Below are 112,445 nucleotides of genomic sequence, written 5' to 3'. Positions count from 1 at the left end.
CTGCCCAACCTCCAACAGATAGCAATAGAATACATGCTTATCTTACAAGCCAAGACACTCCCTAAGCAAAATACTCTAATGTAAACGCTTTCAAACAAACTAAAAACCCCAAGAAAGATAATTAAACAGCAGGTAGGTAATTAGTAGCCCACTAACTTTTCCAATCTTGTTTTCTGTAAAGTGAAGTAGCCTGGCCTCAGCAGAGAATGCAGGGAGCATGTGGGAAAAGCAGCTGGAGAGACTGGGTGGGAAAAGGCTGGAGCCTGGATTTCTCTGCTTTCAAGCATGTGGACCATTCTTTGAAGACTCTCAGCTCTGATTCATATCCTTTCCACTTTAAATACACAAAGAAGAGACGGAGGCTTGACTGCCATGCAAGACTGGGAGTCCTGGTTCCTTGCAGGGCTCTGCACCTGACTGGGCTTGTCTGCTCTCACGTCTGGGCACCCTTATCAAAAGGGCAAACCTGTGACTAAGGCTTGTTGTGCATTGTTCTGGTTTGAAAGGAAAACCAGTGAGAGACTCCGAGTCAGAAATACAATTTATTAAGAAACAAAATGCATGCAATAATACAAAAGAAAAACCACTGACAGAGTCAGAATACAACCTGACATTCCTTTGGCCAGCATGTTGGTAGTCGTCAAAATTGGAGTAGCTGCAATCCTCCTGGAGAGGCAGATGTGGTTCTGTCGGAGCAGTGATCCTGTAGAAGGGTGTAGTCTTCCTCTGAAGGTCCAGTGGAAAACCCCAGCAGTTCCTCTTGGAAACCTGTGGGAAGGCTGACTCTGATGTCCCCAAAACTCACATTATATCCAGTTAGGATTGCTTGGCTCCTCCCTCTGGGCGGAGCATCTCACAATGGAATGCTATAATTTTTTATCAATCACGCAGTGACATTCAATAGCCCATTACCAGCAGACGTCTCCCCTGAGAGAGGATTGCTTGTGAAAGAGATAAGGAAAACTGCTCACTTAACAGAAGACAACTGATCCACAGATGGCAATAGAATACATCTTGCTTCTCAATCTGGGACAAGCATTAACCTCTGTAATCAGCTTTTTCTTCCCTTTTCAGAAGACCAGATACTTCTGGAAGGAAAGAGTGGTTGGTGGTCCAAGGAATCCATGAGCAGTCCCAATGGCCCTGCCATTTCTGGCAGGATTTGGCAAGGAAAATCCCTGACAGTAGTGGCCAAGGGGATAGGTTGCCTGGGTTTTGCTGCTGACAGATTAGAGACTTGGAGACAGGGAAGCTGCTGGCTTTGTGTCCTGCTCAGGAGATGAGGCAGCTGGGCCCATCTCTGAGCTCCAAGTCCTCAGCTCCTGTCAGGCGTTTGCTGGCATTCAGGTGCATCTTATCCTGATGGCTCTTTGTTCTGCCCTCCTGTCCCATGGAAAAAACTTGGGTTTTCCCCAGAGCTGGCTGCTCATGCTCCTCACCTCCTGTTCCAGCAGATTTCTTGGAGCTGCTCACCACCTAGCGAGCTTAGTAGTCCTTATGTAACTAATGAATGGCTGTGCAATATGTTTGTTATTAATTTTATTTTTCTGGTGACTCAAGTAGATGGGATTCAGCCAAACCACCTTTTCATGTGATTGTCAAGGAGGAAGGACAGAAGGTTTCCTGCTTCCTGCTGTATTGCATTCGTTTTTCTCTGTTCTTTTGAGTGTTGGCTTTCCTTAGCCAATTAGTGTGCTCATGCTTGCATAACAATAAAAAAGGCATTTGTAAAAGAAAAAGAAGTCCCTGATTAAGCTGTTTTCCACACACACCGCTCTGCTCTCAGGATTGGGAAGAGTGGTGATTTAGCTCCAAAAATGTGAGTCAGTGATTGCTTGGCATTCCTTGGGGGTGATTCAAAAGCCCTGCTAGCCTTCTATGGAAAATAAAATCCTTCTGAAAATACAAAAAAAAGTATGATTAATTTTAGGTGCACATGACTTAGTGAAAAGAGAGAAGTTTCTTTAGGAATTTATCTCAGTTATCCTGTGTGCATCTGACTGTTTTTTCCACAAACTGGGAACAGTAAGCAAATGGAGAAAAAGGGTCCAGGTGAAAGGGTGCATAGGCTGTGAGAAATGCTTTTTTCTTAGGTTTTTTTGACCTGATCTTACCCTGGAGATACTGATGTTTCAAACATCCTGCCCAGACTGTTAATCCTTTTACAATGCTGTGGAAATCTCAGGACCATCATGCTGTTGTTACTTACTAAGAAATATGGCTTTGACTGAAGCTTTTTCCAGCATCTAATAAAAGCAATGATTTCCTCAAATTCCCCTTTCCTGGGATTAATAATGATCCTTCCACCTCCTTAGTCACTTCCTCCCAACTGGTCATCCCTCTGTCAGGAAGGCATTTGTGCTACGTTTGGTACTACTGCTCTAACTGCCAACATTTTCAGCTTGGAAAGATATGCTCTGAAGCTGCCATCTCTGGGGAGATGGACAGCAATCACTGGAGTGTCACAGTGAGAAAGCCTGTGACAGTAAGATTCTGCACAGCGCAGATGGCTGTGAGCATGGTGGGTTTCAACTTCCTGGTGCACACACATCTCAACACCTGATTTCTCCCATGAGCAATGCCATCACCTGGAGTGCTGGATGCTTTCCTGTAGGATGCCTTGTGCCCCCCAGGATGCCCTTTTACCCTGTCATGTCACCAGGAGCCCTTCACCTCCCCACCATTAACCTGCTCTGGGTCTTCCTCCCTTCCTGGAGAATAGGTTGGGAATCCTTGCCTGCTCTCCCCTCCCTGCCTCAGCTTGCTTTTGGGCACCCGGGAAGAACCTGTGAGCCAGCATCCCTATGGCAAACATAGGATCATGGTAGGTTTGAGGGAGGCTGCCCTGAAATAAGTTCACCTGAGGTGAAGTAGGGCAGAGATCCAGGTGTTTAAAACAGGTGGCATTGCCACAGATAGCTGAGATAGCTTTCCAAAGCCCTCAGCTCTCATTGCAGTCACACATTTCAGTCACTAAAGCATTTCACAATGTGGAGCTCTGCCACTTGAACCCAGTATCTGTCTTGCTACCCAGCAGCAAGACTGGGTAGCAGATGGTAAAGTGTTCCAGGAAGTTAAGGAAGAGTGAATGACAGTGACACTTCTGACATCTTGTTAAGGAAACATGCATGTCACTTCATCTCAGATATGAATATACACTACAGTGGGGATGATTAAATAGAGTACTTTGTATATAGAAATAGGTGTCTTTCTAAGAGGCGTCTGCCTGTGGAATCAGAATTTCCAAGACTTCTACATGAGGCAGACAGACTTTGTCTTGACTTGCTCAGTACCTCTCTGAATCTACTTTCTGACACTTTTTAATGTTTTGAATACTTATTTATGCTCCAAGGACCTGCTATATGCCTTTTTTGGGAAAAACCCTTTTCTTTTCCTTCTATGTGTATTAGTGACTTTTAAGGGAACCAGTGAATAGCTCTCCTTGGAGCCAGTGCAACCACTTGGATGCAATACTCACCCGTATCTGAACAAGGGGAGGATCATTCACTTCCATTTAGCATATTTAGCAAACATTTCCATTAAATCATTAGTCTGCCTTTTGAGAGACAGAAATGGACACATTTGCCATTTAGGATGTTGTTGTGATGTGGTTGTAGCTTTTGAGCAGCTATCAGATGGTGACATGATTTTCAGCGGTCCTTAGAAAGGTCAGTCCTGGCAGGGCTACCATTTCCTGACCTGCTGGAAAGACCTGGAACACTTTGTGATGCATGAATGGTTTACCTGCCTCTGCTCAGAGCCCTGAGGCAAACAGGAGGCAGAGTGAGCAGCATTGAAAAGCCTGGGATTTGCACTGTCTTTTCAGAGCCCAAATCAGTGGAGGTGCTGCCCCTGTGGAGCTTCTAATGGTGACACAGTTCCTGGAAAACAGGCATGGAGAGACAACACAAGTGGGTCTGAGGCTGTGCAGTAGCACCATTCATTGTCACTGGTCCTCCCTGGTGCCTATTCAGAGGTGATTTCCAAGTGCTGCTCTCTGACATGTGCTCCAAGGGGCTGAATATCCATCCTCCTTTCCAATGACTGCTTTGGGATATTTTAGGCTAAGATAAGGGTACTCTTCTTGACATAATTTTTCTTTCATTGCTGCTGTCTGGGCTCCCATTGAAAAGCAAAGTGATGGAGAACTGTGATACTGACAGAGGGATGCCAAGGACCCGTGGCTGGGCACTGCAATCATCATGTAAAATGATGCAAGTTTTCATCTTTGGAAGTAAATGCAACTTTTATTTTTCACACTTTGTTACCCTGGTTTCATGGTACCTTAATGCCTCAGTAAAGAAACCTGCCAGTCATCAGTTTCCAGACAATAAACTGGTAAATGAAGAGGGACTGTCATGATGGAGCTGGCAGCCAAGCTCAGGACTGGACTTTCCCCTGGGGGTGTGCTCGGTGGAGGCACGCTGGTTGGGCTGCTGGAGGTCGGACTGCAGGCAGCTCCCACCTCCTGGTGGCCATCCAGCCCTGGCCAGAAGCCAGCTGTATCTGCGTCACTGGCCCTGCTGGTTGTGCAAGTGTCCCTGTTACCTGCCTGCAATTGCTTTCATAACCCTGCTGGCCAGGCTTTGGGGACTTTGGCCTCTACCCCACCTGCACCCTGGCTGTCCCCAGTGTCTTTGCTCAGCTCTGACGTGCCTCAGCAGGAGTTGGGAAGCCTGAAATTCAGGCTGGGAACTTCTTGGTGCTGCTGGACACACAAAATTGGAAGCTCCCTTTTGGGCATCTGGTGGAGTTTTTGGCTTCTCATGCCGTCTGCAGCCACCCTGACCTCAGGGCACCAGGTTGCAAGTGCTGAGCAGTCCCTGACCCCTCTGCCCTGGTCCAGGCAGGGGGCTGGCAAAGCTTGAGGTTTTGCCAACTCCCAGCCACGAAAGCAAAGGCTGGGAACTGGCCACTTTCTAAGTGGCCAGCTGGGCTGTGTCCTCTCCCTGGCTGTGTGCTGGAGGTGCTGCTTTGCCGAGGTAATGAAAGCAAGTCATGGCAAAGGCCACCTGGGCTGTGCCTATGTTTATGACTGTGCAAAAGTGAACTGCTTATTCAATAGCAAATTCCTCCGTGAGTTCCCTACTTGAATTGCATCAAACATAGATCTAATTATTAATAGCTTTTTGTCCTTCCAGGGCAGCTTCAGAAGACATGCAAAGGTTCTCCTTCCTCCATGGGTACACCCTGGAATTTGGGTGAATCTGCTGTTTTTCTCACAGAACAGCTGTACTTTCTACCTTTATTGTGTTCTACTTTATCTTTTTTAAAAGAAGTTCTAGTTTTACCTCTATCCCAAGGTTATCAGGGGATTGATTAGGGCTCTCCCTAACAGACTTTCTGTAGCTCTAAGTCCAGAAGACAGTTTGCAGAGAACATCCGATCAGGAGCTGATCCCTGAAGGGTGTAAGCATCGTTCTGCTTGGAAAGGAATGCTTCCTGTTTTCAGGGCTGTCTCCTCAATCCCTTCCCTGCCATGTGTCAGTCTCCCCCAGCTTCTCTTCAGCCTGTTTTGGTGCTTTACTGCCATGGGGTTTACTGTGTCACCACAGCTCAGACCTGGCTTTTGGAGCATGTGCTACCTCCATCTCGTGCTCCTGGGTGTATGGAATGGAGCAGGCAGCCCATGACGGCTCTGACTGATGCCAGAGAAGTGCTCCAAGGCAGCAATGGTCTGAAGAAATACTGGTTTTATTATCTCTTGGCTGTTTGGTGTGTTGCCCAGGACCCTTCTGGGATTCTGCTGAAATTGTTTAAATGATATTTCATCCTTGGCCTCTTGTCATAAAGTAGGGATGCACTCAGTTAAGGACAAGGTGAGGGCAGTGAGAGTCATGCAATAGATACACGAATGTGATATTAAAAAAACCCCAAACATACTTCTGGGGTAATTTCAATGTATCTGTCTGTTGGATGGACAAGGCGCAGTTTTGAAAAACTTGTCCTTTGCAAGGAAGCAGAGACTGCCCTATGAAAGACCCTTCACCTGAAGAAGTTAGGACCTTGTTCAACACTAAATCCATTTCCCCTCACTGAGCTGAGTCCAGGTCAGCAGAAAATTCCTCCTGAGATGGACAACAGGCCCTGGGCACTAAAATTAATGGTGGGAGGACTGTCCAGGCAACTCAGAGGCAGCCCAGTAACCTAGTCCAGCATCAAGGCAGCAGAGAGCAAACCTGTGAAACAAAAACCATGCTTCCAAATGCAGGGAAGCCGGGGTGGTTGATCATTAGCAAATCCAGTGAGGCTTGAATGTGTTTCCTGGAGGGGAAATGCTGTTTCATAATCCTTGACCTAACTGAGCATCCCTCCTGTGGTGCCAGTCAAGATCCAAAGTCTAGCAAAGCAAAAGTCTGATTTTCACTCCAACTTGGGCTTTTAGGGCACTGTCAATGGGCAGCATCCTGGGCTGGTGTCAGGATACAGAAATCCCGGAAGCATTTATTCTTTTTACAGTGCAGGGCAGACATATGCAAGAAGGGAAATGCATTTGCCACAACTGACTGAAAGCCTGTTTGGCTGCTGGTGGTAGCCAAGTTCACATTATCACCAAACCTTCTGTAATTGCTATACTGACTGTTCTTGTAAATGTAGGAAAATGCCATTTGATTGTCCTCATGAAACAGTGTGGTTGTACCACTCTCAGTTCTTATGGCCTCTCTCAGAAACCACATCTCCTGAGTTTCACCTTCATTTAAATGACTGAGAGTCATTATGAAGACCAACTTTCCAGGTCCTGAGATATGGTTTAGAATGGTGTTCCCTAATTTAATGTTCCCACTGACATGCCCCAGACCATGTGCTGCTTGCTCACTTTTTCTCTGCTGCTCCTGTGATGAAATGGAAAGGAGAATTGAAGGCATAAAAAGCTAAAGATCACAGGCTGAAATAAGAGCAATTTACTAGAAACAGCAATGGAATAGGAAAATTTAGAGTAGCAACAAGACACTAATAACAGAGCTAAAATATAGGCAAACTATTTACATGTGATTGCTCATCACACAATTTACTGTTCCTGCTGTAGCACCCCAGACCACAAACTGCTCACTTGCTTCCTTCCCGTTCCCCATGCAGTGGGATAGAGAGGAGAAGTGGAGGCACAAAAATCTGAGATAAGGACAATCTACTAGAAAAAGCAAAGAAATAGGAAAAACTGTAACAACAATACTAATAGCAGAGTGTGCAGATTGGTGCACAATCAACATGTGTCCACTCACCTGGTGGAATCCAGGGTGATATGACTATGCACCACCAAAGAAACAGCACCACCCTATGTCCATGGCATGAGGTGGCATCAAATAATTGCAGGGCTATGCCCTTCCTGTCTGCTGTAAAAATTAACCCTGAGACAAGCAGGATAAATGAAATGCCACTGCATCTCCAGATGAGGTGTCAAGCAAAGGGTAGAGCTGGCCTTGCTTACAAAAACTCTGCATATATTTATTCCCTCAGCTAGAAAACAGTAGGATTTGGCAAGAAATAAACACAGCCCTTGCCTGTTTGAATGGGAAAAATCTCACAAACTCATATGCCTGATGTTTTCAGGTCATAGATGGGTTTTGTATATGGTTTTATAGCTTTCAGCATGAACTCTGCATTACTTTAACTTAATGGTGTTTGATCTGAGCTGGCTCAGTGAGCACAGCACATCTGGCCTGACTCCACAGCTGCATGTGTAGGTGTATGGCAAAGCAGGGGCTTTTCCAAAACACATGGATTGGTGAGCATTGCATCTTTTCCAGCACATTGTCTCCAAATCCTTCAGTGACTTCCACTGAGATAATGATGAATTCTGCAGCAGCTTATTTTTGATTAAAGAAAAAGAGTTACATATTTATAATAATCAAATATGAAATGATCGCTATGGGTGATGGCACATTTTATTTGCAATGCCACTTATTTGTTGTCTGCAGCATCAGTGCTGTGTGCTGCATATCTTCAGTCTGAGGATGTGGCTATGCCCTGCTGAAGCCTCTTGCAGGGAGAGGTGGCAATTCCTCTGCTGTGGGTGATGGATACTGGGGCTTTGGGGAGTCTGGGTGATGGGGTGGGGGATGCTGGGACATCACAGCTATTTATTTTTTCAAATTACATTTGCTGCAGTTTCTATTATGTGTTTTCCAATTACTGTCCAGCTGCCAGGTAGCTCTGAGACAAAGCTTGGGGCTGCCTTCACTGAGTGCAGAGATGCTGGGCTCACCCTGGAAGTTGGTGATACTTTGACACAGAGGCAGCTGCAGAGTGACTTGTCACAGGTGTAATTATAAGGACAGGATATATCACTGCCTCTTTCCCCATATTGGTGGGCTTCTGCTGGCACTTGGCAGCCCCTCCAGCAGTCAGAAACTCCCCATGAGCCCAACCTTGCTTACAATTTCAATTTTTTAAATCTCAGAGAATTGCAATGTGAGCCTTCTTTTTTTGTTGCTAGGTGAATAAATGAATTTCTGCTGGGTAGTAGTTCAGCCTTGTTTGCAAGTAACCCTTGGTGATCTCCCTGCCAGCATTTTGCAGTCCACATCTCTGCTCTCTCAGGTGCAGCCCTGTATCCACACAAATTCAGGTTTCCTGAACTAGATGTCCCTGTCTTTACAGAGAATTTAAGTTGACAGAACAGACAATTTAACTGGAGGGGAAGGGAGAAGAAAGTTATTTGGAGGGGGTGTGTAAGGGGTTGAAAATAATATTTTCAATTATGCTCAAAATAAGGTTCCTCTCTAAAGTTCTTAAGAGGAATTCTGTGGTGCCTGAGAAAATGAGGTCCCTGGGAGCCTTTTCTAAGGAAGGCACAGGGCTCCTAGTGGCCATCTCTTTGTCTGTCCTTATCTCTGCAAGGTGCATATGGTGAGATTGACTGTTTTCATCTTTCTCTTGGGACACAGACCAAAACCAAGAATAAATAAGAAAAAAATCTACTGATTGACATGAAGGAACAATTTTCACCTAGATTCTGGAGTTTCTTCCAAAAAAAAATCTCTGGGCTGAGTAGAGTTTTAATTAATGGTTTAGTTAAGCGGATAGGATGAATAGACTACAAAGCAATTAAATGTATGTGATGGGCAGTATTTGCTGGCTACATTAACCCTTGTGTTTGTGTTGTCTTAGTTGGAAAGAAGAGATTTTTCATGTGTGGCAATCATGTCTTTCTGCATCCTACTTTTGCTCCAGTTTTTTAATCAATTCAAAGGATGCTTCAGCCAGCTAGTTACTGCATGTATGAGTAGCACTTTAGGCAGTGTTGAACAAGGCAAATATGGCTTTTTCAACTTTTTATTTCATTCTGATGAGTTTAGCTTAACAGATGTCCTTGAAATTACAGAATTTGCTTCCTGAAAGATTTTACCTTGGAAGAGAGTGTAGACAGCTGGGCTTTGCTACTCTGGTGTCAGAGACTGAAATATTATAGTTTATTACATAAACATTTTCATGAAGGACTTTAAAAATTGTTTTACATAAATTGCAGAGAATACCACCACACCCTGAATGGGACTCTGAGAGGTTTACACTGTTCCCTGATTAAGTAACAAATTCAGGTAATGCCTTAAGTTTTAGTTTTTATATTTTTCAGATTCTGTACTGCATTAGCATATAACTCTGAACTTCATATAAAGTGTTGGCAAGTTCTCCTCACAGTTTAGTTAGACAAAACAATCCTTTTCCAGCCCAAGAACCAAGGAAACTGTTGCAGTTTTAGGCCCAAAAAGTGTAAACAACAGCGAATTGAGGAGAGCAGTCTGGGACAATGGGACTTCAAAACCTGAAGCTGTAATTGGACAATTAACCCCACTGTGTAAATGGACCAAAACTTATAAAAGTGTGAAAACTTGTGACCCATCGTCTGTCTTGGGTGTAGCCTCGGCCAGTCTCTTGTGCTGCCCAAAGTGTATCCTTTGAAGGCCTTTTAATAAATGCCTACTTTATTCATTCAACATGGTCTAGTATCTGTTCCAGGCAGCCTCTCAAGGCATCACAGGGATGGAGACATTCACAAAGCACAAGCCTTTTTCCTTCAGGGCATGTTTTCTTTCCCAGGGAAAAGTTTGTGCTCAGGGGCCTGTGGCGCTGAGGTGGCCGCCGCCTGCAAGAAATCCGAACGACAAAGGATGTGTCCCATATACAAGCTGCCCCCACCTCAAACTTGTGCTGCCCTGACAGTCCCAAGGGATCCCTACAAACTGACATCAGGAACCTGGGCTGGCAAGTTTTCTTTCCCAGGGAAAAGTGGCATTATTTGTGTTCAGGGACCTGTGGCCCTGAGGGAGCGAAAGACTGCATAAAATCCGAATGGTGAAGGATGTGTCCCAGACCCAAGATGCCCCACCTCAAACTTGTGCTGCCCTGACAGTCCCAAGGGAATCCTACAAACTGACATCAGGAACCTGGGCTGGCGAGTTTTCTTTTCCAGGGAAAAGGGCTGCTGTTTGTGCTCAGGGGCCTGTGGAACTGAGAGGGGGAGGCCACCTGCCAAAAATTCAAAGGGCAAAGGATGTGTCCCAGACCCCAGCTGCCCCCTCCTCCAACTTGTGCTGCCCTGATACTCCCAAGGAAACTTGTGGGACTCAGATTCAGTCAAAGAAAGAAACTGAGAATTTCTAGCCTGGCAGAAGCCTGAGAAAGAGCTGGAGAAGAATGTAAATAATTCTTTATCTCTCTTGTTTTTCACATTGTTTATAGTTAAGTTCTATCACTGTGCGTCAAGCACTCTGCACCAATGGTGGTGGGTTGTTTTCACTCCAGAACCAATGGATTTGGTCCTCGCGAAGCTCTATATAAAACAGCGGTGTATTTTGAACAAATTGGAGTTTTACTCTCACAGCCTTTTGATCCGGTCAGAGTCTCTTCATTCCCGTCCTGCCTCGACAGTGACATCTGGTGACCGCCGACGTGGGGTTACACCTTACCCTGAGGAACAGGGTCTGGTGTAGCCCGCCGTGGCACTGCACCCTGCCCTGAAGGGACGGGGTCTGGTGACCTGAAGTGGAATTGCAGCCTCGGTAGCAGACCCGAACCTGGCATCTTGCCTGGGGTCTCCTCTGGCGCGGTTCCACGCCAACAGCCTGGAGGCTGTGCTCGGACACCTTTGCCTCCTTAAGAAAGGTAACGCTGGAACTTCACGCCTTCTGTACAAGGCTTGGTCCTGTTTGGACCCCGAATCGGCTTTTATAAGCCGGGACTGAGCGGGACGGGTTTTTCCTGGAATAGCGGACTGTAGGACTCTTGAAGTTGACATCTGCTAGGGAAAGGTTTCCTAAAAATGGGAAAACAGCCATTGGCAGTCGAGCAAGCAGTCTTGACTGCCTGGCGAGCCAGCATCCCTCTTACTGGAGCTTGGCTCTCTGAGGAAGAACTGATCAGACTTTGTTGGGCTAGGGACTGGGGATTTTCTGTGAATCCTAGATCCCCCTTTGATTGTAAGGTCTGGCTCAACTTGGGACGCTGTCTCACGGCGCAAATGCGCAAAGGAGATACTACAGCGTTCGACTTGGCTGCAGTCTGGGCAGGCATCGACACAGCCTTGGACACAGGCAGGGATTCCGACCGGAACGTTTGGGGATCCCGGAGGCGGACCGCACCGCAGCCCGCACGGCGGCTGGCCGCACGGGCACACCCTGCCCAGAGCGCGGTGCCGCTGACACCGCCCGCCCCTCCCGAGGCAGCGGGGGTGCCTCTGCCGCAGCTCAGCTTCAGCACACCCGGCGGTGCATGGACTGCGCGGGGCGGCCCCGGGCTGGCGGAGCCGCCGCCGCCCGCGGCCCCGCAGCCCCCCGCTTTCCAAACTGCATTGGCGGGGGGCCGGTGCTGCCCACGTCGCCAGGCGCAGCGGGTGCGGTTGCCTCCCCCCATCTCTTTTGCTGATGGAGCCCGTGCAGACTCCACTGCAGTCTTTGGTCCTTCGCCTGGCACGCCCACCGCCACCCGCAGGAATTCCAATTGTGCCGGCGGGACAGGCTTTGCCTCCCTGTGCGCCCCTCTGCATGACATGCGGACTGGTTGATTGGATTTCATTTACGGCGCCGGCATCTGTTGTTCAACAGCACGTCTTGGGCGGGACAGCCATATTCTTCTCCACCCTGCCCACTGTGGGATGGACTCCCGTGCCGGGGGTGGTGCCTGCCTTCCACGCCACGCCTGCCGTGGAGCCACCCCTGCCGACGGCGGACTTCACTGTCACGCCCACCGCTGCTCCAGCAGCAGTGACAGCCTCGACTGCGCTCATCCCGGAGCCACCGGTGTCAGTCCCGGGAGGAGCCGCCGCAGCCGCGGTGCTGCCCGCTGCGGCTCCGGTGCCCGTGCTGCCTGCTGCGTTCCAGCTGCAAGAGCTGCCGCCGCCACGAGGCTCATCGCTGATTTGGGTATGTGCGCATGTTGTAAATACCTTCTTTTCTGTCAGGTCATAGTCACACTGGGAAATAGGTTTTGACAAGTTGGACTGCCAGTCCTTTGACAGTCTGACAGTGAGTTGTTACTGTCTTAGAGTTGGTAACTGATTCCTTGAAAATTATAAGTTTGGAAGCTCTTTGACCGATCTGAGCCAATGAGGTTTTGAATTATCAACTAGGGAACCTCGGAGTCGTGTTTGTCCTCTCTTCTCCAAGAGACCTTGCAGAAAGGAGACAAACACCGCTTCGTTCTTTAAACTAAAAAGGAGGACATGTGGGACTCAGATTCAGTCAAAGAAAGAAACTAAGAGTTTCTAGCCAGGCAAAAAGCCTGAGAAAGAGCTGGAGAAGAATGTAAATAATTCTTTATCTCTCTTTTCCCAGATGCAGGGGAAAATCCCCTTGGATGATGATTCCTCAGGGAAGCGTAGCAAGTTATGTACCCTTATCTACTGTGCAATACCCAAGTTGGTGAGTTCACCATCTGTCAGCATCGCTTTAGAAAACAAAGGTTTGATCCACAAAAAAATGTTTCATCTGTCCTGTTTACCTGCTTCATTTCAGCCAATGAATAGGCTATGTTCCATCAGCAAAGTCTTTATGGACATATGTTTCTTTCAATGGTGATAATTGTTTCTTTTTTTCTAAATCAGACACTGTCTATTAATAAGATTCAGATGTCCATGGTAGGGGTGTAATTAAGTTTCATCTTCACTGAGTCAAAAAATATCATTCTCATTACCTTTTTATTCAATTTCTGACATGTAACATCAGTTTGAGATCTGAAAAAACCCCCTTCATTTGCTGTTTGCCAAGTAGCATCTATGCAATACAAATTCTACTTGATAAATCACACATTGCCATATGATGCTACTAGTAATGCCTTCACATTCTTTTCTTCACCGTTGGGTGTTTTGGTGAAGCGAATGATTCGAACATCAGCAATGGCATTTGTTCAAGATGTTCCAGAAAGAGCTGTGCTCTGTTCTCTTCTTTGCTGCCTATGTTAGCACTCAGCTGTAAAAAAAGATGACTAGGAAGAATGTTACTTTTAGTCTAAATTTCTAAATGATGTTTGGAATACCCTGTCAAATGATGAGATGCTATTTTAAAATATGGCATCTCAAGGGAAAAGGTCACTTTTAAAGAGGTTTTGAGACAGTTGATTCAGGAGGAAAAAAAAAAAAAGAAAGAAAAAAAGACATTTAAGGTTTTTAGCCATATGATATTGAAGATTGATTCAAAACACTGTTCCTTCATATAGGAAGAAGAGAGGACCATAAATGTAACCCTTTTCAAAATGGAGTTCTATATGTTTCTGGTTGGGATTATTGGATGCCATTTCTTGTCAAGTCGAGGGACTGCACTTAGTTCTCCAATCATTTCCTTCCCTGAAATTCATCTGCATTTGCTCCATTATCCAGACTCCCCCTTTGTTAGTGATGGTATACTCCATCTATGCACTAGACTATTTAACTAGAGTGTGTGTCTCATACTTTCTAGTTAAAACTGGCTGGACCAGAATGGAGATTTGCAGTTGCTGCTGTACAATAGTCTTCTTTGTGCAAGTTTTCTTCAGACAATGTTCAAGCAGCAGTAGCAAATAGGAAGTACAGCTTGCAGCAGGGAAAGACTCTTCTGCTTTCTCAAGTTTCCTGGAGTTAAATACATGCCAAAAGGCTTTCCATAGTACTTCTACTGTCTTGTAGGAATACTTGATAGAATCCTACCTTTGTTGAAATTACTAATGGGCTACTTTTCCGCAAAGAAGAAAATTTGTCTTTTTAATCATATGGTTTTTTTTGTAAGTTGGAAAGACGAATTTGTGCACCAGTCATGTAGAATGTACTTCTACTTCTTCATAAGTTTCACCACCTTCGTTATGAAATATTCTCTCTGTGGAACTTGAAAAGAAGAACTCTATAGGCATTTTCATTCTATTGATGTAATTTTTTTTCCTACCATACTGTTCTTTTTTTATATTCAACTCCTTTTTACCAATAGAAATATTTTTCCATGACACCTATGGAAAATACCTATGTTGACTCAATATTGCAGCATCAGTCCATTGTTTCTAATTATTTCAACATGGTCTCAACCATATCTGACAGCTAGACAGCGGATCTTAGCAACAGTGAATGGGAATAACTTCTGAACAATTTCAGTCAATTTCCCAGGAAGGGCTTGCTTTCTGCCACTGCCAGTTTTCCCAGAGCTATTGTCTGGTTAACAGTTGCAGAAAAAGAGTCTTCTTGCACATACCTTCTTGCAAGTTCTGTCTCACATTTACTAAAGAATGCAAAGAGGGTAAAAGTGCTGCTTCCAACCCTTCTGTGCACTTCCTGTACAAAGACGGGGGTGACCCCAGAAGGTAGTTTTTGATCTCTGTTCAGAACACAAGGCATGTCATCACCTCATTCATCTTTTTTCTGGGACTCACAGCATCTAAAGACTAAGAGACTCTCTTGCTTGCTAAAGTGTCTTCATCAAAAAAACCTTGTCCCATCAGCAAATTTGAACACAACTACAATAGAGTCAATTCCAATGCTGGCAGGACAATACTCTACCCCAGTAGTAACATGCCACTATTAGAAGACTGTGTAAAAACATTCCTGTATGAAATAATCAGAGGGAAAAACAGAATTGGGAAGAACTGCACATTTTTCTGGAAAAAACCTGCTGCAACAGTCTTACAGCCATTATTTGCTGGTATCTTTTTTAATCGTTGGGGTTTTTTTTCATTTGGGTGAAGATTAAATATGACTGCACCTTTATGTTTTCTCAATAGAAGTGCAACCATTTCTTAATATCATAGAAGTAAGCCATTTAAATATGTACAAATGGCCTTTTTGAATACATATGCTATAGCACACTGTGAGAGTAATTAGCTGGAAAAAGAAATTCAAAGGTTGAAAACTATTTGGAATCAAGTAAATCTAAGGTGATAGAAGAAGAAGAAAACAGTAGTTTTTGAAAAAAATATTTTTGAACATTTTTGGAAAAAAAAAAAAGGCAGAAATTGTACAGTGCAGGTGTATTATTTCACTTCCTGAAAAACTGAGTAGGTTTGCTATTGCCAGTGGTTTTTGTTAGGAAAGAAGAGATTCCTTTAGAGAAAAAAATTCCAATTGGCTTTACATCAATGTTATGGTACTTAATTTCACCAATCATGAAGAGAAATTCTCATCACTTGATATGGAAATAATGATGGTCATGGAGACAAGGATGTCTAGGCCATGCATCAGGAACATCAAAAAGCATTTGAAGGCAGGTTAGACTGAGCTCCTATACTAGTGAGAAGAAAATGCAACAAAGACATTGTCCTTGAAGAGTCTTCAGGATTAACAGTAGATCAATTTTTTCATGTGAAGTGTTTATGAATAGAGTTAACCTTGAAAATAACATTGTTTTCAAAAACCTCTCTTCTAATGATATACAGTTCTTATCAATAGAAAAAGAAAAGCACTTTTTTTCAAACTGTTGTGCTCTGTTTTGACAAGAAAAAGAGTAGTTTTTCAAGCTGGAAATGATGTTAACTACAAAAATGCCTTGTAGCACACTTGGCATTGTAGTCTCTTGTCCGAGATTGAGAGGCAAGATGTTTTCTATTGCCATCTGTGTCACAGTTGCCTCTGGGCAGTTTTCCTTATCTCCTGTTAATGGGCCCATCGATGTCTTGCCACATGGCTCAGAGATAACTCCCTCCAGGAGCCATTTTCTGTTTAACAGATGGTCAAGGACCCACCCGTGACTCAGAATGACATCGTGGTGTGATGCTCGACCCAGGGGGGAGGAGCTCAGCATTCCCACCTAGATATATCCCGGGATTTTTAGACAGAGAGGCAGCCTTCCCACAGGTTCCCAAGAGGACACAGCTGGGGTTTTCCACTAGAGCGACTACACCTTTTCCACAGGACCACTGCTCCAACAGAAACCACATCTGCCACTCCAAGAGGATTGCAGCCACTCCAATTTGGACTGCTACCAACATGCTGGCCAAAGGGGTGTCAGGTTGTATTCTGACTTGGTCGGTGGTCTTCCTTTTGTATTATTTAATGTATTTTGTCTCTTTACCCTTTTACCAATAAATTGTATTTCTGACTTGGAGTCTCTCGCTGGTTTTGCTTTCAAACCAGAACATCTCTTGATTAGCATCATTTTTTGATTCATCAAAGAAGTTTCACATTGACTCTTTTTCAACTTGAATATGAATTTGTACTTAGGAAGCATCCATGAAGAATTTCTTGGCATTTATTTTGTACTCAATCCTAAAGGCAACACAGGTTCTGCATTCTGCCATCTGTCTAGCTTCCTCGTTTGATGCAGCTTCTGAAGGGTATTTTCAGAATTGAGGACTACTGGCAAGAATGATGTTAAATACATGCATTTGACTCCTTGTTTCGTGCAAAACTATTTTTCCTTTACAGCACAATAATAACTGGAAAATAATGATGGTCAATTCAATTCTTATACTAATACAAAGAGGACTATTGTCATCCTTAGAAATGAAGCAAGTCATGCTTCTTGCACATGCAGTACAACCACTAATGCAAATGACCCTGTCCATTCCAAAAGAATCTGTATCATAGGAGTGGATTGAATTTGTCTATTGCTATTTTGCTTCAAACAGAAAATTAATTCTTTTGACAGCCAACTCATGATTGCAACCTAACTTCCAACTACTGCTTTCAAAGGGTTGAAACATGTCTGTTTAGAAAAGGATATGGTACAGTACACAATAGCAGACCAGGTCATGCCCATTCAAAAGAAATAAAAGATCAAAGGACAGAGTCATTCACATCTGCAAGCCCTCAAGAAGGTACAGGTCAAATGTCTCCAGAAAACTAGTCTATGGCACAAATTTTCTATGTTGGCACCAACAGAAGCAGCTGCTATCTTTCTAGGATGCAAAGCTTGCTTACAACACCCTTCAGAGCAACTTCTGTGCCCCTGCTCAATACACCTTCGGCTCTATTCCCTGGACTTCACGTTTGCGTTTCCACAGAGTCCTACAAACCCACTCAAAGTTCAGGTAGTAGATTTCCAAGATTTAGAAATCTTGTGTTATGTTGATTTATTTCATATTTTGTCCCATGTAAGCATACTGTAACTTTCTGAAGTGAAATATGTCACATATGTCAGGTGTATTTTGCATGTTAGTTCCCCTTCACATTCAAATTTCTCACAGACCCCTCTGATGCCTTACTGTAAAAATATGGAGCTGCAAAGAGTGGTTCTGGGAAGTTAGAATACCCAGAAAACCATGGAAACAATCTAATAATAGATCCTTGAATTTCTGAATAGAATTGCACCACGTAAGGTCAAAATAGAAGATTTCAATTATTTTCATACAAGAATGAGTGTGGGGAATAGGGAAAAGAGAATATAGGTAGGCTTTTCCTTATTTTTTTTTTTAAACAGTTTCAGGAAAAAAATAGTCTTAACTTGGAAGAATAGCATTCAATATTTTTATACAGCATGACTTCTCATTACCTAATAAAATGATTTGTAGAAATGAATTGGAAAAGAGGAAATAAACCAAGAAAAATATTCAAGGTATAAAAGATGTGAGTTTTCTCTCACAGTTCAAGATTTTCTTTGTATTTCAGATGAAAAATATTAGGAAGCTAAATGGTCATCCATTCTTCTAAAAAGTATCTGGATATCCAAAAGATATAAATTTCAGCAGGACTTGGGTGTCAGGTATTCCTGAAAACCTTCATTTCACTGCTGCCCAACCTTGATTTAATCCACTTAAGTGCAGCTGTATTCCAGGTGCTCAGTGAAATTCTCCATGGAATGCATATTGTTTAGAAATCATCTGGAGAAAAAGCTAGATACATTTGAAGATTTTCTTGGGGGAATGGCATTTCAGTTCTTTCTACAAACACACAGATGGGATTTCTGCTGTCTTCTTCAGGCCACTTCCTCCAGAGACCTCTCCATTAAATCTCTCTAGTTCTACTCTTCTGGTGATCCAAAGTCAGCACTGGCATTGTCCAACTGCATGGAATTACTGTATGCTACAGCCACGCACTGAGGGCTTCTGTGTGCAGCATCACGTAAGCCGTCCTAATGGCACCCTGTTGCTATCAACTCAGCTAGCTCAGCTGGCTGACAGTTGGATCTTAGGGGACAAGAATGTGCCCTGATTTTGGAATACAAATGAGGTACTAAGAAGGAGGCTGGAGGATTTCAATATTTCTGCCTCCAGCTTAAGCAACACTAAATCTTGGTCTTTATCTGAGAAATGATGTGAATTAACCCATTTGGCATTCATATGCCAAAAATGTGAGTAATACCCTAAGAACTGTCAAAAGAGGAACAAATCCAATCATCACTTTATTAAAAGAATTCACTTGAAGAAGTCAGGAAGAAGGACTAATCATGCAAATATCCTTCCCTGAGAATCATTCTGTTTATTTGCACAGCTCTCTTCTTATATTCCCATCTAATGCATTGGACATGTCTACTTGTGATGAGACAAATTGTTGCAAAGCTTACCAGATAAACCACGTGTTCTCTTCAAGCAGCAAAACATTTCTTTCTGCTTGGATTTGCTAATTACATTTAGACTTAATGGTCTTTTCCAACCCAAGTTATTCCATCATTCTCAAAGTTCGCACATACTACTTGTTCTGCTTTAGGGCAAATCTGGGAAAAGACCTTCAAAAGGGGACACCCCCAGAAAGCCAACCCACATGGCTCCTCCCCCCAACCGGTTTGGGAAAAATTTCCTGGGAAAGAAGTGGAAGAAACATGTTGATTTAACAGGCAAAGCACTCCCCAGCACAAAAAAAAATGAACACTAGCAGATGACAAAGCTCATTTGCTGCTCTGAAGAGATGACAACTTCAGAAAGTCTCTCCTGTGGCTGGCCGCTCTGTTATCAGTCCCTCCGGCACTGGGAAAGGCTGCTGCCCAGAGTAGGTCACAAAGTAAAAGCTCTCGCTGCTCCCCGAGTCCCGGTCCGGAGCAGATTCAAACAGGTCCAAGAAAAGGGAAAGAAAAAGCAACAGTCCAGAGAAAACTTCTCTGCCTCAGCAGCTAAACTAACTAAAAAGCAAAGTGCTCTCTTCTGCTCCGTCCATGCCCAGACAGCACAGTCCAGCACAGAATGTGGAGTGTTGCTTTTAGAGGAGTGAGTGTGGTCTCTGATAACCAACTCTGTGCTTTGTCTTCTCTTTGCCTTCGCTCTCAGAACCAGTCTTGAATGCACAGAATATAATAGCCAGCATCAACAGAGCAGACCACTGGGGATACAAGCATCAGAAAGTCACCCTAGGACACTGCTCTCTTGAGATATGTCACCAGATTATGCTAAGACAAATTTTTGGAATTGCTAATTCAAATTCTACAATCACAGTGGAAAGCTGAGGAGGAAACATTGTTCACTTCAGTTATCTTGTGGCATACCAATACTTCCTTTCAATTCCAATGTTTTTTGGTTTTAATTCCATGACACACAGGCATAACTAAACATCTTTTGAGCAGGAAGGAAGATATTATTCTTCTCATGATACTGATGGTTAAGCTGAAATGCAAAGCAACTAATTCAAAGTGAAAAAGCAATAAAGTCAATTGTAAAACTCACCACAGTTTTGTTTACTCCCCTAAATCCTTACTATCCCAAAAGACAAGAACAGCTGGAAACACCTTGTGGCTAATTAATTTTTTCCTATACCTACGTGGTAGGGGAAGGGATAAATGATCCCAAACAATGGTAATCCACAACAAAGCATTCTTGGCATCACATCCAGGTCCTGCATAGCAAGCTCTTCACCTGGTAAAGTTATTCCATTGCAATAGTTTGGGGAGTATCTTAGAGGGCTGGGTTTAAACCATTAAACCATCCTGATGATTCAGGTATTCAGTAGCAATGAGAAAGCTTCCAAGAAGATAGTACTATGCATTGATTTTCATCTATGACAGACACATTTCTACAAGACAGAAGGCTGACCTAATGCTTTACTACATATGGGTGAAGCAGCATCCTGTTGCCACTTTTTTCTGGTTTTCTGTTTCTTTTGAACTGCTTTCTTACCAGATGAATGAGCTGAACTACCTCACAAAGGAATCAAGTACATGCCAGAGCTTTAAAAAAAAAAAAAAAACCAAAAAACAAAACAAAAAAAAACCCAAACAGATGAAAAATGGTGATCTATAATTGCATTTGAAAATAAAAGTTTTTTCTACTTTTCATAGATACATGGCCTTCTCTAGGATAATATTGCTCAACATTTTGTTTTGGCTTTTTAAAATTCTAAATGTTATGCATTCTTTTTGGCCATTTTAGTAATGAGATTTTTTGATATGTTCTTTCAAGCTGAAATTGATTCTAGTAGGTAGAAGCACACTGGTAGGTAAAAGTAGACTAGGAAAGAGAATATTCAGATATTCAGACTAGAAAAGATAACATTCATGTCCTCCCATGCAAGCAAGTGAAGAAAGCATGCAGGAGATCTTCAGATAACGTGCTATGTGAATTGAAAAGAATCTGTCCTTATTTGAAGCAACTGAGAAACTCAAACAAGGAAATACAGGTCAGAGAGAGAAGGGGTCACATATGATGTCAAATCGATATGTTTAATGTTTGAATGAACCAAGATTTCTTGAAGTACAATCCTATAGAAGAAAGGTGAATTTGCAGAAGCAATTGAACTGGGTCTGTTTTAACTCACCTGAGGATTCAGAAAGGCAACCTTAACATTGAAATGATTTCAAAACATACAAATACCAAGACTGGCAGTTCATTAGCTTGAACAGTCTCTTTACAATAAGATTGCTTTGGAACTTCTACTTGCCGTGGGTCTGAAGCCATTAGGAAGGCTGCAATATTAAAAACAAACAAACCAACAAACCAACGAACAAACCAAAACAACTTTCTCAAAAAGCTTTGAGAAACCAGAGAAATGATGATTTTTAGGGGTTCAGTAGTCCTTTAAAATTGTCTCTGGGAAAGAGATAAAAAACCTGTAATGACTGTGGCGTATATTTACAAAACTGTAATGAAGCCTGTAATAAAAAGACTATGCTGGGTTCATCTGTTGAAAGCATTCCAAAATGGTCAAAATGACGATTCACGTGTTGTGGGAGAAAAAGAAAAAAAAAAAAAATCTGAGGAAAAAACCATTTTGAACATATTTTCCCATTCCAAGATGGTACAATGGCTTTATTTCATTTTGTTACTAAGACTATGTAATATCTGAAGTGTTTTACAAGAGAGAATGAGAGTGTTCGCACTAACCATACAATTTGGATGGATTTCTTTTACTTTATACAGCAGCAGATATGGTTTAGCACACCACAGTTCAGTCCCTGAAAGTGAATGAGCGGCAGATTTAACCTATCTGCCCAGTCCACCAGAATCTTTCAATATCTTTAAAAATGCTTTGTTGTATCTTGTTATCTGGACATGTCTCCTCATCTCCACTGTGAGCTCCTTGATCTTTCATTGACAGGATGAAATCCAAATTAGCCTAACAAGAATATAGCCTTTCAAAACCTCATCTATTATCTTCTCTATTCCTACAAGTACATTTATGTGGATGTGATAGCCTGGTCAGAGAGAGAGAAAAGGAGTAAGTTTTCTCACAGGGGACTTGTGAGACTTTTAGGTAGTTGTAGAGAAACTATGATAGCTTGTCATTGTAAGCAACATGCAGGTGGTGTTTCTCTACTCTTTGTTTTTCTCTTCTTCTCAAGGATTGTTTGTGAGAAAAGTGGTTTTATATAATTAGCCAATCAGGTAGAATGTGTGGGAACAGTCTATAAGGAGAAGAGTTTTTCGCATTGAAGTTGTGGTGGTGCAAAGCAGCCTTCTTGGAGTCCGTGCTGCTTTCTCACTCGGTAGGGACACCTCTACACTGCAGGGAACAGTTTGGAAGAGCCTAGTTGTTTTGTTTCTCAGATATGTTGCTGCATAAAAGAGCTCTTCTTTGAATTTTTTCCCTGCTGAAGTATAGCGTCTGTTCTTCAATGATTGTGATGCTAACTCATGGTCATCTATTCTGTAGTCTTACAGAGTATGCAGCAAAGCTTTCTCTTCTTCTGCGGACAATTTCCTCTTTTGATGAGAAATGTTGAAGGTCTGAATTTAGTCGCGAAGGTCACTGATTCACAGGCTACAAAATTGTTAAGGCTAGTAACAGCAGGGAAAGTGTGCTGTTGATGTGTGCGCAAATGTCATGTCAGCTGCTGTTTAGATTAAAAAGCATGAACATAAGCAAAGATATCTGCATGGCCATAAAAGAACCAAATAAGAAGACATTTGTTGTGATTTCTGCCCTAAGGAACAAGAAGCACGGAGGCCTCATTTCAGTGGCTAGATGTAGTATCTCATTTGGAGGAAGGAGGGGCAGGAATGCCTTGGGAGGCTACCAGAGTCTAGGTTGGAGTGACAACTAGGGGTTTTTTCCCATGGTTCTGTGCTCTTGATGCTAATAACTGGTGGGACATCACTTCTAGTCCCTTCCCCAGTTCCAGAATGTCCACTGTTTCCTACTTTCCCATTGGTCCTTGTTATATGTTGCTCTCCCTCTCTCTACCCAGTGGTTACTGTTCCTTTAGCCTGCCTTTGTGCCTGCCCTTATCCCTCCTCCCACTGGCCCTCGAGTTGTTTCAACCCACCTAGCCCTGGTCAGTTCAGTACCTGGGAGCCTCCCCTGTTGGAGGCTCTGAGTTCTGGGCTCTGAGCCCTGCTCCTCGCTGTCCCTTCAGCCCTTCTGTTAATGAACAAGGGTTGGAAGCCTACACAGAGAGCCTCTCCTGTCTTGTCTGGTCGGCCTGCTAGGCACCATCTGCCTGTGTGAGCATCTGCTGCTCGTTTGGGCTATCCACCTTGGCCAAGGGAGACACTCCTGGAAGGTGGCCGCCCCAGTGACATCTGCCGTGTGGCCGCAGCTAGATAGTATCATCCTTGGGCCAGTTCTCTTCAACATCTTTCTAACAACCTGCACCCTGGACTTGAAGGAATATTAAGTAAGTCTGACAAAGACATTAAACTGGGAGGAGCTATGAATGAACTGCCTTGAGGGCAGAGGCCCTGCAGAGAGATCTGACAAAGAGAGATGGGCAATCACCAACCAGATGAAGCTGAACAAGGGCAAGTGCTGGATGCAGCACCTGGGCCAGGCCAATCCTGGGGTGTGTATAGACTAGGGAGCAAGAGGCTGGAGAGAAGCAGTGCAGAAAGAGACCCAGGCTTCTGGCCTGTGGCAAGCTGAATGTGAGTCAGCAGTGCCTTGGCAGCCAGGAGGGCAAATCCTGTCCTGGGCTGCATCAGGCACAGCATCGCCAGCTGGGCAAGGGAGGCAATTATTCTGCTCTGCTCTGCTCTGCTCTTCTCTGCTCTGCTCTGCTCTGGGGCGGCCTCACCTTGAGTGCTGGGGGCAGTTTTGGGTGCCACAATGAAAAAAGATATGAAGGTGTTAGAAAGTATTCAAATGAGGTCTACAAGGACAGGACTCGAGGAAATGGCATGCAGATGAGTTAGGGGAGGTTTAGGTGGGATAGCAGGAAAAAGTTTTTGAACCAGAGGATGGCTGGGCCCTGGAAGAGCCTCTCCAGGGAGTGGTCACAGCATCACGCCTGTCTGAGTTCAAGAAGCTTTTGGACATTGGTCTCAGGCATATGGTGTGCATGTGGTCCATGCAGGACCAGGAGTTGGACTTGATGATCCTGATGGGCCCCTTCCAATTCAGCTGATTCTATGGCTCCATAGTTCTGTCTTGGCCACTCAGGTCTAGTGCTTGCTCTCACCAGATTTTGATCTGCTCTTGTTGCTCAGAATTTGTCACTAGTGAGATTCTGTATCATCTACTAGGTAATGATATTTATCACAAAAGACAAAGTGCCTTTTCTCAACAGAAATTTGAACACGCACCCTAGAATGCTAAACTAAAATTTTCCTTGATGCCGGAGCCCACCCTAGGGCGTGGGGTGGCTCCATGTGGTGGAAGAATCTCTCCTCCAACCCGTGCTTCCAAAAAAAGGCTCAGTAGTCTCTGTTGTTCGGTCTCAAGGAAGTTTATAGTAAGCTATCTAAAAGATTTTCTTCTCGGGCTGCTGTGGTTTGCTCAGCAGCTCAGGCAGAGGCACACACACCCCTGACATCGTCTCTGACTCCCGTCTTCTTCTTCTCTATCCCCGCCCAGGGCTGCTGTTATCTTTTAAATGGTACATTATGTGTTAAATGTTTAAAGTTTTCCCCGAATACCTACTGCCTATATTAAATGGTGCTTTTCTACTCTAAACCAATCTGTGAGTGCCAACATCACCAAGAACATGGAGGTAAGGAAGAAGAAGAGGGATGACAGGACAGGCCCAAATCCCTCCATCTTAAAATTTCTGACCCTCATGTACAAAACTAAAACCACCCTGTACAAGACCTAAAACCCCCCTGTACAGCACTCAAAAATTCTTCCCTTTACTTTGTGACTACTTCTACTATAATATCTGAACTTCTGTGACTTCTTGTTCTTCCTGCAAGGTTGGTAACTCATTCCATGGTTCAAACCCAAAATCACAGCTGTTTCCAGCTGCCTGCCAGGGTCTCAAATGCTTCTAACCTGGACCCAGACACTCCAAAAATGTCTGAGGGACATTTTGATTTCCAACACCTTGAAACAACACTGTCTTATACCCAGTATTCTTTCCAAAGCTTAAGGAGAAAGAAGGCAAAATGAAGGGACATATTCCAGTGAATCATTGTCAATTTTCCGGTTCTTTAGCAGTAGATTCCTACTTCCACTATGCTTTTCTATAAAAGCATGGTTTTGTGTAGCATGTAATTTTCTAGCAAGAGACATTTTTGCAACTGAGCTCATCCGTCTCTTAGAAAAGATATTGTAAGAAGTGGAAAACATATGACTAGGCAGTGACAAGTGAGGAAAAAAAAGAGTATGAGAAGCAGCTCTGTGATAGTAAGGTGAGACAAGAAGGAGGAGGAGGTGCTCCAGTTGACAGAGCTGAGAATCCCCCGCAGTCCCTGGAGGACATCATAGTGAAGCAGGTTGTCTCCCAGCAGTCCCTGGAGAACCGTGGAGGAACACATACCTACACTGCAGCCCATGGAGGGCTCCATGCCACAGCAGGTGGATGTGCCTTGAAGGAAGCTGCACCTTGTGGAGCAGAAGGGCATCCTTGAGCTCTTCTTTAGTGGAAGAGTATGTGCAAATGTGCAACAGCTGCAAACTCGAATCTATTCTCTTTCCACTTATTGTCATAGGTAAGTAAGAAGAGAATCTAAGAATTAGAAGCCTCAATTCTTTTGCTTGAGACTCCCATTCTCTCTGCCACTCCTTTAAAATTTTGTTTTCTAGGAAATAAAATCCAAGAGAAAGTCCTTAAGGCTTGATGTTCAGGCTTTTCAGAAAATAGGGAGGGCAAATAACTCTTGTCACTGTCATTTTTTAAAAATAGAACTAAAAGTTAAATTCCTGTTTTCTAAGGACTTACGGAAAACAATTGGTAGAAGTGATGAGATTGAAGAGTATTATTAATCTGACGAGAGACTATCATTTAGGTGCCTCAGTTGTGTACAAGTTTTTACCAGGAATTCTAGACTTTTAAACAGACTTTGGACACAATAGTTATCTCTGGGAATATTTTAGGATGTATAGTACATTCACCTTTAAATAGCGCTATCTGGTTTATAGTTATGAATTTCATTTTAAATTTGATTTAAAAAGAAAGATTGGCGATTCCGATCATTTACAATTCTGAAACTGAAGCATTTCAGTTGTTGACAGTTGTTGCTGTCTCCTGAGGGCAGGAAAACAACCCTTGTACCAATACTGAAACAAACTAGTTGGAAAAATAGTTTTCCTCATTCTTTTCTGTCTATTCTAACAGGCACAACAGCAAAACCACTGCTATGAGTCTGAGTTGCCCTAGTACTCATGGATGGCAAACTTGTAGTGGCTAGTATTTTATTTGGACACATTTCTGATGCTGCTTGTTAACTGTTGTGCAGAAGGATCTGTAACCTATTTTCACAGGAGGACACGCCTGAATTGTTTCACTTGTCTCTGAACTAAGCTGGCCCTCATTTCTGAGATCTTGCTGTGCTAGCCCCCAAACTAATTTCCTTAAAATGCATTTTACTTTCAACCAAAGCACTTTGTTACTTCATGATGTAATCTGTTGTTCTTAATGTTCAGGCAATTGTTTTATAGCCATAAGAACATATTCCAGAAAGCAGGTAGAACATCTGTCTTAAGTAGTATACATCACTTGGCGTTGGTTCATGGATCATAACATCTGCAAGGAATGTCATTTACAATCAATAGATGGGCTGGGGTAACTGGCCACAGGTTTAGGAATCTTTCTCCAATTCATTTGGCTTTAAAATTTAGCTCTTCTCATTTCAAGTGTGTCTTTACTAAAGCAATCAACTATTTATGACCTGTACCACAATGAAGAACAATAAACAGTGGCTGAGCATCACACAACAAGTCTAATAAGAAGAATGGTCTGAGCCCCCAGTGTAACACAGGGGGTGCGTAATGAAGCCTGAGTCCTCCAGGCATCTTTTCAACCTGGAGAAGAGCAGACTCTGGGGAAATATTATAGCAGCCCTCCAGTATCTGAAGGCAGCCTAGCAGAAGGAGGGAGATGAGCTACACAAGGACACATGGTGATAGGACGAGTGTTGATGGCTTTAAAACCTGAAGAGTATATGTTTGATTTGGCTATTGGGAAGAAATTCCTTGCCATGAGGCTTGTGAGACATTGGAAGGTGTTGTGGGTGACCCATTCCTGGAAGTGTTCAAGGCCAGCTTGAATGGCTCTTTGAGCTTAACGCAGTCTAGTGGAAGGTGTCCCTGCCAATGACATGGGGGTGAACTTCGGTGAACATTAAGTTCCCTTCCAACCCAAACCATTCTATTATTCTGTGATAATATTCATACCGTGCAGTAGCAGTAAGCCGCTTAAGATAGAAATAACACACTCTTGATTCTGAGAAACAGTCGTCCAATGAGTTTAACAGGTTTGGTCTCACATACATGTTCAATTTAGCATTACTATATCTAGTAACAGTCCTGGCACTTCAATATCATACACACAAATGTTTTATAATTTTTAATATTTTCTCTCTTTCTTACACTCTTTGTTTCTTCCATTCTCCCTTTTTCCCTTTCTCCCTCTCTCTTCCTCCCTTCCTTCCTTCCTTCTGTCCTAGGGTGACCTTATGGTGTTTGTATCCCCAGTCGGGTGTTCTGTTTATGTTTGATATTATGTTCTGTGCTTTCAGAACTGACTCTGAAAGTGAAGGTTTGTTTTGTCTTGTTATCAGCCAGCTCACCTCCCCCCATGGTCTGTTGTCTAGAAGAGGCTGGTGCTGGCTGGCTTGCTTTTTGCTTTGCTTGCTTGCTCTTGCTCCTGCTTCTGCTTTTCCCTTTGCTTTTGCTTGTTAGTTAGTTTAGCTGAACAGTCCATTTTTTTCCCTTTCCCTTTCCCGAGTATCATTCTAACCTGCTCTGGGCTGGGACCTGGGGTACACCGAGGAACACCGAGAGCCTGAGTTTTGTGATCTGCAGCAGATATCCCCAGTGCCGGAGAACAATCCCCAGTGACCAGACCGAGGGGATCATTCCTAAGAGAGACTTTCTGGATTTTTCATCTGTTCAGAGTGGTGAAAGAGTTTTTTTGTCATCTGGTGTTGTTCATTTTCTGGTGCTGGGGAGTGTTTTGTTTGTTAAATAAACAGGTTTTTTTTACACTTCTCTCTCAGAAAATTCTTCCCGAACCAGGTGTGTGGAGGAGAAGGGGCTGTGGGGGTTTGTTTTCTTGGGGCTCCTTTCAGAGGTTTTCTCCCAGATTTCCCCTAAACTAGGACAAATATTTTGCTGCCCATCTCGTGGCTCGAGAGAGTGGAAAAAACCCTGTTCTAATCATATTTTGGTTCCAAATACTTTGTGTTGGTATGGAGCAGTTACTGGCTATGTTGTTTGAATTCATAGTGTCTCTTGGGGTGGAGGCCTGTATGTATTTCTGGTCCCTAGGGTTTTTTGAGATCTTAATCCCTCTATGTTCCCTAGGTTTATTTTCTTATTCAGGAATAGCTCTGGTATTGTCCCTAATACATAGTTTTTCAGTAGAAGGGCACTGACCAGAATATCCATCAGGCTGGGCTTGGGTGTAATGGCTTCCAGAGGGTTTATAAAGGTGCTGAGGTCTGTTCGAGGAATGCATGGCTCATGGTCATGGTTGTGCAGCCAGTTTATTAGAGGGGAAGCAAGGGATGAGGCTTTTCAGCCTTTGCTTTCCTTCTTCTCCTCTGAATCTCTTACCTCCCTATTAGAGAATGTTCAGTTTCCCCTGACTGTTAAAGAGACCATCTTTCTGGTGTTTAATCTGGTAAGCTTTCTCTATACAGTCTGCAGTCTCTCTAGAATGAGGGCTGAGATTTCTAGAGGGGCTGATGAGACCCCTGACCCAGGAGTAGACCCACGTGTGAGAAATCCTGAGTGGTGTGGGAAATGGGAGGATATGGGCCAAATCTGAAAGGAATTTTCTGACCCTATAGTCTGGGACTTCCCATGTGAACAAATTCAGAATCCTCAGCTGAGGTGGTGAAGTACCTGAAAGAGAAGTGCCATGATAACTCTAAGAAGGAAAAGATCATTGCAGTGAGCTGAGCCCTGGCATATGCTTATCGCACCCTGCTAGATACTGTAGGGCAGCAGACAGAGGAAGGGGACAGGGACATAAATCAGCAGCTATCCCAGTCACTCAGGCTGCAGCCAACACCCCCGGCTTGAAGCCAGCAGCTAAACCAGACAGTGAGCCTAAGCTAGCACCTAAACCAGACTGTAAGCCTCAACCAATGGCTGTTGCAACTAGCACAAGAAGTGGAAAGTGCACAGAAAAGACTGGTCAACCAGTAGATGATGATGATGATGATGATGATGATGATGATGATGATGATGATGATAATTCAGGAGAAGGACTCTCAATGCCTGCTGAAATAAAATCAGGAATCAAAGCAACAAGGTCAGAGGCCAATATTGAGTCCTTTTCCCTAAGAGACCTTTGTGGCCTAAGAAAGGATTACACTTGATGACCTGATGAGTCTGTAATTAGTTGGTTGGTCCATCTTTGGGATGCTGCAGGTGAGGCTACAATTCTGGATGGCACTGAAGTGAGACATTTGGGATCCCTGTCACGTGATCCTGTCATTGACCAAGGAATGATGAGGGAGGCTAACCCTCACAGCCTCTGGGCATGGGAAGTGTAGCACAAAGATACCTGTGTGCAGATGATCCTTATATGCAGCAGACTCAGTGGAAGACTACATAAAAAGGGATCCAACGCCTGAGAGAAATGGCAGTGGCAGAGATTATCTTCTCAGATGAAACTAGGAATCCAGACTTGGTACTATGTACATCTGTGATGTGGCGAAAACTTGTATGGCTTGGGCCATATGAATACGCTTCTGCTTTATATGAATGAATATATGAATATTGAAGCAATAATGAAGCGGGATGAGAGGGATGAGACCGTGCTCGACATGGTGAAGAAGCTCCGAGCATATGCAGATGCCATACATGGCCCAACACACGCCAGAATTGCAGCAGTGGAAACACATCTGCAGAAATTAGAAGACAAGATAGCGGAGAATAATAGGAGACTCAGGGAGGAGATTAAAGAGGACCTTCTCCAAATCTCGTCAGTACAGATCAGAGGTTCTGGTATCCAACGCAGACGTTCCTCAGATGGGGAGAGAAGGTACACTCCACTAGCTGAGCTGTGGTTCTTCCTGCACAATTATGGAGAAAACATGAGGAGATGGGAAGAAAATCTACTGCTGCTCTGGCACAACGGGTGCATGAATTGAAAGAAGGCAGGACTCAGAGAGGAAGTTCCACCAAAAGGAGAGCAGCTGCAGTTGCCCATAGCCAAATTGATGATGATGATGATGATGATGATGACGACATGTCTGATCCCCTTGAAGGAACCTCTAAGACATGTGCCCAAGGAAAGAAGGATAAACAGGTTTAGAGGGGCCCTGCCTCTAGCCAAGTAAAGGCGAGGGAAAACCGTATTTTCTGGACTGTGTGGATTCGTTGGCCTGGCACATTGGAACCACAAAGATATAAAGCTTTGGTTGATACTGGTGCACAATGCACGTTAATTCCATTGAGACACGTAGGGGCAGAATCTGTCTCTATCACTGGTGTGACAGGTGGATGACAGGACTTTCCCTTGGTGGAAGCTGATGTAAGTCTGACGGGAAATGAGTGGAAGAAACACCCTATTGTGACTGGCCCAGAGGCCCCATGTATTTTGGGCATAGATTACCTTCAAAGGGGGTATTTTAAAGACCCAAAAGGATTCAGGTGGGCATTTGGGATAGCAGCTGTAGCGACAGAGGGCATCCGCCAATTGAATACCTTGCCTGGACTGTCTGACGATCCAACTGCTGTAGGACTTTTGAAGGGAGAAGAACAAAAGGTACCAATTGCCACTTCAACAGTGCATCATCGACAGTACAGAACAACTCGAGATGTCGAGATGCTGTGCTTCCTATTCATAAGATGATCCGAGAGCTGGAGAGCCAAGGGGTGGTCAGCAAAACCCACTCACCCTTCAACAGCCCCATTTGGCCTGTGTGTAAATCTGAAAGAGAATGGAGATTGACAGTGGACTACCGTGCATTGAATGAAGTGACTCCACTGCTGAGCGCTGCTGTGCTGGACGTGCTGGAACTCCGGTACGAGTTGGAGTCCAAGGCAGCGAAGTGCTACGCCACTATTGATATTGCCAATGCATTCCCCTGGCAGCAGAATGCAGGCCTCAGTTTGCCTTTACGTGAAGGGGAGTGCAGCATACCTGGAACCGACTGCCCCAGGGGTAGAAGCACAGTCTTACCATCTGCCATGGGCTGATCCAGACTGCACTAGAAAAGGGTGAGGCTCCAGAACATCTACAATATATTGATGATATCATTGTGTGGGGGAACACAGCAGCAGAAGTGTTCGAGAAAAGAGAGAAAATCATCCGAATCCTCCTGGAAGCTGGTTTTGCCATCAAGAAGAGTAAAGTGAAGGGACCTCCTTGAGAGATCCAGTTCTTGGGAGTGAATGGCAAGATGGACGGCGTCAGATTCCTACAGATGTAATCAACAGGATCACAGCTATGTCCCCACCAACCAACAAGAAGGAGACACAAGCTTTCTTAGGTGTCATCGGTTTCTGGAGAATGCATATTCCTGAGTACAGTCAGATCGTGAGTCCTCTCTACCTGGTCACCCGCAAGAAGAATGATTTCCACTGGGGCCCTGAGCAGCAGCAAGCTTTCACCCAGATAAAGCAGGAAATTGCTCATGCAGTAGCCCTTGGCCCAGTCAGGACAGGACCAGATGTGAAGAACGTGCTCTAGTCTGCAGCCGGGAACCATGGTCTGTCCTGGAGCCTTTGGCAGAAGGTGCCTGATGAGACTCGAGGCCGACCACTGTGGTTTTGGAGTCGGAGCTACAGAGGGTCTGAAGTGAACTACACCCCAACAGAGAAGGAAATCTTGGCCACCTACGAGGGAGTCCAGGCCGCCTCAGAGATGATTGGCACAGAAGCACAACTCCTCCTGGCACCCCGACTACCGGTGCTGGGGTGGATGTTTATAGGAAAGGTTCCCTCCACCCACCATGCCACCAGTCCTACATGGAGCAAGTGAATTGCTCTCATCACGCAGCGTGCCCATATTGGTAAACTGAATCGCCCTGGGATTTTGGAAGTAATTACAAATTGGCCTGAAGGTGAAAGTTTTGGTGTCACAGATGAAGAAGAACCAGTGACATGGGCTGAAGAAGCTCCACCATACAACCAACTGCCAGCAGAGGAAACGCGCTACGCTCTCTTCACTGACAGTTCCTGTCGCATTGCAGGGATGAATCAGAAGTGGAAAGCTGCTGTATGGAGTCCCACATGACAGGTTGCAGAGGCCACTGAAGGAGAAGATGGGTCAAGCCAGTTTGCTGAACTCAAAGCCGTTCAACTGGCCCTAGACATTGCAGAAAGGGAGAAGTGGCCAAAGCTCTACCTCTACACTGATTCATGGATAGTAGCCAATGCTCTATGGGGGTGGCTAGAGAGGTGGAAAGAGGCTAACTGGCAGTGCAGAGGAAAACCAGTTTGACTGCTGAAGAGTGGAAAGATATTGCTACCCAGGTAGAGAAGCTACCTGTGAAGGTTCGCCATGTAGATGCCCATGTCCCCAGAAGTAGAGCTAATGAAGAGCAGCAAAACAATCAGCAGGTAGATCAGGCTGCAAAGATAGGGGTGTCAAAGATAGACCTCGACTGAGAACACATGATTGACCCATGATGCCTTAGGTCATCAGGGTAGAGATGCCACCTATAAGTGGGCACGAGACCAAGGGGTGGATCTAGCCATGGACAGTATTTCTCAGGTTATCCATGACTGTGAGACGTGTGCTGCCATCAAACAGGCCAAGCAGGTGAAGCCCCTATGGTATGGTGGGCAGTGGTCCAAGTACAAGTATGGGGAGGCCTTGCAGATTGACTGCATCACACTGCCCCAGACACGCCAAGGCAAGCGCTACGTGCTCACAATGGTAGAAGCCACCACTGGAGGGTTGGAAACCTACCCTGTGTCTCATGCTACAGCCCGTAACACCATCCTGGGCCTTGAAAAGCAGGTCCTTTGGAGGCATGGTACCCCTGAGAGGATTGAGTCAGACAATGGGACTCATTTCAAGAATAGCCTTATCAACACCTGGGCTAGGGAACATGGCACTGAGTGGGTGCACCACATCCCCTACCATGCACCAGCTGCAGGCAAAGTGGAGAGGTACAATGGACTGTTAAAAACCACCTTAAAAGCATTGAGTGGGGGATCTTTCAAAAATTGGGAGCAACATTTAGCAAAGGCCACCTGGTTAGTTAACAGCCGAGGTTCCACCAATCGAGTAGGACATGCCCAGTCTGAGCCCCTGAATATAGTAGACAGAGATAAAGTCTCAGTGGCACATGTCAGAGGTTTGTTAGGGAAATCAGTGTGGATCAATTCTGCCTCCAGTACAGACAAACCCATTCATGGGATTGTCTTTGCTCAGGGACCAGGTTGTACATGGTGGATAATGCAGAGAGATGGAACAACATGATGTGTACCTCAGGGAGATCTGATTGTGAGGTGAAACTATTGTGCAAATATCACTGTTTGCTGGATGTTACTGCCAGTGTCTGTACATGAAAACACAGACATGAGACAGTGTCAAAGGTTTGAGCAAGTGAAATAGAAGGAAATGTGTAAATGTCGAAGGGATGAGTAAGTGAAAGATACAAGTTTTAACTTGATGGAGTTTTTACATGATGTTGAAGATATGGAGATAAGGGGTGGAATGTCCTAGGGTGACCTTATGGTGTTTGTATCTCCAATCGGGTGTTCTGTTTATGTTTGATATTATGTTCTGTGCTTTCAGAACTGACTCTGAAAATGAAGGTTTGTTTTGCCTTTTTATCAGCCGGTTCACCTCCCACCATGGTCTGCTGTCTAGAAGAGGATGGTGCTGGCTGGCTTGCTTTGCTTGCTTGGCTTGCTTGCTTGGGTTGCTTGCTTGGCTTGCTTCTGTTTTTGCCTTTGCTTCCTAGGTAGTTTAGCTAAGCACTCCAATTCTTTCCCTGGACTGTTTCCTTTCATTTCCTTTCCTTTTCCTGAATACCATCCAACCTACTCCGGACTGGGACCTGGAAACACTGAGGAACACCCAGAGCCTGTGCTCTGTGATCTGCAGCAGCCATTCCCAGTGCCCAGAGCAATCCCCAGCATCCAGACCCGGGCGACCACTCCCAGGAAAGACTTTCTGGATTTGTTCATCTATTCAGAGTGGTGAAAGAGTTTTGTTGCCATCTGGTGTTATTAATTGTTTTTTGGTGCTGGGGAGCGCTTTGTTCCTTAAATAAACAGGTTCTTTTCCATTTCTCTCAGAGAAAATTTTTTCCCAAACCAGGTGGGAGGGGAGGGGCAGTGGGGGTTTGTTTTCTGGGGGCTCCTTCCAGAGGGTTTTCCCCAAATTTGCCCTAAACTAGGACAGACACACGGCAGACATTTCCAGGAGGCAGTTCCCTGTGCACGGTTCTGAAAATGATGTGGCAGTGCCACAGGAGCATAGCCGTGGTGTGGTGCTGCACAAAGATCCTCCAGGAGCAAAGGCAGATATTTCCACCTCCAGGGAACTCTCAGGCATCAGCAGTGGAAAAGAAGAAGAATGAGGATGGATTCCAAACTTCAGCTGTTTCTGGCAGGAGACTTCAACCTAGCCAGAACCTCGGTGAGAGGTGCCGGAGGCACAGAGGGAGCAGAGCCTTTGGACAGGTGTGCCTGCTCCCTCAGAGCTGCAGGTGTCAGCAAACCTGCTCCTCCTTGAGGATGCAGATGGCCAGGAAATGGCCAGAATTAAAAAGGGGAGTGCAGCTCTCTTCAAGAAGATTTTCCCAGAGGCAAGTGTCCCAGCATCAAGTGTCCTGGAGCTGTCACTTCCCAGTCCATGTTTCCCAGGATGCTGTGGCGGTGCCAGAGAGGAAGACGCTCAGCATAGTGCAAGAGAAGATCCTCCAGCAGCAAAGGCAAATGTTCCCATCTCCAGAGAATTGTCTGCCATCAGCAGTGCAGGAGCAGAAAGTGGAAGATCGGAGACTTGGGATATATCTGGCAAGGGCCTCAATCCCTCCCAGTGCCTCAGGGAGAGCTGCTGGACTGCAGAGGGAGGAAGCCCTTTGGAAAGGTGTGCCTGCTCCCCCAGAGCTGTGCCTATCAGCAGGACCTGCTCATCCCTGAAGATGCAGCTGGCCAGGAAATGCCTGGAAGTGAGAAGGGGAGCCCAGCCCTCTTCAGGATGTTCCTAGAGGCATATGCCCCAGCAGTGTCTTGGTGCCACCAGTTGTCAGCCCATGGCTTCCACAGAGCTGTGACTGTTCCAATGGGGAACACCCCATGCTTGGCAGCAGAGGTGATCCCCGTGAAACCAAGGAAGTTCCTTCTATCAAAGAAGCTCCGCTGAGATGGCCTCCGCCTTCCAGGACTTTGTTGAAGGAAGGAGGTCAGATTTTTCATAGGAATACCGGTGTTAAATAAATCAAGATTTTCCCAGAGAACTGTCTGAGTGTTCCCAGTATTCTGGGTTTGACTGGGATTCCTTTCTTCCCAGAAAGTGGCACAGTGCTGGGTTTGGATGCTGGATGGAAATGCTGTGGATCACAGCTGGAGAGTTTGGTTGTTGCTAAGCACAGCTTGTCCACCTCAAGGACTCTGCAGGGTCCTAGAAGCCACTCCATGTCCCACGCTCTGCCCGCGAGGAGGTGACAAAGAGCCTGGAGGGAGCATGTCCAGACAGCCAACCCGCACTGCGCAGAGGGATGTTCCAGACCACAGCGTGTCCTGCTGAGTCTGACAGCTAAGGAAGCTGGTCAGGAGAGGCTGATCGCTGGTGGGATTGATGGGCCATGAGGCAGAGGCTGCTGAGCACTTGTGTTGGGCATTACTGCTCAATCCTGGGCTTTGGTCCTCTGGCTCATTTCTCCCCAGCTTCTTCCTCCTTCTTGTTCAGATTCAGCTTCCAGGTTTTCTTCTCCTCCTTCTCCAGGTCTTCTTCTCAGTCTTTCTTATCTTTTTTTCCTTTGTTTGTTTTTAATTCACTTTTTTTCCTTTTTTTTTTTTTCTTATTTTTTTTCCTTCTCCTTTTTATTCTGCTCCGCTGCTGGAGGCTGAGCCCTTTTTGGCATCTGCGCATCCCTGAACATCTCCATTGGATGCTGCCTTCCCCTGGGAAGTCCTTGTCTATAACAATGTGTGCAATGAAACTATAGAGATGATTTTCAAAAGGGATATTTTAATGAAAGCATTGCCCTTAGAGTTCTCATAGAGACCCCAAAAACAACAGTTTCCTTTCAGATTCTCAAGGCATTATTCAGTAAATTATATTAAATGCATGCACCCTAATAAATGAGCCTAGGGCGAAGCATTAATTTAGACTACGGTGGTTATTCTACAGTAACTTCTCCTGTGCGCAGTCATCCAAGCCTCTGACTCTGGCAAAAGACGGACAGTCCAGAAGAAAGCACTCATCTTCCAACGAGAGGCTTCCCACTCAGAGAAGTTTTCCCAGAAGCATTATTTCAGGTCATTTTTTCTGCAGACAACAGGTCATGTTTGTTCTCTGGATCTCAGAAAATGCTACCACAGCTGCAAATACCCACAGATTTGCAGTTAGGGGTTGCAAGCAGCACTACCTGATGGCCCAGTGCAGGGGCGTAGAATTCAAATCCCCACCCAGCTGATCCACTACCGCACCTTTGGAAATTTACTATCTGGGTAACAACAACACAATCAGGCAGTAACGCAATATAGTAACACAATAAAATAGCAAAACATTATTCTAAAGATAACATAGCTAAAGGAGTAAATGACTCATAATAAAAATTTCACGTTACCGCTTGCAATTAGTCCTTGTACAGAGGACTCAATGGCTCTGGGCCTGCAGTCACCAACATCCCAGGGCTGTGGGGACACAGGGACGAGCAGCTCCTGGAGGAAATGTGTCATGGTCCTTGGACAATTGGCAGTCACCACTCACAGGTCACTGGAAAAGGGATAATTACTACTCCCAGCTCAAGCTGCAGACGATGGCTGACACACAGAGCTCTCGCCATCCCGTCACAGCGGCGTCCAGACTGGAAGGATCACGGCGCAAGTCAGGTCTTCAGGCAGAGACTGGGAGAGCCATTCAGGGCACAAGAGTGTCAGCAGCCAGCATTAAAGGGAAGAAAAATGAAAGAGCAGGCACATTTCTGAAAAAAAAACCCCACATTTATTTCCCAAACCCTGTAGTGGAAGATGAGGGCAGTAGGCAGAAGGTGGCACAGGTTTAGTAGATGGCACCTGCCCACGGGCAGGCATCTGGGAGCTTTCCTGTGTCTGGTTACTGCACTTTCAATTACCATGGGCTGTTTTTAAGGCAGCAGAAGATATTTTTTGGGGGTAAAATGAGACCAGCAGGGTCTCATTCCAGTGGGAATGACTCCGGCATCTCAACATTTCCTGTGGGCTCCATGCACATGACTTAGGATGATGCAGACCAAGCTGGTCAAATGCCTAGCCCTGCCTCCCATTTCATAGGAAGAAATAAAAAAGAGTTCAGCAGGGCTCAACCTGAAATGATATTTTGTAGCTTCTGGCTCTCCTCAGAGTTCTGCTAAGAGAGGAACGTCTCTGTCCCTGAAACCAAATAACCCCTGGAATGCACACACGGACCTGTGTGTCACTTCAAGAGACACCAAGAAGCCCTGCCACTTTGCAAGAGCAGCTGTTGTTCCACTGCTGCATTTCTTGGCTGGGCAAAGCCCCTCCTACCCGCACTACGGCCTGAGCTGGAAGATATAAAGAACCAGCCGGGAGGGCAGGCATGGAGAGCTTGACAAAGGCTGAAGGCAGCACTCTGATTCCCCCCTTTTCCCAAGACGTTTCTTTAGCTGAAGTTGCTGAAAAGAACCAGCCCCTTGACACACCGCAATGGGTTTGCTGTTTTATTTTTCGGCTTCTCAGTCCTGCGTGGGACTCGCTAAGTTGGTGCTGCAGAGGCTCCGGCAAGGCATCAAAAGCGCCGGCCCCGCACCCAAGGGTGGCATGAGATCTCCTCCAGCTCCGGCCTGTCCGCAGGGTGCTTGGCCAAACACCATCGGATCAGGTGCTGGAGCTCTGGGGAGAGAAGGCAGAAAGCGCCGGTCACCGGCAGAGTCTCCTGCCCAGCTGCCCCCGTCGCCCGCGGGGCCCGGGCCATGTTGTGCCGGGCTCTGGGCCGTGCCGGGCTCCCGACCGGCTCTGCCCCACGCAGGAGAGCGGCACGGCGGGACACGGCCGCCTCCTCCGGCCGCCCGTGCCGCGCTGACCCCGTCAGCACGGGCCCCTCCTGCGGCCGGCCCTGGAGGGCAGATCCACGTCCCGCGGAGCTGGTGAGGGCCGCGCCGAGCTGCGCGCCGCCAGCTGCCAAAGCCCGCCGGCTTGAGGCCGGACACCCACCTGGAGAGAGCTGCTGCCGGAAGACGAGCTTGCCCAGCACGATGTCAGGCTCATCCTGGAAGGGGAGGCTCCCGCAGACCATGACGTACAGCAGCACGCCCAGGGACCAGATGGTGGCCGCGTGGCCGTGGTAGCAGCCGAGCCAGATCCACTCGGGCGGGCTGTACACGCGCGTTCCTAGGGGAGACAGGCGGCGCTGGCCGGGCGCAGGCTGCTGCCTTCCAGAGCCTGGCGCCGGCCTCCTGGCCGAGGCAGGGGCTGCAGCCGTGGCCACAGCTTCCCCCCGAGGCCACCCCGCGTCCCCCAGCCAGCTGGCCAAAGGCACGAAACCATTCCGCAAGGCCAAGAAGGCCAGCGGAGCAGCCCTGGCCCTCGTGGGCCTGCTGAGCCCAGGGGCCGGGAGCCGCTTTTGCCCCCCCTCTGTCGGCCGGGCCGGCAGCCGGCTCCTGGGGCTCGGCATCCGCCCCGTTCCTAAAGGCGGCCGGCTGAAGGACGCAGCCCGCAGCCCAGGAGGGAACGGGGCCGTGCGGTGCCTGGCACCGGGAGCAGGGCCCAGGCCATGGGCTCACCGGCAAAGCCCGTGAAGGCCCGCTCCTGGAGGAAGGTGCCGCAGCCGAAGTCAATGAGCTTCAGGTGGCCGCTCTCCGGGTTCACCAGGAGGTTCTCTGGCTTGATGTCCCGGTGCAGGACGCCGCAGGCGGTGCAGTGCCGCACGGCCTCCAGCACCTGGCAGAAAAGCCAGCGCGCCTGCTCCTCGCACAGGCAGCCCTGCTCCTGCAGGAGCTGCAGGAGATCCTGCGATGCCTCCGGACGCTCCAGCACTAGCACAAAGCTGTCCGGCAGCTCAAACCAATCGAGGAGCTGGATGATATTCTGGCAGCCAGAGCCCACCTTCTCCATGAGCACCACCTCCAAGGGCACGCGGGTGCCGTCGGGCTGTGAGCAGGAGAAAGTCAGTGCCTGCAGCAGCCTGCTGCTGCTGCTGCTGCTGCTGCAGCAGCCCTGGGGCTGCGCTGCGCCCTGCCCGGGATGCCCCAGTGCCCCCTGGCGCAGCCTCCCAGGCGCTTGCGCTTCCTCCCGCCCGGGGGATGCTCGGGGCTGCCGCTGCCCGGCCCCAGCTCCGCTCTCCGGTGTGGCCAGGCCCGCGGGGCTGCGGCTCCGCCCGCTGAGCCCGCCCCGGGATTCTCCCTGCCCGCCACGCCCCGCTCTGTCCCGCTGGCCCCGTTCACTCACCAGCTCGTCCCACTGCAGGACGCTCTCCCGGGCCACGCGTTTGATGGCCACCTGCGAGCCACGGAGAGAGGAGGGCTGAGCTCCAGCCCTGCCGCTCCCCGCCGCTGCCCCTCCTGCCCCGCCCGGCCGTGGCGGCCACTCACCGGGCTCCCGTCCGAGAGGCGGATGCCCGAGTAGACGGTGCTGAAGCCGCCGCTGCCCAGCTGCGGGCCCCACAGGTACAGCTCCTGCCGCTGCCTCTGTTGCCCTGCGGCCGAGAGAAGCCATCAGCCTTGCGCCCAGAACCCCCCGCAAGTGCCCGCGAGTGAAGCGGGCCGGGCCCCCGCGGCCGCCGCGCTCTCACCTGCTTCCTGCTGCGCGCCGGGCAGCGGCCACCGCCCTGCAGCCGCCGGGCTGGCGAGCGGCAGAGCCGGGCCGGGGCAGCGCGCACAGGCGGCTGCGGCAGCCCCGGGGCAGCGGGGCAGGGCGGCACCGTCGCTGTCCCCGGCGGCGTGGGCTGGGCTCTGCTCCTGACGACGGCCGGGGCTGCAGCCCGAGCCTTGGCACAGGGGGATGCCAGGAGCGGCTGCAAGGCAGACAGGGCTTTTTCAAGCCGTGCCGTCGGAGGCACTGGAAACAGCCGGCGACTAGGCTGCTCGCAGGGGCTCTGGCCTGGCCTGGCCGCGCCCCTCCAGAGCCCCGGGGGAGCCGCAGGCAGCTCCTCGGGAGATCTCACCTGCTACTAGAAAGGCCTTGGCTGCACTCGAGGGCTGTCTTGGAGCAGCTTCCTGCAGATGGAGGAACCTCCGTGCTGTCTGGAGGCCCGTCTCCACCACCAGGCTGGGGCTGTTGCTGGCGGGCAGAACCAGAAGAGCGTCCTGGCTGTCCTGGCTGCTGTGGGATGCCCACTGCTGGCTCCAGGACGCTTGCTGCCCTGCCAGCTGCTCCTGAGCAGGCTCCCCTGCACCGGTCTGGGCTCCCAGTTGGACTTCTGGGCTTTCCCTTGCCACGTCAAGGGTCAGGATGGCACCTGTGTTGTTGAAGTCCCAGAGTCCAAGGGAGCTGGGAGACCTGTCCACGGGCTCTGCTCTTTCCGCAGGCTGACAGGTCTCACTGAGCCTCTGCAAGGGATGGAGGCTGTCAGACATAGAGGAGGCTCCTGGCAGGATGCAGGGTCTCTGAGAGCCTGAGCTTCCTGCATGGATGGTGATGTCTCTCCCCTGCTGTGCCATCCTTGCAGGCCTTGAGGCTCTCCCAGGGATGGAGAATCTTGCTGGGAGCAGCCTCTGGATGGGATGGAGGCTTCTGGAGGAGCTGGCTAAGCCACAGCAGGGCAGGTGGCCTTGGTTCTGCAGCTCCTCCAGTTCTTTCCACAATGCCTGCCACATCCCAGAATAGAGCGGCTCACGTGTCCCGTTGCCATCCCCGAGGTGCAGCATCAGTTCCTGCAGCTCCCGGGCCTCTGCCAGGCAGGGGCCGCAGCTGCAGGGGCTGCCCAGGGGGCTGGCGGGAGCACGTGGCCGCTTGCCAGGAGTCGCCCGAGGCCTGGGGAACCTGGGAGCCGCAGGGGCTCCTCGCTTCCTCCGTGAGCCTCTGGGCTGGACCCTGGGGCGCTTCCTCCACTTCCCTCTCCGTGTCCGCCGGCCCCGCGGTTGCCGGTGGCCAAAGGCCCACCAGACAGCCACGGCGGCCAGCAGCAGGAGAAGCACGGTCACCAGGACGTCACCGTCACCCATGGCTCCGGCACGTCCCGTCGCGACTGCACTGGCAGCTGCGGGCGCTGGCCCGTCTCACACAGCGACAGCGCGGTGATGTCACAGCGATGTCACAGTGCTGCGGCCAGCACAGCCCTGGGACATCACAGCCCTGCCTCACGCCAGCGCTCTGCCCCTTTGTGCAGTCACAGCCCTGCCTCGGCCCCGCCCTCCGCAGTGCCCCAGGAGGGATGAGGGGGCTCCCTAGGGGCACTTGCCAGCTCTCTGGAGCAGAGCGGGTGGAAGATTCTTCTTTACGTAGGACACAGGGATGAGGAGGGGAATGTTGATGGTCTCACCTCCTTGCTGGCAGAGCACGGGACATGGATTGTCCAATGTGCCACTGCAAAGTCCTTGAGGAGGGCAAGCCCCGCTCAGCAACATCCAAGCCATCCGTGTGCTATCCACCACATTCCCGTGCTGAATCCAAACCCAGCTCTTTGCCGCTGCCTGGGAAGAAAATGGATCCTATCCCCTTGAAAACCAGTACATCACCATTCTTCACCCAGCACACCCTGTCTCTGTTTGTCTCACAGCTGGACACCTGCTCCAGATGTATTCTGCGAGGAACAGGATCAAAACTGTACTTGAAACCCTGAAATAGAACCTGCTTTGCCTTCCCATCATCCATGAGACCAGGCCAGGACATCGCTGCTGTTTCTGTGCTGCTGGAACTCCAGTGGTGTTAGCTCCAGTTGAGGGATCTGTGACCTGTGGATGAGCCCAGACAGGAGCAGGACACCCGCAGGCATCCGCGGCTGGGAATAAGCCCATGGCAGAGCAGGAATCTCTCAGAGTACCTGTGGCCATGGTTGTTTCCATGGCCAAGAAGGGATTGTGGCCCAGGGATAAACCTGAAACCTCTGTGGCTGTGGATTAGGCCATGCTCAGCAGGTAGCCCTCGAAACATCAGTGCCTGTGCCTGGGGTCGTGCTGGAGCACCTGAGAGCCACGACCATGGAAGAACCCCTGGCAGAGCAGTTACAGCCTTGGGGGTGCTGCAGCCGTGGTTCAGGCCAAATCCATTTCTTTAGTGGGGATGGAAAACTTCATTGCCTATAGTTAGTATCAAATCATGTTTGTAAAAATTGAAGGTCCTAAATTCTTAGATTCAGGACAAATAAAATACTGCTAATTTTCCTTCAGCTATTTCTTTTCTTGTTACACTTGTGTGACATCAGAGAGATGTCAGCGTGACATCGCAGAGAGGTCTGTGTAACATCACAGGAGCTTGTGTGACATCACAGATGTCATTGTGACATCACAGAGAGCTGTGTGACACCACAGATGCCCATGTGTTACCACAGAGAGCTGTGCAACGTCACAAAGGTGTCAGTGTGACATCATAGAGATGTCATTGTGATGTCAGAGGAGGTTGTGTGACATCACAGAGAGCTGTGTGGCATCACAGATATTAGTGTAACATCACAAGGATGTCCATGTGACATCACAGAGAGATTTGTGACATCACAGAGGTGTCAGTGTGGCATGACAGAGAGCTGTGTGACATCACCCATGGAAAACCTCTGCCACAAATGGCATTCCTGAGATCAGGGCTCCACCTTTGCAGCGTAAGGGTGCTTGTGATGGAATGGGATGGCTTGGTTCCAGTTTTGCTCTGACAGTGGCAATGACAGCAGGAGAATGCGCTGTTGCCTCGCAGAGGCAGCCACACTATTTTCTGCTTTTAATGAGCAGTCGAAGGTTCTGATAATGTGTGAACCTGGAGCTGCACTGCCTCAGCTGGTTCTCTTCAATAATGCAGAGTCTTCACTCAAGGTTCAAGTGATGTGCAGTTGAAGATAAACTGTCATAGTGTATTTTTTCTCCTTTCTTTTATACATGACAAAAAAAATCTAAATGTGCATGTCAAATCTAAAGCTTGCTTTCTTTTCAGATGATTGATGCAGATCTTCTTCGTGGCTTCTGCACAGGTATTGAAACTGGCTTTTTGAAATTATGCTATCCAAACCAGTTTCAATATATTTTCCCTTAAAATTATTTTTAAAAAATTTGCATTCCAAGGTAATGTCAAATACATATTTTATCATCTTGCCATAGTATAAATCGAAACAACAAAAAAAATCTAATAAGTATTGGTTACAACCGCTACCTCTCTATAAAGTAGTTGTCCTGGTTTGTAAAATAAGCTTGTATTCTATTTGCCATCTGTTGGAGGTTGGGCAGGTTTATTATCTCTTGCAAGAACGATGGTTTGCTCTGAAGAGGTAATCGTTTGTTAATGGGCCATTGACTGGCTCACTGCAGGCCCGGTAACGTAACACCATCCCAATTTGAGGTGCTCCACCCAGAGGGGGAAGCCAAGCACTCTTTTATGGTATAAAGTGGTACCTTTTTGGGAGACAGAGCAGCTCTCTCTTTGCGGGATTCCGAGAGAAGCAGCTCCTTCGGCAAGATTCCCAGAGAAGCAGCTCCTTCGGCAAGATTCCCAGAGAAGTGCCTAGCCCTGCCTCCCATTTCATAGGAAGAAAGAAAAAGAGTTCAGCAGGGCTCAACCTGAAATGATATTTTGTAGCTTCTGGCTCTCCTCAGAGTTCTGCTAAGAGAGGAACGTCTCTGTCCCTGAAACCAAATAACCCCTGGAATGCACACATGGACCTGTGTGTCACTTCAAGAGACACCAAGAAGCCCTGCCACTTTGCAAGAGCAGCTGTTGTTCCACTGCCGCATTTCTTGGCTGGGCAAAGCCCCTCCTACCCCCACTACGGCCTGAGCTGGAAGATATAAAGAACCAGCCGGGAGGGCAGGCATGGAGAGCTTGACAAAGGCTGAAGGCAGCACTCTGATTCCCCCCTTTTCCCAAGACGTTTCTTTAGCTGAAGTTGCTGAAAAGAACCAGCCCCTTGACACACCGCAATGGGTTTGCTGTTTTATTTTTCGGCTTCTCAGTCCTGCGTGGGACTCGCTAAGTTGGTGCTGCAGAGGCTCCGGCAAGGCATCAAAAGCGCCGGCCCCGCACCCAAGGGTGGCATGAGATCTCCTCCAGCTCCAGCCTGTCCGCAGGGTGCTTGGCCAAACACCATCGGATCAGGTGCTGGAGCTCTGGGGAGAGAAGGCAGAAAGCGCCGGTCACCGGCAGAGTCTCCTGCCCAGCTGCCCCCGTCGCCCGCGGGGCCCGGGCCATGTTGTGCCGGGCTCTGGGCCGTGCCGGGCTCCCGACCGGCTCTGCCCCACGCGGGAGAGCGGCACGGTGGGACACGGCCGCCTCCTCCGGCCGCCCGTGCCGCGCTGACCCCGTCGGCACGGGCCCCTCCTGCGGCCGGCCCTGGAGGGCAGATCCACGTCCCGCGGAGCTGGTGAGGGCCGCGCCGAGCTGCGCGCCGCCAGCTGCCAAAGCCCGCCGGCTTGAGGCCGGACACCCACCTGGAGAGAGCTGCTGCCGGAAGACGAGCTTGCCCAGCACGATGTCAGGCTCATCCTGGAAGGGGAGGCTCCCGCAGACCATGACGTACAGCAGCACGCCCAGGGACCAGATGGTGGCCGCGTGGCCGTGGTAGCAGCCGAGCCAGATCCACTCGGGCGGGCTGTACACGCGCGTTCCTAGGGGAGACAGGCGGCGCTGGCCGGGCGCAGGCTGCTGCCTTCCAGAGCCTGGCGCCGGCCTCCTGGCCGAGGCAGGGGCTGCAGCCGTGGCCACAACTTCCCCCCGAGGCCACCCCGCGTCCCCCAGCCAGCTGGCCAAAGGCACGAAACCATTCCGCAAGGCCAAGAAGGCCAGCGGAGCAGCCCAGGCCCTCGTGGGCCCGCTGAGCCCAGGGGCCGGGAGCCGCTTTTGCCCCCCCTCTGTCGGCCGGGCCGGCAGCCGGCTCCTGGGGCTCGGCATCCGCCCCGTTCCTAAAGGCGGCCGGCTGAAGGACGCAGCCCGCAGCCCAGGAGGGAACGGGGCCGTGCGGTGCCTGGCACCGGGAGCAGGGCCCAGGCCATGGGCTCACCGGCAAAGCCCGTGAAGGCCCGCTCCTGGAGGAAGGTGCCGCAGCCGAAGTCAATGAGCTTCAGGTGGCCGCTCTCCGGGTTCACCAGGAGGTTCTCTGGCTTGATGTCCCGGTGCAGGACGCCGCAGGCGGTGCAGTGCCGCACGGCCTCCAGCACCTGGCAGAAAAGCCAGCGCGCCTGCTCCTCGCACAGGCAGCCCTGCTCCTGCAGGAGCTGCAGGAGATCCTGCGATGCCTCCGGACGCTCCAGCACTAGCACAAAGCTGTCCGGCAGCTCAAACCAATCGAGGAGCTGGATGATATTCTGGCAGCCAGAGCCCACCTTCTCCATGAGCACCACCTCCAAGGGCACGCGGGTGCCGTCGGGCTGTGAGCAGGAGAAAGTCAGTGCCTGCAGCAGCCTGCTGCTGCTGCTGCTGCTGCTGCAGCAGCCCTGGGGCTGCGCTGCGCCCTGCCCGGGATGCCCCAGTGCCCCCTGGCGCAGCCTCCCAGGCGCTTGCGCTTCCTCCCGCCCGGGGGATGCTCGGGGGTGCCGCTGCCCGGCCCCAGCTCCGCTCTCCGGTGTGCCCAGGCCCGCGGGGCTGCGGCTCCGCACGCTGAGCCCGCCCCGGGATTCTCCCTGCCCGCCACGCCCCGCTCTGTCCCGCTAGCCCCGTTCACTCACCAGCTCGTCCCACTGCAGGACGCTCTCCCGGGCCACGCGTTTGATGGCCACCTGCGAGCCACGGAGAGAGGAGGGCTGAGCTCCAGCCCTGCCGCTCCCCGCCGCTGCCCCTCCTGCCCCGCCCGGCCGTGGCGGCCACTCACCGGGCTCCCGTCCGAGAGGCGGATGCCCGAGTAGACGGTGCTGAAGCCGCCGCTGCCCAGCTGCGGGCCCCACAGGTACAGCTCCTGCCGCTGCCTCTGTTGCCCTGCGGCCGAGAGAAGCCATCAGCCTTGCGCCCAGAACCCCCCGCAAGTGCCCGCGAGTGAAGCGGGCCGGGCCCCCGCGGCCGCCGCGCTCTCACCTGCTTCCTGCTGCGCGCCGGGCAGCGGCCACCGCCCTGCAGCCGCCGGGCTGGCGAGCGGCAGAGCCGGGCCGGGGCAGCGCGCACAGGCGGCTGCGGCAGCCCCGGGGCAGCGGGGCAGGGCGGCACCGTCGCTGTCCCCGGCGGCGTGGGCTGGGCTCTGCTCCTGACGACGGCCGGGGCTGCAGCCCGAGCCTTGGCACAGGGGGATGCCAGGAGCGGCTGCAAGGCAGACAGGGCTTTTTCAAGCCGTGCCGTCGGAGGCACTGGAAACAGCCGGCGACTAGGCTGCTCGCAGGGGCCCTGGCCTGGCCTGGCCGCGCCCCTCCAGAGCCCCGGGGGAGCCGCAGGCAGCTCCTCGGGAGATCTCACCTGCTACTAGAAAGGCCTTGGCTGCACTCGAGGGCTGTCTTGGAGCAGCTTCCTGCAGATGGAGGAACCTCCGTGCTGTCTGGAGGCCCGTCTCCACCACCAGGCTGGGGCTGTTGCTGGCGGGCAGAACCAGAAGAGCGTCCTGGCTGTCCTGGCTGCTGTGGGATGCCCACTGCTGGCTCCAGGACGCTTGCTGCCCCGCCAGCTGCTCCTGAGCAGGCTCCCCTGCACCGGTCTGGGCTCCCAGTTGGACTTCTGGGCTTTCCCTTGCCACGTCAAGGGTCAGGATGTTGCCTGTGTTGTTGAAGTCCCAGAGTCCAAGGGAGCTGGGAGACCTGTCCACGGGCTCTGCTCTTTCCGCAGGCTGACAGGTCTCACTGAGCCTCTGCAAGGGATGGAGGCTGTCAGACATAGAGGAGGCTCCTGGCAGGATGCAGGGTCTCTGAGAGCCTGAGCTTCCTGCATGGATGGTGATGTCTCTCCCCTGCTGTGCCATCCTTGCAGGCCTTGAGGCTCTCCCAGGGATGGAGAATCTTGCTGGGAGCAGCCTCTGGATGGGATGGAGGCTTCTGGAGGAGCTGGCTAAGCCACAGCAGGGCAGGTGGCCTTGGTTCTGCAGCTCCTCCAGTTCTTTCCACAATGCCTGCCACATCCCAGAATAGAGCGGCTCACGTGTCCCGTTGCCATCCCCGAGGTGCAGCATCAGTTCCTGCAGCTCCCGGGCCTCTGCCAGGCAGGGGCCGCAGCTGCAGGGGCTGCCCAGGGGGCTGGCGGGAGCACGTGGCCGCTTGCCAGGAGTCGCCCGAGGCCTGGGGAACCTGGGAGCCGCAGGGGCTCCTCGCTTCCTCCGTGAGCCTCTGGGCTGGACCCTGGGGCGCTTCCTCCACTTCCCTCTCCGTGTCCGCCGGCCCCGCGGTTGCCGGTGGCCAAAGGCCCACCAGACAGCCACGGCGGCCAGCAGCAGGAGAAGCACGGTCAGCAGGACGTCACCGTCACCCATGGCTCCGGCACGTCCCGTCGCGACTGCACTGACAGCTGCGGGCGCTGGCCCGTCTCACACAGCGACAGCGCGGTGATGTCACAGCGATGTCACAGTGCTGCGGCCAGCACAGCCCTGGGACATCACAGCCCTGCCTCACGCCAGCGCTCTGCCCCTTTGTGCAGTCACAGCCCTGCCTCGGCCCCGCCCTCCGCAGTGCCCCAGGAGGGATGAGGGGGCTCCCTAGGGGCACTTGCCAGCTCTCTGGAGCAGAGCGGGTGGAAGATTCTTCTTTACGTAGGACACAGGGATGAGGAGGGGAATGTTGATGGTCTCACCTCCTTGCTGGCAGAGCACGGGACATGGATTGTCCAATGTGCCACTGCAAAGTCCTTGAGGAGGGCAAGCCCCGCTCAGCAACATCCAAGCCATCCGTGTGCTATCCACCACATTCCCGTGCTGAATCCAAACCCAGCTCTTTGCCGCTCCCTGGGAAGAAAATGGATCCTATCCCCTTGAAAACCAGTACATCACCATTCTTCACCCAGCACACCCTGTCTCTGTTTGTCTCACAGCTGGACACCTGCTCCAGATGTATTCTGCGAGGAACAGGATCAAAACTGTACTTGAAACCCTGAAATAGAACCTGCTTTGCCTTCCCATCATCCATGAGACCAGGCCAGGACATCGCTGCTGTTTCTGTGCTGCTGGAACTCCAGTGGTGTTAGCTCCAGTTGAGGGATCTGTGACCTGTGGATGAGCCCAGACAGGAGCAGGACACCCGCAGGCATCCGCGGCTGGGAATAAGCCCATGGCAGAGCAGGAATCTCTCAGAGTACCTGTGGCCATGGTTGTTTCCATGGCCAAGAAGGGATTGTGGCCCAGGGATAAACCTGAAACCTCTGTGGCTGTGGATTAGGCCATGCTCAGCAGGTAGCCCTCGAAACATCAGTGCCTGTGCCTGGGGTCGTGCTGGAGCACCTGAGAGCCACGACCATGGAAGAACCCCTGGCAGAGCAGTTACAGCCTTGGGGGTGCTGCAGCCGTGGTTCAGGCCAAATCCATTTCTTTACTGGGGATGGAAAACTTCATTGCCTATAGTTAGTATCAAATCATGTTTGTAAAAATTGAAGGTCCTAAATTCTTAGATTCAGGACAAATAAAATACTGCTAATTTTCCTTCAGCTATTTCTTTTCTTGTTACACTTGTGTGACATCAGAGAGATGTCAGCGTGACATCGCAGAGAGGTCTGTGTAACATCACAGGAGCTTGTGTGACATCACAGATGTCATTGTGACATCACAGAGAGCTGTGTGACACCACAGATGCCCATGTGTTACCACAGAGAGCTGTGCAACGTCACAAAGGTGTCAGTGTGACATCATAGAGATGTCATTGTGATGTCAGAGGAGGTTGTGTGACATCACAGAGAGCTGTGTGGCATCACAGATATTAGTGTAACATCATAAGGATGTCCATGTGACATCACAGAGAGATTTGTGACATCACAGAGGTGTCAGTGTGGCATGACAGAGAGCTGTGTGACATCACCCATGGAAAACCTCTGCCACAAATGGCATTCCTGAGATCAGGGCTCCACCTTTGCAGCGTAAGGGTGCTTGTAATGGAATGGGATGGCTTGGTTCCGGTTTTGCTCTGACAGTGGCAATGACAGCAGGAGAATGCGCTGTTGCCTCGCAGAGGCAGCCACACTATTTTCTGCTTTTAATGAGCAGTCGAAGGTTCTGATAATGTGTGAACCTGGAGCTGCACTGCCTCAGCTGGTTCTCTTCAATAATGCAGAGTCTTCACTCAAGGTTCAAGTGATGTGCAGTTGAAGATAAACTGTCATAGTGTATTTTTTCTCCTTTCTTTTATACATGACAAAAAAAATCTAAATGTGCATGTCAAATCTAAAGCTTGCTTTCTTTTTAGATGATTGATGCAGATCTTCTTCGTGGCTTCTGCACAGGTATTGAAACTGGCTTTTTGAAATTATGCTATCCAAACCAGTTTCAATATATTTTCCCTTAAAATTATTTTTAAAAAATTTGCATTCCAAGGTAATGTCAAATACATATTTTATCATCTTGCCATAGTATAAATCGAAACAACAAAAAAAATCTAATAAGTATTGGTTACAACCGCTACCTCTCTATAAAGTAGTTGTCCTGGTTTGTAAAATAAGCTTGTATTCTATTTGCCATCTGTTGGAGGTTGGGCAGGTTTATTATCTCTTGCAAGAACGATGGTTTGCTCTGAAGAGGTAATCGTTTGTTAATGGGCCATTGACTGGCTCACTGCAGGCCCGGTAACGTAACACCATCCCAATTTGAGGTGCTCCACCCAGAGGGGGAAGCCAAGCACTCTTTTATGGTATAAAGTGGTACCTTTTTGGGAGACAGAGCAGCTCTCTCTTTGCGGGATTCCGAGAGAAGCAGCTCCTTCGGCAAGATTCCCAGAGAAGCAGCTCCTTCGGCAAGATTCCCAGAGAAGTGCCTAGCCCTGCCTCCCATTTCATAGGAAGAATGAAAAAGAGTTCAGCAGGGCTCAACCTGAAATGATATTTTGTAGCTTCTGGCTCTCCTCAGAGTTCTGCTAAGAGAGGAACGTCTCTGTCCCTGAAACCAAATAACCCCTGGAATGCACACATGGACCTGTGTGTCACTTCAAGAGACACCAAGAAGCCCTGCCACTTTGCAAGAGCAGCTGTTGTTCCACTGCTGCATTTCTTGGCTGGGCAAAGCCCCTCTCACCCGCACTACGGCCTGAGCTGGAAGATATAAAGAACCAGCCGGGAGGGCAGGCATGGAAAGCTTGACAAAGGCTGAAGGCAGCACTCTGATTCCCCCCTTTTCCCAAGACGTTTCTTTAGCTGAAGTTGCTGAAAAGAACCAGCCCCTTGACACACCACAATGGGTTTGCTGTTTTATTTTTCGGCTTCTCAGTCCTGCGTGGGACTCGCTAAGTTGGTGCTGCAGAGGCTCCGGCAAGGCATCAAAAGCGCCGGCCCCGCACCCAAGGGTGGCATGAGATCTCCTCCAGCTCCGGCCTGTCCGCAGGGTGCTTGGCCAAACACCATCGGATCAGGTGCTGGAGCTCTGGGGAGAGAAGGCAGAAAGCGCCGGTCACCGGCAGAGTCTCCTGCCCAGCTGCCCCCGTCGCCCGCGGGGCCCGGGCCATGTTGTGCTGGGCTCTGGGCCGTGCCGGGCTCCCGACCGGCTCTGCCCCACGCGGGAGAGCGGCACGGCGGGACACGGCCGCCTCCTCCGGCCGCCCGTGCCGCGCTGACCCCGTCGGCACGGGCCCCTCCTGCGGCCGGCCCTGGAGGGCAGATCCACGTCCCGCGGAGCTGGTGAGGGCCGCGCCGAGCTGCGCGCCGCCAGCTGCCAAAGCCCGCCGGCTTGAGGCCGGACACCCACCTGGAGAGAGCTGCTGCCGGAAGACGAGCTTGCCCAGCACGATGTCAGGCTCATCCTGGAAGGGGAGGCTCCCGCAGACCATGACGTACAGCAGCACGCCCAGGGACCAGATGGTGGCCGCGTGGCCGTGGTAGCAGCCGAGCCAGATCCACTCGGGCGGGCTGTACACGCGCGTTCCTAGGGGAGACAGGCGGCGCTGGCCGGGCGCAGGCTGCTGCCTTCCAGAGCCTGGCGGCGGCCTCCGGCCCGAGGCAGGGGCTGCAGCCGTGGCCACAGCTTCCCCCCGAGGCCACCCCGCGTCCCCCAGCCAGCTGGCCAAAGGCACGAAACCATTCCGCAAGGCCAAGAAGGCCAGTGGAGCAGCCCAGGCCCTCGTGGGCCCGCTGAGCCCAGGGGCCGGGAGCCGCTTTTGCCCCCCCTCTGTCGGCAGGGCCGGCAGCCGGCTCCTGGGGCTCGGCATCCGCCCCGTGCCTAAAGGCGGCTGGCTGAAGGACGCAGCCCGCAGCCCAGGAGGGAACGGGGCCGTGCGGTGCCTGGCACCGGGAGCAGGGCCCAGGCCATGGGCTCACCGGCAAAGCCCGTGAAGGCCCGCTCCTGGAGGAAGGTGCCGCAGCCGAAGTCAATGAGCTTCAGGTGGCCGCTCTCCGGGTTCACCAGGAGGTTCTCTGGCTTGATGTCCCGGTGCAGGACGCCGCAGGCGGTGCAGTGCCGCACGGCCTCCAGCACCTGGCAGAAAAGCCAGCGCGCCTGCTCCTCGCACAGGCAGCCCTGCTCCTGCAGGAACTGCAGGAGATCCTGCGATGCCTCCGGACGCTCCAGCACTAGCACAAAGCTGTCCGGCAGCTCAAACCAATCAAGGAGCTGGATGATATTCTGGCAGCCAGAGCCCACCTTCTCCATGAGCACCACCTCCAAGGGCACGCGGGTGCCGTCGGGCTGTGAGCAGGAGAAAGTCAGTGCCTGCAGCAGCCTGCTGCTGCTGCTGCTGCTGCTGCAGCAGCCCTGGGGCTGCGCTGCGCCCTGCCCGGGATGCCCCAGTGCCCCCTGGCGCAGCCTCCCAGGCGCTTGCGCTTCCTCCCGCCCGGGGGATGCTCGGGGCTGCCGCTGCCCGGCCCCAGCTCCGCTCTCCGGTGTGCCCAGGCCCGCGGGGCTGCGGCTCCGCACGCTGAGCCCGCCCCGGGATTCTCCCTGCCCGCCACGCCCCGCTCTGTCCCGCTGGCCCCGTTCACTCACCAGCTCGTCCCACTGCAGGACGCTCTCCCGGGCCACGCGTTTGATGGCCACCTGCGAGCCACGGAGAGAGGAGGGCTGAGCTCCAGCCCTGCCGCTCCCCGCCGCTGCCCCTCCTGCCCCGCCCGGCCGTGGCGGCCACTCACCGGGCTCCCGTCCGAGAGGCGGATGCCCGAGTAGACGGTGCTGAAGCCGCCGCTGCCCAGCTGCGGGCCCCACAGGTACAGCTCCTGCCGCTGCCTCTGTTGCCCTGCGGCCGAGAGAAGCCATCAGCCTTGCGCCCAGAACCCCCCGCAAGTGCCCGCGAGTGAAGCGGGCCGGGCCCCCGCGGCCGCCGCGCTCTCACCTGCTTCCTGCTGCGCGCCGGGCAGCGGCCACCGCCCTGCAGCCGCCGGGCTGGCGAGCGGCAGAGCCGGGCCGGGGCAGCGCGCACAGGCGGCTGCGGCAGCCCCGGGGCAGCGGGGCAGGGCGGCACCGTCGCTGTCCCCGGCGGCGTGGGCTGGGCTCTGCTCCTGACGACGGCCGGGGCTGCAGCCCGAGCCTTGGCACAGGGGGATCCCAGGAGCGGCTGCAAGGCAGACAGGGCTTTTTCAAGCCGTGCCGTCGGAGGCACTGGAAACAGCCGGCGACTAGGCTGCTCGCAGGGGCCCTGGCCTGGCCTGGCCGCGCCCCTCCAGAGCCCCGGGGGAGCCGCAGGCAGCTCCTCGGGAGATCTCACCTGCTACTAGAAAGGCCTTGGCTGCACTCGAGGGCTGTCTTGGAGCAGCTTCCTGCAGATGGAGGAACCTCCGTGCTGTCTGGAGGCCCGTCTCCACCACCAGGCTGGGGCTGTTGCTGGCGGGCAGAACCAGAAGAGCGTCCTGGCTGTCCTGGCTGCTGTGGGATGCCCACTGCTGGCTCCAGGACGCTTGCTGCCCCACCAGCTGCTCCTGAGCAGGCTCCCCTGCACCGGTCTGGGCTCCCAGTTGGACTTCTGGGCTTTCCCTTGCCACGTCAAGGGTCAGGATGGCACCTGTGTTGTTGAAGTCCCAGAGTCCAAGGGAGCTGGGAGACCTGTCCACGGGCTCTGCTCTTTCCGCAGGCTGACAGGTCTCACTGAGCCTCTGCAAGGGATGGAGGCTGTCAGACATAGAGGAGGCTCCTGGCAGGATGCAGGGTCTCTGAGAGCCTGAGCTTCCTGCATGGATGGTGATGTCTCTCCCCTGCTGTGCCATCCTTGCAGGCCTTGAGGCTCTCCCAGGGATGGAGAATCTTGCTGGGAGCAGCCTCTGGATGGGATGGAGGCTTCTGGAGGAGCTGGCTAAGCCACAGCAGGGCAGGTGGCCTTGGTTCTGCAGCTCCTCCAGTTCTTTCCACAATGCCTGCCACATCCCAGAATAGAGCGGCTCACGTGTCCCGTTGCCATCCCCGAGGTGCAGCATCAGTTCCTGCAGCTCCCGGGCCTCTGCCAGGCAGGGGCCGCAGCTGCAGGGGCTGCCCAGGGGGCTGGCGGGAGCACGTGGCCGCTTGCCAGGAGTCGCCCGAGGCCTGGGGAACCTGGGAGCCGCAGGGGCTCCTCGCTTCCTCCGTGAGCCTCTGGGCTGGACCCTGGGGCGCTTCCTCCACTTCCCTCTCCGTGTCCGCCGGCCCCGCGGTTGCCGGTGGCCAAAGGCCCACCAGACAGCCACGGCGGCCAGCAGCAGGAGAAGCACGGTCAGCAGGACGTCACCGTCACCCATGGCTCCGGCACGTCCCGTCGCGACTGCACTGGCAGCTGCGGGCGCTGGCCCGTCTCACACAGCGACAGCGCGGTGATGTCACAGCGATGTCACAGTGCTGCGGCCAGCACAGCCCTGGGACATCACAGCCCTGCCTCACGCCAGCGCTCTGCCCCTTTGTGCAGTCACAGCCCTGCCTCGGCCCCGCCCTCCGCAGTGCCCCAGGAGGGATGAGGGGGCTCCCTAGGGGCACTTGCCAGCTCTCTGGAGCAGAGCGGGTGGAAGATTCTTCTTTACGTAGGACACAGGGATGAGGAGGGGAATGTTGATGGTCTCACCTCCTTGCTGGCAGAGCACGGGACATGGATTGTCCAATGTGCCACTGCAAAGTCCTTGAGGAGGGCAAGCCCCGCTCAGCAACATCCAAGCCATCCGTGTGCTATCCACCACATTCCCGTGCTGAATCCAAACCCAGCTCTTTGCCGCTCCCTGGGAAGAAAATGGATCCTATCCCCTTGAAAACCAGTACATCACCATTCTTCACCCAGCACACCCTGTCTCTGTTTGTCTCACAGCTGGACACCTGCTCCAGATGTATTCTGCGAGGAACAGGATCAAAACTGTACTTGAAACCCTGAAATAGAACCTGCTTTGCCTTCCCATCATCCATGAGACCAGGCCAGGACATCGCTGCTGTTTCTGTGCTGCTGGAACTCCAGTGGTGTTAGCTCCAGTTGAGGGATCTGTGACCTGTGGATGAGCCCAGACAGGAGCAGGACACCCGCAGGCATCCGCGGCTGGGAATAAGCCCATGGCAGAGCAGGAATCTCTCAGAGTACCTGTGGCCATGGTTGTTTCCATGGCCAAGAAGGGATTGTGGCCCAGGGATAAACCTGAAACCTCTGTGGCTGTGGATTAGGCCATGCTCAGCAGGTAGCCCTCGAAACATCAGTGCCTGTGCCTGGGGTCGTGCTGGAGCACCTGAGAGCCACGACCATGGAAGAACCCCTGGCAGAGCAGTTACAGCCTTGGGGGTGCTGCAGCCGTGGTTCAGGCCAAATCCATTTCTTTAGTGGGGATGGAAAACTTCATTGCCTATAGTTAGTATCAAATCATGTTTGTAAAAATTGAAGGTCCTAAATTCTTAGATTCAGGACAAATAAAATACTGCTAATTTTCCTTCAGCTATTTCTTTTCTTGTTACACTTGTGTGACATCAGAGAGATGTCAGCGTGACATCACAGAGGTGTCTGTGTGACATCACAAAAAGCTGTGTGCTGTCACAGAGATGTCAGTGTGACATCACAGAGGGCTGTGTGACACCACAGATGCCCATGTGGTACCACAGAGAGCTGTGCAAGATGTCAGTGTCACATCATAGAGATGTCATTGTGATGTCAGAGAAGGTTGTGTGACATCACAGAGAGCTGTGTGGCATCACAGATATTAGTGTAACATCACAAGGATGTCCATGTGACATCACAGAGAGATTTGTGACATCACAGAGGTGTCAGTGTGGCATGACAGAGAGCTGTGTGACATCACCCATGGAAAACCTCTGCCACAAATGGCATTCCTGAGATCAGGGCTCCACCTTTGCAGCGTAAGGGTGCTTGTGATGGAATGGGATGGCCTGGTTCCAGTTTTGCTCTGACAGTGGCAATGACAGCAGGAGAATGTGCTGTTGCCTCGCAGAGGCAGCCACACTATTTTCTGCTTTTAATGAGCAGACTAAGGTTCTGATAATGTGTGAACCTGGAGCTGCACTGCCTCAGCTGGTTCTCTTCAATAATGCAGAGTCTTCACTCAAGGTTCAAGTGATGTGCAGTTGAAGATAAACTGTCATAGTGTATTTTTTCTCCTTTCTTTTATACATGACAAAAAAATCTAAATGTGCATGTCATATCTAAAGCTTGCTTTCTTTTTAGATGAGTGATGCAGATCTTCTTCGTGGCTTCTGCACAGGTATTGAAACTGGCTTTTTGAAATTATGCTATCCAAACCAGTTTCAATATATTTTCCCTTAAAATTATTTTTAAAAAATTTGCATTCCAAGGTAATGTCAAATACATATTTTATCATCTTGCCATAGTATAAATCAAAACAACAAAAAAAATCTAATAAGTATTGGTTACAACCGCTACCTCTCTATAAAGTAGTTGTCCTGGTTTGTAAGATAAGCTTGTATTCTATTTGCCATCTGTTGGAGGTTGGGCAGGTTTATTATCTCTTGCAAGAACGATGGTTTGCTCCGAAGAGGTAATCGTTTGTTAATGGGCCATTGACTGGCTCACTGCAGGCCCGGTAACGTAACACCATCTCATTGGGAGATGCTCCACCCAGAGGGGGAAGCCAAGCACTCTTTTATGGTATAAAGTGGTACCTTTTTGGGAGACAGAGCAGCTCTCTCTTTGCGGGATTCCGAGAGAAGCAGCTCCTTCGGCAAGATTCCCAGAGAAGCAGCTCCTTCGGCAAGATTCCCAGAGAAGTGCCTAGCCCTGCCTCCCATTTCATAGGAAGAATGAAAAAGAGTTCAGCAGGGCTCAACCTGAAATGATATTTTGTAGCTTCTGGCTCTCCTCAGAGTTCTGCTAAGAGAGGAACGTCTCTGTCCCTGAAACCAAATAACCCCTGGAATGCACACATGGACCTGTGTGTCACTTCAAGAGACACCAAGAAGCCCTGCCACTTTGCAAGAGCAGCTGTTGTTCCACTGCTGCATTTCTTGGCTGGGCAAAGCCCCTCCTACCCGCACTACGGCCTGAGCTGGAAGATATAAAGAACCAGCCGGGAGGGGAGGCATGGAAAGCTTGACAAAGGCTGAAGGCAGCACTCTGATTCCCCCCTTGCCCAAGACGTTTCTTTAGCTGAGGTTGCTGAAAAGAACCAGCCCCTTGACACACCACAATGGGTTTGCTGTTTTATTTTTCGGCTTCTTAGTCCTACGTGGGACTCGCTAAGTTGGTGCTGCAGAGGCTCCGGCAAGGCATCAAAAGCGCCGGCCCCGCACCCAAGGGTGGCATGAGATCTCCTCCAGCTCCGGCCTGTCCGCAGGGTGCTTGGCCAAACACCATCGGATCAGGTGCTGGAGCTCTGGGGAGAGAAGGCAGAAAGCGCCGGTCACCGGCAGAGTCTCCTGCCCAGCTGCCCCCGTCGCCCGCGGGGCCCGGGCCATGTTGTGCCGGGCTCTGGGCCGTGCCGGGCTCCCGACCGGCTCTGCCCCACGCAGGAGAGCGGCACGGCGGGACACGGCCGCCTCCTCCGGCCGCCCGTGCCGCGCTGACCCCGTCAGCACGGGCCCCTCCTGCGGCCGGCCCTGGAGGGCAGATCCACGTCCCGCGGAGCTGGTGAGGGCCGCGCCGAGCTGCGCGCCGCCAGCTGCCAAAGCCCGCCGGCTTGAGGCCGGACACCCACCTGGAGAGAGCTGCTGCCGGAAGACGAGCTTGCCCAGCACGATGTCAGGCTCATCCTGGAAGGGGAGGCTCCCGCAGACCATGACGTACAGCAGCACGCCCAGGGACCAGATGGTGGCCGCGTGGCCGTGGTAGCAGCCGAGCCAGATCCACTCGGGCGGGCTGTACACGCGCGTTCCTAGGGGAGACAGGCGGCGCTGGCCGGGCGCAGGCTGCTGCCTTCCAGAGCCTGGCGCCGGCCTCCTGGCCGAGGCAGGGGCTGCAGCCGTGGCCACAGCTTCCCCCCGAGGCCACCCCGCGTCCCCCAGCCAGCTGGCCAAAGGCACGAAACCATTCCGCAAGGCCAAGAAGGCCAGCGGAGCAGCCCTGGCCCTCGTGGGCCCGCTGAGCCCAGGGGCCGGGAGTCACTTTTGCCTCCCCTCTGTCGGCAGGGCCGGCAGCCGGCTCCTGGGGCTCGGCATCCGCCCCGTTCCTAAAGGCGGCCGGCTGAAGGACGCAGCCCGCAGCCCAGGAGGGAACGGGGCCGTGCGGTGCCTGGCACCGGGAGCAGGGCCCAGAACATGGGCTCACCGGCAAAGCCCGTGAAGGCCCGCTCCTGGAGGAAGGTGCCGCAGCCGAAGTCAATGAGCTTCAGGTGGCCGCTCTCCGGGTTCACCAGGAGGTTCTCTGGCTTGATGTCCCGGTGCAGGACGCCGCAGGCGGTGCAGTGCCGCACGGCCTCCAGCACCTGGCAGAAAAGCCAGCGCGCCTGCTCCTCGCACAGGCAGCCCTGCTCCTGCAGGAGCTGCAGGAGATCCTGCGATGCCTCCGGACGCTCCAGCACTAGCACAAAGCTGTCCGGCAGCTCAAACCAATCGAGGAGCTGGATGATATTCTGGCAGCCAGAGCCCACCTTCTCCATGAGCACCACCTCCAAGGGCACGCGGGTGCCGTCGGGCTGTGAGCAGGAGAAAGTCAGTGCCTGCAGCAGCCTGCTGCTGCTGCTGCTGCTGCTGCAGCAGCCCTGGGGCTGCGCTGCGCCCTGCCCGGGATGCCCCAGTGCCCCCTGGCGCAGCCTCCCAGGCGCTTGCGCTTCCTCCCGCCCGGGGGATGCTCGGGGGTGCCGCTGCCCGGCCCCAGCTCCGCTCTCCGGTGTGGCCAGGCCCGCGGGGCTGCGGCTCCGCACGCTGAGCCCGCCCCGGGATTCTCCCTGCCCGCCACGCCCCGCTCTGTCCCGCTGGCCCCGTTCACTCACCAGCTCGTCCCACTGCAGGACGCTCTCCCGGGCCACGCGTTTGATGGCCACCTGCGAGCCACGGAGAGAGGAGGGCTGAGCTCCAGCCCTGCCGCTCCCCGCCGCTGCCCCTCCTGCCCCGCCCGGCCGTGGCGGCCACTCACCGGGCTCCCGTCCGAGAGGCGGATGCCCGAGTAGACGGTGCTGAAGCCGCCGCTGCCCAGCTGCGGGCCCCACAGGTACAGCTCCTGCCGCTGCCTCTGTTGCCCTGCGGCCGAGAGAAGCCATCAGCCTTGCGCCCAGAACCCCCCGCAAGTGCCCGCGAGTGAAGCGGGCCGGGCCCCCGCGGCCGCCGCGCTCTCACCTGCTTCCTGCTGCGCGCCGGGCAGCGGCCACCGCCCTGCAGCCGCCGGGCTGGCGAGCGGCAGAGCCGGGCCGGGGCAGCGCGCACAGGCGGCTGCGGCAGCCCCGGGGCAGCGGGGCAGGGCGGCACCGTCGCTGTCCCCGGCGGCGTGGGCTGGGCTCTGCTCCTGACGACGGCCGGGGCTGCAGTCCGAGCCTTGGCACAGGGGGATGCCAGGAGCGGCTGCAAGGCAGACAGGGCTTTTTCAAGCCGTGCCGTCGGAGGCACTGGAAACAGCCGGCGACTAGGCTGCTCGCAGGGGCCCTGGCCTGGCCTGGCCGCGCCCCTCCAGAGCCCCGGGGGAGCCGCAGGCAGCTCCTCGGGAGATCTCACCTGCTACTAGAAAGGCCTTGGCTGCACTCGAGGGCTGTCTTGGAGCAGCTTCCTGCAGATGGAGGAACCTCCGTGCTGTCTGGAGGCCCGTCTCCACCACCAGGCTGGGGCTGTTGCTGGCGGGCAGAACCAGAAGAGCGTCCTGGCTGTCCTGGCTGCTGTGGGATGCCCACTGCTGGCTCCAGGACGCTTGCTGCCCTGCCAGCTGCTCCTGAGCAGGCTCCCCTGCACCGGTCTGGGCTCCCAGTTGGACTTCTGGGCTTTCCCTTGCCACGTCAAGGGTCAGGATGGCGCCTGTGTTGTTGAAGTCCCAGAGTCCAAGGGAGCTGGGAGACCTGTCCACGGGCTCTGCTCTTTCCGCAGGCTGACAGGTCTCACTGAGCCTCTGCAAGGGATGGAGGCTGTCAGACATAGAGGAGGCTCCTGGCAGGATGCAGGGTCTCTGACAGCCTGAGCTTCCTGCATGGATGGTGATGTCTCTCCCCTGCTGTGCCATCCTTGCAGGCCTTGAGGCTCTCCCAGGGATGGAGAATCTTGCTGGGAGCAGCCTCTGGATGGGATGGAGGCTTCTGGAGGAGCTGGCTAAGCCACAGCAGGGCAGGTGGCCTTGGTTCTGCAGCTCCTCCAGTTCTTTCCACAATGCCTGCCACATCCCAGAATAGAGCGGCTCACGTGTCCCGTTGCCATCCCCGAGGTGCAGCATCAGTTCCTGCAGCTCCCGGGCCTCTGCCAGGCAGGGGCCGCAGCTGCAGGGGCTGCCCAGGGGGCTGGCAGGAGCACGTGGCCGCTTGCCAGGAGTCACCCGAGGCCTGGGGAACCTGGGAGCCGCAGGGGCTCCTCGCTTCCTCCGTGAGCCTCTGGGCTGGACCCTGGGGCGCTTCCTCCACTTCCCTCTCCGTGTCCGCCGGCCCCGCGGTTGCCGGTGGCCAAAGGCCCACCAGACAGCCACGGCGGCCAGCAGCAGGAGAAGCACGGTCAGCAGGACGTCACCGTCACCCATGGCTCCGGCACGTCCCGTCGCGACTGCACTGGCAGCTGCGGGCGCTGGCCCGTCTCACACAGCGACAGCGCGGTGATGTCACAGCGATGTCACAGTGCTGCGGCCAGCACAGCCCTGGGACATCACAGCCCTGCCTCACGCCAGCGCTCTGCCCCTTTGTGCAGTCACAGCCCTGCCTCGGCCCCGCCCTCCGCAGTGCCCCAGGAGGGATGAGGGGGCTCCCTAGGGGCACTTGCCAGCTCTCTGGAGCAGAGCGGGTGGAAGATTCTTCTTTACGTAGGACACAGGGATGAGGAGGGGAATGTTGATGGTCTCACCTCCTTGCTGGCAGAGCACGGGACATGGATTGTCCAATGTGCCACTGCAAAGTCCTTGAGGAGGGCAAGCCCCGCTCAGCAACATCCAAGCCATCTGTGTGCTATCCACCACATTCCCGTGCTGAATCCAAACCCAGCTCTTTGCTGCTCCCTGGGAAGAAAATGGATCCTATCCCCTTGAAAACCAGTACATCACCATTCTTCACCCAGCACACCCTGTCTCTGTTTGTCTCACAGCTGGACACCTGCTCCAGATGTATTCTGCGAGGAACAGGATCAAAACTGTACTTGAAACCCTGAAATAGAACCTGCTTTGCCTTCCCATCATCCATGAGACCAGGCCAGGACATCGCTGCTGTTTCTGTGCTGCTGGAACTCCAGTGGTGTGAGCTCCAGTTGAGGGATCTGTGACCTGTGGATGAGCCCAGAAAGGAGCAGGACACCCGCAGGCATCCGCGGCTGGGAATAAGCCCATGGCAGAGCAGGAATCTCTCAGAGTACCTGTGGCCATGGTTGTTTCCATGGCCAAGAAGGGATTGTGGCCCAGGGATAAACCTGAAACCTCTGTGGCTGTGGATTAGGCCATGCTCAGCAGGTAGCCCTCGAAACATCAGTGCCTGTGCCTGGGGTCGTGCTGGAGCACCTGAGAGCCATGACCATGGAAGAACCCCTGGCAGAGCAGTTACAGCCTTGGGGGTGCTGCAGCCGTGGTTCAGGCCAAATCCATTTCTTTAGTGGGGATGGAAAACTTCATTGCCTATAGTTAGTATCAAATCATGTTTGTAAAAATTGAAGGTCCTAAATTCTTAGATTCAGGACAAATAAAATACTGCTAATTTTCCTTCAGCTATTTCTTTTTTTGTTACACTTGTGTGACATCAGAGAGATGTCAGCGTGACATCGCAGAGAGGTCTGTGTAACATCACAGGAGCTTGTGTGACATCACAGATGTCATTGTGACATCACAGAGAGCTGTGTGACACCACAGATGCCCATGTGTTACCACAGAGAGCTGTGCAACGTCACAAAGGTGTCAGTGTGACATCATAGAGATGTCATTGTGATGTCAGAGGAGGTTGTGTGACATCACAGAGAGCTGTGTGGCATCACAGATATTAGTGTAACATCACAAGGATGTCCATGTGACATCACAGAGAGATTTGTGACATCACAGAGGTGTCAGTGTGGCATGACAGAGAGCTGTGTGACATCACCCATGGAAAACCTCTGCCACAAATGGCATTCCTGAGATCAGGGCTCCACCTTTGCAGCGTAAGGGTGCTTGTGATGGAATGGGATGGCTTGGTTCCGGTTTTGCTCTGACAGTGGCAATGACAGCAGGAGAATGCGCTGTTGCCTCGCAGAGGCAGCCACACGATTTTCTGCTTTTAATGAGCAGTCGAAGGTTCTGATAATGTGTGAACCTGGAGCTGCACTGCCTCAGCTGGTTCTCTTCAATAATGCAGAGTCTTCACTCAAGGTTCAAGTGATGTGCAGTTGAAGATAAACTGTCATAGTGTATTTTTTCTCCTTTCTTTTATACATGACAAAAAAAATCTAAATGTGCATGTCAAATCTAAAGCTTGCTTTCTTTTTAGATGATTGATGCAGATCTTCTTTGTGGCTTCTGCACAGGTATTGAAACTGGCTTTTTGAAATTATGCTATCCAAACCAGTTTCAATATATTTTCCCTTAAAATTATTTTTAAAAAATTTGCATTCCAAGGTAATGTCAAATACATATTTTATCATCTTGCCATAGTATAAATCAAAACAACAAAAAAAATCTAATAAGTATTGGTTACAACCGCTACCTCTCTATAAAGTAGTTGTCCTGGTTTGTAAAATAAGCTTGTATTCTATTTGCCATCTGTTGGAGGTTGGGCAGGTTTATTATCTCTTGCAAGAACGATGGTTTGCTCCGAAGAGGTAATCGTTTGTTAATGGGCCATTGACTGGCTCACTGCAGGCCCGGTAACGTAACACCATCTCATTGGGAGATGCTCCACCCAGAGGGGGAAGCCAAGCACTCTTTTATGGTATAAAGTGGTACCTTTTTGGGAGACAGAGCAGCTCTCTCTTTGCGGGATTCCGAGAGAAGCAGCTCCTTCGGCAAGATTCCCAGAGAAGCAGCTCCTTCGGCAAGATTCCCAGAGAAGTGCCTAGCCCTGCCTCCCATTTCATAGGAAGAAAGAAAAAGAGTTCAGCAGGGCTCAACCTGAAATGATATTTTGTAGCTTCTGGCTCTCCTCAGAGTTCTGCTAAGAGAGGAACGTCTCTGTCCCTGAAACCAAATAACCCCTGGAATGCACACATGGACCTGTGTGTCACTTCAAGAGACACCAAGAAGCCCTGCCACTTTGCAAGAGCAGCTGTTGTTCCACTGCCGCATTTCTTGGCTGGGCAAAGCCCCTCCTACCCGCACTACGGCCTGAGCTTGAAGATACAAAGAACCAGCCGGGAGGGCAGGCATGGAAAGCTTGACAAAGGCTGAAGGCAGCACTCTGATTCCCCCCTTTTCCCAAGACGTTTCTTTAGCTGAAGTTGCTGAAAAGAACCAGCCCCTTGACACACCGCAATGGGTTTGCTGTTTTATTTTTCGGGTTCTCAGTCCTGCGTGGGACTCGGAAAGTGGGTGCTGCAGAGGCTCCGGCAGGGTATCAAAAGCGCCGGCCCCGCACCCAAGGGTGGCATGAGATCTCCTCCAGCTCCGGCCTGTCCGCAGGGTGCTTGGCCAAACACCATCGGATCAGGTGCTGGAGCTCTGGGGAGAGAAGGCAGAAAGCGCCGGTCACTGGCAGAGTCTCCTGCCCAGCTGCCCCCCGTCGCCCGCGGGGCCCGGGCCATGTTGTGCCGGGCTCTGGGCCGTGCCGGGCTCCCGACCGGCTCTGCCCCACGCAGGAGAGCGGCACGGCGGGACACGGCCGCCTCCTCCGGCCGCCCGTGCCGCGCTGACCCCGTCGGCACGGGCCCCTCCTGCGGCCGGCCCTGGAGGGCAGATCCACGTCCCGCGGAGCTGGTGAGGGCCGCGCCGAGCTGCGCGCCGCCAGCTGCCAAAGCCCGCCGGCTTGAGGCCGGACACCCACCTGGAGAGAGCTGCTGCCGGAAGACGAGCTTGCCCAGCACGATGTCAGGCTCATCCTGGAAGGGGAGGCTCCCGCAGACCATGACGTACAGCAGCACGCCCAGGGACCAGATGGTGGCCGCGTGGCCGTGGTAGCAGCCGAGCCAGATCCACTTGGGCGGGCTGTACACGCGCGTTCCTAGGGGAGACAGGCGGTGCTGGCCGGGCGCAGGCTGCTGCCTTCCAGAGCCTGGCGCCAGCCTCCTGGCCGAGGCAGGGGCTGCAGCCGTGGCCACAGCTTCCCCCCGAGGCCACCCCGCGTCCCCCAGCCAGCTGGCCAAAGGCACGAAACCATTCCGCAAGGCCAAGAAGGCCAGCGGAGCAGCCCAGGCCCTCGTGGGCCCGCTGAGCCCAGGGGCCGGGAGCCGCTTTTGCCCCCCCTCTGTCGGCAGGGCCGGCAGCCGGCTCCTGGGGCTCGGCATCCGCCCCGTGCCTAAAGGCGGCTGGCTGAAGGACGCAGCCCGCAGCCCAGGAGGGAACGGGGCCGTGCGGTGCCTGGCACCGGGAGCAGGGCTCAGGCCATGGGCTCACCGGCAAACCCCGTGAAGGCCCGCTCCTGGAGGAAGGTGCCGCAGCCGAAGTCAATGAGCTTCAGGTGGCCGCTCTCCGGGTTCACCAGGAGGTTCTCTGGCTTGATGTCCCGGTGCAGGACGCCGCAGGCGGTGCAGTGCCGCACGGCCTCCAGCACCTGGCAGAAAAGCCAGCGCGCCTGCTCCTCGCACAGGCAGCCCTGCTCCTGCAGGAACTGCAGGAGATCCTGCGATGCCTCCAGACGCTCCAGCACTAGCACAAAGCTGTCCGGCAGCTCAAACCAATCGAGGAGCTGGATGATATTCTGGCAGCCAGAGCCCACCTTCTCCATGAGCACCACCTCCAAGGGCACGCGGGTGCCGTCGGGCTGTGAGCAGGAGAAAGTCAGTGCCTGCAGCAGCCTGCTGCTGCTGCTGCTGCTGCTGCAGCAGCCCTGGGGCTGCGCTGCGCCCTGCCCGGGATGCCCCAGTGCCCCCTGGCGCAGCCTCCCAGGCGCTTGCGCTTCCTCCCGCCCGGGGGATGCTCGGGGCTGCCGCTGCCCGGCCCCAGCTCCGCTCTCCGGTGTGGCCAGGCCCGCGGGGCTGCGGCTCCGCACGCTGAGCCCGCCCCGGGATTCTCCCTGCCCGCCACGCCCCGCTCTGTCCCGCTGGCCCCGTTCACTCACCAGCTCGTCCCACTGCAGGACGCTCTCCCGGGCCACGCGTTTGATGGCCACCTGCGAGCCACGGAGAGAGGAGGGCTGAGCTCCAGCCCTGCCGCTCCCCGCCGCTGCCCCTCCTGCCCCGCCCGGCCGTGGCGGCCACTCACCGGGCTCCCGTCCGAGAGGCGGATGCCCGAGTAGACGGTGCTGAAGCCGCCGCTGCCCAGCTGCGGGCCCCACAGGTACAGCTCCTGCCGCTGCCTCTGTTGCCCTGCGGCCGAGAGAAGCCATCAGCCTTGCGCCCAGAACCCCCCGCAAGTGCCCGCGAGTGAAGCGGGCCGGGCCCCCGCGGCCGCCGCGCTCTCACCTGCTTCCTGCTGCGCGCCGGGCAGCGGCCACCGCCCTGCAGCCGCCGGGCTGGCGAGCGGCAGAGCCGGGCCGGGGCAGCGCGCACAGGCGGCTGCGGCAGCCCCGGGGCAGCGGGGCAGGGCGGCACCGTCGCTGTCCCCGGCGGCGTGGGCTGGGCTCTGCTCCTGACGACGGCCGGGGCTGCAGCCCGAGCCTTGGCACAGGGGGATGCCAGGAGCGGCTGCAAGGCAGACAGGGCTTTTTCAAGCCGTGCCGTCGGAGGCACTGGAAACAGCCGGCGACTAGGCTGCTCGCAGGGGCCCTGGCCTGGCCTGGCCGCGCCCCTCCAGAGCCCCGGGGGAGCCGCAGGCAGCTCCTCGGGAGATCTCACCTGCTACTAGAAAGGCCTTGGCAGCACTCGAGGGCTGTCTTGGGGCAGCTTCCTGCAGATGGAGGAACCTCCGTGCTGTCTGGAGGCCCGTCTCCACCACCAGGCTGGGGCTGTTGCTGGCGGGCAGAACCAGAAGAGCGTCCTGGCTGTCCTGGCTGCTGTGGGATGCCCACTGCTGGCTCCAGGACGCTTGCTGCCCCGCCAGCTGCTCCTGAGCAGGCTCCCCTGCATCGGGCTGGGCTCCCAGTTGGACTTCTGGGCTTTCCCTTGCCATGCCAAGGTTCAGGATTTCGCCCGTGTTGTTGTAGTCCGTCAGTCCAAGGGAGCTGGGAGACCTGTCCACGGGCTCTGCTCCTTCTGCAGGCTGACAGGTCTCACTGAGCCTCTGCAAGGGATGGAGGCTGTCAGAGATAGCAGAGGCTCCTGGCAGGATGCAGGGTCTCTGACAGCCTGAGCTTCCTGCATGGATGGTGATGTCTCTCCCCTGCTGTGCCATCCTTGCAGGCCGTGAGGCTCTCCCAGGGATGGAGAAACTTGCTGGGAGCAGCCTCTGGACGGGATGGAGGCTTCTGGAGGAGCTGGCTAAGCCACAGCAGGGCAGGTGGCCTTGGTTCTGCAGCTCCTCCAGTTCTTTCCACAATGCCTGCCACATCCCAGAATAGAGCGGGTCACGTGTCCTGTTGCCATCCCCGAGGTGCAGCATCAGTTCCTGCAGCTCCCGGGCCTCTGCCAGGCAGGGGCCGCAGCTGCAGGGGCTGCCCAGGGGGCTGGCGGGAGCACGTGGCCGCTTGCCAGGAGTCGCCCGAGGCCTGGGGAACCTGGGAGCCGCAGGGGCTCCTCGCTTCCTCCGTGAGCCTCTGGGCTGGACCCTGGGGCGCTTCCTCCACTTCCCTCTCCGTGTCCGCCGGCCCCGCGGTTGCCGGTGGCCAAAGGCCCACCAGACAGCCACGGCGGCCAGCAGCAGGAGAAGCACGGTCAGCAGGACGTCACCGTCACCCATGGCTCCGGCACGTCCCGTCGCGACTGCACTGGCAGCTGCGGGCGCTGGCCCGTCTCACACAGCGACAGCGCGGTGATGTCACAGCGATGTCACAGTGCTGCGGCCAGCACAGCCCTGGGACATCACAGCCCTGCCTCACGCCAGCGCTCTGCCCCTTTGTGCAGTCACAGCCCTGCCTCGGCCCCGCCCTCCGCAGTGCCCCAGGAGGGATGAGGGGGCTCCCTAGGGGCACTTGCCAGCTCTCTGGAGCAGAGCGGGTGGAAGATTCTTCTTTACGTAGGACACAGGGATGAGGAGGGGAATGTTGATGGTCTCACCTCCTTGCTGGCAGAGCACGGGACATGGATTGTCCAATGTGCCACTGCAAAGTCCTTGAGGAGGGCAAGCCCCGCTCAGCAACATCCAAGCCATCCGTGTGCTATCCACCACATTCCCGTGCTGAATCCAAACCCAGCTCTTTGCCGCTGCCTGGGAAGAAAATGGATCCTATCCCCTTGAAAACCAGTACATCACCATTCTTCACCCAGCACACCCTGTCTCTGTTTGTCTCACAGCTGGACACCTGCTCCAGATGTATTCTGCGAGGAACAGGATCAAAACTGCACTTAAAACCCTGAAATAGAACCTGCTTTGCCTTCCCATCATCCATGAGACCAGGCCAGGACATCGCTGCTGTTTCTATGCTGCTGGAACTCCAGTGGTGTTAGCTCCAGTTGAGGGATCTGTGACCTGTGGACGAGCCCAGAAAGGAGCAGGACACCCGCAGGCATCCGCGGCTGGGAATAAGCCCATGGCAGAGCAGGAATCTCTCAGAGTACCTGTGGCCATGGTTGTTTCCATGGCCAAGAAGGGATTGTGGCCCAGGGATAAACCTGAAGCCTCTGTGGCTGTGGATTAGGCCATGCTCAGCAGGTAGCCCTCGAAACATCAGTGCCTGTGCCTGGGGTCGTGCTGGAGCACCTGAGAGCCATGACCATGGAAGAACCCCTGGCAGAGCAGTTACATCCTTGGGGGTGCTGCAGCCGTGGTTCAGGCCAAATCCTTTTCTTTACTGGGGATGGAAAACTTCATTGCCTATAGTTAGTATCAAATCATGTTTGTAAAAATTGAAGGTTCTAAATTCTTAGATTCAGGACAAATAAAATACTGCTAATTTTCCTTCAGCTATTTCTTTTCTTGTTACACTTGTGTGACATCAGAGAGATGTCAGCGTGACATCACAGAGAGGTCTGTGTAACATCACAGGAGCTTGTGTGACATCACAGATGGCATTGTGACATCACAGAGAGCTGTGTGACACCACAGATGCCCATGTGTTACCACAGAGAGCTGTGCAACGTCACAAAGGTGTCAGTGTGACATCATAGAGATGTCATTGTGATGTCAGAGGAGGTTGTGTGACATCACAGAGAGCTGTGTGGCATCACAGATATTAGTGTAACATCACAAGGATGTCCATGTGACATCACAGAAAGATTTGTGACATCACAGAGGTGTCAGTGTGGCATCACAGAGAGCTGTGTGACATCACCCATGGAAAACCTCTGCCACAAATGGCATTCCTGAGATCAGGGCTCCACCTTTGCAGCGTAAGGGTGCTTGTGATGGAATGGGATGGCTTGGTTCCAGTTTTGCTCTGACAGTGGCAATGACAGCAGGAGAATGCGCTGTTGCCTCGCAGAGGCAGCCACACTATTTTCTGCTTTTAATGAGCAGTCGAAGGTTCTGATAATGTGTGAACCTGGAGCTGCACTGCCTCAGCTGGTTCTCTTCAATAATGCAGAGTCTTCACTCAAGGTTCAAGTGATGTGCAGTTGAAGATAAACTGTCATAGTGTATTTTTTCTCCTTTCTTTTATACATGACAAAAAAAATCTAAATGTGCATGTCAAATCTAAAGCTTGCTTTCTTTTTAGATGAGTGATGCAGATCTTCTTTGTGGCTACTGCACAGGTATTGAAACTGGCTTTTTAAAATTATGCTATCCAAACCAGTTTCAATATATTTTCCCTTAAAATTATTTTTAAAAACTTTGCATTCCAAGGTAATGTCAAATACATATTTTATCATCTTGCCATAGTATAAATCGAAACAACAAAAAAAATCTAATAAGTATTGGTTACAACCGCTACCTCTCTATAAAGTAGTTGTCCTGGTTTGTAAGATAAGCTTGTATTCTATTTGCCATCTGTTGGAGGTTGGGCAGGTTTATTATCTCTTGCAAGAACGATGGTTTGCTCCGAAGAGGTAATCGTTTGTTAATGGGCCATTGACTGGCTCACTGCAGGCCCGGTAACGTAACACCATCCCAATTTGAGATGCTCCACCCAGAGGGGGAAGCCAAGCACTCTTTTATGGTATAAAGTGGTACCTTTTTGGGAGACAGAGCAGCTCTCTCTTTGCGGGATTCCGAGAGAAGCAGCTCCTTCAGCGAGAGTCCCAGAGAACTGCCTAGCCCTGCCTCCCATTTCATAGGAAGAAAGAAAAAGAGTTCAGCAGGGCTCAACCTGAAATGATATTTTGTAGCTTCTGGCTCTCCTCAGAGTTCTGCTAAGAGAGGAACGTCTCTGTCCCTGAAACCAAATAACCCCTGGAATGCACACGTGGACCTGTGTGTCACTTCAAGAGACACCAAGAAGCCCTGCCACTTTGCAAGAGCAGCTGTTGTTCCACTGCCGCATTTCTTGGCTGGGCAAAGCCCCTCCTACCCGCACTACGGCCTGAGCTGGAAGATATAAAGAACCAGCCGGGAGGGCAGGCATGGAAAGCTTGACAAAGGCTGAAGGCAGCACTCTGATTCCCCCCTTGCCCAAGACGTTTCTTTAGCTGAAGTTGCTGAAAAGAACCAGCCCCTTGACACACCGCAATGGGTTTGCTGTTTTATTTTTCGGCTTCTCAGTCCTGCGCGGGACTCGCTAAATTGGTGCTGCAGAGGCTCCGGCAAGGCATGAAAAGCGCCGGCCCCGCACCCAAGGGTGGCATGAGATCTCCTCCAGCTCCGGCCTGTCCGCAGGGTGCTTGGCCAAACACCATCGGATCAGGTGCTGGAGCTCTGGGGAGAGAAGGCAGAAAGCGCCGGTCACTGGCAGAGTCTCCTGCCCAGCTGCCCCCGTCGCCTGTGGGGCCCGGGTTATGTTGTGCCGGGCTCTGGGCCGTGCCGGGCTCCCGACCGGCTCTGCCCCACGCGGGAGAGCGGCACGGCGGGACACGGCCGCCTCCTCCGGCCGCCCGTGCCGCGCTGACCCCGTCGGCACGGGCCCCTCCTGCGGCCGGCCCTGGAGGGCAGATCCACGTCCCGCGGAGCTGGTGAGGGCCGCGCCGAGCTGCGCGCCGCCAGCTGCCAAAGCCCGCCGGCTTGAGGCCGGACACCCACCTGGAGAGAGCTGCTGCCGGAAGACGAGCTTGCCCAGCACGATGTCAGGCTCATCCTGGAAGGGGAGGCTCCCGCAGACCATGACGTACAGCAGCACGCCCAGGGACCAGATGGTGGCCGCGTGGCCGTGGTAGCAGCCGAGCCAGATCCACTCGGGCGGGCTGTACACGCGCGTTCCTAGGGGAGACAGGCGGCGCTGGCCGGGCGCAGGCTGCTGCCTTCCAGAGCCTGGCGGCGGCCTCCGGCCCGAGGCAGGGGCTGCAGCCGTGGCCACAGCTTCCCCCCGAGGCCACCCCGCGTCCCCCAGCCAGCTGGCCAAAGGCACGAAACCATTCCGCAAGGCCAAGAAGGCCAGCGGAGCAGCCCAGGCCCTCGTGGGCCCGCTGAGCCCAGGGGCCGGGAGCCGCTTTTGCCCCCCCTCTGTCGGCAGGGCCGGCAGCCGGCTCCTGGGGCTCGGCATCCGCCCCGTGCCTAAAGGCGGCTGGCTGAAGGACGCAGCCCGCAGCCCAGGAAGGAACGGGGCCGTGCGGTGCCTGGCACCGGGAGCAGGGCTCAGGCCATGGGCTCACCGGCAAACCCCGTGAAGGCCCGCTCCTGGAGGAAGGTGCCGCAGCCGAAGTCAATGAGCTTCAGGTGGCCGCTCTCCGGGTTCACCAGGAGGTTCTCTGGCTTGATGTCCCGGTGCAGGACGCCGCAGGCGGTGCAGTGCCGCACGGCCTCCAGCACCTGGCAGAAAAGCCAGCGCGCCTGCTCCTCGCACAGGCAGCCCTGCTCCTGCAGGAACTGCAGGAGATCCTGCGATGCCTCCGGACGCTCCAGCACTAGCACAAAGCTGTCCGGCAGCTCAAACCAATCGAGGAGCTGGATGATATTCTGGCAGCCAGAGCCCACCTTCTCCATGAGCACCACCTCCAAGGGCACGCGGGTGCCGTCGGGCTGTGAGCAGGAGAAAGTCAGTGCCTGCAGCAGCCTGCTGCTGCTGCTGCTGCTGCTGCTGCAGCAGCCCTGGGGCTGCGCTGCGCCCTGCCCGGGATGCCCCAGTGCCCCCTGGCGCAGCCTCCCAGGCGCTTGCGCTTCCTCCCGCCCGGGGGATGCTCGGGGCTGCCGCTGCCCGGCCCCAGCTCCGCTCTCCGGTGTGTCCAGGCCCGCGGGGCTGCGGCTCCGCACGCTGAGCCCGCCCCGGGATTCTCCCTGCCCGCCACGCCCCGCTCTGTCCCGCTGGCCCCGTTCACTCACCAGCTCGTCCCACTGCAGGACGCTCTCCCGGGCCACGCGTTTGATGGCCACCTGCGAGCCACGGAGAGAGGAGGGCTGAGCTCCAGCCCTGCCGCTCCCCGCCGCTGCCCCTCCTGCCCCGCCCGGCCGTGGCGGCCACTCACCGGGCTCCCGTCCGAGAGGCGGATGCCCGAGTAGACGGTGCTGAAGCCGCCGCTGCCCAGCTGCGGGCCCCACAGGTACAGCTCCTGCCGCTGCCTCTGTTGCCCTGCGGCCGAGAGAAGCCATCAGCCTTGCGCCCAGAACCCCCCGCAAGTGCCCGCGAGTGAAGCGGGCCGGGCCCCCGCGGCCGCCGCGCTCTCACCTGCTTCCTGCTGCGCGCCGGGCAGCGGCCACCGCCCTGCAGCCGCCGGGCTGGCGAGCGGCAGAGCCGGGCCGGGGCAGCGCGCACAGGCGGCTGCGGCAGCCCCGGGGCAGCGGGGCAGGGCGGCACCGTCGCTGTCCCCGGCGGCGTGGGCTGGGCTCTGCTCCTGACGACGGCCGGGGCTGCAGCCCGAGCCTTGGCACAGGGGGATGCTAGGAGCGGCTGCAAGGCAGACAGGGCTTTTTCAAGCCGTGCCGTCGGAGGCACTGGAAACAGCCGGCGACTAGGCTGCTCGCAGGGGCCCTGGCCTGGCCTGGCCGCGCCCCTCCAGAGCCCCGGGGGAGCCGCAGGCAGCTCCTCGGGAGATCTCACCTGCTACTAGAAAGGCCTTGGCAGCACTCGAGGGCTGTCTTGGGGCAGCTTCCTGCAGATGGAGGAACCTCCGTGCTGTCTGGAGGCCCGTCTCCACCACCAGGCTGGGGCTGTTGCTGGCGGGCAGAACCAGAAGAGCGTCCTGGCTGTCCTGGCTGCTGTGGGATGCCCACTGCTGGCTCCAGGACGCTTGCTGCCCCGCCAGCTGCTCCTGAGCAGGCTCCCCTGCATCGGGCTGGGCTCCCAGTTGGACTTCTGGGCTTTCCCTTGCCATGCCAAGGTTCAGGATTTCGCCCGTGTTGTTGTAGTCCGTCAGTCCAAGGGAGCTGGGAGACCTGTCCACGGGCTCTGCTCCTTCTGCAGGCTGACAGGTCTCACTGAGCCTCTGCAAGGGATGGAGGCTGTCAGAGATAGCAGAGGCTCCTGGCAGGATGCAGGGTCTCTGACAGCCTGAGCTTCCTGCATGGATGGTGATGTCTCTCCCCTGCTGTGCCATCCTTGCAGGCCGTGAGGCTCTCCCAGGGATGGAGAAACTTGCTGGGAGCAGCCTCTGGACGGGATGGAGGCTTCTGGAGGAGCTGGCTAAGCCACAGCAGGGCAGGTGGCCTTGGTTCTGCAGCTCCTCCAGTTCTTTCCACAATGCCTGCCACATCCCAGAATAGAGTGGCTCACGTGTCCTGTTGCCATCCCCGAGGTGCAGCATCAGTTCCTGCAGCTCCCGGGCCTCTGCCAGGCAGGGGCCGCAGCTGCAGGGGCTGCCCAGGGGGCTGGCGGGAGCACGTGGCCGCTTGCCAGGAGTCGCCCGAGGCCTGGGGAACCTGGGAGCCGCAGGGGCTCCTCGCTTCCTCCGTGAGCCTCTGGGCTGGACCCTGGGGCGCTTCCTCCACTTCCCTCTCCGTGTCCGCCGGCCCCGCGGTTGCCGGTGGCCAAAGGCCCACCAGACAGCCACGGCGGCCAGCAGCAGGAGAAGCACGGTCAGCAGGACGTCACCGTCACCCATGGCTCCGGCACGTCCCGTCGCGACTGCACTGGCAGCTGCGGGCGCTGGCCCGTCTCACACAACCACAGCGCGGTGATGTCACAGCGATGTCACAGTGCTGCGGCCAGCACAGCCCTGGGACATCACAGCCCTGCCTCACGCCAGCGCTCTGCCCCTTTGTGCAGTCACAGCCCTGCCTCGGCCCCGCCCTCCGCAGTGCCCCAGGAGGGATGAGGGGGCTCCCTAGGGGCACTTGCCAGCTCTCTGGAGCAGAGCGGGTGGAAGATTCTTCTTTACGTAGGACACAGGGATGAGGAGGGGAATGTTGATGGTCTCACCTCCTTGCTGGCAGAGCACGGGACATGGATTGTCCAATGTGCCACTGCAAAGTCCTTGAGGAGGGCAAGCCCCGCTCAGCAACATCCAAGCCATCCGTGTGCTATCCACCACATTCCCGTGCTGAATCCAAACCCAGCTCTTTGCCGCTGCCTGGGAAGAAAATGGATCCTATCCCCTTGAAAACCAGTACATCACCATTCTTCACCCAGCACACCCTGTCTCTGTTTGTCTCACAGCTGGACACCTGCTCCAGATGTATTCTGCGAGGAACAGGATCAAAACTGCACTTAAAACCCTGAAATAGAACCTGCTTTGCCTTCCCATCATCCATGAGACCAGGCCAGGACATCGCTGCTGTTTCTATGCTGCTGGAACTCCAGTGGTGTTAGCTCCAGTTGAGGGATCTGTGACCTGTGGACGAGCCCAGAAAGGAGCAGGACACCCGCAGGCATCCGCGGCTGGGAATAAGCCCATGGCAGAGCAGGAATCTCTCAGAGTACCTGTGGCCATGGTTGTTTCCATGGCCAAGAAGGGATTGTGGCCCAGGGATAAACCTGAAGCCTCTGTGGCTGTGGATTAGGCCATGCTCAGCAGGTAGCCCTCGAAACATCAGTGCCTGTGCCTGGGGTCGTGCTGGAGCACCTGAGAGCCATGACCATGGAAGAACCCCTGGCAGAGCAGTTACATCCTTGGGGGTGCTGCAGCCGTGGTTCAGGCCAAATCCTTTTCTTTACTGGGGATGGAAAACTTCATTGCCTATAGTTAGTATCAAATCATGTTTGTAAAAATTGAAGGTTCTAAATTCTTAGATTCAGGACAAATAAAATACTGCTAATTTTCCTTCAGCTATTTCTTTTCTTGTTACACTTGTGTGACATCAGAGAGATGTCAGCGTGACATCACAGAGAGGTCTGTGTAACATCACAGGAGCTTGTGTGACATCACAGATGGCATTGTGACATCACAGAGAGCTGTGTGACACCACAGATGCCCATGTGTTACCACAGAGAGCTGTGCAACGTCACAAAGGTGTCAGTGTGACATCATAGAGATGTCATTGTGATGTCAGAGGAGGTTGTGTGACATCACAGAGAGCTGTGTGGCATCACAGATATTAGTGTAACATCACAAGGATGTCCATGTGACATCACAGAAAGATTTGTGACATCACAGAGGTGTCAGTGTGGCATGACAGAGAGCTGTGTGACATCACCCATGGAAAACCTCTGCCACAAATGGCATTCCTGAGATCAGGGCTCCACCTTTGCAGCGTAAGGGTGCTTGTGATGGAATGGGATGGCTTGGTTCCAGTTTTGCTCTGACAGTGGCAATGACAGCAGGAGAATGCGCTGTTGCCTCGCAGAGGCAGCCACACTATTTTCTGCTTTTAATGAGCAGTCGAAGGTTCTGATAATGTGTGAACCTGGAGCTGCACTGCCTCAGCTGGTTCTCTTCAATAATGCAGAGTCTTCACTCAAGGTTCAAGTGATGTGCAGTTGAAGATAAACTGTCATAGTGTATTTTTTCTCCTTTCTTTTATACATGACAAAAAAAATCTAAATGTGCATGTCAAATCTAAAGCTTGCTTTCTTTTTAGATGAGTGATGCAGATCTTCTTTGTGGCTACTGCACAGGTATTGAAACTGGCTTTTTAAAATTATGCTATCCAAACCAGTTTCAATATATTTTCCCTTAAAATTATTTTTAAAAACTTTGCATTCCAAGGTAATGTCAAATACATATTTTATCATCTTGCCATAGTATAAATCGAAACAACAAAAAAAATCTAATAAGTATTGGTTACAACCGCTACCTCTCTATAAAGTAGTTGTCCTGGTTTGTAAGATAAGCTTGTATTCTATTTGCCATCTGTTGGAGGTTGGGCAGGTTTATTATCTCTTGCAAGAACGATGGTTTGCTCCGAAGAGGTAATCGTTTGTTAATGGGCCATTGACTGGCTCACTGCAGGCCCGGTAACGTAACACCATCCCAATTTGAGATGCTCCACCCAGAGGGGGAAGCCAAGCACTCTTTTATGGTATAAAGTGGTACCTTTTTGGGAGACAGAGCAGCTCTCTCTTTGCGGGATTCCGAGAGAAGCAGCTCCTTCAGCGAGAGTCCCAGAGAACTGCCTAGCCCTGCCTCCCATTTCATAGGAAGAAAGAAAAAGAGTTCAGCAGGGCTCAACCTGAAATGATATTTTGTAGCTTCTGGCTCTCCTCAGAGTTCTGCTAAGAGAGGAACGTCTCTGTCCCTGAAACCAAATAACCCCTGGAATGCACACGTGGACCTGTGTGTCACTTCAAGAGACACCAAGAAGCCCTGCCACTTTGCAAGAGCAGCTGTTGTTCCACTGCCGCATTTCTTGGCTGGGCAAAGCCCCTCCTACCCGCACTACGGCCTGAGCTGGAAGATATAAAGAACCAGCCGGGAGGGCAGGCATGGAAAGCTTGACAAAGGCTGAAGGCAGCACTCTGATTCCCCCCTTGCCCAAGACGTTTCTTTAGCTGAAGTTGCTGAAAAGAACCAGCCCCTTGACACACCGCAATGGGTTTGCTGTTTTATTTTTCGGCTTCTCAGTCCTGCGCGGGACTCGCTAAATTGGTGCTGCAGAGGCTCCGGCAAGGCATGAAAAGCGCCGGCCCCGCACCCAAGGGTGGCATGAGATCTCCTCCAGCTCCGGCCTGTCCGCAGGGTGCTTGGCCAAACACCATCGGATCAGGTGCTGGAGCTCTGGGGAGAGAAGGCAGAAAGCGCCGGTCACTGGCAGAGTCTCCTGCCCAGCTGCCCCCGTCGCCTGTGGGGCCCGGGCTATGTTGTGCCGGGCTCTGGGCCGTGCCGGGCTCCCGACCGGCTCTGCCCCACGCGGGAGAGCGGCACGGCGGGACACGGCCGCCTCCTCCGGCCGCCCGTGCCGCGCTGACCCCGTCGGCACGGGCCCCTCCTGCGGCCGGCCCTGGAGGGCAGATCCACGTCCCGCGGAGCTGGTGAGGGCCGCGCCGAGCTGCGCGCCGCCAGCTGCCAAAGCCCGCCGGCTTGAGGCCGGACACCCACCTGGAGAGAGCTGCTGCCGGAAGACGAGCTTGCCCAGCACGATGTCAGGCTCATCCTGGAAGGGGAGGCTCCCGCAGACCATGACGTACAGCAGCACGCCCAGGGACCAGATGGTGGCCGCGTGGCCGTGGTAGCAGCCGAGCCAGATCCACTCGGGCGGGCTGTACACGCGCGTTCCTAGGGGAGACAGGCGGCGCTGGCCGGGCGCAGGCTGCTGCCTTCCAGAGCCTGGCGGCGGCCTCCGGCCCGAGGCAGGGGCTGCAGCCGTGGCCACAGCTTCCCCCCGAGGCCACCCCGCATCCCCCAGCCAGCTGGCCAAAGGCACGAAACCATTCCGCAAGGCCAAGAAGGCCAGCGGAGCAGCCCAGGCCCTCGTGGGCCCGCTGAGCCCAGGGGCCGGGAGCCGCTTTTGCCCCCCCTCTGTCGGCAGGGCCGGCAGCCGGCTCCTGGGGCTCGGCATCCGCCCCGTGCCTAAAGGCGGCTGGCTGAAGGACGCAGCCCGCAGCCCAGGAGGGAACGGGGCCGTGCGGTGCCTGGCACCGGGAGCAGGGCTCAGGCCATGGGCTCACCGGCAAACCCCGTGAAGGCCCGCTCCTGGAGGAAGGTGCCGCAGCCGAAGTCAATGAGCTTCAGGTGGCCGCTCTCCGGGTTCACCAGGAGGTTCTCTGGCTTGATGTCCCGGTGCAGGACGCCGCAGGCGGTGCAGTGCCGCACGGCCTCCAGCACCTGGCAGAAAAGCCAGCGCGCCTGCTCCTCGCACAGGCAGCCCTGCTCCTGCAGGAACTGCAGGAGATCCTGCGATGCCTCCGGACGCTCCAGCACTAGCACAAAGCTGTCCGGCAGCTCAAACCAATCGAGGAGCTGGATGATATTCTGGCAGCCAGAGCCCACCTTCTCCATGAGCACCACCTCCAAGGGCACGCGGGTGCCGTCGGGCTGTGAGCAGGAGAAAGTCAGTGCCTGCAGCAGCCTGCTGCTGCTGCTGCTGCTGCTGCTGCAGCAGCCCTGGGGCTGCGCTGCGCCCTGCCCGGGATGCCCCAGTGCCCCCTGGCGCAGCCTCCCAGGCGCTTGCGCTTCCTCCCGCCCGGGGGATGCTCGGGGCTGCCGCTGCCCGGCCCCAGCTCCGCTCTCCGGTGTGCCCAGGCCCGCGGGGCTGCGGCTCCGCACGCTGAGCCCGCCCCGGGATTCTCCCTGCCCGCCACGCCCCGCTCTGTCCCGCTGGCCCCGTTCACTCACCAGCTCGTCCCACTGCAGGACGCTCTCCCGGGCCACGCGTTTGATGGCCACCTGCGAGCCACGGAGAGAGGAGGGCTGAGCTCCAGCCCTGCCGCTCCCCGCCGCTGCCCCTCCTGCCCCGCCCGGCCGTGGCGGCCACTCACCGGGCTCCCGTCCGAGAGGCGGATGCCCGAGTAGACGGTGCTGAAGCCGCCGCTGCCCAGCTGCGGGCCCCACAGGTACAGCTCCTGCCGCTGCCTCTGTTGCCCTGCGGCCGAGAGAAGCCATCAGCCTTGCGCCCAGAACCCCCCGCAAGTGCCCGCGAGTGAAGCGGGCCGGGCCCCCGCGGCCGCCGCGCTCTCACCTGCTTCCTGCTGCGCGCCGGGCAGCGGCCACCGCCCTGCAGCCGCCGGGCTGGCGAGCGGCAGAGCCGGGCCGGGGCAGCGCGCACAGGCGGCTGCGGCAGCCCCGGGGCAGCGGGGCAGGGCGGCACCGTCGCTGTCCCCGGCGGCGTGGGCTGGGCTCTGCTCCTGACGACGGCCGGGGCTGCAGCCCGAGCCTTGGCACAGGGGGATGCCAGGAGCGGCTGCAAGGCAGACAGGGCTTTTTCAAGCCGTGCCGTCGGAGGCACTGGAAACAGCCGGCGACGAGGCTGCTCGCAGGGGCCCTGGCCTGGCCTGGCCGCGCCCCTCCAGAGCCCCGGGGGAGCCGCAGGCAGCTCCTCGGGAGATCTCACCTGCTACTAGAAAGGCCTTGGCAGCACTCGAGGGCTGTCTTGGGGCAGCTTCCTGCAGATGGAGGAACCTCCGTGCTGTCTGGAGGCCCGTCTCCACCACCAGGCTGGGGCTGTTGCTGGCGGGCAGAACCAGAAGAGCGTCCTGGCTGTCCTGGCTGCTGTGGGATGCCCACTGCTGGCTCCAGGACGCTTGCTGCCCCGCCAGCTGCTCCTGAGCAGGCTCCCCTGCATCGGGCTGGGCTCCCAGTTGGACTTCTGGGCTTTCCCTTGCCATGCCAAGGTTCAGGATTTCGCCCGTGTTGTTGTAGTCCGTCAGTCCAAGGGAGCTGGGAGACCTGTCCACGGGCTCTGCTCCTTCTGCAGGCTGACAGGTCTCACTGAGCCTCTGCAAGGGATGGAGGCTGTCAGAGATAGCAGAGGCTCCTGGCAGGATGCAGGGTCTCTGACAGCCTGAGCTTCCTGCATGGATGGTGATGTCTCTCCCCTGCTGTGCCATCCTTGCAGGCCGTGAGGCTCTCCCAGGGATGGAGAAACTTGCTGGGAGCAGCCTCTGGACGGGATGGAGGCTTCTGGAGGAGCTGGCTAAGCCACAGCAGGGCAGGTGGCCTTGGTTCTGCAGCTCCTCCAGTTCTTTCCACAATGCCTGCCACATCCCAGAATAGAGCGGGTCACGTGTCCTGTTGCCATCCCCGAGGTGCAGCATCAGTTCCTGCAGCTCCCGGGCCTCTGCCAGGCAGGGGCCGCAGCTGCAGGGGCTGCCCAGGGGGCTGGCGGGAGCACGTGGCCGCTTGCCAGGAGTCGCCCGAGGCCTGGGGAACCTGGGAGCCGCAGGGGCTCCTCGCTTCCTCCGTGAGCCTCTGGGCTGGACCCTGGGGCGCTTCCTCCACTTCCCTCTCCGTGTCCGCCGGCCCCGCGGTTGCCGGTGGCCAAAGGCCCACCAGACAGCCACGGCGGCCAGCAGCAGGAGAAGCACGGTCAGCAGGACGTCACCGTCACCCATGGCTCCGGCACGTCCCGTCGCGACTGCACTGGCAGCTGCGGGCGCTGGCCCGTCTCACACAGCGACAGCGCGGTGATGTCACAGCGATGTCACAGTGCTGCGGCCAGCACAGCCCTGGGACATCACAGCCCTGCCTCACGCCAGCGCTCTGCCCCTTTGTGCAGTCACAGCCCTGCCTCGGCCCCGCCCTCCGCAGTGCCCCAGGAGGGATGAGGGGGCTCCCTAGGGGCACTTGCCAGCTCTCTGGAGCAGAGCGGGTGGAAGATTCTTCTTTACGTAGGACACAGGGATGAGGAGGGGAATGTTGATGGTCTCACCTCCTTGCTGGCAGAGCACGGGACATGGATTGTCCAATGTGCCACTGCAAAGTCCTTGAGGAGGGCAAGCCCCGCTCAGCAACATCCAAGCCATCCGTGTGCTATCCACCACATTCCCGTGCTGAATCCAAACCCAGCTCTTTGCCGCTGCCTGGGAAGAAAATGGATCCTATCCCCTTGAAAACCAGTACATCACCATTCTTCACCCAGCACACCCTGTCTCTGTTTGTCTCACAGCTGGACACCTGCTCCAGATGTATTCTGCGAGGAACAGGATCAAAACTGTACTTAAAACCCTGAAATAGAACCTGCTTTGCCTTCCCATCATCCATGAGACCAGGCCAGGACATCGCTGCTGTTTCTATGCTGCTGGAACTCCAGTGGTGTTAGCTCCAGTTGAGGGATCTGTGACCTGTGGACGAGCCCAGAAAGGAGCAGGACACCCGCAGGCATCCGCGGCTGGGAATAAGCCCATGGCAGAGCAGGAATCTCTCAGAGTACCTGTGGCCATGGTTGTTTCCATGGCCAAGAAGGGATTGTGGCCCAGGGATAAACCTGAAGCCTCTGTGGCTGTGGATTAGGCCATGCTCAGCAGGTAGCCCTCGAAACATCAGTGCCTGTGCCTGGGGTCGTGCTGGAGCACCTGAGAGCCATGACCATGGAAGAACCCCTGGCAGAGCAGTTACATCCTTGGGGGTGCTGCAGCCGTGGTTCAGGCCAAATCCTTTTCTTTACTGGGGATGGAAAACTTCATTGCCTATAGTTAGTATCAAATCATGTTTGTAAAAATTGAAGGTTCTAAATTCTTAGATTCAGGACAAATAAAATACTGCTAATTTTCCTTCAGCTATTTCTTTTCTTGTTACACTTGTGTGACATCAGAGAGATGTCAGCGTGACATCACAGAGAGGTCTGTGTAACATCACAGGAGCTTGTGTGACATCACAGATGGCATTGTGACATCACAGAGAGCTGTGTGACACCACAGATGCCCATGTGTTACCACAGAGAGCTGTGCAACGTCACAAAGGTGTCAGTGTGACATCATAGAGATGTCATTGTGATGTCAGAGGAGGTTGTGTGACATCACAGAGAGCTGTGTGGCATCACAGATATTAGTGTAACATCACAAGGATGTCCATGTGACATCACAGAAAGATTTGTGACATCACAGAGGTGTCAGTGTGGCATCACAGAGAGCTGTGTGACATCACCCATGGAAAACCTCTGCCACAAATGGCATTCCTGAGATCAGGGCTCCACCTTTGCAGCGTAAGGGTGCTTGTGATGGAATGGGATGGCTTGGTTCCAGTTTTGCTCTGACAGTGGCAATGACAGCAGGAGAATGCGCTGTTGCCTCGCAGAGGCAGCCACACTATTTTCTGCTTTTAATGAGCAGTCGAAGGTTCTGATAATGTGTGAACCTGGAGCTGCACTGCCTCAGCTGGTTCTCTTCAATAATGCAGAGTCTTCACTCAAGGTTCAAGTGATGTGCAGTTGAAGATAAACTGTCATAGTGTATTTTTTCTCCTTTCTTTTATACATGACAAAAAAAATCTAAATGTGCATGTCAAATCTAAAGCTTGCTTTCTTTTTAGATGAGTGATGCAGATCTTCTTTGTGGCTACTGCACAGGTATTGAAACTGGCTTTTTAAAATTATGCTATCCAAACCAGTTTCAATATATTTTCCCTTAAAATTATTTTTAAAAACTTTGCATTCCAAGGTAATGTCAAATACATATTTTATCATCTTGCCATAGTATAAATCGAAACAACAAAAAAAATCTAATAAGTATTGGTTACAACCGCTACCTCTCTATAAAGTAGTTGTCCTGGTTTGTAAGATAAGCTTGTATTCTATTTGCCATCTGTTGGAGGTTGGGCAGGTTTATTATCTCTTGCAAGAACGATGGTTTGCTCCGAAGAGGTAATCGTTTGTTAATGGGCCATTGACTGGCTCACTGCAGGCCCGGTAACGTAACACCATCCCAATTTGAGATGCTCCACCCAGAGGGGGAAGCCAAGCACTCTTTTATGGTATAAAGTGGTACCTTTTTGGGAGACAGAGCAGCTCTCTCTTTGCGGGATTCCGAGAGAAGCAGCTCCTTCAGCGAGAGTCCCAGAGAACTGCCTAGCCCTGCCTCCCATTTCATAGGAAGAAAGAAAAAGAGTTCAGCAGGGCTCAACCTGAAATGATATTTTGTAGCTTCTGGCTCTCCTCAGAGTTCTGCTAAGAGAGGAACGTCTCTGTCCCTGAAACCAAATAACCCCTGGAATGCACACATGGACCTGTGTGTCACTTCAAGAGACACCAAGAAGCCCTGCCACTTTGCAAGAGCAGCTGTTGTTCCACTGCCGCATTTCTTGGCTAGGCAAAGCCCCTCCTACCCGCACTACGGCCTGAGCTGGAAGATATAAAGAACCAGCCGGGAGGGCAGGCATGGAAAGCTTGACAAAGGCTGAAGGCAGCACTCTGATTCCCCCCTTGCCCAAGACGTTTCTTTAGCTGAAGTTGCTGAAAAGAACCAGCCCCTTGACACACCGCAATGGGTTTGCTGTTTTATTTTTCGGCTTCTCAGTCCTGCGCGGGACTCGCTAAATTGGTGCTGCAGAGGCTCCGGCAAGGCATGAAAAGCGCCGGCCCCGCACCCAAGGGTGGCATGAGATCTCCTCCAGCTCCGGCCTGTCCGCAGGGTGCTTGGCCAAACACCATCGGATCAGGTGCTGGAGCTCTGGGGAGAGAAGGCAGAAAGCGCCGGTCACTGGCAGAGTCTCCTGCCCAGCTGCCCCCGTCGCCCGTGGGGCCCGGGCCATGTTGTGCCGGGCTCTGGGCCGTGCCGGGCTCCCGACCGGCTCTGCCCCACGCGGGAGAGCGGCACGGCGGGACACGGCCGCCTCCTCCGGCCGCCCGTGCCGCGCTGACCCCGTCGGCACGGGCCCCTCCTGCGGCCGGCCCTGGAGGGCAGATCCACGTCCCGTGGAGCTGGTGAGGGCCGCGCCGAGCTGCGCGCCGCCAGCTGCCAAAGCCCGCCGGCTTGAGGCCGGACACCCACCTGGAGAGAGCTGCTGCCGGAAGACGAGCTTGCCCAGCACGATGTCAGGCTCATCCTGGAAGGGGAGGCTCCCGCAGACCATGACGTACAGCAGCACGCCCAGGGACCAGATGGTGGCCGCGTGGCCGTGGTAGCAGCCGAGCCAGATCCACTCGGGCGGGCTGTACACGCGCGTTCCTAGGGGAGACAGGCGGCGCTGGCCGGGCGCAGGCTGCTGCCTTCCAGAGCCTGGCGGCGGCCTCCGGCCCGAGGCAGGGGCTGCAGCCGTGGCCACAGCTTCCCCCCGAGGCCACCCCGCGTCCCCCAGCCAGCTGGCCAAAGGCACGAAACCATTCCGCAAGGCCAAGAAGGCCAGCGGAGCAGCCCAGGCCCTCGTGGGCCCGCTGAGCCCAGGGGCCGGGAGCCGCTTTTGCTCCCCCTCTGTCGGCAGGGCCGGCAGCCGGCTCCTGGGGCTCGGCATCCGCCCCGTGCCTAAAGGCGGCTGGCTGAAGGACGCAGCCCGCAGCCCAGGAGGGAACGGGGCCGTGCGGTGCCTGGCACCGGGAGCAGGGCTCAGGCCATGGGCTCACCGGCAAACCCCGTGAAGGCCCGCTCCTGGAGGAAGGTGCCGCAGCCGAAGTCAATGAGCTTCAGGTGGCCGCTCTCCGGGTTCACCAGGAGGTTCTCTGGCTTGATGTCCCGGTGCAGGACGCCGCAGGCGGTGCAGTGCCGCACGGCCTCCAGCACCTGGCAGAAAAGCCAGCGCGCCTGCTCCTCGCACAGGCAGCCCTGCTCCTGCAGGAACTGCAGGAGATCCTGCGATGCCTCCGGACGCTCCAGCACTAGCACAAAGCTGTCCGGCAGCTCAAACCAATCGAGGAGCTGGATGATATTCTGGCAGCCAGAGCCCACCTTCTCCATGAGCACCACCTCCAAGGGCACGCGGGTGCCGTCGGGCTGTGAGCAGGAGAAAGTCAGTGCCTGCAGCAGCCTGCTGCTGCTGCTGCTGCTGCTGCTGCAGCAGCCCTGGGGCTGCGCTGCGCCCTGCCCGGGATGCCCCAGTGCCCCCTGGCGCAGCCTCCCAGGCGCTTGCGCTTCCTCCCGCCCGGGGGATGCTCGGGGCTGCCGCTGCCCGGCCCCAGCTCCGCTCTCCGGTGTGGCCAGGCCCGCGGGGCTGCGGCTCCGCACGCTGAGCCCGCCCCGGGATTCTCCCTGCCCGCCACGCCCCGCTCTGTCCCGCTGGCCCCGTTCACTCACCAGCTCGTCCCACTGCAGGACGCTCTCCCGGGCCACGCGTTTGATGGCCACCTGCGAGCCACGGAGAGAGGAGGGCTGAGCTCCAGCCCTGCCGCTCCCCGCCGCTGCCCCTCCTGCCCCGCCCGGCCGTGGCGGCCACTCACCGGGCTCCCGTCCGAGAGGCGGATGCCCGAGTAGACGGTGCTGAAGCCGCCGCTGCCCAGCTGCGGGCCCCACAGGTACAGCTCCTGCCGCTGCCTCTGTTGCCCTGCGGCCGAGAGAAGCCATCAGCCTTGCGCCCAGAACCCCCCGCAAGTGCCCGCGAGTGAAGCGGGCCGGGCCCCCGCGGCCGCCGCGCTCTCACCTGCTTCCTGCTGCGCGCCGGGCAGCGGCCACCGCCCTGCAGCCGCCGGGCTGGCGAGCGGCAGAGCCGGGCCGGGGCAGCGCGCACAGGCGGCTGCGGCAGCCCCGGGGCAGCGGGGCAGGGCGGCACCGTCGCTGTCCCCGGCGGCGTGGGCTGGGCTCTGCTCCTGACGACGGCCGGGGCTGCAGCCCGAGCCTTGGCACAGGGGGATGCCAGGAGCGGCTGCAAGGCAGACAGGGCTTTTTCAAGCCGTGCCGTCGGAGGCACTGGAAACAGCCGGCGACTAGGCTGCTCGCAGGGGCCCTGGCCTGGCCTGGCCGCGCCCCTCCAGAGCCCCGGGGGAGCCGCAGGCAGCTCCTCGGGAGATCTCACCTGCTACTAGAAAGGCCTTGGCAGCACTCGAGGGCTGTCTTGGGGCAGCTTCCTGCAGATGGAGGAACCTCCGTGCTGTCTGGAGGCCCGTCTCCACCACCAGGCTGGGGCTGTTGCTGGCGGGCAGAACCAGAAGAGCGTCCTGGCTGTCCTGGCTGCTGTGGGATGCCCACTGCTGGCTCCAGGACGCTTGCTGCCCCGCCAGCTGCTCCTGAGCAGGCTCCCCTGCATCGGGCTGGGCTCCCAGTTGGACTTCTGGGCTTTCCCTTGCCATGCCAAGGTTCAGGATTTCGCCCGTGTTGTTGTAGTCCGTCAGTCCAAGGGAGCTGGGAGACCTGTCCACGGGCTCTGCTCCTTCTGCAGGCTGACAGGTCTCACTGAGCCTCTGCAAGGGATGGAGGCTGTCAGAGATAGCAGAGGCTCCTGGCAGGATGCAGGGTCTCTGACAGCCTGAGCTTCCTGCATGGATGGTGATGTCTCTCCCCTGCTGTGCCATCCTTGCAGGCCGTGAGGCTCTCCCAGGGATGGAGAAACTTGCTGGGAGCAGCCTCTGGACGGGATGGAGGCTTCTGGAGGAGCTGGCTAAGCCACAGCAGGGCAGGTGGCCTTGGTTCTGCAGCTCCTCCAGTTCTTTCCACAATGCCTGCCACATCCCAGAATAGAGCGGGTCACGTGTCCTGTTGCCATCCCCGAGGTGCAGCATCAGTTCCTGCAGCTCCCGGGCCTCTGCCAGGCAGGGGCCGCAGCTGCAGGGGCTGCCCAGGGGGCTGGCGGGAGCACGTGGCCGCTTGCCAGGAGTCGCCCGAGGCCTGGGGAACCTGGGAGCCGCAGGGGCTCCTCGCTTCCTCCGTGAGCCTCTGGGCTGGACCCTGGGGTGCTTCCTCCACTTCCCTCTCCGTGTCCGCCGGCCCCGCGGTTGCCGGTGGCCAAAGGCCCACCAGACAGCCACGGCGGCCAGCAGCAGGAGAAGCACGGTCAGCAGGACGTCACCGTCACCCATGGCTCCGGCACGTCCCGTCGCGACTGCACTGGCAGCTGCGGGCGCTGGCCCGTCTCACACAGCCACAGCGCGGTGATGTCACAGCGATGTCACAGTGCTGCGGCCAGCACAGCCCTGGGACATCACAGCCCTGCCTCACGCCAGCGCTCTGCCCCTTTGTGCAGTCACAGCCCTGCCTCGGCCCCGCCCTCCGCAGTGCCCCAGGAGGGATGAGGGGGCTCCCTAGGGGCACTTGCCAGCTCTCTGGAGCAGAGCGGGTGGAAGATTCTTCTTTACGTAGGACACAGGGATGAGGAGGGGAATGTTGATGGTCTCACCTCCTTGCTGGCAGAGCACGGGACATGGATTGTCCAATGTGCCACTGCAAAGTCCTTGAGGAGGGCAAGCCCCGCTCAGCAACATCCAAGCCATCCGTGTGCTATCCACCACATTCCCGTGCTGAATCCAAACCCAGCTCTTTGCCGCTGCCTGGGAAGAAAATGGATCCTATCCCCTTGAAAACCAGTACATCACCATTCTTCACCCAGCACACCCTGTCTCTGTTTGTCTCACAGCTGGACACCTGCTCCAGATGTATTCTGCGAGGAACAGGATCAAAACTGCACTTAAAACCCTGAAATAGAACCTGCTTTGCCTTCCCATCATCCATGAGACCAGGCCAGGACATCGCTGCTGTTTCTATGCTGCTGGAACTCCAGTGGTGTTAGCTCCAGTTGAGGGATCTGTGACCTGTGGACGAGCCCAGAAAGGAGCAGGACACCCGCAGGCATCCGCGGCTGGGAATAAGCCCATGGCAGAGCAGGAATCTCTCAGAGTACCTGTGGCCATGGTTGTTTCCATGGCCAAGAAGGGATTGTGGCCCAGGGATAAACCTGAAGCCTCTGTGGCTGTGGATTAGGCCATGCTCAGCAGGTAGCCCTCGAAACATCAGTGCCTGTGCCTGGGGTCGTGCTGGAGCACCTGAGAGCCATGACCATGGAAGAACCCCTGGCAGAGCAGTTACATCCTTGGGGGTGCTGCAGCCGTGGTTCAGGCCAAATCCTTTTCTTTACTGGGGATGGAAAACTTCATTGCCTATAGTTAGTATCAAATCATGTTTGTAAAAATTGAAGGTTCTAAATTCTTAGATTCAGGACAAATAAAATACTGCTAATTTTCCTTCAGCTATTTCTTTTCTTGTTACACTTGTGTGACATCAGAGAGATGTCAGCGTGACATCACAGAGAGGTCTGTGTAACATCACAGGAGCTTGTGTGACATCACAGATGGCATTGTGACATCACAGAGAGCTGTGTGACACCACAGATGCCCATGTGTTACCACAGAGAGCTGTGCAACGTCACAAAGGTGTCAGTGTGACATCATAGAGATGTCATTGTGATGTCAGAGGAGGTTGTGTGACATCACAGAGAGCTGTGTGGCATCACAGATATTAGTGTAACATCACAAGGATGTCCATGTGACATCACAGAGAGATTTGTGACATCACAGAAAGATTTGTGACATCACAGAGGTGTCAGTGTGGCATGACAGAGAGCTGTGTGACATCACCCATGGAAAACCTCTGCCACAAATGGCATTCCTGAGATCAGGGCTCCACCTTTGCAGCGTAAGGGTGCTTGTGATGGAATGGGATGGCTTGGTTCCAGTTTTGCTCTGACAGTGGCAATGACAGCAGGAGAATGCGCTGTTGCCTCGCAGAGGCAGCCACACTATTTTCTGCTTTTAATGAGCAGTCGAAGGTTCTGATAATGTGTGAACCTGGAGCTGCACTGCCTCAGCTGGTTCTCTTCAATAATGCAGAGTCTTCACTCAAGGTTCAAGTGATGTGCAGTTGAAGATAAACTGTCATAGTGTATTTTTTCTCCTTTCTTTTATACATGACAAAAAAAATCTAAATGTGCATGTCAAATCTAAAGCTTGCTTTCTTTTTAGATGAGTGATGCAGATCTTCTTTGTGGCTACTGCACAGGTATTGAAACTGGCTTTTTAAAATTATGCTATCCAAACCAGTTTCAATATATTTTCCCTTAAAATTATTTTTAAAAACTTTGCATTCCAAGGTAATGTCAAATACATATTTTATCATCTTGCCATAGTATAAATCGAAACAACACAAAAAATCTAATAAGTATTGGTTATAACCGCTACCTCTCTATAAAGTAGTTGTCCTGGTTTGTAAGATAAGCTTGTATTCTATTTGCCATCTGTTGGAGGTTGGGCAGGTTTATTATCTCTTGCAAGAACGATGGTTTGCTCTGAAGAGGTAATCGTTTGTTAATGGGCCATTGACTGGCTCACTGCAGGCCCGGTAACGTAACACCATCCCAATTTGAGATGCTCCACCCAGAGGGGGAAGCCAAGCACTCTTTTATGGTATAAAGTGGTACCTTTTTGGGAGACAGAGCAGCTCTCTCTTTGCGGGATTCCGAGAGAAGCAGCTCCTTCAGCGAGAATCCCAGAGAACTGCCTAGCCCTGCCTCCCATTTCATAGGAAGAAAGAAAAAGAGTTCAGCAGGGCTCAACCTGAAATGATATTTTGTAGCTTCTGGCTCTCCTCAGAGTTCTGCTAAGAGAGGAACGTCTCTGTCCCTGAAACCAAATAACCCCTGGAATGCACACATGGACCTGTGTGTCACTTCAAGAGACACCAAGAAGCCCTGCCACTTTGCAAGAGCAGCTGTTGTTCCACTGCCGCATTTCTTGGCTAGGCAAAGCCCCTCCTACCCGCACTACGGCCTGAGCTGGAAGATATAAAGAACCAGCCGGGAGGGCAGGCATGGAAAGCTTGACAAAGGCTGAAGGCAGCACTCTGATTCCCCCCTTGCCCAAGACGTTTCTTTAGCTGAAGTTGCTGAAAAGAACCAGCCCCTTGACACACCTCAATGGGTTTGCTGTTTTATTTTTCGGCTTCTCAGTCCTGCGCGGGACTCGCTAAATTGGTGCTGCAGAGGCTCCGGCAAGGCATGAAAAGCGCCGGCCCCGCACCCAAGGGTGGCATGAGATCTCCTCCAGCTCCGGCCTGTCCGCAGGGTGCTTGGCCAAACACCATCGGATCAGGTGCTGGAGCTCTGGGGAGAGAAGGCAGAAAGCGCCGGTCACTGGCAGAGTCTCCTGCCCAGCTGCCCCCGTCGCCCGTGGGGCCCGGGCCATGTTGTGCCGGGCTCTGGGCCGTGCCGGGCTCCCGACCGGCTCTGCCCCACGCGGGAGAGCGGCACGGCGGGACACGGCCGCCTCCTCCGGCCGCCCGTGCCGCGCTGACCCCGTCGGCACGGGCCCCTCCTGCGGCCGGCCCTGGAGGGCAGATCCACGTCCCGCGGAGCTGGTGAGGGCCGCGCCGAGCTGCGCGCCGCCAGCTGCCAAAGCCCGCCGGCTTGAGGCCGGACACCCACCTGGAGAGAGCTGCTGCCGGAAGACGAGCTTGCCCAGCACGATGTCAGGCTCATCCTGGAAGGGGAGGCTCCCGCAGACCATGACGTACAGCAGCACGCCCAGGGACCAGATGGTGGCCGCGTGGCCGTGGTAGCAGCCGAGCCAGATCCACTCGGGCGGGCTGTACACGCGCGTTCCTAGGGGAGACAGGCGGCGCTGGCCGGGCGCAGGCTGCTGCCTTCCAGAGCCTGGCGCCGGCCTCCGGCCCGAGGCAGGGGCTGCAGCCGTGGCCACAGCTTCCCCCCGAGGCCACCCCGCGTCCCCCAGCCAGCTGGCCAAAGGCACGAAACCATTCCGCAAGGCCAAGAAGGCCAGCGGAGCAGCCCAGGCCCTCGTGGGCCCGCTGAGCCCAGGGGCCGGGAGCCGCTTTTGCCCCCCCTCTGTCGGCAGGGCCGGCAGCCGGCTCCTGGGGCTCGGCATCCGCCCCGTGCCTAAAGGCGGCTGGCTGAAGGACGCAGCCCGCAGCCCAGGAGGGAACGGGGCCGTGCGGTGCCTGGCACCGGGAGCAGGGCTCAGGCCATGGGCTCACCGGCAAACCCCGTGAAGGCCCGCTCCTGGAGGAAGGTGCCGCAGCCGAAGTCAATGAGCTTCAGGTGGCCGCTCTCCGGGTTCACCAGGAGGTTCTCTGGCTTGATGTCCCGGTGCAGGACGCCGCAGGCGGTGCAGTGCCGCACGGCCTCCAGCACCTGGCAGAAAAGCCAGCGCGCCTGCTCCTCGCACAGGCAGCCCTGCTCCTGCAGGAACTGCAGGAGATCCTGCGATGCCTCCGGACGCTCCAGCACTAGCACAAAGCTGTCCGGCAGCTCAAACCAATCGAGGAGCTGGATGATATTCTGGCAGCCAGAGCCCACCTTCTCCATGAGCACCACCTCCAAGGGCACGCGGGTGCCGTCGGGCTGTGAGCAGGAGAAAGTCAGTGCCTGCAGCAGCCTGCTGCTGCTGCTGCTGCTGCTGCTGCAGCAGCCCTGGGGCTGCGCTGCGCCCTGCCCGGGATGCCCCAGTGCCCCCTGGCGCAGCCTCCCAGGCGCTTGCGCTTCCTCCCGCCCGGGGGATGCTCGGGGCTGCCGCTGCCCGGCCCCAGCTCCGCTCTCCGGTGTGCCCAGGCCCGCGGGGCTGCGGCTCCGCACGCTGAGCCCGCCCCGGGATTCTCCCTGCCCGCCACGCCCCGCTCTGTCCCGCTGGCCCCGTTCACTCACCAGCTCGTCCCACTGCAGGACGCTCTCCCGGGCCACGCGTTTGATGGCCACCTGCGAGCCACGGAGAGAGGAGGGCTGAGCTCCAGCCCTGCCGCTCCCCGCCGCTGCCCCTCCTGCCCCGCCCGGCCGTGGCGGCCACTCACCGGGCTCCCGTCCGAGAGGCGGATGCCCGAGTAGACGGTGCTGAAGCCGCCGCTGCCCAGCTGCGGGCCCCACAGGTACAGCTCCTGCCGCTGCCTCTGTTGCCCTGCGGCCGAGAGAAGCCATCAGCCTTGCGCCCAGAACCCCCCGCAAGTGCCCGCGAGTGAAGCGGGCCGGGCCCCCGCGGCCGCCGCGCTCTCACCTGCTTCCTGCTGCGCGCCGGGCAGCGGCCACCGCCCTGCAGCCGCCGGGCTGGCGAGCGGCAGAGCCGGGCCGGGGCAGCGCGCACAGGCGGCTGCGGCAGCCCCGGGGCAGCGGGGCAGGGCGGCACCGTCGCTGTCCCCGGCGGCGTGGGCTGGGCTCTGCTCCTGACGACGGCCGGGGCTGCAGCCCGAGCCTTGGCACAGGGGGATGCCAGGAGCGGCTGCAAGGCAGACAGGGCTTTTTCAAGCCGTGCCGTCGGAGGCACTGGAAACAGCCGGCGACTAGGCTGCTCGCAGGGGCCCTGGCCTGGCCTGGCCGCGCCCCTCCAGAGCCCCGGGGGAGCCGCAGGCAGCTCCTCGGGAGATCTCACCTGCTACTAGAAAGGCCTTGGCAGCACTCGAGGGCTGTCTTGGGGCAGCTTCCTGCAGATGGAGGAACCTCCGTGCTGTCTGGAGGCCCGTCTCCACCACCAGGCTGGGGCTGTTGCTGGCGGGCAGAACCAGAAGAGCGTCCTGGCTGTCCTGGCTGCTGTGGGATGCCCACTGCTGGCTCCAGGACGCTTGCTGCCCCGCCAGCTGCTCCTGAGCAGGCTCCCCTGCATCGGGCTGGGCTCCCAGTTGGACTTCTGGGCTTTCCCTTGCCATGCCAAGGTTCAGGATTTCGCCCGTGTTGTTGTAGTCCGTCAGTCCAAGGGAGCTGGGAGACCTGTCCACGGGCTCTGCTCCTTCTGCAGGCTGACAGGTCTCACTGAGCCTCTGCAAGGGATGGAGGCTGTCAGAGATAGCAGAGGCTCCTGGCAGGATGCAGGGTCTCTGACAGCCTGAGCTTCCTGCATGGATGGTGATGTCTCTCCCCTGCTGTGCCATCCTTGCAGGCCGTGAGGCTCTCCCAGGGATGGAGAAACTTGCTGGGAGCAGCCTCTGGACGGGATGGAGGCTTCTGGAGGAGCTGGCTAAGCCACAGCAGGGCAGGTGGCCTTGGTTCTGCAGCTCCTCCAGTTCTTTCCACAATGCCTGCCACATCCCAGAATAGAGCGGGTCACGTGTCCTGTTGCCATCCCCGAGGTGCAGCATCAGTTCCTGCAGCTCCCGGGCCTCTGCCAGGCAGGGGCCGCAGCTGCAGGGGCTGCCCAGGGGGCTGGCGGGAGCACGTGGCCGCTTGCCAGGAGTCGCCCGAGGCCTGGGGAACCTGGGAGCCGCAGGGGCTCCTCGCTTCCTCCGTGAGCCTCTGGGCTGGACCCTGGGGTGCTTCCTCCACTTCCCTCTCCGTGTCCGCCGGCCCCGCGGTTGCCGGTGGCCAAAGGCCCACCAGACAGCCACGGCGGCCAGCAGCAGGAGAAGCACGGTCAGCAGGACGTCACCGTCACCCATGGCTCCGGCACGTCCCGTCGCGACTGCACTGGCAGCTGCGGGCGCTGGCCCGTCTCACACAGCCACAGCGCGGTGATGTCACAGCGATGTCACAGTGCTGCGGCCAGCACAGCCCTGGGACATCACAGCCCTGCCTCACGCCAGCGCTCTGCCCCTTTGTGCAGTCACAGCCCTGCCTCGGCCCCGCCCTCCGCAGTGCCCCAGGAGGGATGAGGGGGCTCCCTAGGGGCACTTGCCAGCTCTCTGGAGCAGAGCGGGTGGAAGATTCTTCTTTACGTAGGACACAGGGATGAGGAGGGGAATGTTGATGGTCTCACCTCCTTGCTGGCAGAGCACGGGACATGGATTGTCCAATGTGCCACTGCAAAGTCCTTGAGGAGGGCAAGCCCCACTCAGCAACATCCAAGCCATCCGTGTGCTATCCACCACATTCCCGTGCTGAATCCAAACCCACCTCTTTGCCGCTCCCTGGGAAGAAAATGGATCCTATCCCCTTGAAAACCAGTACATCACCATTCTTCACCCAGCACACCCTGTCTCTGTTTGTCTCACAGCTGGACACCTGCTCCAGATGTATTCTGCGAGGAACAGGATCAAAACTGTACTTAAAACCCTGAAATAGAACCTGCTTTGCCTTCCCATCATCCATGAGACCAGGCCAGGACATCGCTGCTGTTTCTATGCTGCTGGAACTCCAGTGGTGTGAGCTCCAGTTGAGGGATCTGTGACCTGTGGACGAGCCCAGAAAGGAGCAGGACACCCGCAGGCATCCGCGGCTGGGAATAAGCCCATGGCAGAGCAGGAATCTCTCAGAGTACCTGTGGCCATGGTTGTTTCCATGGCCAAGAAGGGATTGTGGCCCAGGGATAAACCTGAAGCCTCTGTGGCTGTGGATTAGGCCATGCTCAGCAGGTAGCCCTCGAAACATCAGTGCCTGTGCCTGGGGTCGTGCTGGAGCACCTGAGAGCCATGACCATGGAAGAACCCCTGGCAGAGCAGTTACATCCTTTGGGTGCTGCAGCCGTGGTTCAGGCCAAATCCTTTTCTTTACTGGGGATGGAAAACTTCATTGCCTATAGTTAGTATCAAATCATGTTTGTAAAAATTGAAGGTTCTAAATTCTTAGATTCAGGACAAATAAAATACTGCTAATTTTCCTTCAGCTATTTCTTTTCTTGTTACACTTGTGTGACATCAGAGAGATGTCAGCGTGACATCACAGAGAGGTCTGTGTAACATCACAGGAGCTTGTGTGACATCACAGATGGCATTGTGACATCACAGAGAGCTGTGTGACACCACAGATGCCCATGTGTTACCACAGAGAGCTGTGCAACGTCACAAAGGTGTCAGTGTGACATCATAGAGATGTCATTGTGATGTCAGAGGAGGTTGTGTGACATCACAGAGAGCTGTGTGGCATCACAGATATTAGTGTAACATCACAAGGATGTCCATGTGACATCACAGAAAGATTTGTGACATCACAGAGGTGTCAGTGTGGCATCACAGAGAGCTGTGTGACATCACCCATGGAAAACCTCTGCCACAAATGGCATTCCTGAGATCAGGGCTCCACCTTTGCAGCGTAAGGGTGCTTGTGATGGAATGGGATGGCTTGGTTCCAGTTTTGCTCTGACAGTGGCAATGACAGCAGGAGAATGCGCTGTTGCCTCGCAGAGGCAGCCACACTATTTTCTGCTTTTAATGAGCAGTCGAAGGTTCTGATAATGTGTGAACCTGGAGCTGCACTGCCTCAGCTGGTTCTCTTCAATAATGCAGAGTCTTCACTCAAGGTTCAAGTGATGTGCAGTTGAAGATAAACTGTCATAGTGTATTTTTTCTCCTTTCTTTTATACATGACAAAAAAAATCTAAATGTGCATGTCAAATCTAAAGCTTGCTTTCTTTTTAGATGAGTGATGCAGATCTTCTTTGTGGCTACTGCACAGGTATTGAAACTGGCTTTTTAAAATTATGCTATCCAAACCAGTTTCAATATATTTTCCCTTAAAATTATTTTTAAAAACTTTGCATTCCAAGGTAATGTCAAATACATATTTTATCATCTTGCCATAGTATAAATCGAAACAACAAAAAAAATCTAATAAGTATTGGTTACAACCGCTACCTCTCTATAAAGTAGTTGTCCTGGTTTGTAAGATAAGCTTGTATTCTATTTGCCATCTGTTGGAGGTTGGGCAGGTTTATTATCTCTTGCAAGAACGATGGTTTGCTCCGAAGAGGTAATCGTTTGTTAATGGGCCATTGACTGGCTCACTGCAGGCCCGGTAACGTAACACCATCCCAATTTGAGATGCTCCACCCAGAGGGGGAAGCCAAGCACTCTTTTATGGTATAAAGTGGTACCTTTTTGGGAGACAGAGCAGCTCTCTCTTTGCGGGATTCCGAGAGAAGCAGCTCCTTCAGCGAGAGTCCCAGAGAACTGCCTAGCCCTGCCTCCCATTTCATAGGAAGAAAGAAAAAGAGTTCAGCAGGGCTCAACCTGAAATGATATTTTGTAGCTTCTGGCTCTCCTCAGAGTTCTGCTAAGAGAGGAACGTCTCTGTCCCTGAAACCAAATAACCCCTGGAATGCACACATGGACCTGTGTGTCACTTCAAGAGACACCAAGAAGCCCTGCCACTTTGCAAGAGCAGCTGTTGTTCCACTGCCGCATTTCTTGGCTGGGCAAAGCCCCTCCTACCCGCACTACGGCCTGAGCTGGAAGATATAAAGAACCAGCCGGGAGGGCAGGCATGGAAAGCTTGACAAAGGCTGAAGGCAGCACTCTGATTCCCCCCTTGCCCAAGACGTTTCTTTAGCTGAAGTTGCTGAAAAGAACCAGCCCCTTGACACACCGCAATGGGTTTGCTGTTTTATTTTTCGGCTTCTCAGTCCTGCGCGGGACTCGCTAAATTGGTGCTGCAGAGGCTCCGGCAAGGCATGAAAAGCGCCGGCCCCGCACCCAAGGGTGGCATGAGATCTCCTCCAGCTCCGGCCTGTCCGCAGGGTGCTTGGCCAAACACCATCGGATCAGGTGCTGGAGCTCTGGGGAGAGAAGGCAGAAAGCGCCGGTCACCGGCAGAGTCTCCTGCCCAGCTGCCCCCGTCGCCCGCGGGGCCCGGGCCATGTTGTGCCGGGCTCTGGGCCGTGCCGGGCTCCCGACCGGCTCTGCCCCACGCGGGAGAGCGGCACGGCGGGACACGGCCGCCTCCTCCGGCCGCCCGTGCCGCGCTGACCCCGTCGGCACGGGACCCTCCTGCGGCCGGCCCTGGAGGGCAGATCCACGTCCCGCGGAGCTGGTGAGGGCCGCGCCGAGCTGCGCGCCGCCAGCTGCCAAAGCCCGCCGGCTTGAGGCCGGACACCCACCTGGAGAGAGCTGCTGCCGGAAGACGAGCTTGCCCAGCACGATGTCAGGCTCATCCTGGAAGGGGAGGCTCCCGCAGACCATGACGTACAGCAGCACGCCCAGGGACCAGATGGTGGCCGCGTGGCCGTGGTAGCAGCCGAGCCAGATCCACTCGGGCGGGCTGTACACGCGCGTTCCTAGGGGAGACAGGCGGCGCTGGCCGGGCGCAGGCTGCTGCCTTCCAGAGCCTGGCGGCGGCCTCCGGCCCGAGGCAGGGGCTGCAGCCGTGGCCACAGCTTCCCCCCGAGGCCACCCCGCGTCCCCCAGCCAGCTGGCCAAAGGCACGAAACCATTCCGCAAGGCCAAGAAGGCCAGTGGAGCAGCCCAGGCCCTCGTGGGCCCGCTGAGCCCAGGGGCCGGGAGCCGCTTTTGCCCCCCCTCTGTCGGCAGGGCCGGCAGCCGGCTCCTGGGGCTCGGCATCCGCCCCGTGCCTAAAGGCGGCTGGCTGAAGGACGCAGCCCGCAGCCCAGGAAGGAACGGGGCCGTGCGGTGCCTGGCACCGGGAGCAGGGCCCAGGCCATGGGCTCACCGGCAAAGCCCGTGAAGGCCCGCTCCTGGAGGAAGGTGCCGCAGCCGAAGTCAATGAGCTTCAGGTGGCCGCTCTCCGGGTTCACCAGGAGGTTCTCTGGCTTGATGTCCCGGTGCAGGACGCCGCAGGCGGTGCAGTGCCGCACGGCCTCCAGCACCTGGCAGAAAAGCCAGCGCGCCTGCTCCTCGCACAGGCAGCCCTGCTCCTGCAGGAACTGCAGGAGATCCTGCGATGCCTCCGGACGCTCCAGCACTAGCACAAAGCTGTCCGGCAGCTCAAACCAATCGAGGAGCTGGATGATATTCTGGCAGCCAGAGCCCACCTTCTCCATGAGCACCACCTCCAAGGGCACGCGGGTGCCGTCGGGCTGTGAGCAGGAGAAAGTCAGTGCCTGCAGCAGCCTGCTGCTGCTGCTGCTGCTGCTGCTGCAGCAGCCCTGGGGCTGCGCTGCGCCCTGCCCGGGATGCCCCAGTGCCCCCTGGCGCAGCCTCCCAGGCGCTTGCGCTTCCTCCCGCCCGGGGGATGCTCGGGGGTGCCGCTGCCCGGCCCCAGCTCCGCTCTCCGGTGTGCCCAGGCCCGCGGGGCTGCGGCTCCGCACGCTGAGCCCGCCCCGGGATTCTCCCTGCCCGCCACGCCCCGCTCTGTCCCGCTGGCCCCGTTCACTCACCAGCTCGTCCCACTGCAGGACGCTCTCCCGGGCCACGCGTTTGATGGCCACCTGCGAGCCACGGAGAGAGGAGGGCTGAGCTCCAGCCCTGCCGCTCCCCGCCGCTGCCCCTCCTGCCCCGCCCGGCCGTGGCGGCCACTCACCGGGCTCCCGTCCGAGAGGCGGATGCCCGAGTAGACGGTGCTGAAGCCGCCGCTGCCCAGCTGCGGGCCCCACAGGTACAGCTCCTGCCGCTGCCTCTGTTGCCCTGCGGCCGAGAGAAGCCATCAGCCTTGCGCCCAGAACCCCCCGCAAGTGCCCGCGAGTGAAGCGGGCCGGGCCCCCGCGGCCGCCGCGCTCTCACCTGCTTCCTGCTGCGCGCCGGGCAGCGGCCACCGCCCTGCAGCCGCCGGGCTGGCGAGCGGCAGAGCCGGGCCGGGGCAGCGCGCACAGGCGGCTGCGGCAGCCCCGGGGCAGCGGGGCAGGGCGGCACCGTCGCTGTCCCCGGCGGCGTGGGCTGGGCTCTGCTCCTGACGACGGCCGGGGCTGCAGCCCGAGCCTTGGCACAGGGGGATGCCAGGAGCGGCTGCAAGGCAGACAGGGCTTTTTCAAGCCGTGCCGTCGGAGGCACTGGAAACAGCCGGCGACTAGGCTGCTCGCAGGGGCCCTGGCCTGGCCTGGCCGCGCCCCTCCAGAGCCCCGGGGGAGCCGCAGGCAGCTCCTCGGGAGATCTCACCTGCTACTAGAAAGGCCTTGGCTGCACTCGAGGGCTGTCTTGGGGCAGCTTCCTGCAGATGGAGGAACCTCCGTGCTGTCTGGAGGCCCGTCTCCACCACCAGGCTGGGGCTGTTGCTGGCGGGCAGAACCAGAACAGCGTCCTGGCTGTCCTGGTTGCTGTGGGATGCCCACTGCTGGCTCCAGGACGCTTGCTGCCCCACCAGCTGCTCCTGAGCAGGCTCCCCTGCACTGGGCTGGGCTCCCAGTTGGACTTCTGGGCTTTCCCTTGCCACGTCAAGGGTCAGGATGGCGCCTGTGTTGTTGAAGTCCCAGAGTCCAAGGGAGCTGGGAGACCTGTCCACGGGCTCTGCTCTTTCCGCAGGCTGACAGGTCTCACTGAGCCTCTGCAAGGGATGGAGGCTGTCAGAGATAGAGGAGGCTCCTGGCAGGATGCAGGGTCTCTGACAGCCTGAGCTTCCTGCATGGATGGTGATGTCTCTCCCCTGCTGTGCCATCCTTGCAGGCCTTGAGGCTCTCCCAGGGATGGAGAATCTTGCTGGGAGCAGCCTCTGGATGGGATGGAGGCTTCTGGAGGAGCTGGCTAAGCCACAGCAGGGCAGGTGGCCTTGGTTCTGCAGCTCCTCCAGTTCTTTCCACAATGCCTGCCACATCCCAGAATAGAGCGGCTCACGTGTCCCGTTGCCATCCCCGAGGTGCAGCATCAGTTCCTGCAGCTCCCGGGCCTCTGCCAGGCAGGGGCCGCAGCTGCAGGGGCTGCCCAGGGGGCTGGCGGGAGCACGTGGCCGCTTGCCAGGAGTCGCCCGAGGCCTGGGGAACCTGGGAGCCGCAGGGGCTCCTCGCTTCCTCGGTGAGCCTCTGGGCTGGACCCTGGGGCGCTTCCTCCACTTCCCTCTCCGTGTCCGCCGGCCCCGCGGTTGCCGGTGGCCAAAGGCCCACCAGACAGCCACGGCGGCCAGCAGCAGGAGAAGCACGGTCAGCAGGACGTCACCGTCACCCATGGCTCCGGCACGTCCCGTCGCGACTGCACTGGCAGCTGCGGGCGCTGGCCCGTCTCACACTGCGACAGCGCGGTGATGTCACAGCGATGTCACAGTGCTGCGGCCAGCACAGCCCTGGGACATCACAGCCCTGCCTCACGCCAGCGCTCTGCCCCTTTGTGCAGTCACAGCCCTGCCTCGGCCCCGCCCTCCGCAGTGCCCCAGGAGGGATGAGGGGGCTCCCTAGGGGCACTTGCCAGCTCTCTGGAGCAGAGCGGGTGGAAGATTCTTCTTTACGTAGGACACAGGGATGAGGAGGGGAATGTTGATGGTCTCACCTCCTTGCTGGCAGAGCACGGGACATGGATTGTCCAATGTGCCACTGCAAAGTCCTTGAGGAGGGCAAGCCCCGCTCAGCAACATCCAAGCCATCCGTGTGCTATCCACCACATTCCCGTGCTGAATCCAAACCCAGCTCTTTGCCGCTGCCTGGGAAGAAAATGGATCCTATCCCCTTGAAAACCAGTACATCACCATTCTTCACCCAGCACACCCTGTCTCTGTTTGTCTCACAGCTGGACACCTCCTCCAGATGTATTCTGCGAGGAACAGGATCAAAACTGCACTTAAAACCCTGAAATAGAACCTGCTTTGCCTTCCCATCATCCATGAGACCAGGCCAGGACATCGCTGCTGTTTCTGTGCTGCTGGAACTCCAGTGGTGTGAGCTCCAGTTGAGGGATCTGTAACCTGTGGACGAGCCCAGAAAGGAGCAGGACACCCGCAGGCATCCGCGGCTGGGAATAAGCCCATGGCAGAGCAGGAATCTCTCAGAGTACCTGTGGCCATGGTTGTTTCCATGGCCAAGAAGGGATTGTGGCCCAGGGATAAACCTGAAGCCTCTGTGGCTGTGGATTAGGCCATGCTCAGCAGGTAGCCCTCGAAACATCAGTGCCTGTGCCTGGGGTCGTGCTGGAGCACCTGAGAGCCATGACCATGGAAGAACCTTTGGCAGAGGAGTTACAGCCTTGGGGGTGCTGCAGCCGTGGTTCAGGCCAAATCCATTTCTTTACTGGGGATGGAAAACTTCATTGCCTATAGTTAGTATCAAATCATGTTTGTAAAAATTGAAGGTTCTAAATTCTTAGATTCAGGACAAATAAAATACTGCTAATTTTCCTTCAGCTATTTCTTTTCTTGTTACACTTGTGTGACATCAGAGAGATGTCAGCGTGACATCACAGAGAGGTCTGTGTAACATCACAGGAGCTTGTGTGACATCACAGATGGCATTGTGACATCACAGAGAGCTGTGTGACACCACAGATGCCCATGTGTTACCACAGAGAGCTGTGCAACGTCACAAAGGTGTCAGTGTGACATCATAGAGATGTCATTGTGATGTCAGAGGAGGTTGTGTGACATCACAGAGAGCTGTGTGGCATCACAGATATTAGTGTAACATCACAAGGATGTCCATGTGACATCACAGAAAGATTTGTGACATCACAGAGGTGTCAGTGTGGCATCACAGAGAGCTGTGTGACATCACCCATGGAAAACCTCTGCCACAAATGGCATTCCTGAGATCAGGGCTCCACCTTTGCAGCGTAAGGGTGCTTGTGATGGAATGGGATGGCTTGGTTCCAGTTTTGCTCTGACAGTGGCAATGACAGCAGGAGAATGCGCTGTTGCCTCGCAGACGCAGCCACACTATTTTCTGCTTTTAATGAGCAGTCGAAGGTTCTGATAATGTGTGAACCTGGAGCTGCACTGCCTCAGCTGGTTCTCTTCAATAATGCAGAGTCTTCACTCAAGGTTCAAGTGATGTGCAGTTGAAGATAAACTGTCATAGTGTATTTTTTCTCCTTTCTTTTATACATGACAAAAAAAATCTAAATGTGCATGTCAAATCTAAAGCTTGCTTTCTTTTTAGATGAGTGATGCAGATCTTCTTTGTGGCTACTGCACAGGTATTGAAACTGGCTTTTTAAAATTATGCTATCCAAACCAGTTTCAATATATTTTCCCTTAAAATTATTTTTAAAAACTTTGCATTCCAAGGTAATGTCAAATACATATTTTATCATCTTGCCATAGTATAAATCGAAACAACAAAAAAAATCTAATAAGTATTGGTTACAACCGCTACCTCTCTATAAAGTAGTTGTCCTGGTTTGTAAGATAAGCTTGTATTCTATTTGCCATCTGTTGGAGGTTGGGCAGGTTTATTATCTCTTGCAAGAACGATGGTTTGCTCCGAAGAGGTAATCGTTTGTTAATGGGCCATTGACTGGCTCACTGCAGGCCCGGTAACGTAACACCATCCCAATTTGAGATGCTCCACCCAGAGGGGGAAGCCAAGCACTCTTTTATGGTATAAAGTGGTACCTTTTTGGGAGACAGAGCAGCTCTCTCTTTGCGGGATTCCGAGAGAAGCAGCTCCTTCAGCGAGAGTCCCAGAGAACTGCCTAGCCCTGCCTCCCATTTCATAGGAAGAAAGAAAAAGAGTTCAGCAGGGCTCAACCTGAAATGATATTTTGTAGCTTCTGGCTCTCCTCAGAGTTCTGCTAAGAGAGGAACGTCTCTGTCCCTGAAACCAAATAACCCCTGGAATGCACACATGGACCTGTGTGTCACTTCAAGAGACACCAAGAAGCCCTGCCACTTTGCAAGAGCAGCTGTTGTTCCACTGCCGCATTTCTTGGCTAGGCAAAGCCCCTCCTACCCGCACTACGGCCTGAGCTGGAAGATATAAAGAACCAGCCGGGAGGGCAGGCATGGAAAGCTTGACAAAGGCTGAAGGCAGCACTCTGATTCCCCCCTTGCCCAAGACGTTTCTTTAGCTGAAGTTGCTGAAAAGAACCAGCCCCTTGACACACCGCAATGGGTTTGCTGTTTTATTTTTCGGGTTCTCAGTCCTGCGTGGGACTCGCTAAGTTGGTGCTGCAGAGGCTCCGGCAAGGCATCAAAAATGCCGTCCCCGCACCCAAGGGTGGCATGAGATCTCCTCCAGCTCCGGCCTGTCCGCAGGGTGCTTGGCCAAACACCATCGGATCAGGTGCTGGAGCTCTGGGGAGAGAAGGCAGAAAGTGCCGGTCACCGGCAGAGTCTCCTGCCCAGCTGCCCCCGTCGCCCGCGGGGCCCGGGCCATGTTGTGCCGGGCTCTGGGCCGTGCCGGGCTCCCGACCGGCTCTGCCCCACGCGGGAGAGCGGCACGGCGGGACACGGCCGCCTCCTCTGGCCGCCCGTGCCGCGCTGACCCCGTCGGCACGGGCCCCTCCTGCGGCCGGCCCTGGAGGGCAGATCCACGTCCCGCGGAGCTGGTGAGGGCCGCGCCGAGCTGCGCGCCGCCAGCTGCCAAAGCCCGCCGGCTTGAGGCCGGACACCCACCTGGAGAGAGCTGCTGCCGGAAGACGAGCTTGCCCAGCACGATGTCAGGCTCATCCTGGAAGGGGAGGCTCCCGCAGACCATGACGTAGAGCAGCACGCCCAGGGACCAGATGGTGGCCGCGTGGCCGTGGTAGCAGCCGAGCCAGATCCACTCGGGCGGGCTGTACACGCGCGTTCCTAGGGGAGACAGGCGGCGCTGGCCGGGCGCAGGCTGCTGCCTTCCAGAGCCTGGCGGCGGCCTCCTGGCCGAGGCAGGGGCTGCAGCCGTGGCCACAGCTTCCCCCCGAGGCCACCCCGCGTCCCCCAGCCAGCTGGCCAAAGGCACGAAACCATTCCGCAAGGCCAAGAAGGCCAGCGGAGCAGCCCAGGCCCTCGTGGGCCCGCTGAGCCCAGGGGCCGGGAGCCGCTTTTGCCCCCCCTCTGTCGGCAGGGCCGGCAGCCGGCTCCTGGGTCTCGGCATCCGCCCCGTTCCTAAAGGCGGCCGGCTGAAGGACGCAGCCCGCAGCCCAGGAGGGAATGGGGCCGTGCGGTGCCTGGCACCGGGAGCAGGGCCCAGGCCATGGGCTCACCGGCAAAGCCCGTGAAGGCCCGCTCCTGGAGGAAGGTGCCGCAGCCGAAGTCAATGAGCTTCAGGTGGCCGCTCTCCGGGTTCACCAGGAGGTTCTCTGGCTTGATGTCCCGGTGCAGGACGCCGCAGGCGGTGCAGTGCCGCACGGCCTCCAGCACCTGGCAGAAAAGCCAGCGCGCCTGCTCCTCGCACAGGCAGCCCTGCTCCTGCAGGAACTGCAGGAGATCCTGCGATGCCTCCGGACGCTCCAGCACTAGCACAAAGCTGTCCGGCAGCTCAAACCAATCGAGGAGCTGGATGATATTCTGGCAGCCAGAGCCCACCTTCTCCATGAGCACCACCTCCAAGGGCACGCGGGTGCCGTCGGGCTGTGAGCAGGAGAAAGTCAGTGCCTGCAGCAGCCTGCTGCTGCTGCTGCTGCTGCTGCTGCAGCAGCCCTGGGGCTGCGCTGCGCCCTGCCCGGGATGCCCCAGTGCCCCCTGGCGCAGCCTCCCAGGCGCTTGCGCTTCCTCCCGCCCGGGGGATGCTCGGGGCTGCCGCTGCCCGGCCCCAGCTCCGCTCTCCGGTGTGCCCAGGCCCGCGGGGCTGCGGCTCCGCACGCTGAGCCCGCCCCGGGATTCTCCCTGCCCGCCACGCCCCGCTCTGTCCCGCTGGCCCCGTTCACTCACCAGCTCGTCCCACTGCAGGACGCTCTCCCGGGCCACGCGTTTGATGGCCACCTGCGAGCCACGGAGAGAGGAGGGCTGAGCTCCAGCCCTGCCGCTCCCCGCCGCTGCCCCTCCTGCCCCGCCCGGCCGTGGCGGCCACTCACCGGGCTCCCGTCCGAGAGGCGGATGCCCGAGTAGACGGTGCTGAAGCCGCCGCTGCCCAGCTGCGGGCCCCACAGGTACAGCTCCTGCCGCTGCCTCTGTTGCCCTGCGGCCGAGAGAAGCCATCAGCCTTGCGCCCAGAACCCCCCGCAAGTGCCCGCGAGTGAAGCGGGCCGGGCCCCCGCGGCCGCCGCGCTCTCACCTGCTTCCTGCTGCGCGCCGGGCAGCGGCCACCGCCCTGCAGCCGCCGGGCTGGCGAGCGGCAGAGCCGGGCCGGGGCAGCGCGCACAGGCGGCTGCGGCAGCCCCGGGGCAGCGGGGCAGGGCGGCACCGTCGCTGTCCCCGGCGGCGTGGGCTGGGCTCTGCTCCTGACGACGGCCGGGGCTGCAGCCCGAGCCTTGGCACAGGGGGATGCCAGGAGCGGCTGCAAGGCAGACAGGGCTTTTTCAAGCCGTGCCGTCGGAGGCACTGGAAACAGCCGGCGACGAGGCTGCTCGCAGGGGCCCTGGCCTGGCCTGGCCGCGCCCCTCCAGAGCCCCGGGGGAGCCGCAGGCAGCTCCTCGGGAGATCTCACCTGCTACTAGAAAGGCCTTGGCGGCACTCGAGGGCTGTCTTGGGGCAGCTTCCTGCAGATGGAGGAACCTCCGTGCTGTCTGGAGGCTCGTCTCCACCACCAGGCTGGGGCTGTTGCTGGCGGGCAGAACCAGAAGAGCGTCCTGGCTGTCCTGGCTGCTGTGGGATGCCCACTGCTGGCTCCAGGACGCTTGCTGCCCCGCCAGCTGCTCCTGAGCAGGCTCCCCTGCACCGGTCTGGGCTCCCAGTTGGACTTCTGGGCTTTCCCTTGCCACGTCAAGGGTCAGGATGGCACCTGTGTTGTTGAAGTCCCAGAGTCCAAGGGAGCTGGGAGACCTGTCCACGGGCTCTGCTCCTTCTGCAGGCTGACAGGTCTCACTGAGCCTCTGCAAGGGATGGAGGCTGTCAGAGATAGCAGAGGCTCCTGGCAGGATGCAGGGTCTCAGACAGCCTGAGCTTCCTGCATGGATGGTGATGTCTCTCCCCTGCTGTGCCATCCTTGCAGGCCTTGAGGCTCTCCCAGGGATGGAGAATCTTGCTGGGAGCAGCCTCTGGATGGGATGGAGGCTTCTGGAGGAGCTGGCTAAGCCACAGCAGGGCAGGTGGCCTTGGTTCTGCAGCTCCTCCAGTTCTTTCCACAACGCCTGCCACATCCCAGAATAGAGCGGCTCACGTGTCCCGTTGCCATCCCCGAGGTGCAGCATCAGTTCCCGCAGCTCCCGGGCCTCTGCCAGGCAGGGGCCGCAGCTGCAGGGGCTGCCCAGGGGGCTGGCGGGAGCACGTGGCCGCTTGCCAGGAGTCGCCCGAGGCCTGGGGAACCTGGGAGCCGCAGGGGCTCCTCGCTTCCTCGGTGAGCCTCTGGGCTGGACCCTGGGGCGCTTCCTCCACTTCCCTCTCCGTGTCCGCCGGCCCCGCGGTTGCCGGTGGCCAAAGGCCCACCAGACAGCCACGGCGGCCAGCAGCAGGAGAAGCACGGTCAGCAGGACGTCACCGTCACCCATGGCTCCGGCACGTCCCGTCGCGACTGCACTGGCAGCTGCGGGCGCTGGCCCGTCTCACACAGCCACAGCGCGGTGATGTCACAGCGATGTCACAGTGCTGCGGCCAGCACAGCCCTGGGACATCACAGCCCTGCCTCACGCCAGCGCTCTGCCCCTTTGTGCAGTCACAGCCCTGCCTCGGCCCCGCCCTCCGCAGTGCCCCAGGAGGGATGAGGGGGCTCCCTAGGGGCACTTGCCAGCTCTCTGGAGCAGAGCGGGTGGAAGATTCTTCTTTACGTAGGACACAGGGATGAGGAGGGGAATGTTGATGGTCTCACCTCCTTGCTGGCAGAGCACGGCACATGGATTGTCCAATGTGCCACTGCAAAGTCCTTGAGGAGGGCAAGCCCCACTCAGCAACATCCAAGCCATCCGTGTGCTATCTACCACATTCCCGTGCTGAATCCAAACCCAGCTCTTTGCCGCTCCCTGGGAAGAAAATGGATCCTATCCCCTTGAAAACCAGTACATCACCATTCTTCACCCAGCACACCCTGTCTCTGTTTGTCTCACAGCTGGACACCTCCTCCAGATGTATTCTGCGAGGAACAGGATCAAAACTGCACTTAAAACCCTGAAATAGAACCTGCTTTGCCTTCCCATCATCCATGAGACCAGGCCAGGACATCGCTGCTGTTTCTGTGCTGCTGGAACTCCAGTGGTGTGAGCTCCAGTTGAGGGATCTGTGACCTGTGGATGAGCCCAGAAAGGAGCAGGACACCCGCAGGCATCCGCGGCTGGGAATAAGCCCATGGCAGAGCAGGAATCTCTCAGAGTACCTGTGGCCAAGGTTGTTTCCATGGCCAAGAAGGGATTGTGGCCCAGGGATAAACCTGAAGCCTCTGTGGCTGTGGATTAGGCCATGCTCAGCAGGAAGCCCTCGAAACATCAGTGCCTGTGCCTGGGGTCGTGCTGGAGCACCTGAGAGCCATGACCATGGAAGAACCCCTGGCAGAGCAGTTACAGCCTTGGGGGTGCTGCAGCCGTGGTTCAGGCCAAATCCTTTTCTTTACTGGGGATGGAAAACTTCATTGCCTATAGTTAGTATCAAATCATGTTTGTAAAAATTGAAGGTTCTAAATTCTTAGATTCAGGACAAATAAAATACTGCTAATTTTCCTTCAGCTATTTCTTTTCTTGTTACACTTGTGTGACATCAGAGAGATGTCAGCATGACATCACAGAGAGGTCTGTGTAACATCACAGGAGCTTGTGTGACATCACAGATGGCATTGTGACATCACAGAGGTGTCTGTGTGACATCACAAAAAGCTGTGTGATGTCACAGAGATGTCAGTGTGACATCACAGAGAGCTGTGTGACACCACAGATGCCCATGTGTTACCACAGAGAGCTGTGCAAGGTGTCAGTGTGACATCATAGAGATGTCATTGTGATGTCAGAGGAGGTTGTGTGACATCACAGAGAGCTGTGTGGCATCACAGATATTAGTGTAACATCACAAGGATGTCCATGTGACATCACAGAGAGATTTGTGACATCACAGAGGTGTCAGTGTGGCATGACAGAGAGCTGTGTGACATCACCCATGGAAAACCTCTGCCACAAATGGCATTCCTGAGATCAGGGCTCCACCTTTGCAGCGTAAGGGTGCTTGTGATGGAATGGGATTGCTTGGTTCCAGTTTTGCTCTGACAGTGGCAATGACAGCAGGAGAATGCGCTGTTGCCTCGCAGAGGCAGCCACACGATTTTCTGCTTTTAATGAGCAGTCGAAGGTTCTGATAATGTGTGAACCTGGAGCTGCACTGCCTCAGCTGGTTCTCTTCAATAATGCAGAGTCTTCACTCAAGGTTCAAGTGATGTGCAGTTGAAGATAAACTGTCATAGTGTATTTTTTCTACTTTCTTTTATACATGACAAAAAAAATCTAAATGTGCATGTCAAATCTAAAGCTTGCTTTCTTTTTAGATGATTGATGCAGATCTTCTTTGTGGCTACTGCACAGGTATTGAAACTGGCTTTTTGAAATTATGCTATCCAAACCAGTTTCAATATATTTTCCCTTAAAATTATTTTTAAAAACTTTGCATTCCAAGGTAATGTCAAATACATATTTTATCATCTTGCCATAGTATAAATCGAAACAACAAAAAAAATCTAATAAGTATTGGTTACAACCGCTACCTCTCTATAAAGTAGTTGTCCTGGTTTGTAAGATAAGCTTGTATTCTATTTGCCATCTGTTGGAGGTTGGGCAGGTTTATTATCTCTTGCAAGAACGATGGTTTGCTCCGAAGAGGTAATCGTTTGTTAATGGGCCATTGACTGGCTCACTGCAGGCACGGTAATGTAACACCATCCCAATTTGAGATGCTCCACCCAGAGGGGGAAGCCAAGCACTCTTTTATGGTATAAAGTGGTACCTTTTTGGGAGACAGAGCAGCTCTCTCTTTGCGGGATTCCGAGAGAAGCAGCTCCTTCGGCAAGATTCCCAGAGAAGTGCCTAGCCCTGCCTCCCATTTCATAGGAAGAAAGAAAAAGAGTTCAGCAGGGCTCAACCTGAAATGATATTTTGTAGCTTCTGGCTCTCCTCAGAGTTCTGCTAAGAGAGGAACGTCTCTGTCCCTGAAACCAAATAACCCCTGGAATGCACACATGGACCTGTGTGTCACTTCAAGAGACACCAAGAAGCCCTGCCACTTTGCAAGAGCAGCTGTTGTTCCACTGCTGCATTTCTTGGCTGGGCAAAGCCCCTCTCACCCGCACTAGGGCCTGAGCTTGAAGATACAAAGAACCAGCTGGGAGGGCAGGCATGGAAAGCTTGACAAAGGCTGAAGGCAGCACTCTGATTCCCCCCTTGCCCAAGACGTTTCTTTAGCTGAAGTTGCTGAGAAGAACCAGCCCCTTGACACACCGCAATGGGTTTGCTGTTTTATTTTTCGGGTTCTCAGTCCTGCGTGGGACTCGCTAAGTTGGTGCTGCAGAGGCTCCGGCAAGGCATCAAAAATGCCGGCCCCGCACCCAAGGGTGGCATGAGATCTCCTCCAGCTCCGGCCTGTCCGCAGGGTGCTTGGCCAAACACCATCGGATCAGGTGCTGGAGCTCTGGGGAGAGAAGGCAGAAAGCGCCAGTCACCGGCAGAGTCTCCTGCCCAGCTGCCCCCGTCGCCCGCGGGGCCCGGGCCATGTTGTGTCGGGCTCTGGGCCGTGCCGGGCTCCCGACCGGCTCTGCCCCACGCGGGAGAGCGGCACAGCGGGACACGGCCGCCTCCTCCGGCCGCCCGTGCCGTGCTGACCCCGTCGGCACGGGCCCCTCCTGCGGCCGGCCCTGGAGGGCAGATCCACGTCCCGCGGAGCTGGTGAGGGCCGCGCCGAGCTGCGCGCCGCCAGCTGCCAAAGCCCGCCGGCTTGAGGCCGGACACCCACCTGGAGAGAGCTGCTGCCGGAAGATGAGCTTGCCCAGCACGATGTCAGGCTCATCCTGGAAGGGGAGGCTCCCGCAGACCATGACGTACAGCAGCACGCCCAGGGACCAGATGGTGGCCGCGTGGCCGTGGTAGCAGCCGAGCCAGATCCACTCGGGCGGGCTGTACACGCGCGTTCCTAGGGGAGACAGGCGGCGCTGGCCGGGCGCAGGCTGCTGCCTTCCAGAGCCTGGCGCTGGCCTCCTGGCCGAGGCAGGGGCTGCAGCCGTGGCCACAGCTTCCCCCCGAGGCCACCCCGCGTCCCCCAGCCAGCTGGCCAAAGGCACGAAACCATTCCGCAAGGCCAAGAAGGCCAGCGGAGCAGCCCAGGCCCTCGTGGGCCTGCTGAGCCCAGGGGCCGGGAGCCACTTTTGCCTCCCCTCTGTCGGCAGGGCCGGCAGCCGGCTCCTGGGGCTCGGCATCCGCCCCGTGCCTAAAGGCGGCCGGCTGAAGGACGCAGCCCGCAGCCCAGGAGGGAACGGGGCCGTGCGGTGCCTGGCACCGGGAGCAGGGCCCAGGCCATGGGCTCACCGGCAAAGCCCGTGAAGGCCCGCTCCTGGAGGAAGGTGCCGCAGCCAAAGTCAATGAGCTTCAGGTGGCCGCTCTCCGGGTTCACCAGGAGGTTCTCTGGCTTGATGTCCCGGTGCAGGACGCCGCAGGCGGTGCAGTGCCGCACGGCCTCCAGCACCTGGCAGAAAAGCCAGCGCGCCTGCTCCTCGCACAGGCAGCCCTGCTCCTGCAGGAACTGCAGGAGATCCTGCGATGCCTCCGGACGCTCCAGCACTAGCACAAAGCTGTCCGGCAGCTCAAACCAATCGAGGAGCTGGATGATATTCTGGCAGCCAGAGCCCACCTTCTCCATGAGCACCACCTCCAAGGGCACGCGGGTGCCGTCGGGCTGTGAGCAGGAGAAAGTCAGTGCCTGCAGCAGCCTGCTGCTGCTGCTGCTGCTGCTGCTGCAGCAGCCCTGGGGCTGCGCTGCGCCCTGCCCGGGATGCCCCAGTGCCCCCTGGCGCAGCCTCCCAGGCGCTTGCGCTTCCTCCCGCCCGGGGGATGCTCGGGGCTGCCGCTGCCCGGCCCCAGCTCCGCTCTCCGGTGTGCCCAGGCCCGCGGGGCTGCGGCTCCGCACGCTGAGCCCGCCCCGGGATTCTCCCTGCCCGCCACGCCCCGCTCTGTCCCGCTGGCCCCGTTCACTCACCAGCTCGTCCCACTGCAGGACGCTCTCCCGGGCCACGCGTTTGATGGCCACCTGCGAGCCACGGAGAGAGGAGGGCTGAGCTCCAGCCCTGCCGCTCCCCGCCGCTGCCCCTCCTGCCCCGCCCGGCCGTGGCGGCCACTCACCGGGCTCCCGTCCGAGAGGCGGATGCCCGAGTAGACGGTGCTGAAGCCGCCGCTGCCCAGCTGCGGGCCCCACAGGTACAGCTCCTGCCGCTGCCTCTGTTGCCCTGCGGCCGAGAGAAGCCATCAGCCTTGCGCCCAGAACCCCCCGCAAGTGCCCGCGAGTGAAGCGGGCCGGGCCCCCGCGGCCGCCGCGCTCTCACCTGCTTCCTGCTGCGCGCCGGGCAGCGGCCACCGCCCTGCAGCCGCCGGGCTGGCGAGCGGCAGAGCCGGGCCGGGGCAGCGCGCACAGGCGGCTGCGGCAGCCCCGGGGCAGCGGGGCAGGGCGGCACCGTCGCTGTCCCCGGCGGCGTGGGCTGGGCTCTGCTCCTGACGACGGCCGGGGCTGCAGCCCGAGCCTTGGCACAGGGGGATGCCAGGAGCGGCTGCAAGGCAGACAGGGCTTTTTCAAGCCGTGCCGTCGGAGGCACTGGAAACAGCCGGCGACTAGGCTGCTCGCAGGGGCCCTGGCCTGGCCTGGCCGCGCCCCTCCAGAGCCCCGGGGGAGCCGCAGGCAGCTCCTCGGGAGATCTCACCTGCTACTAGAAAGGCCTTGGCTGCACTCGAAGGCTGTCTTGGAGCAGCTTCCTGCAGATGGAGGAACCTCCGTGCTGTCTGGAGGCCCGTCTCCACCACCAGGCTGGGGCTGTTGCTGGCGGGCAGAACCAGAAGAGCGTCCTGGCTGTCCTGGCTGCTGTGGGATGCCCACTGCTGGCTCCAGGACGCTTGCTGCCCTGCCAGCTGCTCCTGAGCAGGCTCCCCTGCATCGGGCTGGGCTCCCAGTTGGACTTCTGGGCTTTCCCTTGCCACGTCAAGGGTCAGGATGGCACCTGTGTTGTTGAAGTCCCAGAGTCCAAGGGAGCTGGGAGACCTGTCCACGGGCTCTGCTCTTTCCGCAGGCTGACAGGTCTCACTGAGCCTCTGCAAGGGATGGAGGCTGTCAGACATAGAGGAGGCTCCTGGCAGGATGCAGGGTCTCTGAGAGCCTGAGCTTCCTGCATGGATGGTGATGTCTCTCCCCTGCTGTGCCATCCTTGCAGGCCTTGAGGCTCTCCCAGGGATGGAGAATCTTGCTGGGAGCAGCCTCTGGATGGGATGGAGGCTTCTGGAGGAGCTGGCTAAGTCACAGCAGGGCAGGTGGCCTTGGTTCTGCAGCTCCTCCAGTTCTTTCCACAATGCCTGCCACATCCCAGAATAGAGCGGCTCACGTGTCCCGTTGCCATCCCCGAGGTGCAGCATCAGTTCCTGCAGCTCCCGGGCCTCTGCCAGGCAGGGGCCGCAGCTGCAGGGGCTGCCCAGGGGGCTGGCGGGAGCACGTGGCCGCTTGCCAGGAGTCGCCCGAGGCCTGGGGAACCTGGGAGCCGCAGGGGCTCCTCGCTTCCTCCGTGAGCCTCTGGGCTGGACCCTGGGGCGCTTCCTCCACTTCCCTCTCCGTGTCCGCCGGCCCTGCGGTTGCCGGTGGCCAAAGGCCCACCAGACAGCCACGGCGGCCAGCAGCAGGAGAAGCACGGTCAGCAGGACGTCACCGTCACCCATGGCTCCGGCACGTCCCGTCGCGACTGCACTGGCAGCTGCGGGCGCTGGCCCGTCTCACACAGCCACAGCGCGGTGATGTCACAGCGATGTCACAGTGCTGCGGCCAGCACAGCCCTGGGACATCACAGCCCTGCCTCACGCCAGCGCTCTGCCCCTTTGTGCAGTCACAGCCCTGCCTCGGCCCCGCCCTCCGCAGTGCCCCAGGAGGGATGAGGGGGCTCCCTAGGGGCACTTGCCAGCTCTCTGGAGCAGAGCGGGTGGAAGATTCTTCTTTACGTAGGACACAGGGATGAGGAGGGGAATGTTGATGGTCTCACCTCCTTGCTGGCAGAGCACGGGACATGGATTGTCCAATGTGCCACTGCAAAGTCCTTGAGGAGGGCAAGCCCCGCTCAGCAACATCCAAGCCATCCGTGTGCTATCCACCACATTCCCGTGCTGAATCCAAACCCAGCTCTTTGCCGCTCCCTGGGAAGAAAATGGATCCTATCCCCTTGAAAACCAGTACATCACCATTCTTCACCCAGCACACCCTGTCTCTGTTTGTCTCACAGCTGGACACCTGCTCCAGATGTATTCTGCGAGGAACAGGATCAAAACTGTATTTGAAACCCTGAAATAGAACCTGCTTTGCCTTCCCATCATCCATGAGACCAGGCCAGGACATCGCTGCTGTTTCTGTGCTGCTGGAACTCCAGTGGTGTTAGCTCCAGTTGAGGGATCTGTGACCTGTGGATGAGCCCAGACAGGAGCAGGACACCCGCAGGCATCCGCGGCTGGGAATAAGTCCATGGCAGAGCAGGAATCTCTCAGAGTACCTGTGGCCATGGTTGTTTCCATGGCCAAGAAGGGATTGTGGCCCAGGGATAAACCTGAAACCTCTGTGGCTGTGGATTAGGCCATGCTCAGCAGGTAGCCCTCGAAACATCAGTGCCTGTGCCTGGGGTCGTGCTGGAGCACCTGAGAGCCATGACCATGGAAGAACCCCTGGCAGAGCAGTTACAGCCTTGGGGGTGCTGCAGCCGTGGTTCAGGCCAAATCCATTTCTTTAGTGGGGATGGAAAACTTCATTGCCTATAGTTAGTATCAAATCATGTTTGTAAAAATTGAAGGTCCTAAATTCTTAGATTCAGGACAAATAAAATACTGCTAATTTTCCTTCAGCTATTTCTTTTCTTGTTACACTTGTGTGACATCAGAGAGATGTCAGCGTGACATCGCAGAGAGGTCTGTGTAACATCACAGGAGCTTGTGTGACATCACAGATGTCATTGTGACATCACAGAGAGCTGTGTGACACCACAGATGCCCATGTGTTACCACAGAGAGCTGTGCAACGTCACAAAGGTGT

General features: G+C 55.5%; 10 protein-coding genes across 10 annotated transcripts; all 10 read right to left on the bottom strand.

Annotated features, from left to right (window-relative positions):
- Positions 1–50,694: 50,694 nt before the first annotated feature.
- On the bottom strand, positions 50,695–54,734 carry LOC144246171 (serine/threonine-protein kinase pim-1-like). The gene is made up of 7 exons (XM_077782630.1): positions 54,576–54,734; positions 53,362–53,452; positions 52,496–52,599; positions 52,353–52,403; positions 51,689–52,055; positions 51,120–51,296; positions 50,695–50,798 (listed from the first exon to the last, which is right to left on the bottom strand). Exons 1-7 carry the CDS (start codon positions 54,732–54,734, stop codon positions 50,695–50,697), a joined length of 1,053 nt encoding a protein of 350 aa, XP_077638756.1.
- A 2,264-nt stretch (positions 54,735–56,998) lies between these two features.
- LOC144246170 (serine/threonine-protein kinase pim-1-like) lies at positions 56,999–61,236 on the bottom strand. The gene is made up of 8 exons (XM_077782629.1): positions 61,227–61,236; positions 60,917–61,137; positions 59,640–59,793; positions 58,837–58,940; positions 58,694–58,744; positions 58,030–58,396; positions 57,461–57,637; positions 56,999–57,139 (listed from the first exon to the last, which is right to left on the bottom strand). Exons 1-8 carry the CDS (start codon positions 61,234–61,236, stop codon positions 57,036–57,038), a joined length of 1,188 nt encoding a protein of 395 aa, XP_077638755.1. The 3' UTR covers positions 56,999–57,035.
- Positions 61,237–63,385: 2,149 nt separating this feature from the next.
- On the bottom strand, positions 63,386–67,587 carry LOC144246169 (serine/threonine-protein kinase pim-1-like). Its single transcript, XM_077782628.1, has 6 exons — positions 67,578–67,587; positions 65,188–65,291; positions 65,045–65,095; positions 64,381–64,747; positions 63,812–63,988; positions 63,386–63,489 (listed from the first exon to the last, which is right to left on the bottom strand). Exons 1-6 carry the CDS (start codon positions 67,585–67,587, stop codon positions 63,386–63,388), a joined length of 813 nt encoding a protein of 270 aa, XP_077638754.1.
- Positions 67,588–68,464: 877 nt separating this feature from the next.
- LOC144246168 (serine/threonine-protein kinase pim-1-like) lies at positions 68,465–73,910 on the bottom strand. The gene is made up of 7 exons (XM_077782627.1): positions 73,901–73,910; positions 71,511–71,614; positions 71,368–71,418; positions 70,701–71,067; positions 70,132–70,308; positions 69,706–69,810; positions 68,465–68,520 (listed from the first exon to the last, which is right to left on the bottom strand). The coding sequence occupies exons 1-7, from the start codon at positions 73,908–73,910 to the stop codon at positions 68,465–68,467; spliced, it is 870 nt and encodes a 289-aa protein (XP_077638753.1).
- Positions 73,911–74,787: 877 nt separating this feature from the next.
- On the bottom strand, positions 74,788–80,233 carry LOC144246167 (serine/threonine-protein kinase pim-1-like). Its single transcript, XM_077782626.1, has 7 exons — positions 80,224–80,233; positions 77,834–77,937; positions 77,691–77,741; positions 77,024–77,390; positions 76,455–76,631; positions 76,029–76,133; positions 74,788–74,843 (listed from the first exon to the last, which is right to left on the bottom strand). Exons 1-7 carry the CDS (start codon positions 80,231–80,233, stop codon positions 74,788–74,790), a joined length of 870 nt encoding a protein of 289 aa, XP_077638752.1.
- An 877-nt stretch (positions 80,234–81,110) lies between these two features.
- LOC144246166 (serine/threonine-protein kinase pim-1-like) lies at positions 81,111–86,556 on the bottom strand. Its single transcript, XM_077782625.1, has 7 exons — positions 86,547–86,556; positions 84,157–84,260; positions 84,014–84,064; positions 83,347–83,713; positions 82,778–82,954; positions 82,352–82,456; positions 81,111–81,166 (listed from the first exon to the last, which is right to left on the bottom strand). Exons 1-7 carry the CDS (start codon positions 86,554–86,556, stop codon positions 81,111–81,113), a joined length of 870 nt encoding a protein of 289 aa, XP_077638751.1.
- An 897-nt stretch (positions 86,557–87,453) lies between these two features.
- LOC144246165 (serine/threonine-protein kinase pim-1-like) lies at positions 87,454–92,899 on the bottom strand. The gene is made up of 8 exons (XM_077782624.1): positions 92,890–92,899; positions 92,624–92,800; positions 90,500–90,603; positions 90,357–90,407; positions 89,690–90,056; positions 89,121–89,297; positions 88,695–88,799; positions 87,454–87,509 (listed from the first exon to the last, which is right to left on the bottom strand). Exons 1-8 carry the CDS (start codon positions 92,897–92,899, stop codon positions 87,454–87,456), a joined length of 1,047 nt encoding a protein of 348 aa, XP_077638750.1.
- A 2,085-nt stretch (positions 92,900–94,984) lies between these two features.
- Positions 94,985–99,221, bottom strand: LOC144246164 (serine/threonine-protein kinase pim-1-like). The gene is made up of 7 exons (XM_077782623.1): positions 99,212–99,221; positions 98,946–99,122; positions 96,822–96,925; positions 96,679–96,729; positions 96,012–96,378; positions 95,443–95,619; positions 94,985–95,121 (listed from the first exon to the last, which is right to left on the bottom strand). The coding sequence occupies exons 1-7, from the start codon at positions 99,219–99,221 to the stop codon at positions 94,985–94,987; spliced, it is 1,023 nt and encodes a 340-aa protein (XP_077638749.1).
- Positions 99,222–101,325: 2,104 nt separating this feature from the next.
- On the bottom strand, positions 101,326–104,716 carry LOC144246163 (serine/threonine-protein kinase pim-1-like). The gene is made up of 6 exons (XM_077782622.1): positions 104,707–104,716; positions 103,145–103,248; positions 103,002–103,052; positions 102,335–102,701; positions 101,766–101,942; positions 101,326–101,444 (listed from the first exon to the last, which is right to left on the bottom strand). The coding sequence occupies exons 1-6, from the start codon at positions 104,714–104,716 to the stop codon at positions 101,341–101,343; spliced, it is 813 nt and encodes a 270-aa protein (XP_077638748.1). The 3' UTR covers positions 101,326–101,340.
- A 2,928-nt stretch (positions 104,717–107,644) lies between these two features.
- LOC144246162 (serine/threonine-protein kinase pim-1-like) lies at positions 107,645–111,094 on the bottom strand. Its single transcript, XM_077782620.1, has 7 exons — positions 111,033–111,094; positions 110,095–110,210; positions 109,523–109,626; positions 109,380–109,430; positions 108,713–109,079; positions 108,144–108,320; positions 107,645–107,822 (listed from the first exon to the last, which is right to left on the bottom strand). The coding sequence occupies exons 1-7, from the start codon at positions 111,092–111,094 to the stop codon at positions 107,719–107,721; spliced, it is 981 nt and encodes a 326-aa protein (XP_077638746.1). The 3' UTR covers positions 107,645–107,718.
- Between the last annotated feature and the right edge of the window lie 1,351 nt (positions 111,095–112,445).

Source organism: Lonchura striata, chromosome 4 (assembly GCF_046129695.1).
Source record: "Lonchura striata isolate bLonStr1 chromosome 4, bLonStr1.mat, whole genome shotgun sequence".
Classification (NCBI taxonomy): Eukaryota; Metazoa; Chordata; class Aves; order Passeriformes; family Estrildidae; genus Lonchura; species Lonchura striata.
The sequence above is the reverse complement of the archived record's forward strand: the minus strand, read 5'-3'. Positions and strand labels throughout refer to the sequence as shown.

Coding starts and splice junctions, on each gene's coding strand:
- LOC144246171 (XM_077782630.1), bottom strand. CDS start 54,734: ATGTCCTGGCCTGGTCTCATGGATGATGGGAAGGCAAAGCAGGTTCTA. Junction 53,453..54,575: donor GCTGGGTGAAGAATGGTGAT/GTACTGGTTTTC, acceptor CATCCCTTGCAG/AGGCTCAGTGAGACCTGTCA. Junction 50,799..51,119: donor CCGGCAGCAGCTCTCTCCAG/GTGGGTGTCCGG, acceptor TTCTCTCCCCAG/AGCTCCAGCACCTGATCCGA.
- LOC144246170 (XM_077782629.1), bottom strand. Junction 58,941..59,639: donor CCAACTGGGAGCCCAGACCG/GTGCAGGGGAGC, acceptor TCTCGGCCGCAG/GGCAACAGAGGCAGCGGCAG. Junction 58,745..58,836: donor GCCTCTCGGACGGGAGCCCG/GTGAGTGGCCGC, acceptor CGTGGCTCGCAG/GTGGCCATCAAACGCGTGGC.
- LOC144246169 (XM_077782628.1), bottom strand. Junction 65,096..65,187: donor GCCTCTCGGACGGGAGCCCG/GTGAGTGGCCGC, acceptor CGTGGCTCGCAG/GTGGCCATCAAACGCGTGGC. Junction 64,748..65,044: donor TCCTGCAGTGGGACGAGCTG/GTGAGTGAACGG, acceptor TCCTGCTCACAG/CCCGACGGCACCCGCGTGCC.
- LOC144246168 (XM_077782627.1), bottom strand. Junction 70,309..70,700: donor GGCCTTCACGGGGTTTGCCG/GTGAGCCCATGG, acceptor TGTCTCCCCTAG/GAACGCGCGTGTACAGCCCG. Junction 68,521..69,705: donor GCGGGGCCGGCGCTTTTCAT/GCCTTGCCGGAG, acceptor GAAGAGAACCAG/CTGAGGCAGTGCAGCTCCAG.
- LOC144246167 (XM_077782626.1), bottom strand. Junction 77,391..77,690: donor TCCTGCAGTGGGACGAGCTG/GTGAGTGAACGG, acceptor TCCTGCTCACAG/CCCGACGGCACCCGCGTGCC. Junction 74,844..76,028: donor GCGGGGCCGGCGCTTTTCAT/GCCTTGCCGGAG, acceptor GAAGAGAACCAG/CTGAGGCAGTGCAGCTCCAG.
- LOC144246166 (XM_077782625.1), bottom strand. Junction 82,457..82,777: donor CCGGCAGCAGCTCTCTCCAG/GTGGGTGTCCGG, acceptor TTCTCTCCCCAG/AGCTCCAGCACCTGATCCGA. Junction 81,167..82,351: donor GCGGGGCCGGCGCTTTTCAT/GCCTTGCCGGAG, acceptor GAAGAGAACCAG/CTGAGGCAGTGCAGCTCCAG.
- LOC144246165 (XM_077782624.1), bottom strand. Junction 90,057..90,356: donor TCCTGCAGTGGGACGAGCTG/GTGAGTGAACGG, acceptor TCCTGCTCACAG/CCCGACGGCACCCGCGTGCC. Junction 88,800..89,120: donor CCGGCAGCAGCTCTCTCCAG/GTGGGTGTCCGG, acceptor TTCTCTCCCCAG/AGCTCCAGCACCTGATCCGA.
- LOC144246164 (XM_077782623.1), bottom strand. Junction 96,730..96,821: donor GCCTCTCGGACGGGAGCCCG/GTGAGTGGCCGC, acceptor CGTGGCTCGCAG/GTGGCCATCAAACGCGTGGC. Junction 95,620..96,011: donor GGCCTTCACGGGCTTTGCCG/GTGAGCCCATGG, acceptor TGTCTCCCCTAG/GAACGCGCGTGTACAGCCCG.
- LOC144246163 (XM_077782622.1), bottom strand. Junction 103,053..103,144: donor GCCTCTCGGACGGGAGCCCG/GTGAGTGGCCGC, acceptor CGTGGCTCGCAG/GTGGCCATCAAACGCGTGGC. Junction 102,702..103,001: donor TCCTGCAGTGGGACGAGCTG/GTGAGTGAACGG, acceptor TCCTGCTCACAG/CCCGACGGCACCCGCGTGCC.
- LOC144246162 (XM_077782620.1), bottom strand. CDS start 111,094: ATGGGTGACGGTGACGTCCTGCTGACCGTGCTTCTCCTGCTGCTGGCC. Junction 109,431..109,522: donor GCCTCTCGGACGGGAGCCCG/GTGAGTGGCCGC, acceptor CGTGGCTCGCAG/GTGGCCATCAAACGCGTGGC. Junction 107,823..108,143: donor CCGGCAGCAGCTCTCTCCAG/GTGGGTGTCCGG, acceptor TTCTCTCCCCAG/AGCTCCAGCACCTGATCCGA.